The 138711-nt window shown below is 50.4% G+C and overlaps 8 protein-coding genes and 1 non-coding gene across 17 annotated transcripts; 7 read left to right on the top strand and 2 right to left on the bottom strand.

Moving 5' to 3' along the window:
- Positions 1-8009: 8009 nt before the first annotated feature.
- CLEC4O (C-type lectin domain family 4 member O) lies at positions 8010-13437 on the bottom strand. Its single transcript, XM_014568497.2, is given in 5 exon segments — positions 8010-8153; positions 9587-9746; positions 12866-12955; positions 13050-13103; positions 13434-13437. Coding segments are annotated over 5 exon segments (447 nt in total). The 3' UTR covers positions 8010-8014.
- Positions 13438-23301: 9864 nt separating this feature from the next.
- LOC102506848 (olfactory receptor 1361) lies at positions 23302-24440 on the top strand. Its single transcript, XM_006174816.2, has one exon. It carries the CDS (start codon positions 23493-23495, stop codon positions 24438-24440), a length of 948 nt encoding a protein of 315 aa, XP_006174878.1. The 5' UTR covers positions 23302-23492.
- Positions 24441-30898: 6458 nt separating this feature from the next.
- TPM4 (tropomyosin 4) lies at positions 30899-52546 on the top strand. Of its 4 annotated transcripts, none has more exons than XM_006174770.3 (9): positions 30899-31198; positions 36070-36195; positions 40578-40711; positions 43124-43241; positions 43807-43877; positions 44811-44886; positions 46868-46930; positions 47017-47086; positions 51116-52546. In XM_006174770.3, the coding sequence occupies exons 1-9, from the start codon at positions 31085-31087 to the stop codon at positions 51196-51198; spliced, it is 855 nt and encodes a 284-aa protein (XP_006174832.1). In that variant the 5' UTR covers positions 30899-31084; the 3' UTR covers positions 51199-52546. The 4 variants fall into 4 exon arrangements, with proteins under 4 accessions (XP_006174832.1, XP_006174833.1, XP_032321269.1 ...); XM_006174771.3 differs by lacking the exon at positions 51116-52546 and adding an exon at positions 48099-51027 and having other exon boundaries at positions 30968-31198; XM_032465378.1 differs by lacking the exons at positions 30899-31198; positions 36070-36195 and adding an exon at positions 36329-36754 and having other exon boundaries at positions 51116-51645.
- A 3185-nt stretch (positions 52547-55731) lies between these two features.
- On the top strand, positions 55732-74809 carry RAB8A (RAB8A, member RAS oncogene family). Its single transcript, XM_032465380.1, has 8 exons — positions 55732-55892; positions 60336-60396; positions 62239-62299; positions 65851-65928; positions 67512-67601; positions 68124-68189; positions 69639-69689; positions 73413-74809. Exons 1-8 carry the CDS (start codon positions 55769-55771, stop codon positions 73503-73505), a joined length of 624 nt encoding a protein of 207 aa, XP_032321271.1. The 5' UTR covers positions 55732-55768; the 3' UTR covers positions 73506-74809.
- A 2855-nt stretch (positions 74810-77664) lies between these two features.
- HSH2D (hematopoietic SH2 domain containing) lies at positions 77665-88564 on the top strand. Of its 6 annotated transcripts, none has more exons than XM_032465374.1 (7): positions 77665-78475; positions 79777-79877; positions 80258-80406; positions 81788-81877; positions 82888-83053; positions 83633-83764; positions 85945-88564. In XM_032465374.1, the coding sequence occupies exons 2-7, from the start codon at positions 79851-79853 to the stop codon at positions 86509-86511; spliced, it is 1131 nt and encodes a 376-aa protein (XP_032321265.1). In that variant the 5' UTR covers positions 77665-78475; positions 79777-79850; the 3' UTR covers positions 86512-88564. The 6 variants fall into 6 exon arrangements, with proteins under 6 accessions (XP_032321265.1, XP_032321264.1, XP_032321266.1 ...); XM_032465373.1 differs by having other exon boundaries at positions 83630-83764; XM_032465375.1 differs by lacking the exon at positions 79777-79877 and having other exon boundaries at positions 81788-81839; positions 83630-83764.
- On the bottom strand, positions 88155-94101 carry CIB3 (calcium and integrin binding family member 3). The gene is made up of 6 exons (XM_006174775.3): positions 94051-94101; positions 93792-93826; positions 92074-92185; positions 90941-91088; positions 89889-90084; positions 88155-88281 (listed from the first exon to the last, which is right to left on the bottom strand). Exons 1-6 carry the CDS (start codon positions 94099-94101, stop codon positions 88260-88262), a joined length of 564 nt encoding a protein of 187 aa, XP_006174837.1. The 3' UTR covers positions 88155-88259.
- A 3206-nt stretch (positions 94102-97307) lies between these two features.
- Positions 97308-97379, top strand: TRNAP-AGG. The gene has a single exon. It is a non-coding gene; the product is annotated as a tRNA-Pro (tRNA).
- A 2349-nt stretch (positions 97380-99728) lies between these two features.
- FAM32A (family with sequence similarity 32 member A) lies at positions 99729-105262 on the top strand. Its single transcript, XM_006174777.3, has 4 exons — positions 99729-99881; positions 100000-100141; positions 103767-103820; positions 104123-105262. Exons 1-4 carry the CDS (start codon positions 99808-99810, stop codon positions 104189-104191), a joined length of 339 nt encoding a protein of 112 aa, XP_006174839.1. The 5' UTR covers positions 99729-99807; the 3' UTR covers positions 104192-105262.
- Positions 105263-107465: 2203 nt separating this feature from the next.
- On the top strand, positions 107466-135253 carry AP1M1 (adaptor related protein complex 1 subunit mu 1). The gene is made up of 12 exons (XM_006174778.3): positions 107466-107632; positions 113151-113307; positions 115761-115828; positions 117458-117588; positions 118498-118645; positions 126068-126194; positions 127240-127382; positions 127769-127840; positions 128294-128452; positions 133505-133630; positions 134177-134252; positions 134412-135253. Exons 1-12 carry the CDS (start codon positions 107591-107593, stop codon positions 134432-134434), a joined length of 1272 nt encoding a protein of 423 aa, XP_006174840.1. The 5' UTR covers positions 107466-107590; the 3' UTR covers positions 134435-135253.
- The last annotated feature ends 3458 nt before the right edge of the window (positions 135254-138711 follow it).

Genomic DNA, 138711 nt, shown 5'->3' with positions numbered 1-138711 from the left:
AATATCCTTGAAGCTAATTTATTTTATATGTAGTAGTTTGTAACTCTTACTCTGCTACCCCTACCTTTCTTCTCCCTACTTCCCTGTCTATAAAAATACTGAATCACTATGTTGTACACCTGAAACTAATATAATATTATAAACCATCTATACATCAATAAAAAATTCATTTACTCAATTAAATTTTTCCTAATTTTGCTCAGTCCTGGTTATGCACAAAACTCTTTTCTCAGTGTTCCTTTTTCATAAACCTTTTATAGCTTCCTTTTTACCTTCAGATTTTGTCCTATGCTTTGCGTATTTCTCTCTCTCTCTCTTTTAAACTCTCCTTAGGACAAAATTACAAAAATTATTTTCCCTTAACAAAATGGATTTCCATTCCTTATACTTTCTTTTTTTTTCACACAAAGATTTTTATTAACTACGGTAGTTTTAATTATGTTAGAATTCTTAACCTTTAAAACCTAAAGTGAAAAATGAGAAGTAAGCTATTATGAACTTTTGCATTAGCATTCTGTAGATTAGCAAGCCTATAAATGCTATTTATAATATTTTTAAAACATGGGCTTTTTATAGAAAATTTCTCAGTGTGGAACCAAACATTAATAGCCATAAATATCTTTAGTTTCTCTTTAAAAGGAAGTCAATGTTCAGTAATTAATGTTTCAGTATCTTATTTTATTTGGGAATGATCTAGATATTCAATAAATTTCCATCATTTAACTTGTCAAATCTCTAGTTTCAAGTTACCAAAAATCTGTAGAAACTATTTTAAGTAGACATACTATTAAACATATTTATTCTTAAACAGTTCACCTAAAAGCTCTTACTCCATTTAGCCATAATTCACTGGCTCCCAACAATTATGTTTAAATTTCATGAGACATTAGACCAAGTCAGCCATTATTGCAAGCTTTTTTTTTTTTTTGCTGACAAATTTTGTAAGAGAGACAATATGATCTTGAGTTTTTGCAAACCTAGATAAATATAAGAATTACACTTGATGTCTCTAAAAGCATGACTGTCTCAGTTAAACCAACAAACTTAAAGTAACTTTAATGCAGAATATCAATTTAATATAAATATTTTCCAGAGCACATGAACCTGAAAGCTATTTGGGTTAGTTCCTATTATACTTCTGAGAATTTATATAACTGCTTAATTTCCTTTAAGCCAATTAAATAGAGCTCATTGACAAAATAATTTTGGCAATACCATCCTGAGGTAGAAATGTTATGGAAACGACAGGCCATCCAAGAAAAAAGCACCACTCGGAGGGTTGGAGTACTCAGATGTATCACGCCAGCGGGCCCAGAGGGGCTTCTGCTCCGAAGCTCTGAGCACCTCCAAGACGTGCGCGTGAGGTTTTACAGGGTTAATTACAAGCTTGGGGTATTCGGCCAATAGGCATGGAACAGCTTTAGCAGCATCATTATCACAAAAGTGGAGGCAGGGAGGCAGCAAACCAACATTCCAAAGCCAGATACAACTCTTTGAAAATCCAGCTGGCTAGCAAAAAACATGAACAGCAAACCAACCCTAATTAACTTAGATTTACGAGTTAGTCCAGCAGAACTCAGATCAGTATTCCGATACTTAGACTTGTGAGTTTTCTTGTTAGCCCAACCCGGCTTTTCCTTCACAATATATCTTATCTAGACATACATATATCCACATAGACACAGAGACCTCATAGTTTTCATTTTAAAACTTAGTCATGAATCAGGTATTACCAAAAAAAAAAATTTTTTTTTATAAATAACCGTTGGAATAAGTTAAGTTTACACACTTCAGTTTAAAAAGACCTCTTTTTCCTTTCTTCCCCTCTCCAGAATTGGAAATGGTCTAGAAAAGCATTTCCTGAGAGTCTTGGTAAGACATTTACATCACAAAGACACAGGGAGAGAAATGCTAGCTCCTTGTAGAAGGACATTTGTTGTTAGAGTCAAAATTATGGAAAGATGTTTTATCAAGCTGGTTGTCTTTAACTTCAAAAGCAAAAGCCCAATTTTGGAATGTTAAAAGAACCCCATGTTGGCCATTTCAGGATGAGATCTCTAGTCGTCTCTGAGTAAGCATAAGCCCCATCCCTGCCCAAGCCCAGCTGGGGAGTCGGTCGGAAGCTGGCTCTCTGATGCTCCTTCCTCTTCTGTTCAGGAGGCTTTACTGCCCATTTTAAAATTGGTTTGTAGAAATAAGATTACTATTGAAAACTCTGTGGTGGGCTGGTGTGCTATTCATGAGCTTAACTCCTCCAAGTGTCACCCTAGAGTGGTTTCAGCTCTTTTATGTGTCTCGGCTTCTACCTCAGCAGTCTAACACTATGAGGATCCTTGAAGCACTGGTTGGCCTACCCTTATCTGTCTTTACCTGGACAAGCAATATTTTAAATATGAGACCACTGCATGGAATGAGGCCTCACCTCCACCACGCCCGTAAATTTCTCAGTTGCTTGAGAAAGCTGAAACAAGCCGGGGGAGCTGTGTCCCTTACCTTCAGATCTGAAAGCTCTCATGTGGTATCTTCACTTTTATTCGGACAAACTGTTAAAGTAGCCAGTTGAAGGAAAGATGCCAGGTCAGACCCTTACCTCATCACTCAGTCCACCCAGTCCAAACCTTCTCAATGTCTTTCAACTGAGCAGCCTTCCCAGTGTCTTTCAACTGAGGAATCCAGATATCTCTTCTTGAATGTAAGTTCAAGGAAAACTATTCCTTGCAGGGAGGAGTTTACAACCACCAAATAAATCTCTGCATCATCAACCCAAACAGGAGATCCAAGACACCAAAGGGACCCACCAGTTGCCTGGACTCAACACAGAGGTGGACAGACACAAGGGGCCTCTGCTGGTATCAAGGCTCAGGCCAAGGAAAGAAGTCTCCTCTGGGTATCTTCACGGGCTCCAAAACCGTCGACTGAAAGAAAAACGCACAACATGAGAGCTGTGAGTTTAGATTCATTCAAGTTCTTACTGAACTCGAGCCCAGGAGATAGCCTTCCAGTAGCTCTGAGGCACTGCTCTGAAGATGCAGGGGGAGAAGCCAGTATATGTGTGAATCTGGCAGGGGAATATGCGCAGTCAGCCATACATCTTGGTAAAAGATTCCTGCTGGTCACAAGGAACAGAAATCTCAGTGAATGATTTTAGTGTTTTTTTTCTGTGTACGGGAAGATGCAAGAATCTGGATTCATTAAAATTCCTTTTAGAGTGTACTATCGGCAGTTGCAAGGGCTAAGGACTTAAACCTTGTAGAACCAGGTGGTGAGCGACATTCCTGGTGTTACAGCCTTTCCTACTGACCTAGCACCACTCTCTTAAATGGCCTCTGTGATTCTCTGACCTTATCGTGTAGTCCAGCACCTGAGTGCAGCTGACCTCAGAGAGCAGCAGAATTTATGTGAAAAACTCAACTATGACTTCTTTTCCTAGCTATGGTGGGTGACCCTGATACCCAGGTTATTCTTCTCACCAAGAACAGCTAAAAAGAATAGAAAAATACAAAAACCACATTCTTAGAAAAATTAGTGAGTTTGGAAGGAAGTGTTCTCCAGCTAGATTCCGGGTGGAGGAAGGATCCTAGAGAGATAAGCAGGGAACTGCCAACTGGCTTTTACCTACAGGGCATGTGCTGATGTAAATGAAACTAAGTTCTGGTTTCCAAGGTCTGTAGGGTACAGAGAACAGAAAACAAAACCAAACGTGGGTTTCCAGACTGAAACGAACACTTTCCTGGTAGTTGAAAAACCTTAAGCCAAGTATTTAGGTAATGCCAGACTCTGAGAGCCTGGCTGAAGGAAAAACAAACTCTTTCTGAAGAAACTCATTTTCAGATCAGATCTCAAAGAGGTTCTGTGAGTCAAATCTCAATCAGAATATGTAACTCAGAGAGAAAAAAAAGGCAAAGCACATAAGGAAATAAGGCACCATGATCAAGAATCGACAGAAAAACAGGCAGCAAAGCAGACTTCCGAGGACTTCAGGTCTTGGAATGCATTTCTTCCTTTAAGGAAATAGGTAGTTTAGTGATCGACCACAAGGACAAAGCCCCAGTAACAACGAGATGTCACTTTGAGCACATTCTTTATAGCATTGCTGGTCTCCTACACCACAGGAGGGATCTCCACGAAAATCCCCAAACAAATACACAAATGTGGCCTAGACTTGGGGTGCTTGGGGCTGGGTGGTGTATTTAGGCTGGGGTCCCCAGAACTGGGACCTTGGGTGAGGGGTCATGTGAGCAACTTATAGAATGAGCAAGGGACGATATTAAGCAAAGCCCCACAGAAGTTAACCTTGGCTTGAACCAGGGGTTTCTGGGGGCGCTATAGGTCACACTTGAGGGTTGTCTCAATCAGGGTCAAGAGAGCTAGAGTGTTTACACTCCTGAGGCCATTCATCTTTAGGTAAGGTCTGCTGCCAACGAAAATGCAAACTCCCAGGCACCCCTGTCCTTCTGAAGCCAAGCAAGGTGGGGGTCTATCAATTTCTGAGAGCCAGCAAAAGTTCACTAGACACCTCAGAATGAAATGTGCTTTCCTTTCTCTCCCAAATGAACCCATCCCAGGATGCCCTAAAGAAGTAAGCCCACCCCAGGATGCTCTGCCCTCCACAAACAAAGCAGGGGTCTCCCCAGCTCAGGGATGGGCAGTATAATCACACAGGTCATCTCCCTTCATTAGTCTCTTCACTCTCAATTCCTGGCTCTAAATCTCATGCCCTATGAGTTGGTTGAGGGCAAAGGAGCACTTCATCAGTATCTTTGGAAACAATTTTAACTGATCATGTTCAACTGCTGTTCAGATGGAACTTTTTATTACTTTGACCTTCAAAGTTGTTGGAGTGTTTCCTACTACCAGCAAGATCTGCCCCAGCCACAGCATGACAGCATTCAGGGCACACTGAGGACACTGTGCCTCCTTCATGGGTGCAGGCTGACCTCTCCCAAGGGTAGGCAAGCCTAGTGCCAAATACCTGAAACTGGCAAATACCCTTTAGCATCTATGGCAATAAAATTGTTGGGTTTCCTTTGGAGATCTTTTTATCTTGACTGGTTTCAGAGAAGAGAAAGAGGCTGTAACTGTCCCAGGAGTTTGTCGCATCTCCATTGCATTTATCTTGCAGTAGCTGAATGACTTATGCACTTACCAGTCTCACCACGTTGTCCAGGACCTCTTAGAAACAGAATGTGAGCCCCAGTAATCTTTCATCTCTAGCAAAAACTAACGATACCATAAATATTTATAGGGTAAAATTTCCATTAAGAATTGGACAGTTAAGTCAAGTTGAAGGGTTTGTCAAATCCTTGGTCAACGTTCTGCTCTCCTTTTTTCTGAGATAAGTAGCTGTCTGATGGTAAATAAAGACGTGAAAACTTATGCTGGATCTGGTCTCTGATAACTGGAAAATGTCCCAGCTGGCCACACTGGCTGGCTAGTTTGATAAGATGACCAGTCTTGGCACCTAAAGGCTGTGCATGAGACAATTCTTATCTCCAGCTCAGAGGAAGTCCAGCCCCAGCAACTATATGTTCAACAGATGTGTCTGGAACATCTGAGCCCATTGCTAAGCCCCTCGCTGGGACGATCACACTGACCCGGACATGCATACCTGCTCTCATGGACATTACAGTGGGAGGAGGGGAGAAGGCAGATGATGAATAACTGAATATAATTTGGGAGTGGGGGTAATTAGGTTTTACTTATTTGTTTTATTTTTTGAGATGAATAACTGAATTTAGACGAGAATGTGGTAAGTGTGAGGAAGGGAAGGCAAAGGGTTATTAAGGGCCCAACAGTCTAAGGCATAGAGAAGAGGGCAGACTGAGGGGACTTTTCAGCTGAGATGTTTGCTCCAGAGGTTGAGGGAGAGGAAAGGGTGCATCGGGCAGGGGATCAGCATGTGGAAAGGACCTGGGGTGGGAAGATGATTGCCCATTCAAGGAACAGAAGAAGACCAATATGACTGGGTACTTGGGCAGTGAGGAGTGAGAGAGTGATTCAAGGTGGCCTAAAATGACAGACAGAGGCCCAGTGACAAAGGACTTGGCTCCACATTCCCAACAGCCACAAGATGATATTCATCTACACCAGGGATATGATCCATAACACGACTTAGGGCGGGTGGGTTCCGGTGATGATCATCAAACCTGAAACGTGTATTTCAGATAAACTAGAGAATAGCCACTCACATTTCAGAAGGATTTAGCAGCTCACAGACTTCCCAGAGGATTATAATGAGAGACTCTTTTGTTTGTTTTCTCACCAGGTATTTATTGAGCACATATTAGGAGGTGCCAGGCTGTAGGAACACAATGGTGAGCAAGTCCAGAGTGGTCCTACCCTGCCAGGGCTGCCGGTCTAATGGGAGAGACGGGGAGGTGTTGGACAGTAATGTACGTAACACGGCACAGTGAGCATTACGACAGAAGTGGAAGCATCAGCCGCCCTTCAGTCTCTGGAGACCCTCACCTCTGTCTGTACCCGGCAGCCTGGAGCGCTCACAGCAGCCACATTTGGCACCAGCTGTTTTTCATGCTATGGCTCTGCTGTCCAGGGTGCCATGTTGCATGCTGTAGCATTTGGCTCTGGGAAGCTGGTGCATGGGCCAAGAAAAGGCCACCTATTTTTGCATGTGTGTGCTAATCAAACACCCAAGTTTGAGCCTGAGACTAAACAGGAAAGCTATCTGGGGACCATTTCTCCAGAGCCTGGTGAACCTGTGGCTCTGTCTCCACCTTAGCCCTGAGGTGTGCATCAGACCTCGTCTGCCTGAAGCTCTATGCCTGATCCTTAGGGATTCTTTAATTTGCACAAATGTCATGGAGGTGGGAATTGTGGGTCAACTTTTAATGAAACCCCAGTTGTCACTGAAAATTCTGTGGCTTGTTCAGCAATGAAACGTGGAATGTGCTTCCAAGGATTGTTCTGCCAACGGAGTCTGGCAGGTTGTACGAGGCATGTGTCCTACTGGGCTCTTTAATATCAGTAAAGAGTCTAAAAGACTGAAGAGCTTGCTATTTAGTTCTTTAAACAAAGAACCTAGCTACCAGTGTGAATTGTCCACTTCTTTTCAGGTTCTTAAACATAGATTAATAGGCAAGGGGAGACATGTAAATAACCTGGATGGCTTTGCGCGCTGGGGCACTGACATCAGACTTGGGTTTATATCCTGGCCCAGCGACTTCCTGGTTGTGTGACCTTGATGAAATGAGCTGATCTCCCTGAGTCTCTGAAAACAGGGAGGCTGATAGTAACAGCATCTGCCTAACACCAGTGTGTGTGAACTTACTGGCACTTAGTAAATGTTCAGTATATGCTAGATAGTGTTATTTTATCACTCAGTAGAGTTCTGTTGGAGTCTGGATACAGTTGACTGACTCAGCTCGCTTACCCCCACCCCTGCCCATGCCTTTAGAACTCATTCATTCATGAAACATTTATTGAACACTTTCGGGTCTCAAGCTGCAGTAACAAGTAGTGACCTCAAAATCTCGGAGGCTGACAGCCCCAAAGCTTCATCTCTTGGTCATGTCAATGTTCATCATGAATCAGCAGAAACTCTGCCCGAAAGGGTCTGCTTCATTGCAGGACCAAGACTGAAGGAGTGACCTCTCTCTAGGAAATGCTGGTCTTGGGGCAAGAGCAAAACAAAATTGGGAAAACCCCAAGAGACTATTTAAGATTCCCTCTTAGCAGTGGCACAAAGAAATTCCCATCACATTTCGATGGCCTGAGCAAGAGCATGGCCAAATCTGGCTTTATTAAGGGTCATAATTATAATTCTCCTACAGGGATAGGCCTGAGACCGCTCCTGGACCGTTTCTTCCACTCAGCGGAAATTGGGAATGGAGATAAAGGGTGAGCAAGCCTTGTACCAAGAAAAGGACCCTGAGCTTTGGCAAAACGTTCTTTATTGTTGCCTCTGGGAACCCAGAACCAGAGAAGGGCAGGAAAGGGGGACTGAGGACACATAGCAAGGGGTCTACATCAGTCCTGGGGAGTGTGGAGGCCTGGGTCAGCAGCTCTGCCACTTCTCACAGATGAAAACAGGGGACTCTGATTCACAAGAGAAGTCACTCCAGTGCCCGTGGTAGACCATCATCACACAGGCTGGGGCAGTGCCATTATCGTGCAGATCCTTGGAGTCCCAGTTGCTGTAAAGAGATGCCCACCGACCCCCTCTGCAGACAGGCCAGAGCCTGGAGGCCCCAGCCCTGTCCTCTGTGAGTGAGGGTCTGACCCTGAGGCTCTTGTAGCCCTTCAAGTAAAAGTCATTTATTGAGCCACCTTACAGTAGCCATCTGGTCAACCCCTTCCCTTTTTTTTTTTTTTTTTTTTTTTTTTTTTTTTTTTTCCCCCTTCAAGTGGAGAAACTAAGTTCAAATAGAAGTGGTAACAGACAATGGTCTTCAGAGAAGCTGAAGGTCTCCAAGCTTCTTGGCCACCGTCTCTAACTGTCCCATCCCACTAGCCTCACCCTTTTTCTGAGGTCCATTTACCCTGAAGCCAGATAGACTCTGTCCAAATTCCTGCTCTGCTACTTGCTATCTTTGTGACCAGGGCAACTGTCTTAATGTCTCTGAGCCTCAGTTTTCCTCTTTTGCAAAATGGGAGTATTTCTGAGGGTGTGATGACTGATGCATGTATAGTATACAGCAGGTATTCAGACAACAGATGAGTTTACCAAGGAGATGACTTCTGCTCTGGGCCTGGACTCATACAGAGCCATTTGCCAGACAAGAAAAGGTGAGACAGCAGAGGGAAACATCACAAACAAAGGCAAAGAATGTGAGGATGCAGGAAAATGCCAGGAAGGTAGAGTGGGCTCATTGTTGCCCCCAAGAAAGATATATGCCCACATCCTAACCCTTGGTACCTGTGAATGTGACCTCATTTGGGAAAAGGATCTTTGCAGTTGTAATTAAGTGAAGGACCTTGAGATCAGATCATTTTGGATTAACTGAGCCCTAAATCCAATCTCAAGTGCCATTGTAAGGACAGAAAGGAGACACAGACACACAAGGGAGAAAGCCATGTGAAGATGGAGGCAGAGATTGGAGTGATGTGACCACAAGCAAAGGACGCCTGGAGCCCCCAGAAGCTGGAAGAGGCAAGAAAGGATCCTCCCTAGAGTCTTTGGAGGGAATGTGGCCCTGATCTGGGGCTTCTGGCCACTAGAACTGTGAAAGAATATTTCTGTTGTTTTAAACCACCCAGTTTGTGGCCCTTTGTTGCAACGGTCACAGAAAGCATCTAGAGTTGGAAAGTGCTACGTTGTTATACTCCTAAAAAGGCCCAAGTTGCATGTGAGCATATTCAAGATTCTGAGAAGCCCAGCAACAAAGAAACCAGTTGGCATTTAACTCATTGTTTCTCAAGCATTTAAACTGGGAAAATTCTTCTAGGGTAACAGAATAACAATAGCTGGTATAATAGAAAGGAAGTCATGTGGTTTGGGAGCTGCTGTAAGTAAATAATTATGAATGAATGAAAGAGAACGTGTGTAGTGGTAAACTCACTCCTTGAATGCCCTACCAGTCTTAGGGGGAGATTGTTTTGGGTGGCAAGGAGCATCTGCATCCCAGACAGGGAGACTCATGTGTAGGTGGGGGCTGAGCCATCAGTCCACCTGTGGGCACCTCCTTGGCCCTCTTGGAAGAGGCCTATCCAGGATGTCACCTGCCCAGTTGATGTCAGGAAGTCCTGGATGAGATAAGGCACACTTGCAAAGTGGAATTCCATCAGAGCTGAAAGGATGAAGGTTCAAGGAGCTGGAGGAGGGCCAAGGTACAGAGGAACCCTCAGGTGGGCAGGCAGACAGATGCAGCCACACAGAGTGCTCAATTTATATCCTGACTATGAATTCCAGATCCACTGTGTGCATGTTGTATGGCCTCAGACAAGTCACCCACCCTTTGTTTTCCCCACCCATACAAAGGAAAGAATAGAGTCTCTGCCTCCCAGCATATTCCCAAGATCAAAAGAGTCAATTGCGCGAGGCGTGTGCACCTAGAAAGAAGCACTGGACAAATATTGCTTGAGAGTCCCCTTTAAGGATGTCAGTGTATGTCAGGGCAGGGGGTTTGATCAGTAGGCTACAGGAACATTTCTGGCTAAAAACCCAAATCAAAGGAGATTCCTGATGCCCTACTTTGGGCCATACCTTGTTCCTGGCCCAGGAGACCCATAGATTTAGATCCAGCCCCAGACTGATGGCCTGGCAACCACAATGCAGCCTGATGGGCTGTGTTGAATGCCATGAGAGGATATGGAGGAAGGGGTATTTGTACTGGGGTCTTAATAGGTGCCTAAGAGTTCCCCATAGAGACAGCAAAGGGAAGGGAACTCCAAGCAGAGGAATTCATGTGAATCAGAGCTTGGAGGCAAGACCACAGTACACAGAGTCCATTCCCTGCATGTCAGAGCAGTGAGGTTGGGTTGAGGCAGGTCTTAAAGACCACACTAGGAGTATTGTGCTGGATTCCAGAGGACATGGGTATGAACCCCAAAATTATTGTAGAATTCCTCTTCCACCCTGCTAAGGTCCTGCCTCTCTTTCCCACCTGTTCTGCTTGGCTGTTGATGATAACCAGGTGAGCTCGCTTCTGGGCACAGGAAGCATTAGCCTGGGTCCAGGTGAGGTTGCCCAAGGAGAAGTAGTGTGAAGGAAAAGCCCAGCTGGGCTAACAAGCTAAGTCACAAATCTAAGTGTAACAAGTGTCAGATTACTGATCTGAGTTCTGCTGGGCTAACTCGTCAATCTGAAGTTTAGTGTCAGTTTACTGGGCTAACAAGCTAACTCGTAAATCCAAGCTCAACAAGTGTCAGTAACGTGATCTGTTCCGAATTGATAAGCTCCAGTGTACTGATTCCTTGCTTTTTGTTGTTTGAACCTTATTGGCTAATAGCCCATACTTGTAATTAACCCTATAAAACCTTATGTGCACGTCTTGGAGGTGCTCAGAGCTTCGGAGCAGAAGCCCCTCTGAGCCCACCAGCGTAATAAATCTGAGTACTCCAACCCTCCGAGTGGTGCTTGTTTCTTGCTGGCCTGTCATTTCCGTAACAGTAGCAGGAGCCCTGAAAGGCCGTCCAGTCCAGGGCGCAGGAGTGGCAGGAGGACTCTGTGAGCAAAAATCATCAGCAAAGTCAGCATCCCCGGCTTTCCATCCAGTGAAGGGACATGTCACCCACCACCCCCAAGTCATATTCCTGATCGCCACCACTTGAATACACCCAACAACTGGAGACTCACTACCTAGTAAATTGGTGCTTCCCATTACTGGACCATATTAGAGAGGAAAGAGTAAAATGCTATTGACATGCTATTGCGGAGGGGGGCAAAGTGACTCAAAAAACAGTGTGAACAATATACACTAAATGTGAACACTTTATATATTTTATATTAAATAGAGAGACGTACACTTGATGTTCTCTACTTGTCGAGAGTAAGTGGGTCTCCACCAGGGACAATTGGCAGCATCTGGAGACATTTTTTGTTTGTCACAACTAGTGGAGGGTTGTCACAATGGGTGGGTCAAGGCCAAGGATGCTGCCAAGCACCCTACAAGGCGCAGGACAATCCCCCTACTACACAGAATGATCCAGTCTCAAATGTCAATAATACAGAGGCTGACAAACTCTCCCCTTAAATAACAACAAAAAATTACTAATTACAGTGGTTCTTGAGGGTTAGGTGGGAATTTGGCAATGAGGGCTCAGCAGAGGGAGGGAAAATTCTCACTAAATTCATCTATATCCATTTGGTGAATCCACACACACAGAGTTAATCCTCATTGTCTGCAGACTCCATATCTGTGAATTCACCTACTGGCTGAAATGTATTGGTAATCCCAAAATCAATTCTTGTGAAGTTTTCACAGTCATTTGAAGACATGTGTGGGATGGCAAAAAGTTTGAGTCTAAGATAAAATAAGGCAAAACTCTGCCTTCTTTTTCCTACTCTCATGTTGTAAACAAACGTGTTTTTCTCATTTTTCTGCTTTTTCTTGGTGACTTCGCTGCTTTAAAAGGCCCTCAGCACAGTGCTGAAGCTCTATCTAATGTTCCTAAGCACAAAAAGGGCTGCCATGTGCCTTGCTGAGAAAATGCACGTGTGTTCGCTAAGTTTCAATCAGTTATAGTGCTATTGGCCATGAGTTTAATGTTAATGAAATGATATACATTAAACATATTCAAACAGAAACACACAGAAACAAGGTTATGTATTGATCAGTTGACAAAGTGTTATGACCAAAGGCTCAAAGGAACCTAACCCTGGATTTCCCCCAGGAGCAGTGATTCAATATTCGCTAATTCAGTATTTGTGGCAACTTTGTAAAAGGTCGCTACAGTGAATAATGAGAATCAACTATATACGTAGTGCATCTCCTTCACTCATGCAAAAGTTCCGTTTTAAAAATATACAACACTAAGGGTATCCCCTCCAATAGAATCCAATAGAGTTATTTGGAACTCAAGAATCTGCATCTTAGCAAACTCTCCAGGTACTTCAAAATGCAGATAAAGACAAACATTTTGCAGCACACTGCTATGGTGATTGAAAGTGGAGGCTTTGGATCCCAACAGCCAGTCTGGAAGAAGATACTGTTAATTTCTTCCATTTTACAGTTGATTAAACTGAGGCTCAGAGAGGCTCACAAGGTTGCAGGTGACCATGAACCCAGACCTCATCTGGCTGTCTCAAAAGTCTTGCTTTTCTGGGAGCCCTCCACTACAGACATGTTCTAACCATGTCACTCCAACCTTCTAAAAAGATCTGAGAAACCTTTATCCCAGGGCGCCCCTTGAGACCCACTCCTGCACAGCCCCTCCCCCTCCCCACCACTCCTGCCCCACACTTTACCATTGCCAGCCAGCACAGCCTGCATTTGACGGAACATTTCGCCCTGAATGAAGTCCCGGTCATGTCTGGTGTCTGCCAGTCCCTGTATCACTGGGAGACCCAACGAGTAAGGGCTGTGAAGGTCTTGGCAGAGGGAGGGGATGTGGCTGGGGGGAGGGGGCCAACCCATATGACCTGTGCTCACCTTTTTCATTCAGTTGTGTGACTCCCTCCTGCAACTGCTGTGTCATCTTCACAACTGGGGAGAGGCGCAAGCAAGAGGCTGTGGACCCCCCAGAACCTCCCTGAGATTTCTCTCTGTTCTTCAGACCCAAGGGGCCAAGGTTTTCTCCCAGCCCTGGGGCAAGGCACTCCGGGGTTCTGAAATGCCCCCACCCATTTCTTCAGATGAGGAAAACCCTGGGCCCAGAAAGGTAAAGGCCCTTGTCTAAGGCAATCAGCTACTGAACAGTAAGGCGAGACTTGCAATTCATGTGTGTCTGACTGCAGAGTCAATTCTCTGTCCTGTTTCGCAGGGAACCTAGGGTTCTAGCCCCAGCTCAGAGACGAGCTTTGGGAAGACACTCACCCATGACTCAGACCAACTTGTGCTCCTCCTTTGGCCCATACAGATTCCCCAATGCCTCTGAGGCTGGTGGGGAGGTCAACTCCTTTCTGTCACTACTGTCGTCCCCCCAGGGACACAGAGCAGCCACTGCGGTGCCAGCTCTGCAGACCCACTTCTGCAGGTTGGAAGCTGTGTGTCTGCTTCCCAGTGGCCACCCAGTCCCCGCTGGCCCAGCTGCCTTGCCTTTGGGCAGAACCACACTGAGGATAATGACCATGAGAAGCAGGATCAGGGACACGACAAGGCAGAGATACTTCCAGGTCTTGTTCTGGGACTTCTGTCCCCATTGCCCTGGGGGAAAACCAGGTCAGCCTCCTTCTCCCCAGGGACATACACTCTCTTCTGCTCAGATGGCTAAGTGTGCTCTCAGACCAGCTGGGGGAACCTGCCATATCCCCCATGGTATTCCAGGTTCCCTACTGGAAACACCTGATGCTGAAGACTCAGAAAAGGCTGGAAAAAGAAGCCCATCCTTCAAGGATGAGGGGGTCACAAGGGTGAAGACTGAGGGGATGAAGTAGGGCCTCGAGTTCGAACCCTGAGCTTTCTCTTCCTCTGATCTTCGGTTAGGGTGTTGGCGCAACCCAGCACCCAGCCCTTGTTAGTAAGGAAAAGGGCCCCTGGTCCCAGCTCCTGACTCACCAGTGTCCCCTGGCTTCGGGGAAAGTTTGGCCCTCAGTGTTGTGCACCCCCTGGCTTTGTAGTCCCTGGCTTCAGCCATGGCCTCAGAGCACTCAGCTCCGTGATGGCACCCTGCAGAGTTACTCTAGGCGACTCCACCCAGCCCTTGGAAGGAAACAGCTCCCCCTGCTTCCTCCACCTTCTAACATTTCTCTTCCTTCCTGGAGCTCGTGTGGGGCCCCAGATCTCTAGATGATCGATTAATAAGTTGGGAGAAGGAACCTGGGCACAAAGACAGTGGATATCGAGCGTCCTCTGCAGACTTGGTTTTAGCCCAATGGGGTGAAAATCTGAAAAGACCCAGAAGCAATCCACTGGGAACTTTTCCGAGGTGATGGAAACGTTCTGTATCTTGATTGTGATGGAAGTTCCACGCCAAACTCATCAAAATATATAATTAAAATGAGGACCAATGTAGAGATTTGTCCTGTTTTAGCAATTTGGACTTTGGATGTTATCAGGAAATTTCTAATATTGTCTGCAATTTGCTTTAAAGTTATTAATTAATTAAGAGCATTTTATGTATATTATACACCAATAGAGTTTTTAACGGCAAAAATAAGCTACGTTGTTTACGGACGTATACAGGGTCAAAAACAGTAAAGAAAATCAGTGAATGATTATCAGAATTTGAAAGTAATAGATAACTCTGGAGAATTAACCCATGGGAGGAGAGAGGCGCATGTGGGACTTCTGGGTCTGACAAGCATGTTCTGCTGTGCCTGGGTTACAGATAAGTGAACGTTCATTATGTAACTATCCACTGAGTGTACGTATATATTAATCTGTTTTTATTTGCACTATATTTCACAATAAATTGTAAAATAATGTTGTGATAAGGGATACAAAAATACTTTGCAAAGTTAAACTGCTATATAATTGCTAAGCATCAGATAGATAGATAGACAGAGAGAGAGATAATAGATATACTTTGGTATATATACTAATAAGATAAGGGGCTCCTATAAACCTCTCTTGCTTTTTGTGGTCAAATTTTTTTAAATGTTGAATGATGAATTTTTCAATTTGGATGATCTGCTTAAGATTCATCCATCAAATGGCGTTTCCTGAGCACCTATTTTGAGGCCAGCATAATAATAATGTCACCTGTGTTTAACAACACAGTTGGCTTCTGTGTAACTACCAATTCGGAATCTTTTTCTGTCTGATGTTGTCTAAATAATTCCCATAAATCTTATTCCCATTTTCCTGATGAGAAATTATTCAAGGAAGGTGGAAGGTAAGGACACAGCCTCCATATAACCAGATTCACTGCCTGGCAGCTTGGAAGTCTTGGGGAAGCAAAAATCAAGATCCAAATTCATAAGTCACATATTATTCTTGCCAAGTTCTTTATTTTTGATATTCTAAGTTTCCTTAAAAATCATTTGTTTGTTTACTCATTTTCAAATTTGCTATTTTCTTTTCTCTGGGCTGGGGAAGCAGGTAATGATAACCGTCATAATAATGCTATTATTTACTGTGTTTTATGTGTGCTGTGCAGTGTTGGGGACTGTTACATCTTATCTCTAACTTCGGAGCTTTTATACAAATATATTTATTTTACAAACTTGGAGATTGAAGCTCCAGGAATATCAATAGATCGTTTAAGAGAACTATGATTGTTAGAATCATAATTAAAATAAGAATTGATGCCCTGAGGAAACTTGGGAATCCTAGCTGTAAAAATTTGCGTGATTTTCATTGCAAAGACCTTGCAGCATCTACCTCAACTACTTATGGCACTTTTATACTTTTTCACTCTTGTTGGGTGGGATTGGTACCCTTTGATGAGAGTACTCAGACGAGGTACTCTTTGTCTAGATTTATCTCTGTGAATACACGTGTGCAGCATGCACGTATATACAGCGTGCATTTTTCTTTGTGTTCAGAGAACTCCCTTTAGACATTCTTTTAGAATAGGGCGTGACTTTGGAAATTAAAACGAAAACAAAAACAAAAACAACCCTGGTATCAGAATCTATTGAGTCTCTGTGTCTTGGATAAGAAGAATAATGTCCCCCACCCAAGATGTCCACATTATAATCCCCAGAGCCTGTGAATATGTTAAGTTACATGACAAAGAGGAATTAAGGTTGCAGATGGAATTAAGTTTGATAACCAGCTGATGTTAAAATAAGGAAATTATCCTGAATTATCCAGATGGACCCAAGTGTAATCAAAATATTGAGATCTGTTGAATTTGGGTAATGATAGGCATATTAAGGCTCATTGTAAAACTCTCTTAATGTTTATATCCACTAGAAGGTTTTATAATAATAAATTAAACATATTTTTTAAATGTTCAATGTCATGAAAGACCAAGAAAAGCTGAGAAATTGGTTCAGATGAAAGGAGACAAAAGAAACATAACAACTCGATGCCCCTGGCCCTGGACTAGATCTTGGATCAGAGAAAAAAATATTGCTGTAAATTATAGACATTTAGGGGACAATGAGAGACATTGGAATCTGAATATCTATTAGACAATAAAATTGTGTCAGTGTTTAATTTTTTGGACTTGATCAATTTACCACTGTTTTAAAGAGAACCTTGTTCTTAGGAAATACACAGTAAAAGTAGGTAGGGGTGAAGGGGCATTGTGTCTGAAACTTACCCTCATGTGGTTCAGGGAGAAAAAAAAAAAAAATATATATATATATATATATATATAAACCTAAAAAGAGATGGAGCAATTTTAAAATGTGGGGGAAGAAAGGTTAACAATTGGTGAAACTGGGAAAAGGATGCAGAGGAGTTCTGTATAACATTCTTGCAACTCTTCTGTAAATTTGCAATTACTTTAATTTTATATTATTTATATTTTATATACTTCAAATTTTTCTTTTAAGTAATTATTATTTAAAAAGTGATCATTTCATGGATGTATATGTATGTCAAAACTTATCTCTAACTCCCAATTTATCCCTTCCCACCCCCTTCCCTTCCTGGTAATCGTAAATTTGTTTTCTATGTCTGAGAGTCTGTTTCTGTTTTGTAAATAAGTTCATTTGTTTTTGGTTTTGTTTCTTTAGATTACACATGTAAGTGATAACACGATATTTTTCTTTCTCTTTCTGGCTTACTTCACTTAGAATAACAAACTCAAATTGACACAGTATTGTAAACTGACTATAGTTCAATAAAAATATTTTTTAAAGTTATCTATCTGTAGATTCTAAATTTGTGTTGTGTATTGTATACTGATGATACTTCAAACTAATTTAGAAATAAAATTTTTAAATGAATAAAAGATTGGAAAGGGAACTTCAGGTGCAGGAGCAGAGGCGCATTAAAGGAATACTGTGTCAGAGGAGAAAGACACTTCCTCCCAGTTAAGAGTTTGGGTTTCGTGAAGATGGGACAACTCTGAGAGAAGAGTCAGGGGAGTTGGGCGGCTGTGGGTTAATTTTTCTGCATCCCCACGTAAGATGATCTGCACCCTCGCAGGGTGTGTTTCCCAGCCAGGTCACTGGGGGGCGCCAGTACATTGTCGCGCCTGTAGATTTTCCAGAAGTCTCGGAGAATGTTCCAAGGCCTGGAAGAAAAAATTTTAAACTGCACAGTTTGATGATTAAACTAACAGGATGTCAACTTCACTCATTGTTGTCTCTCACATTCCCGCAAAACGTCCTTACGTTGTAAAGTCATTTGTGCGTTAGGAGTTTGTTTGCAAGAATTCCTGAGGATGCAAGATACGTAAACGGTGCAGTAATTTTCATGGCACCTAAATAATTTCAAAAGCAAAAATGTAAGGATTCTTTCTACTTTTGTTTTTTTAGGAAGAAATACACTGAATGTGAGCGCCTTTGACTGTGTTTACTGTGAGGCAGGGTAGGACCCCCACCAAAAGTACAGTGCCCAGGGATGCTTTGCCCAGCCTCCTGCCTTCACATGTGCTGTTCCTTTGGCCTGAGTCACTATTCCTTCTTCACTTTGGCCAGCTCACCTCTCATTCATCCTTCATAGCTCAAGTCACTGTCACCCCCTTAGGGAAGCTTTCTTTGACCCCAAATCAGACACACATTATTGTCTCTCTTAGCATCAATTTCTTATTGCTCATGTCACAAATGATCATAAATTTATTATTTATGCAATTGTTGGATTTCTGTCTTCTCCGCTCAACTGTGAGCTGGAGCAGGGGCAAGATGCTGTCTTTCTTCAGCTGGTCCAGGGCCTGGCACATAGTAGGTGCTCAGTAACAAGGAAGACATAGAAAGTAAAACCTTGTGGTTACCGGGGTTGGGGTGTGGAGGGATAAATTGGGAGTTCCAGATTTGCAGATACAAACTACTATATATAAAATAGATAAACAACAGGGTACTGTATAGCACAGAGAACTATATTCAATACCTTGTAATAGCCTGTAATGGAAAAGAATATGAAAAGGAATATATATTTATGTATAACTGAATCACTATGCTGTACACCAGAAATTAACTCAACATTGTAAACTGACTATATTTCAATTTAAAAAAAGAGAAAATATTAAGAACATGAAAAGATGCTCATCCTGATTATTCATTAGGGAAATGCAAGTCAAAACCACAATGAGATAACACTTCACACCCATTAGGGTGGCTGTAATAAAAAAAAAGACAGACAACAAGCATTAGCGAGGATATGGAGAAATTAGAACCCTTGTGCACTGTCAGTGGGAATGGAAATTGGTACAACCACTGCGGAAAACTGAATTAAAAATAGAATTACCATACGACCCAGCAATTCCACTTCTGGGTATGCACCCAAAAGAAATGAAAGCAGTGTCTGAAAGAGATTTTTTATGCCCATGTTCATAGCAGCATTATTAACAATAGCTAAAATGTGGAGGCAACCCAAGAGCTTATGAATAGATAAGCAAAATGTGTTATATACATGCAATGGAGTATTATTCAGCCTTAAAAAGGGGGATAAATTCTGACCCGTACTACACGTGTATGAACCTTGAAGATATTCTACCAAGTGAAATAAGCCAGTCACAAAAAGACAAATAATGTGTATTTCCACGTGTACGAAGTACTTAGAGTTGTCAAAATTATAGAGACAGAAAGTAGAATGGTGAGTGTCAGGGACTAGGGGAGTGGGGACTCGGGAGTTGGTGTTTAAGAAGTGTACACTTTCACCACAACAATGTGCAAAACTCTTTCTGGTGGGGCAGAGCCAAGATGGCAGAATGGAGAGACTCACAGCTCACCTTCTCCCACAAACACACCAAGAATTACATCTACAAACCCATCGAATAGCACAGAACACCTACTGAAATCTGGCAGAGTGTCTCTCATTTCGAAATATAGGAGGATTCTCACAAAACCCAATAAACAACAAGTTTATATTGTATAACACAGGGAACCATATCCAATATCTTGTAGTAACCTATGGTGAAAAAGAATATGAGAACAAACTTATGTTCCCATGTGACTGAAGTACTGTGCTGCATACCAGAAATTGACACAACATTGTAAAGTGACTGTACTTCAATAAAAATATGTAAAAAACTCATTTTGGTAATAAAAAAATTGTTATTTCCCTCTACACAAAAATAAATGAGGTGTAGACTTTCTGTTTTACAAGATGAACTGAATTATGCGGATAGATGGTGTTGATGGCTGAACAGCAACGTGAATGTATTTAACTCCACTGATCTGTACACTTAGAAATGGTTTAGATGGTAAATTTTATGTATATTTATGTATATTTTATATATTTTTATGTATAAAATATTATGTATGTTTTAACAAAATAAAGATATTTTTAAAAACACAATGGGATACCACTTTACCCCCATTAAGGAGGCAATAATTTAAAAAAAGATAAACAGGTATCTGTGAGGGTGAGTAGAAATTGAAACACTTGTGCATTGCTAGTGGGAATGTGAAATGGTGCAGCCACTGTGGAAAACAGTTTGGCAGTTTCTCAAAAAGTTTAGCATAGAACTGCTACATGACCCAGCAATTCTGATCCTAGGGTTGTACCCAGAACAGAAAACAGGGACTCGAACAAATACCTGTAAGGCAATGTTCAGAGAAGCACAATTCATGGTAGCCCAAAGGTGGAAACAACCCAAATGTCCATCAATGGGTGAGAGGATAAGCAAAGCGCGGTCCTTTCATACAATGGAATGTTACTCGGCCATAAAAAGGTTTGGAGCATTGGCACGTGCTGCAAAACCTCAAAAGTACTACACTGAGTGAAAGAAGTCAGTCGTGAAAGGTCACACACTGTATGACTCCATTCACATGAAGTGTCCAGGATAGGTAGGTCCACAGAGAGGGATTAGAGGCTGGTGGAAAGGAAATGGGGAGTGACCCCTAAGGGCTAGGAAGTGTGCTTTCGGGAAGATGAAAATGTTTTGGAGCAAGAGAGAGGTGGGGGTTGCACACATTGCGAATGTGCTAAATGCCACTGAATTGCTCACTTTTAACTGGTTAATTTTGTGTCATGTGAATCTCACCTCAGTGAAGACGTTATGTTCACAGGCCATTGCTCCAGCAGTGGGGAGCCACAGACATGCCCCCTGTGGTCAGCCAGGTCCCCCAGAGCTGGGGGAATTCCACTGGGCTCAGGCCCCCAAGGAATTTCCCCCCAAAAGGCCCAGAGTCCCCAAGACCCCGAGCTCAGAAAAGCCCAGAACAAGCTGTGGTCACCTTCCTCCCCAAAGAGACAGGCCAGCAGGGGCGGAGTGTGGTGTGGACAATTAGCAGGTGCCCTAACAAGACACGAGGGACTGAGCCCAAGTTTTGAGGATGGAGGGGTAAATTGGGCTCTGCCGGGACCTCATGCTCCCTTCTGTGGGGCCAGTGACCTGCCTCCACATTGCATGCAGCCCAGGAATCTCTCCCAGCAAAAGCTGTCTCACCTCCTGCCAGACATCGCCAAAGACAGAGGGGACCCCTTCTATAGGTGAGTGGGGAGAGAGGGAAGCAGACAGGGAGAGAAAACAACAAGCAGGGCAGGGCAGGGGCAGTGGTCTGAGATTCACCAGCCAGGCCTGCTGTGTGACCTTGGGGAAGTGCCTTTGTTTCTCTGAGCCTCAGTTCATTAGTCTGTATACTGAGTACAACTAAAATGGGCAGCGTCCTGCGTGTGTAAACCCTGCTAAGAGGTTCCAGCTTATGGGTCCTGCATCGCAGAGTTCTAAGAGCTTTGGAACAAGAAAGACTGTGAGATACAGGGGAGTGTTTCTCTCCAATCTCCCTCATCCTACAAATGGAGGTAAGAGTGCCTGTCTTAGGGGACTGAGTAGGAGGAAGCCTGTATAACTCCTCATCATGGTGTCACAGGAAGCATTAAGAAATGTTGGCTATTAGTAGCAGGGCAATAAGGAGCTATTGCAGGATTTTAAGCAAGGGAAAGGTAGGTCATTTCACCGTGGTGGTGGCCATTGTGGAGACTGGACCAAAAGAGTAAGACTGGAGCCAAAAAGACCAGAGAAGGGACAGGTTTGAAATCTAAGAGACAAGATAAGATCTGGTAGGGTGCTGGGAAGGAGAGGAGGGGTTAAGAAGAAGTGAAGGGGTCAGGTAAAAACTGTCAGGATGCAGTGAGCGAGGCTGAAGGAGACCCCATTGCTGCCCAGATCTCTGGCCAGAGTGACCGGGCAATCATCAGGGTCCCTGCTAAGCTCAGGTACCGAGGAAGAACAAGACTGAGGGTAGATGATTCTCTTTCCAAACCTCCTTGAATGAGCCTCATAGGGCACCTTCAAGGTAATTCCCCTGTGGTGAAATGACTGGGGACCCTGTCTTTGTTATCATCTCAGAATTTCTGTCCACACCTTGAGGGATGCCTCGGTGAAGATGTTCAAGAAGTGGTCAACGAATCAACAAGGAAATGAAACAGGGTGGGTGGACTTCCTGGGCAGGGGTAGGAGAGAAACAGAGCACCAGGCAGAGGGATCTGGGGAGAAGGTTCCTCTCCAGGTCCAGAGAACACAAGTCATTAGAGAACAGAGGACTGAGTCGCCACTAGGAGCTGAGCTATAGGAGAGGGTAGGATTTGAGATGGGTCTTGACAGCTGGAGCAAAGTCCTGAGGAAGAGCATTTGAGGCAACAAAAACAGCAAGTCCAAAGGCCCTGAGGTAGAACCAATCTTGGGCTAAGATACCTGGACGGCTGGGGGACAGTCACATGGGTGGAGATGGAGGAGTTCAACAGAAGCTAGACTTTGGAGAATTTGGAATTTTTTTTACTTTTTTTTTTTAAGATTCCACATATAAGTGATATCATGCAGTATTTTCATTTTGCTGTCTGGCTTATTTCACTTACCAATAACACCCTCAAGATCTATCTATTCATGTTGTTGCAAATGGCAGGATTTCCTTCTTTCCCGTGGTTGAATAATATTCCCATTATATGTGTGTGTGTATATATATATAATGTATCAAAGCTCACTGCAACATTCAACAACAATTAACTTGAAATTTGTATTGTTAATTAATTTTACTATTCTTTGGAAGTTCTATAAGGGTATTGTCTGGCTCCTGCCAAATCTTTCTAGATTTTAGCAATGAGACATGTGTACTGCTGCATACTGACTATACCCTAGCCTTGAATTAGCAATAGGAGGTCGTGGTACTCTTGACATGCAAGGACAGGAAATGTTTTTGAGGACTACTGAGATCTAATGGAGCAGAGAAAGGGGCAGAGTGAGAGGGGTATTTGGGACACAGAAGGGATTCTTTCAGAGATGGAATAACTTTTGGAATCCTTGCATCTTAGTTTGGATTCTCCCCAGAGCAGGTTCTGAGTCAAGGATCCGAGTACAAATAGTTTATTTGGGAAATAATTCCAGGAGACCCAATGAGTGTTTGGGGAAAGAAGGTGTGGACGAGTAGCTTCCCACTCTCGGCTACTTAGGGGTCATCCTTCTAGGGGTCCTTGAGAGAACACACCCCAGAACTGCATTACTCAAGAGTGATGAAGCCAGGGGATTCACCCAACAAGCCCCGTCCCTCGCTGGTCAAAGATCACCCCGAGGTGTCAGTCAGCAGCGCTTCCACATTACTCTGTGTGCAGACTGAGCCTGCTCCTATGACCAGATGAAGCCCTGGGGCATAGAGGTGGAGGTGGTGGAGGTGACAAATGATCAGTGTGCTTGGGAGCTGTCCACCAAGCTGCAGGTGACATCCTACAAGTGGACTATGGGGAATGAGTGGTGTGTTCACTGATGGAAATGATGTAACAAATGGGTCGGGGAGGGTATCCTGTTGCAGGAGGGAGTGGGAAGAATTGGCGAATGGCTGAACTAATGAGACGGGATGGGAGCCAGCGTGCAATGGAGGGGCCGGTGTTGGCCAGGACCCTGGACAGCTCCCCCATTCCCTTTCTGATTGATTCAGGATGGCCCGGGAAGGGGCAAATCTCACCCTGGTCTCAGAGTTCCTGCTCCTGGGCATCTCGGAGGACCCCAAGCAACAGCAGCTCCTGTTCATACTCTTCCTGAGCACGTACCTGGTCACAGGACTGGGGAACCTGCTCATTACACTGGCCATTGCCACCGACGTCCGTCTCCACACACCCATGTACTTCTTCCTGGCCAACCTGGCCTTTGTGGACATTTGCTTCACTTCCACCACCATCCCCAAAATGCTGGCTAACCACATGGCAGGACATAAAGGGATTCCTTATGCCAGCTGCCTGACCCAGATGTTCTTCTTCATCTGGTTCGCCGGCATCGACAGCTTCCTGCTGACTGCTATGGCCTACGACCGCTATGTGGCAATCTGTCACCCTCTGCACTATACCACGTCTGTGACACCACAGCTCTGTGGCCTCCTGGTGGTGACATCCTGGACTGCAGGCTTCGGGAATGCCCTGACCCACACGGTATTACTAACCCGCCTCTCATTCTGCACCCACAACCGGGTCCCCCATTTCTTCTGTGACCTCAGCCCTCTGCTGAAGCTGGCTTGTTCTGACACCTTTCTCAACAATGCAATGGTGTACACTGTGGGTGCCCTGACCATCATCACTCCCTTTGTGGGCATCCTGGCCTCCTACACGCGCATCTTTGCCGCTGTGTTGAGGATCCCGTCCATGAGAGGCAAGCGGAAGGCTTTCTCCACCTGCGGTTCTCATCTCTCTGTGGTGTCCCTGTTCTATGGCACACTCATCGGGGTTTATTTCAGCCCCATGTCCTCCCATACAGCCCAGAAGGACACAGCTGCTGCAGTGATGTACACGGTGGTCACTCCCATGCTGAACCCCTTCATCTACAGTCTGAGGAACAGAGACATGAAGGGCGCCTTGGGGGCCCTCGTCAGCAGAAGGCCAGCTTTTATTCGGTGACCACAGCATTGGAACACCCAAGGGTCCGAATACAGTGCCCACCTGTCCTGGACTTCCCTGGCCAGTCCCCATCTTAGATATTTCCTCCCTATCACTCTTGGTTCATTTGTTTATTACTTCATCCTTCCAACAGATAATTATTGAATATCTAATACAATTCACCCTATACTGTTTGCTATTTACTATTTAAACCCTTTTAAGGGTCGGCAGGGAACAGGCAAAATCCCTGACCCTATGGTGTTTATACTACAGCCTGAAGAACACATCGTGGGTAAAGGAAGTGCTCTGGAAGCCAGAGAGGCCAGGATTTAAGCCGCACTTTGGGTTAAGGGTCAAGTTAAGCTGCTATAACAAAGAAACCCGAACACAAAAGCTCAAAGGTCATAAGATTTTGCAGACTGAACTCTTGGTTTTTTTCAGTAACATAGTTCCTTCAAAAAACTTAGCAGACATCTGGTCTAGTTGCTTCTAGTTTGATCCATTGTTAGGAACCACATTCTGTGTTCTTCTCTAGCCAGAGTTTCTGTGTCTATTTATTTGCAGTATTTGCTGCCTTGAACTACCTACATCTTTGTCATTTCCCATTAATGGTCATTTGAAGCAACAGCCTTGGGCAGGAGGCAAGATCCCTATTTATACTGTTTGGGGGGACAGGAAGCTGTTGGCTCTTCCAATCTTCTGATGTGCATGTCTCTGAAAAGTGATCAGTTCTTATGTAAGAGCATCACTTTCTGCAAGGAGCAGCCAACTCACAACGACATCCTAACGCTTTCCAATCACTTCTAGGAACGCAGGCTCAGGAGACAATATGGTCTACCTTCCAGGTTATCACACGTGGTGATATTGCCTACTGCTGTTCTTTGGCACAACAAGGGTCACCAGCTTTCCAGTCTGCAATATTTGTGTCCTTGCCATCAGGTCCCTAAGTTAAGGCAACTAATTTTTCATTTAAAAAAATAATTGAGGGGGGAAGGCAATTAGGTTTATTTTTATTTATTTATTTAATGGAGGTACTGGGGATCGAACCCAGGACCTCATGCATGCTGAGCATGCACTCTACCACTGAGTTATAGCCCCCCCCGAATTTTTCATTTTTCTGATGGCAACACCCCACTTCTGACACCAATTTTTGTGTCAGTCAGGATGAATATCATGCTTGCTGTATCAGTTTCCTAGGGCTTCTGTAACAAAATACCACAAGCCCCATTCTGCACCAGGTCAGAAAGGCAGCAGCAGAGGTGGGACCTAAACAGACTAAATCCAGGGTCCCTGATGAGACATCTTGGTGACAGGTGGCATCACAGAAAGAGCAAATAGGTACCTAGAACTGCGAAGAGTCTGGGACTTTAACTGCAAGCTGACAAGTTAACCTGCCAGTTTCGTGGATGCTGGCAGGAGACGCCAGACTCTAGGGTCAGAGACAAAGGACTTTATTACACGGCAGGCAGCATGACTTCCATGTGTTTGCTGGTTCCTCCCAAGTCCTACAGGGAAGACGCAGGCAAACCCAGACAGGCGCTGGGTGCACACTGGATTTGCACCATAGCCGAGTAACTCTGAGAACAAACCTGCTCTACCTTGGTCTCAGAGGGAAGCATTATCTTTACCATGTGGACAGCAAACAAACCTGCCCTCTGCTCCACAGCAAGAAATTCTATCTATCTTCCAAGGCTGTTTGCTATACAAACATCCTTGAAAAGATAGCCAGAATGAAAACTAGCCACATTCCTGCTTGTGGGTTGTACAGAAATACCTAGGACTCACCGAGAATCATCTCCCAGTAGTAGTAGCTCTCACACCGAATGGGCAATGGCTGCCAACTGGGAAGGTAATTTGGACCACAAGTCAAGCATATGACCCTGTTCAGAGTATCGTACGGCAGTTCAGTGTGTAAACTCTGGAGTCAGACAGCCTGGGTTCAAATCTTGGTTCTGCCATTTTCTGCTGTGTGGCCTTGAGCAAGTTTCTTGACCTCTCTGTGCTCCAGTTTCTCCTGCTGTAAAGTGGGAATAATCACAGCCTCTATCTCATTGGGCTATTGTGAAAATTAATATATGAGCTTAGACATGTGAGCCACTTAGAACAGCACAGGCAGATTGAGGGCCAGGTCAATGTTAATTATAATTATTATGAATTATTATGACAATGCCACAAAGCTTGTGGTCATGCCTGTTTTTCAGCATTTGTGGGAGAGCTCTGTAACCCACACAGTTCCCTTGGAGTCTGTCTCAGGGAATTTGGGGAGGACACAGAGCCCTTTGCTCCCTCCTCCTGACACTGATGACACTGATGACACTGACTTGCCCCTCCCCCAGTTTATTCTTAGGGCAGCAGGGCTGGAACGATGGTGATTTCAGGGTTCCAGGAAATCAGAGAGACTCCAGTTCAAATCCTGACTTTGGCACGTGTCAGCTGTGCAACCTTGCTGAGCAACTTCCCTGCTGGGGGGACCCCAAGTACACACCGCACAAGGTTCTCAGTAAAGGGTCAATGATTCCCCATCCCCGCTCACCCCTACCCCCAACATGCTGCACATAACCTGCCCAGCACATGCTCTGGGTCATCTTGAGCCAGTGTCATTTCGATTATCATTGTTCAATATTCGTTTTGATCATCATATTATGATTCAACGAGCAAGATTCCATAGATGCAAGCTGAAAACACCTTGGCTCTTTTCCTCCAGTACTCACTCTGGTCCCTCGGTCCCTCTGCATGCCTCAAACTCCAGGAAGGTGTTGGGGGGAGGGGCGCCCTCATACCCTCCTCAGTCCTCAGGTCTTTGCAGGCTCATCACCCACCGCACTCCCTCCTCCTGTCTCTCAGCACTCAAGCCACGCCCATCTCATCTCAGCCCCTCCCACCTGTGATTTTCGCATAAGCAACACCTGTTTCTACCACCCCCACCCGCCTTTCAGTTCTCTTTCGGACCTCACCTCGGCTGCCACCTCCTCAGGGAAGCCTTCACTGACTTCCACCCGAAACTAACCAGGTCCCCACACCAAAGGCTTCCTTCTTCCAGCAACTACGTGTGGCGGGGAGGAGGAGGAGGAGGGTCTTTGTCCGGCTGCTGAAGCCGGCAGTGGCCCAAGCAAAGCCGGGCCAAAAGTGCTGACATATCAAAACCCGCAGGAGCCGCCTTCAGCCGACGAGGATGGGGATTGGTGGATAAATATCCCAGCTCCTTCACCCTCGGGTCTTCAAACTCTGAAGGGCATGCTCTCTGCTGCCCCCTAGAGGTCCCCGGCGGGACTGTGCCCCAGCTGTCCCGAGTGGTAACTGGACATTACATGCAGGCTTTACTGGCTTCCTTCCCTGTCTCACTTCCCCGTCGCCTACCCGTGTTTCTTTGGATAACCTCCCAAAGAAATTATTTGCTCTCAGATTTTTGTCTTAGTGTCTGCTTCTGGGGGAGCCCAACCGAAGACCTATCCTAATAAATTCTGCAATTGTTTGCAGATACTGGTAGTCTCTCTCCACTGGGCTGTCATGTCCAGCACCGGGTCTCCAAAGCCTGCACAGTGCCTGGAATGTCATAGGTGCTCCTTAAGTGACCCTGAGCCTCAGGGCTGTGAAGTGGCCAGGTAGACTCTGCCCCCACCCCCATCCTCGGAAGCCCCCAGTTGGAGAATTACGTTGCAAGAGGGGAGCTCACTCCTTCTGAGCTACAAATGGCATCCTTCACCCAACTTACGCCCCAGGCCACACAGCCTGGACAGCTAGGTTAGGACCCCCAGGGGTCAGGAACCCCAGATGACCCTTCCAGCCCTGGCCGGGACTCCTGGGGTGTTCTTGGGGCAGATACACAGAGAGAACATAACTCCAGTCCTAAGGCTGCAAGGCAGGGGGTACAGCTGGGTTCTAACACCATTCCTAACCCTCTTCTCCCTTCTCTGGCAACAAATTCCACCTCTGGGAGCTCCTTGAGCAAGAGGCCATTCCAGGGACAAGCGTTTACCCTACAAGGCTATGGAGCAAACCAGCATCTCCTGGGGGAGGGGTCCCTTTCTGGAGCCAGTAGTGTCAGGCCCTGAATTAGCCACAACACCTGTGATGAGGCTGGTCCGAGGGTCTCCCAACAGGAAGTCATGGGTGGAGAGAGCTGACCTCTAATGACTCAGCCTAAGACAATCAGGGGATGGGAGCTGGGGGGCAGGAAGGCATGGTGAGGGTGGTCTTAGGACTTCTATCCAGATCTGTCCCAGAGTCAGCTGGGCCAGGTGCCAGCTCTACCACTCATAAGCTGGGTGACCCTGTGTGGGCCACTCTGGGCCTCAGCTTCCTCTTTGATAAAATGAGAATAGAAACATCCCCTACCTCTTAGGCTGCAAAGAGGCTTAAGTGAGATGCTGCAAGTCTGGGGCTCAGCACGGCTTCCCGGGTGTGGTGAGCGCTCAATGAACAGTATTCCATGCTTTCTCTAGTGCCCTGTAATCATCACTGACATCCTTGGCAATTACGACAGTCTGCTTTTATCATAAGAGGAAACAGTCTGCATAGCCAGGACATGGGATAGGTGTGAGATAAGGGAGGTGGATGGAGAATGGAGTTGTGGAGGGGTCTGGGATGGGCCCCCTTGGCTCCTGAACACAAGGAGAAACCAATGTCCTTGGAGCCTGAGAAAGTTTCCAGAATATTCTGTTTGCTACCATTTGGGGACCTCTTTGCCATGTGGTGGTGGGGGAGGGGGTTCTCACCATGATCCCACCGTGATCAAGAAAAGGAAGCTGGCTTAGGGGGCAGTGAAGGAATCAGGAGGTGGCAGAGAGGTGCTGGGAACTCTAGACCTTAGCCTGACTCCCCTACTCCTGCACTCCCCAGCGGCGCTGGCCACTCCCTCTGAGGCCTTGGGCAGGAAACACAGAAGACTCACTACCTCTTCTCCATCCCACATAGACGTCTTGATGCTGGGCTGGGAGTCCACAGCTCTATCTAGGAGTCCAGGAAGGCTTCCTGGAGGTGGAGTTGGCGGGGAGGGCATCTGATCTGGGCTTTGAAGAATGAATAGAAGTTTCCAAGTTAGAGATGTGTGTTTGTGTGTGAACATGTGTGAGAGAGTGTGCGAGTGTATAGATGGGAATTGTTCATTTTAATTAACAAGGACTTTCTGATCTTCTGGGGGCCACAAATGAGACTGAGGCACAGGCCTGCCCCAAAGCTGCTCACAGTCGAAAACAGATGATCAAACAATAACAATCGTAATAATGGCTCCACATTCTGAGCACGTGCAGCTGGGGCTCAGCAGGGGAAAGGCATTCTGTGTTCCTCAGGTGATGGAATGAGTGAATATCTCTTTCTGAAAGCAGCGAGTCCTGCTCCAGGTTGCTGGAGGGAAGGAGTAACCAGCAGAAGGGACGAAACAGGCAAAGGCCCAGAGGAGGGGAGATGGTGGCCCTGCCAGCGCAGCAGTGTTAGGAGCTCTGAGCTGAGTGTGGGGAGAACCTGGGGAGGGCGTGGGCAGGGGTCTTGAGTGAGAAGCTGAGTTGCCAAGCTGCCTCCTGTTTTTGTGGGTGCTGGGGAGCTGCAGCCAGAACCTGAGCAGAGCAGGGAGGGTGTGAGATCTAAAGAAGGTGGCCAGGGTCTGGTCTAGGCCTGCCTTGGCCTCCCGGAGTTTTCCCGGAGGAGTTTCCAAGAGAAAGAATGCCTGGGTCAACCCCGCCCTGGTGAGCCGGATCAACGGGGGCAGGTGAGATGATGGAGAAAGATAGAGACACAGAGGAGGAGGAGGAAACAGAGAGAGGGAAATGGAGAGAGACACAGAGACAGAGAGATGGAGAGACACAGACAAAAAAGCAAAGGAGAGAATAAAACATAAACAAGGACCTATTACATACCACAGGGAACTATACTTAAAATCTTGTAATAATCTGTAATGGAAAAGAATCTGAAAAAGAACATATATATCTGTGTAACTGAATCACTTTGCTGTACACCTGAAACATTATAAACCAACTACAGTTCAATAAAAAATTTTAAAATAAAATACAAAAACCTAAAAAAAGAGAGAGAAATGGAGAGAGACACAGAGACAGTTACCAAAAGAGAGACAGGGAGAAGGTGATGGGACAGAGACTCATCAGAAAAAGGTGGGCGTAATCCAGGGAGGCCCCCGGGGGTGGGAGCAGGAGACAGGATGGGGTCCTGACCTCCAAAACTTGGAGGGACCCAGAAGTGGGGAAGTGGGAGGACAGGAGCCCCCTCATCCCACCTCACCCCTACTTGGCACCCACCCACCAGCCCTCTTCAGCCCACTCCATGGATGGGGAAACAGACCAGCCAGCAGGCCACCGGCATCCTCCGGGGCCAGCAATGCGCCCACACGCCCACACGGGACCTGTGTCACCAGGTTAAAAATGGAACCGGGTCGGGCCTTTCTTTTTTCCCTTTGAGAAAAATCCTAGGCCCAAATAAGGCGACGGCTGCAGGGAGGTTGGTGAGCTGGCCAAGTCCTCCCAAGCAAGCAAGCGAGTGGTGGCTGGCCCGGCCGGCCTGGGCTTGGGCCTCCTCCAAGACTCGCCCGGCAGCAGGGCGGCGCACCCCAGGAGCCTATAAGGGCCTCTCCTCTGCCCTCCCGGCTCACTCGTCCCTGCAGCCCCTCCAGCCCCCACCACAGCCCGCTCTGCCCCTGCACCCACCACGGCCCAGCCATGGAGGCCATCAAGAAGAAGATGCAGATGCTGAAACTGGACAAGGAGAACGCCATTGACCGCGCCGAACAGGCAGAGTCAGATAAGAAAGCCGCTGAGGAGAGGTGCAAACAGGTGAGGAGCCTTCGCTGGGCTGCGTCGGGCTGCCCAGCACCCTCTCTGAGCTGGAGAGGGTGGGAGTCTCGGACACCTTGGTACTTGGAGGTTAGGGCAGAGACTGGGGGCGGCGGAGGGTGATGCGCTGGCTGAGAAGGAGGGAAGGGACCATTGTCTTCCCAGGAGGGGTCCCTGGGCTGTGAGAGATGGGGCCAGCTGGACCCACTCCCAGCAGGACCAGTGGGAGCAAAGTGACAGAGACAGTGGAAAGCAGGTGAGAAAGGGAGGGGCGATGTGTGGGCCACTTGTGTGCGCACAAATGTGAGAGTGTGTGGAGGTGCACTGGGGTGAGAGTAGCAGCATGGGGGGTGTCCTAGATGGGGTGGTTGAGGGATGCTGTGTTTGTGAAAGGCATTTGTGTGTGTTTGCCCATCTGTGCGTGCACACGTGTTGTGTGTCCATGTTTCAGCTGCTCAGAGGGCTGAAGGTGACAGTCTATGGAGAGGGGCATGAGCATGTGGTTGTTTGAAAGTGGGTGTGAGTGTGGTTGTGTTTGTGAGTTTGTGTGTATGTTGATGGTGGAATGAGCATGGGTTTGTGTGTACAGGGCAGAGGCTGGCTGTGCATGTGCTTGTGCAAAAGTTGACATGACATTCATGGAATGTACGTGTGTCAGGGTGAGTGTGTGTGTGTTGAGGTAACCGTGTGTGTATTTCAGGGTGTGTGTGTGCCTGTTGGGGTGACTGTTTCTGTTGGGGCCTGTGTCTGTGTATGTGGGTGACCCGGTGCCCATGTCAGGGCACACTCAGGTGTGACTGTGAGTGACTGCCCAGGGAGGGTGGCCGAGTGTGGATGTGGGGTAGGGCCCGCTGTGACCAGCTGTAGGGGCAGCTGGGTGAGAGTCTGGGGACCGGGTTGAGGGAGATTTGAGGGTGAACCTGAGAATCTCAGTGTGCCTCTGTGTATCTGGGGTGCCCCTACTGCCCCTGCTGTGAGACTGGCAGGGGAAGGCAGGGGGTGCTGGTGGCAGGCAGAGGCACTGGACCCAGAGCTTTGGGGACAAGATTCCCAGGAGGCCCCGGCAATAGGGACACATCAGGGAGCTAGTGGAGGGGCAGCAGGCAGAGGCCTGGGCTGGGCAGTCCCATGGCTGTGGCTTGGGGCAGAACAGAAGTCAGTTGTCTGGGTCTGGGTGGCCAGAGCAGCCAATGAGAGGAGGGAAGGGGGTCCTGCCCCCTCCCATAATGCCCACGAGCTCATCCACACCCCTGGGGTCAACCACCAAGCCCTCAGGAGCATCAAGGTCTCAGATAAGCCCCAGCAGACACCCTGGGCAGTGACACCAAGTGCCCAGCCCTGCCTGGCCCAGGCGCCAGGCCAGCTTGGCAGGTGAAAGTGCAGGCTCTGAGCTCAGACCGGCCCAGTCCATAGCTCAGTCACTGAGCACCCTGGAATGAACACCTTCACCTCTCTGTGACTCAGTGGCCACATGTGTGAAATGGGGAGGAGACAGTGGTGCCTCCCTCCCCATCACAGGAAGACTGGGGGTGACTGTGCAGGTGGAGCCCTTGGTCTGCTACCTGGCACAGAGTAAGCACTCAGTAAGCTAAGGATTCTTTCCTGCCCCGCCCTACTTCCTCTTTGGGCTTCCCCACCCCCCAGTGTCCCAGGGCTGCCTTAAGCGCCTGTGACACATCTGCACAGGACAGCCCCACCCCAGTGCTCCCTGCCACAAACCCTCCTCCTCCCTCCCTGGCAAACACAAACGCCCATCCTGTGCTGGCACTGAGCTGCCAGCTTCCACCGGTCCCTTCCAGCCCTTACCATAAGCATCTTAGCTAGGGATTCAGAGAAAAGCAACTTTCTGCCTCTAATTTTCACTAAGGTGTGAGTGACTGATACAGCATAACCTAAAAAGGCAGACACAAGTTCAAAAGGGAAGGCTCCTCAAAGCATCCAGCCAGCTGGGTGGCCAAGGCCAGGATGAGTTCTCTAGCCTCCAGCTGGATTTTCATTCTGGCTTTTTTTTTTTTTTGCCACAAAGCTGCCCACTGGGGTGGACTTGTACTAAAAGTCATACCAGATCATCTTATAGCTCTGTGACTCAGAGCACATTGCTGCCCCTCTCTGAGCCCTCAGTGTTCCCATCTGAGAAATGGGGGCAAACAATGCTTTCTTATGGTAGGGCACAGAAGCCAAAATTCCAGAGGCCCAAAGCAGAAGTCTGAGCTCTGTAGGGCAGATGGCCAGTTCTGCCTGGGAACAAAGGCAGGAGGCCATGAAAGACAACTAACCCAGAGTGCCTTATGCTTCAGGAGCCCAGAGAACATGGTTCTCGGGCCAGCCTGACCCTCATGGACCCTGCAGCAAAGTCTCGATTCCAAGCCCTCTCTGTCCAGAAGAAGACTAGGAACCCAAGCCTGCCTACTTCCTGCCCGCTCTCCTCCCAGGGCAGTGACATCCGCCACAAATGGCCTTTGACCCCACATCCTGCTTCAGCCCTGCCCAAAGGCCCTATTTGCAGGGATGCAATCCATGACCCTCCTGGCCATTTTACAAGCAGGGAAACTGAGGCCCCAAGAAGGAAATGACTTGAGGGAGACCTCGCAGAGCCAGGGCAAGGCTCAGCCCCCCAGCAAGGCCCCGTGCACCCATACACGCTTTGTGGGGGCGGAATTCAGACAGAGGGAAAGGAACCCAGTCTGTGTCCGTCTTACTTATTTCTCAGACTCGGCTCCAACCAGTGAAGGGTTTGGGATTGTGTCGTTGATTCATTCTGCAAACCTCCCCCCACCCCGGTTCTGTGGTGAACATCAGGCCCAGCTCCACGCTGGGTGATGCTGGAGCCTGTAGCAACCTCAGGCCCAGGCTGGGGGGGGTGGGGGGACAGAGCCACACACGGAGGGACAACCCTCCCTTAGGGGTCAGGGTTGGGCCAGAGGGTCGGATAGCAACTGGGAGGTCCCAAGGGGTTGGTGAGGGCTCTGCCTAGGGGAGGGGGCACTGGCGCTGGGTGTGGAGGGTCAGTGGGAGGAGGTGTGCTGGGCGGTGGGCATAGCTTACCCAGCGGTCGAGCAAACCAGCTGGGAGTCAGTCTGACAAGGGTTCAAATGAGCTCTGTGTGGCCTTGGGCCGGTCCTTTTCTTGTTTAGGGACTCAGTTTACTTTTCTGTGCCATAAGGCTCCAGTAAGACGGTGGCACATTCTAACTGATCTGTGGTCTCCTGCCCTGCTTATGACAGACTCATTCCTGGTTGTCCCAACACTGCAAGAAAAAGTCATCAGAAACTTCCTTTACACCCAAATGAACCCAATGCTGCAGAACTTGCTCTCATACTTTCATGTTATAAGAGCACTGTGCCCGGCACACAGCTGGCCCCTAGGGAATGCTGTCACCCAAAGGAAGTCAAATGGACGCTGGGTCAGGCTGACCTGTCTTTAAGGAAATTGGCTCATTTTCTCGGTCAAGGTGGAAGCTCAAAAGCAGCTGCCAGGACACTCAGAGACCACCAAGTCAAGGCTTCCATTCTGCAGATGAGGAGACTGAGGCCCAAAAAAGGGAACAGGGGTCATACAGCTGGGATTTGTAGTCAGGCTTCCAGCTCCTTACCTAGAGGTCAAGGTCAGAGCCTGTGGACCCTGACTTAGGCCCAAGTTGCTGCCACCCTCCTCCTTTGATCTTCCACCCGGCTTCCATTCCCCAGCTCAGCGAGCAGTAGGACACTCAGTAGCCCAGGAGATGGGAGGCTGGGATGGGACCCTTTGAAGAACGTGCACGCCCTCGTGTGTGCTCACACACATACATACACAGCACCTGATATTATGCATATTGTCTTAGGAGTGTACGTGTCACGGAGGGGTGCAGAAAAGCAGGTCTGGCATGAGGGCCTGTTCAGAAGTGGGTTCAAATCCTGTGTTGTGTGACCCTCAGAGAGTCACTCCCCTTCTCTGGGCTTCCTGTTGTGAGGAAGAAGCAGGAGGAGGATGCACGGCCCTTTGGGGCTGCCTGCCCACTCTGAAAGCATGGACAAAACCAGGGGTCAAACCACCTGAGACGTAATGAGATCAAAGCATGAGCTGGTCTGATCACCCCAGCCCAGAGTTAGAGGAAGGTGAGGGAGGTGAGAGAGGTGACTGGTGTGGTAGGGGGTGATGGAAACAGAGAGGTGAAGGGGTCTGTGGTTTGTATCCCATAGACCTGAGCTTCTTAAACTGGGGGTGCCAGGAGTGGGGCAAGACTCTCAGGATAAACAAAGAGGACTGAAAATTTGGGGAATGTAAGGAACATTTTTATTAAAACGAACACAAGCCAAATATGCAAGAATGTAAAAGATTTGACCTGAGCCTTCCAAGAAAATGATCTTTGAGTACCTATCTTTTAGCCTAAGCCCCCAAAGTCCAGGAGCTGGGGAGGCTGAGCACTTCAACTCTTCAGGGTATTTTGTGAGACGGTCTGAGAACCCCTCTCTTAAGCAATGGGGAGTTCTAGGCAGAAGGCCGGTAAACATATGTAGGAAGCTTCTCTGGCTGCCAGAGTTGGGGTGGCTGCGGGTAGGGGGATGGTCTAGGCCCAGAACATGAGACCCCTCAGAGGAGCCTGCAAAAACTGAACACGTGTTTCTAGGAAACGCGTCGGGGCTTGTTTCCCAATAGCTGTGATGGATTCCGCAAGAGGACAGAGGGGACCCCAAAAAAGATAAGCACAAGGAAAGGATGCTAAAGGTGTATTAACCCATTTACTGAGTGGTGCATAACACTGTTACCCCTGTTTTACAGATGAGGAAACTTGGGCCCAGAGACACAGGCAGAGGACTCTTGTGAATGTGGGGGCACACCCCTGCCCGCGGGGTCGTGGTCCCAGGCTGACGCGTCCCCCGATCTGTCCCCAGGTGGAGGAGGAGCTGACGCACCTCCAAAAGAAGCTGAAGGAGACGGAGGATGAACTGGACAAATATTCCGAGAGCCTAAAGGACGCGCATGAGAAGCTGGAGCTGACGGAGAAGAAAGCCTCCGACGTACGTGGCCAGTAATGGGGGCCCAAGGCAGAGCCAGGCAGGAGCCAGGCAGGAGCCCCGGGGCCGGGCGGGTGGGAAGCGCTAGAGGAAGAGGAGGAGGAGGAAGAGAAGGCGGTGCCTCCAGGCGCTTTCTCCAAATAAGTCCCGAAAAGGGGCACTTTCCAGCAGCTGCGGCCAGCGGTGCCGACGTCAGGCCCTCCCCCAGCGGTGCTGACGTCGGCCGCCGGGCCGGGTGACCTCATCGCCCCGACGGCGGCCGGGCCGGGGGCGGGGAGAGGCGGGGGCGGCCCCGACGCAGGCAAAGGCTCGGGGGCCGGGGCGCGGCTGCTGCAGCTCTTGCCGGAGCCGAGCCGAGCCGAGCTGAGCCGAGCGCCCGCCGCTGCCCGCACCCGCTGCGTGCGCCTCCGCGCCTCCGCGCCTCCGCGCCATGGCTGGCCTCAACTCCCTGGAGGCGGTGAAACGCAAGATCCAGGCCCTGCAGCAGCAGGCGGACGAGGCGGAGGACCGCGCGCAGGGCCTGCAGCGGGAGCTGGACGGCGAGCGCGAGCGGCGCGAGAAAGTGAGAGCCCGCACCCCGGCCCCGCGCGCTCGGGCTTCCGCACCCCCGGCCCGGGCGACCCCTCCTTTCTTCCCTTCTCCCGGCGCCGCCCGCTTCCCGCGCTCCCCGCCCGCCGCTGTCCCCCCCCCCCACTATCCCACCTTCGCACACTCGCGCCCCGGGGCTCCGAATCGCGGACCTGCACCCCGGGACCCGCTGCTGAAACCCCTTCCTTCACCGCCATCCTCCTTTCCTGGCCTGGGACGCGGGAGGGGGTGCCGCATCCGGGTCGGGCGGGGCCGGCCGAGCGAGAAATGGGGGGATGGGACGGAGGAGGGGGTGCGCGAACCTGGAATGGGGAGAGGGGGTCGGGGACACCCTGCTGCCTTCTGACTGGCGGCTGGCGCCGGGGTCCGGGCGCGGCGGGCGGGGCGGGCGGGGCGGGGGAGGGGGGCCTGCGACTCGACCTGGGAGCGGGAAGTGAGAGTGGAAACGTAGCGCTTCCATTGTCTGGGGTTGGACAGGCCGAGACCGGGAGTGGGGGTGGGGGCGTCGCACTTTCTCGCCTCTTCCGAGGCTTCCCGGTTCCTGCTGAACTTTCCCAGCTGTTCCCAGGGGCGCGGCGGCGACGTGTCTGCTCCAGGCGGGGGGCGGAAGTTCAGTCCCGAGCCGCCGGCCTTTCCCTCCCCAGCTGGTCCCGGCGGGAACAAGGGCCGCGGGACCCTGCCTTCCTTTTAAGGGACCCTTGGGACCTTAGCACGGGGCCCTTGGCCCACGATCATTTTGTGTGCCTCCGCTGCAAGTCGCAGGGCTTGAGGCAGATAATGGGGCTGAATGAGGAGGGGGCTTGACCTCTCTCTCTTCTCCGTCCCCTGACTGCCCCTTGGGACCAGACAGGTGGTGGCAACCCGTGGGGCCAGAGAGAGGTCTGTATTCCAATCCTATCTCATACCACTTCGTATTTCACTCCCAGGAACGTGTCTCCATCAGTAAAGTATGGGTGACAATAATGCTGACCCCAGGATAGCCGGGGACGTCTCAGGAATAAAACCTCTGCATGGCATCTGGCATATAGTAGAAAAAAGACTATTTCTGGTCTTTTTTCTCCCTTCTCTACCCCAGACGAGCTCACAGCCTAGTGTGTGCATGGGGGCGGGGGTGGGGGAGGGAGTTGGGGTTACAAATAAGACTGATTAGTGTTCCTGAGGGGTTCTGTATTCTGTTACGGGATCCTAACAAAAGCAGCCAGCCAGTAGGGTAGGTTCAAAATGGAGGTTGAACAGGGTCTTACAGAAGAACTAAGAGTTCGCTGGAACGAGAGATCATGTGCAAAGACGCAGAGGCAAGAAAGTTGGGGTAGAGGGTGGAAGCCCAGGACCCCTGAAAGCTGGAGCATTGAGACTCAGGGTGGGGACCCCCAGAAATGGAAAGGATGCCCGGGCGGGTGGAATTGCCATGTGTATTGACAGGTCTAGGGAAGAGCCCCAGGCTGCCTTGCGCCTGGCTGGAGTCAAAAGTGTTTAATCCTGTAAGGTCTGCTCTGGCGTGAAGAGGCCTCAGAAACCTGGTGTAAGCCTCCAACAGTAGCTGGTTTGGCCTCTTTCACACACGTAACCGGCCTAACCCTCCCTCTGATCTCATCCCAAGTCATCTCGCTGGAGGACAATTACTTCTGCTTAAAAATGGCCCTTAGCCACCAGCCAAGACTTAAGAGTGGGACTGTCCAGTTGGGAGGAAAGATGTTTTTGGAAAGTTGCAAACTTCTTTAAAAAGTTCACTTTTCAAAGCGTGCTTCTCTTGGTCAGGAAAGGGGAAAAGCCTTGAGAAGGTTTCCTGGGTAAAAGGAATTGAGCCCAGAGGAGGCGAAAAAGAAAACCCTTTTTCAGTCTCTGGTACAGAAAGCCAAGAGCCGGCGTGTGGCAGACTTCTGAGTCTGCCTCCCGACAGCTGGTTTCGTTTAGATTTTTGTGTGATTAACGGACATCTTCCTGTTCCTTTGCCACATGTATCTAGCAAGCCTCTTTTACCTTATAAGGGAAATCCTTTGTAGAGTGTAGAAGCTTTGATTGCAGGAAGGGGAGGAGCCCAAAATGACTAGCAGTGACTAGCAGTTTTTCAAAAAAATATACATATGTATATACATACATATATGAATGCATCTCAGAGCTCTTTTGATGCCAGATAATTGAAAACATGCCAAAAGCATGTTGTCAGGATTCAAAATCCCTCGCATAAGGAGTGCCTTTTTTTTTTAAGGCTACTCATGAATCAAGCACCTCTGCATGATCTAAAACATCAATTTCTTGACTGCTAATGAGTATGAGGTCTCTTTTAGGAGTGACAGAACTATTTTTTGGAATCAGTGGTGTGGGTTGCACAATTTTGTGAATGTACTAAAAACTATTGAGGGGAAAGAATTGATTCCTGCCCCCGTAGTGGAAAGAGCTAAGATTCATGTAATTGAAAGAGAATAAAAGGCACCTACTCACTGGAAGGTGTGGGTGACATTTCTGCAACTAGTTCATCGGTGGTTGAAATGGATTCTCCACATTGGTGTTTCAGAGGAAGTTGCGATCCGAAACACCTGTGCGTATTTCCTCTCCCTCTGCCACTCGGACTCTGGAGCTGTGAAAAGTTTCCTGACTCTGTGTTTCTCAGCAACTCTGGCCTCATTTTTTTTACTCTACTAATTTTTACATCCTCCTCCAATTTGGAGAGTCTTTATTTGTCTTGTCAGGAAGAAGCCAGGGTGGGTTTATACTTCACCCGTTGGTGGATCTCCATTTTACCAACTCTCCATATTCCTAAGTGGCCTCCAAGCCCCCGCAGGACCCAGAGTGCAGGTTCAGCAAGGCAGGAACCCTGGGTTGGGGCTCCAGAGGACATTCCCTCTGTGACACTGAACAAAACTGCATTGCCTTGCTGGGTCTCAGTTTCTCCAACTGTAAAATGGGTGAGATACTCGAGGATTAAAAGAGGTGAAGTCACAGCAGTAAGAGCTGTTCTTTGTGGGACATCCCACATGCCAGGTATAATGCCACACCCTTCCGTTGCTGTCCCTGCAGAGGTGTGAAGTAACCAGGTGCTGGGATAGGGAGGCTTAGAGCCAGCAGTGAAGCAACCCACCCAATGCCACATGGCTACAGCCCGGCAGAGCGGGGATTGTGACTCAGCACATTTTTGATCCTGGAGTTCCTGCTTTTATGCGCACCACTTGTAGGTAAAAACACCTTGAAAAGCCAGCAACACCATCCAGACATCTCTCCTTCATCAGCAACCAAGTTTTCTTTCCTTTCTGACACCTTTTTGTCCCAGCAACTCTCAGCCAGCCTTAGTTGAGGCTGGAGTTCTGACCAGGTGACCCCCGCCCCTCCTCCCAACTGGATGGCCCATGTGTCCCAAGGTGTCCGTATTCTTGTATTTATCTTGCCATTCAGGTGGCTGGGAGGAAGCAGACCTTATATGACAGGGTGAGCCAGGTCACTGGAGGCCTTGCTGCCTAGAAACCCCATGGAGGGACCAGCAAGTCTGAAGAGGCCAGCAGGTCCTCTTAGAACAGCGTACTTGTCTATTTCTCCTGGGTTGACTTGACCATCCATCGTGTTGTGGGACGCTTGCCTTTGTAGTTGAGCGGTGGATGCTCACTGACATTTGGGGGAAAGATTGTATGAAAAATTCACATTTTCCAGATGAGATAGAGCATGAAATCTACCGTCCGGATTCCTGGATGGGCTTTGATGGGGGAAGCGTGTTAGCTGGGGGAGAGGATACTGTGTGATGGAACAGCTTCCGCTGCTGGTTGGTCTGTTTCCCTTTTACCTGACCGCCCCTCTGACCTCCCCAGGCTGAAGGCGATGTGGCCGCTCTCAATCGACGCATCCAGCTCGTTGAGGAGGAGTTGGACAGGGCTCAGGAACGACTGGCTACTGCCCTGCAGAAGCTGGAGGAGGCAGAAAAGGCTGCAGATGAGAGTGAGAGGTAAGAACGCTGTGAACTGGGTGGCCTTGGCGTTCACTTATGGGAAATGGGGATCGTGCCCAGTAGCTGGCCTCCCAGAGCTGAAATAAGCATAAACGAGATCACAGACATGCACACATGCACCTACATTCAGTGCACGACCACGCCTTGGAAACCATCATGCTGTGTGTCGAGGTGTTGATGCTGTGGTGGTTACTAAGGAAAACTCCCAACGGGCAGAGAAAGGCAAAAAACGGGCAGAGGTAAGACTGCAGCTGTGACCGTCATTGGCGGTCAGTTTACAGGGCCCTGGTTCACATATTCTCTCTGAAAGCCACTGTGCGTCTTGTCAGTGTTCTCCAGAGCAATTTCCAGGGTGATATGATAAGGTGGGGGATGACATTTGGAATGGGCCAGCTGCATAGATGATTGTGAACAGTGCTCCAGGCAGGCTTTGGGCTACTGCACAGCCATATGGCTGGGACATGCGCAAACCAGTTCCATTAATGTACTTTTAACTGATAGTGCTGCTCACCTCCAGGGCATGCGTGCTGCCTCCGGCAGGGTCCTACAGTGTCCTCCTCCGGAGCGGGCCAGTTCTCTGGCACGCCTTGGCGCAGGCTCTGGAGGACTGAAGGCAGATTGTGTAATTCACAGAAGCAGCCGTCTCTGTGTGGTGGTCAATGGGTTCCTTGTGTGCGGTGATGGTGTGGGCTGGGCCGCTGATCATCGCGGGGCTGCCACACGATCGCACCAGAATTCTTCATTGACCTATCCACCATGGTTTCCTGGTAGAAGCTCCTCCCAAGGCTTCATTCCTGATTGTCCTATGGTGACCAGCCACTAGTGATGCCTAAACCCACTGGGGAATCTTGGCGATTGACTTTTTTTGAGTTGCCCAAGTGGGAAATGTCTTCCCGTGCAGTGAAATAGCTCCTACTGAGGGCACCGATCCCAGTGCAGGCTCTGTCTCAGCCACTGGAGAGAGGGAGAGGGTGGCAGCTCAGGGCACCACTGAGAAGTGTGAAGAATGCAGTCGCAGGTGCTCATGGCTGTGTCTAGGCCTGAGATGAGCTGCTAAGCTGGGTCACAGTCAGACCAGCCTGGCCAGATGTCTCACTTCTGGGACCTCCCCTAGGCAAATCAAGGGAGACTGGGAAGGCCCCTCACTGGTTGGTATTGATGCCACCCTTGTTAGAAACTGCTGTTTTGATAGAAAGAATTCTATACTGAGGAGCTGGTGGATCTCAATTCAAGTCTTTGCACTGTCACCTCCTATGTGGCCTTGGGCAAGTCATTGCGATCTGTTATTAAAGAGGAGTTTCCGAGCTGGCTGATCTGGAGGTACAGGTATGGAGAGTGTTTTGGTCGTCACCTGAAAATGGTAGTAGTGATGGTCCGAATGGAGGTATTGATAAGACAGCAGGAAGAAGGTGATCCCCTGCTGTGGGCAGGCACGGCACATGACGATACGTTAGCCTGGGTTGGTCTCTTTGGAGATGTCTGATGCCTCGTCCACTCCAAGCAGGGTGGGCCAGAGTCAGTTCATTTCATGGTCAGAAGTTGTAGGTACCCTCATCTGTCACCTTGTGGAGGTGCCTGCCTCTTCCCTGGTCTTCTCACTCCATCCATCATTCTGGTTTCCACTCACTTGTATTTTTGAAACCCCTCTGTGTTTCCCTGTCACCTGGGCATAAAATCCTTAGCATGTCATTCAAGTGTGCAGCCTGGGATCCAGCCACCCTGACCTCCCTGCCATATTCTTTCATTTTTCTGGAGCTTTTTTGTACAGCTCTGACTCACTGAAGAATAACTTTCCTCTCGTTGTTCACTTGTGGACTCTTCTGGAAGGCCTCTCATGAAACACATACACATATACACACATCCTCCCTCACTGCAGCGGAATTCTTCACTCCCACAGCCAAGCTGGCCCAGACCTCTGATCTCTTGGTGCTAACTGTTGGTGTACAAGTCCACCTGGTTATTGGTTAGTGAGACTCTAGGATGGGAGCATGGATTCTGGAGCAAGTCACTTAGCCTCCCTATGCCTCAGTTTCTTCCTCTGTGAAATGGGAATAAGGTGTCTATTTCTGTGGGGGGTGAGTTGTGAATTTTAAGGCTCTTAGAATAGTGCCTGGTGCTCACTAAAAATGAAGTGAGTAAAAACTGCTGTAGTTTCTTGGAATATGGTTCTTTTGGGGGGGTAATTAGATTTATTTATTTCTTTTCTCTTTTTTTTTAAATGGAGGTACTGGGGATTGAACCCAGGACCTTGCGCACACTAAGCACACACTCTACAGCTGAGCTACACCCTCCCCCCTGGAGTATGGTTCTTAGTGGCTGTCAGAGAAGCGTTGAGATGCGCAGGTGCGGGGAAGTGTGTGATGAGGCTGTGATGCATGTGGAGGGGATGACGAGGTTTGCTCCTTGCAGAGGAATGAAGGTGATAGAAAATCGGGCCATGAAAGATGAGGAGAAGATGGAGATTCAGGAGATGCAGCTCAAAGAGGCCAAGCACATTGCTGAGGAGGCTGACCGCAAATACGAGGAGGTGAGTGGGGAAGGGAGCGGGGCTGGCCGAGGGCAGCGGCAGGAAGCAGGGAGGAAATGGATCTGTGATAGGGAGAAGCCTGGCGCCGCCTCAAGGAAGCCCTTGGTTAGCTCAGCTGTCCTCCTGTGTCCACATCTGCTTTTCCTGAGACAGCCACTCAGGCTGGGAAACTCTATCTTCCACGATACCACAAGCCCAGGGAAATTCTGTGACACTTGTCTAACTTAGTGGGGAAACCAAGTGATCAGATCCCTTTTGGCCCTGCTGCTGGGCTCTGATGGGGACTTGTGGTCCCCAGTGCTGGGTCTTTAGACCACAAAAGTGCATAGTTGCTCTTCTGTCTGCCCCCGTGGTCTCATCTCTTCCTTCCCTTCCTGTCTGCCTCACTCCTGGGGCCTGAGGGAGAGACTTTGGATTTTCTCCAGGATGGTCAGAGTCGAAGCAGCAGCAGAGAGCCCTCGGTTGCAGATGGTCTAGGTGCAGCCTGGCTGTCTGCGGGGGCAGGGCATCCTACTAGATGGGGCAATGGAGGGTCAGTCTGGGTTGATCCTTTCTGTCTCTGCAGGTAGCTCGTAAGTTGGTCATCCTGGAGGGCGAGCTGGAGAGGGCAGAGGAGCGTGCCGAGGTGTCTGAACTGTGAGTGACTGCTGGACTGAGTGGCACCCAGCTCCACTCCGGGGGGCAGAGCCGGTGGGGAGGTGGTTGTGTGGGGATTGGACACCGACCAGGGCCTCTGGTCAAGTGGACGGGCATCTGTGACTCATTGCTCTGTCCCTCCTCTTGGCCTCCATGGCAGACAAAGAGTGATGGCCACTGTTTGTTCTTCCTGCCCGGGGAAGTGCTGCCCACGTGATGACTCTTCCCACAAGGTATTGAGAAATGTGAGTGAGCCAGGCAGTGGCAGAGAATCCCAGAAGTCCCATTTTCCTAGAAGACATCTCAGGAGCCTGTGCCTTTTTATGAGAACACGGACCTACGGAAGGCAGCATTTAAATTCCTTGTGCTTTGATGTCACTGTTTAGCTGCGACACATTCCTGGGGGGTAAAGTGAGAAGCTTGACCACCAGAATCCCCACAAGCCCCAGCAAAGAAACAAAAAGCCTCTCCCCTCGGACTTGGGTGAGGAATCCAGCCCCCTGGAGCATCCCACAGCGCTGAGAAAGATCTGGTTTCGAAAATCAATTCCAAGCTTACTTCCTGGAGTATCCGGTGTAAACTCCAATTGCTGTCTGCCAGCCTCCGGCACTCCATCTCACACTGAAACAGCCTTCCTAGTCAGCCTCATCAATCAGAGATTTCACAAGTCCCTGTTGCCTCAGACTTGGCAGGAGCCCAGGAGAGCTTTACAAACCTTCCAAATACTCCTTGGCCGGCCGCGCCTTTGCCCGGCACGATGGGGTTTTGATAAGTACGCAGCACCATGTCTCAGAGAAAGCCATTAACATTTTTTCCCCACATTCCTTCTGGGGGCCCCTGGCAGCGTGGATTCCTCCTTTTGAAAACTTCTTTTAGGGGAATTCCCTGCCGCCAGGGAAGATAAGACCCAAAAATCCTTTTGTCTTTGTGCAGAAAATGTGGGGACCTGGAAGAAGAACTCAAGAATGTCACTAACAACCTGAAGTCACTAGAGGCTGCTTCTGAAAAGGTTGGTGGTTGGCTTGAGCTGGAGGGTGATTTGCTGGACTTTTTTCTTTTCTTCCCCACAGGGACACACAGGAGCATGCCGGGGTCTCAGGGGTCTGACGTGTATTTGCTAATGGTAGCTTTGGTGCCCAGTAGCTAGGTTTTTTTCCCTCCAGAAAGAGGTATCCGGAGGCTGGATTTCCCTCTTTCATGGGGTCTTCGCACCATCTTTTCTCTCCACCTCCTATGAAGGTGAGATGGAAAATGAGATTGGTACCAAGTCAGACTCCTCTTAAGGAAATCTGAGCATAATCGTGTAACTACAGAGCCTCACGCTCAATTGAATCCCCGATTCCTCCAGAAATACTTTCTAGAAAGTCGGGCAGCAATCAGAGGTGCAATTGAGCTTTTTGGGTTGAAACAGTCATTCCCAAACCCAAAGCAGTCATTCCATGGACTGACACCCCCCACTGCTGCTGAGTTTCCATCCTCACGCTTCTTCCTGCTCCCTTCCAGTTGCATTGAACTTCCACGCGCAGAAACATTCCGTGTTCTCTCGTCGCCTCTGGTGCTTTGAACCTGCCGTCCACTCCACCTGGGGTGGCCCTCCCTTTGCTTGGTAACCCCCATCCATTCTTTAGGTCTCCGTGTAGGAGGCCCTCCCCGGTGGCTCATCTAGGTTAGGTGTTTCTCAGCTGCATACCCCCAGCTACATCTTTTCTTAACATGCTGGTTGATCACATGTATCCTAATGAGTTGCATGATTGGAAGTTTTAAGAACAGAAACTGTATCTGTCTTGTTTAGAGCTGGGTCATTAGTACCAGTCTGGTGCTGGCATATATTTCATGGTGGGAGAGTTGAATAAATGCAGTCCACGTGTCCACGTGTGTATGCCATAGATGCTGCCCTGGTCCTGAGGTTAGATGCTACGGTCATGGCTTCTGCTCTGAAGAGCTCACAGTCTGATTGAGCAGAGGGATTGACAGAGTAACCATAGGCTCTGGGACTTCAATAGGGACTTTGGGAAGTTAGGAAAGGTGTCACAAGGAGGTGATGTTGAAAAGGACTAGAGAGAGTGATGCTGCCCAGAGCTCAAGTTCCAGAGTCTGGTTCCAGTCCTGGCTTAGTCATTTCATAGCCTTGTGACCTTAGACAAATCACATAACCTCTCTGTGACGCTTTACTTATCTGTAAGATGGGACTGATGATTATAGCAGCATAGCAAGCAGTTACTGAAGGTTAGCCAAGGCTCACGGGAATTGAGCCTTGAAAGACAAATAGAATTTGTGACAAGTAGTAAGGGGGAATGGAAGATGGGGGCGGGCCGGGGGAGCAGTCATAGTCAAAGGCTGGGAGACTGGAGAGTACACAGAATGGGTTCAGGAAGCAAGTGGCAGCTTGGAGAAGCTGGTGGGAAGTGGGATTGGAAACACAGGTTAGGCCAGCCACTGCAGGGGGCTGTAGTAGCATGTTTCCATTCAGTCACCTGCTCCATCTTCATCACACTTGTATCTCCGATTATCAGCTCAGGCCTTGAGATCTCAGTACCGTCTCAGGGAACTCACCCCCAGAGTCTCTGAGTTTCCCACACATTTCTTCTGCATGGAAAGGTGTCCATCTCTACTTTGCTTCTAAGGAGTGTTCACAGCTTTGGGCACACCCTTTTCTCCAAGGAACAGGGAAGATGCATTCTTTTATGCTTTGCCCAACCCTCCCTCCTTTTTATTTAATTTTTTTAACGGAGATACCAGGAATTGAACTCAGGACCTCATGCATGCTAAGTATGTGCTCTACTGCTGAACTGTACCCATCCCCATTGTTTGTTTGGGTGGTTTTTCTGTTGGTTTGTTTGGGGGGGGGATAATTAGGTTTATTTATTTTGATGGCAGTCCTAGGGATTGAGCCCAGGACATTGTGCATGCTAAGCATACACTCTACCACTGAGCTATACCCTGCCCCCACCCCTCCTTTTTTAAAAGCAATGTTTTGGTTTCTCCCACAGTATTCTGAAAAGGAGGATAAATATGAAGAAGAAATTAAACTTCTGTCTGACAAACTGAAAGAGGTGAGTGTGGTCACACCCAGCCAGTTGAGGTTTCTCCTGGGGGCTGGTCTGGAAGCAGTCACAGTGACTCCTTGCCTCTGCCCTAGGCTGAGACCCGTGCGGAATTTGCAGAGAGAACAGTTGCAAAACTGGAAAAGACAATTGATGACCTGGAAGGTAGGAAATGGCCTTCTAATAATGTTTGCTCTGCCTCCCCCTACGTGACACATACACAGAGAGCTGGGGCAGTCTGCGGAAGGGCTGAGCTGGGCTTCGTTCGCCTTAGGATAATAAACGTGCAGAGTGATGTCACATCTGGAAGTCTGGAGCCCTGAATGGGACAGTGCAAAACAAATTCAGACTAAGGTTGCCATACTTCAGGAACCAAAGTATTTCTGTGTAATTAGCTCCACGTGTGAGCGCACAGACCCCAAAATAGGGCTGCTTTTTTCCTTTTTTTGAGTCTTTAGAATTTCCTTCAATTTGCTCATTTCTAAGATGCCTTGCATTTTTTTAATGCCTTGCATTTTTTACAGCTCTCTCCCAGAGAGTGCAAAGCTTATCACAGTATGAGAAAATGGAAATAGAGACACCGATGAGACCTGAACAAGGACTCTGGTCTGAGAGTCTGGGGCCTACGTAGCCCAGAACTCCTTGAAGAGTTCCGTCTTTCAAAAAAATTCTATCCCGTGTTCTTCCTGAAATAACTCAGAAATTCCAGAATCTTGGGATTCAAAGGAAATCTCCCATACTGCCTGTCCCACCCAGAAAGGGTACAAAACTCAGTCCTCAAACCATGTGTCCCAGTGTTTGGTTTGGGAAGTGAGGTTTCCATATAAGGGAAAATGCCACATTCCAAAGCGTAACCTTTGGACTGGATGACATCACTGAAAGTCAGAAATAACCTGGGGCAGGAGGTTGGTATAGGGAGAAGCTCTGTCCATTTCTAGTCACCACTTTCTTAGAGGTTCATTGTGGCTAATTCCCCACAGAACTTCACGCCACTTAGAAATCACTCCATAGGTCTTTGGTTTTCTCATTTGTTTTCCATAGGACACAGCTTTCTCCTAGTTCATGCTTTGCTCACTTTTCTTTTTCTTCCTCTCATTGCTCATGTGTGGTCGCTCCATTTGTGTTCTGTCCCCTATACCTGTTCCGAACTGTCTCCCTGGGGACCTCCACCCTCTAGACGAGCTATATGCTCAGAAGCTCAAGTGCAAAGCCATCAGCGAGGAGCTGGACCATGCGCTCAACGACATGACCTCTCTCTAAGAGGCGGCTGGGGTGCCACCGCTCTGTCCTAGCAATACTGGGGGTCCGCCTTCTCACTGTGGTACTAGCATTCTCTTGGGCTTCTAGAAGCTCCAGTTTCCTGCCTCCTAATTGGATCTTTCAAGCCTTCTCCTGCTGTGTCTGTGACGGGGTGACCGAAATAAAGACAGGCGGTCCTCTTCACGCCCTCTCATTTTCATTTTCACCATTTGCTGCTTTTGAGTCGTCGCTGTGATGCCCTTGACCGTGGCTGCAACCGAGAGTGAGTGGTTTCAATGAAGAGCTCATTTCAAAACAGAAAAATTTTGCCCACAGGATTCTTTTCTGACAATGTGAAAACAAAAGCCAGTTTGGCATGAGCTCTCGAATGTATTCCCGAACTGTATCTGCATGCTAATAGCAGTTTTTCCTTAAATAGAAATTGTTTTGAATGGCAACTCATCCAACCTCTTAAAGCAGCTTAATAGAGTCAGCATAACTTGTAAAAACTAGCAGGCTTCTCTAAAACGATGCTACACTTAAGTGGGGCTTGATCTCCAGACTCAAACAGCGGCAGTGGTGTTTCGGTCTCCTTAGCCATCCTCTTCTTGTTTCTCTGTGTTACGCTCGGAATGGTGCCTGGGGTTCCCTATGTCTTCACTGTGGAGCATCTCTCCAGTTCCCAGTCCTGGGAGGAAGTTCACCATTGAAGTCCACCTCTATACCCTGCCCTTCGACAGCAACTATGCAAGGAATCAAAGGGCATCCCCATTAGCAGGGAGAGGGAATGGAAGCTGCCGGAAAGCCAAAGGAAGGGAGGTGAATTTTTTTCAAGTTCGAGACTGAGCTGCCTGAGATGCTAACATCTGTCTCCCCTCATACTTGAGTTAACCAGAACCAGAAACTCTGGTTTAATAAGAGCTCATAAAGTTCACGTGTGGGTGTTAAAAGTTCACACCTGTAGTGACCGAACGTTCATCTGTTTTCCCAAGAGAATCCAAATTTCAAACAGTCTATCTGGATCTCCCCTGCACCCCACCTCCACCACCTCAGACTGTCCCAGTAACACATTTTAAGTCCAAGCCGTCTTCCAGACCGCCCCTTGAACCTGAAAATGGCATGAAAACCTCCACTTAGATCATTAATTGTTGGTCACTACAGCTTGGTATTCCTCATCGGGTAATTTTTTATTCAGGTGGGGGACCTGTGTCACAGTTCTTTATAGTCATTCCTCCAAAATACGTCTTCCCTAAATTAGCCACGCCCTTCCACCCCCAACCTTTCTCTCTTCCTGCCATGCACCCTGAACTCTGCATAAACCCCTCCCCTCCCATACTGCCATACATATGCCCCTGGAAAGATTACACTGTGTAGGGGTGGGTGGTTTTTGTTTGCTCTCTCTGCGTATTTGTTTCTGGGGTTTTTCCAGACATTGGCAGCCTCCACCCTTTGAAACATCTGCAGCCCTGCCTATCCAGTCATTCTGTCTAACTAAGCACCGAAGTGGGACTCCCTATTGACAGTGTGTGGGCCTATCACACTTCTCAAGGGCAATTAACACTTCAGGGGAAATTTATTTTATCTCAGACCTAATAACAAAGTAGATGCCCGGGAACCCAAGTGGCAAGGTGAAGTGAGGTCAGGATGTGTAGTTGGGAGACCTGGGTTTGAATCCCAGCTCTACCATTTCGGCTGTGCCGCCTTGAACAAGTTGCTTAGCTTTTTTGCAAAATGAAAGTGGTAGTTCAGTTGTAGAGGAAGAAATGAGATCACAGAGAAACTGGTTTGCATGTAGTAGGCTCTCAGTTACTCTGTTAATCCAGACTGGACAGGCCCGTGTCACTGTTCCCTGACGGAATCCTCCCAGACTGTAGTTGCTAGATTTTTTTTTAAGTGCCACATCAAATGAAAGTTTCAGTAGTTGTGGTTGAAAGGCTGCCATCTTTTGCAGTTTTTTTTTCTTGCTGAAAATTTCCAAGCTGATCGTATCACATTTTATGAGGCATTTTGCTTTTCCTCCGGTATTTTAATGAGTCTTGGCCTAGTCCCCTATCAGTCATCACTCGTTGCAAACCAGTTCTCCCTCGTGCTCTGTCATGCATAGATCTAAATGACATCTCGGTTTTTCGTGGTTTTTTTTTTTTTTTCCCATTTGTTTCATCAGTTTAGTCACTTAAGAACATATCTGTAATCTAGCTTAAATTTCAATCACATTGCGTTTACCTCGTGTTTTACTACCTTCCTGTGGACACACAGACACAATAACACAATTCTGCCTGAAATTAAACAGCTGTTCCCAGAAGCTCCAAAGGAAAGATGGGTTATGGGATGGTATTTTCCTACTATAAGCTCAATGACTAATTAGCCGGCCCTGTGGAGAAAATGTATTAGGTATCCATGTCTCAGACTAAAATCTTATGTCTTTGTAGCATTTCATAGGTTCTGAACCATTTCTCATTGGTTGGTTCTTCATCATGACCCCTATACCACATATTGGTATTATCCCCATTTGGCAGACAGGGAAACTGAGACCTAGCAAGGTTAAATGGCTTACTTCACTGACACAACTGGGGCTTCAATCCAGGTGTTCTAACTCAAGGATTGCCAGATTCAGCATATTAAAATACAGGACACCCAGCTACATTGGATTTCCAGATGGGCAAGGAATAAATTTTTTATATATCTTAGCAACATTTGGGATACACTTATGCTAAAAAAAAAAAAAGTATTTGTTGTTTATTGGCAATTTGATATGGCTGTATTTTATTTTGCAATCCTGACTCCCATGTTTGGTACTTGGTCTATGTTAGTCCATGGTGTTCTGCTATAATTAAAATGCAGAGTATTTTCTCTGCTCTTTCACTGTGGCAGTGTGGATTTTAGAAACCTTTTTTTTTTCTCCTTTAACAAAGATGCTTATTAACTAACTTTTCCCCCGTTCTTAACTCTTACCAGAAAAACTTGCCCAGGCCAAAGAAGAGAACGTGGGCTTACATCAGACACTGGATCAGACACTAAACGAACTAAACTGTATATAACCAAAACAGAAGAGTCTCGTTCCAACAGAAACTCCAGAGCTCTGTGTCTTTCTCTTCTCTTGTAGAAGTTTCTTTTGTTATTGCCTCTTCGCTTTGCTGGAAATGAATACGTTGACCAAATATTTTGTATCAGAGACGCTTTGTGCACCAGTTAAATCTATCCCTTCCCTTCCCCCCCCCCCAAAGGGCACCAGCTTTTTCAGCTCTATTTTTATCCTTAAACTGCATTTATTCCTAAGGTAGGCAGGGTATTTCATATTGAGCATACTCTCTTAAGACTGCGGGCATTCGATTCCCAGGAGAATAGATAACCCCATGCTTTCAAAACACAGATTCCAATGTCTAGTCTTGGGTCAATTTGAAAAATTGAAGAATATCCACTGTTGGTCACACTACAGGAGGCCAGAGACCATCACATTGAAATGGGTGGGGATTTTCCATGCAAAGCAAAAAAAGTCGGGGGCTGGGGTATACTGTGGGAAGTCATAAACCACACAGATTCACCGAGTCGTCCCAGCTCTTTCCACACTCCATCGTGCAGAACAAACGTCCTCTGAGCAGTTGGCATGAGAATGCTTGGAAAAGAGTTGTAATGATTACCCAGCTATTTTCTGGGTGGATCCTTGATACTACGCTCTCCTGTGTGTTTCTTTTGTTCTAAAGTTGTTCTCTGAGGAGCTAATGTCCTGCTCCAGTAACGACCCATGTTTGTCTGCTCTGATATGAGACCATCCACTCAGCAGGAATGCATATTGTAGAATTTAGTCCTATTCCGAGAAGCCATATCAAAAAGACTGCTAGCCGTCAATAATTGAGCAAGGCTGTTTTCTATAAACAAAAACTGGGTGGAGTGGGCCTCTCTCACAGCAAAGTAGAGATTGAAAAGTAATTGGCCTAATTTCATCTCCTCTATACTCCAGGGAATGGCAAATTGGAAATTACTTATCTAGAATTTTAACACCTTCTTCAGGACCAAGTTAATAAAAGACCAAGAAACTCCTGATTAAACTGGATATGGAGTATGTTGTGGTCAAGGCTGCACATTTTGGCTTTGTTATATTTCTGCTTTCTCAGTTAACATCTCAGAGCTGAAACATTCCACATTCCCCAGCAGTGTTGGGGCCAACTCAAGTTTACAATTCTGACTAAAAATCACCCTGCTTCCAGCTTATCCAAATCCTCTGCCCCTCACTCCTATTTATTAAGCATCACACTACCCAGGAGATACACTAGCAAATTGTGCAATTGAATAAAACCCACACTTTTCATTTAAATTCTTGCAACTGTATCATATGTAATAGTATCACTTTTTCTACATTTTGGTCAAATAAATTTTTACAGAAACTATGATCGGTGTGAATTTCAGAATGTGTGGGGACACAGACAGCAGTTTGGTTCAACAAATGTGAACGGGATAGAAAGGAGAGAGAACTGTGCCAAGAACTTAGCACGTTTACGTATTTGCTGTATCCTGTGACTCATGGTATAAGGATTGTGATCTCTGTGTTACAGGTGAGAGCTATTTCCCTTGGTTACTCAAACCTCCTGTCCTTTGTTATCCCCAGTCTTGCCTGAGCCAGATTGTGAAAGAATGAGTAAGATTTTAATAGAGAAGGTAGCAGGGAAGATGGTCCCTGTTGCTTGAGTCAGGGAAGCACAAGGCCTGCCTGGGTAAGGTTTTCTCTGTGTTGCGTTTATAAAGGAAAGAAGTAGGAAAGCTGGAAGGTCGGCTGGGTTCACACTGATTAGAACCTGAACTTGATTTGGTCAGGGGTGGAGAGCCATTGGTCAACAAATAGAAGAAATAAATTAGGAAAATCCACTTGGCATTCATTTTTAGGAAGGACTAGAGTGGAGGTAGACCAGAGGCAGGCAGCTCAGCCAGGAAGATACGTCAGTTAACCCAGGATAGTGCCCTAGCATACTGGAATGAGAAGGAAGAAGTGAACTGAAGGAAGTAATCCCAAGACTTAGCTTATTGGATGGAAGGAATTTAAAGAAATGGTCAAAGATGACTGCAGTTTCATTACCCGAATTGCTTTGATATTTGCCTTAAGATCTGCTCTTGGGGAAGGAGGTTAGGGAATCAAAGAGAAATGAAAACCTGTAAAACATGAACGTAATAGGCAATAATTTTGTTACCAAGTATAATTTAAAACATTTCTTTCATTTTAATTCAACATTTAGCTGACACAGCTTGTTTATATGATAGATGCAGGGGATGTCAATGGATAAAGTCTATCCCCTCCTCTTAAGGGCCCTACCACTGCTAGATTGAAATTCCTCCCGTCCCTCCTTCCCACCTCCTTCGGCTGTAATCTAAGCTCAGTATACTGTTTTAGGCATCCTTGTGCCTCAGCACTTAAGTATTTAATGTTTGTTAGACTGACCTGTCTCAGCTCTTGGGGAGTTCCCAATCCCATGAAGTGTGGGTAGGACATGGGATGAGGACTTTATCCTGCCAATAGACCATGGGTGGATACTGGATAAGTATTTTAGACTGAGCACACTGCAGGGTGGAATCCGGATCAGAGAATGATCAGGGAGACCAGTGGGGAGATGTGATGCTCTAACATGCAACAGAAACAGAACGGCAAGATTCAAGAGCTATTTAGAACCTACTTAAATACCAGGATGCGAAGGATGAAAGGAAAGTGTCAAAGATGACTTAGGTTTCACCCAGAAGGTGGTTCAAGACAAGCTAGTGCAAGTGGAAGATGACGAGTTCAGTTGTGAACATAGTGAAGCGTCTGACAGATCCAAAGGCAGATGCCCGGAAAGCAGTTGGGGCGTGGAGTGGTTGGTGGGCAATGGGGTCTCTTGAGAATTGAGAATCACCAACATGGAGATAGTAGAAGCCATGGGAGTGAATATAATCACCCCAAAAGAAAGAACAAAGAGAGAAAGATCCATAAGGAACACCAATATGTAAGGGACAACCCCCCACCCCCACCCACCCAATGCAGTGGAATCTGAGCAGTGCCCAGAGAAGGGAAGGCATAGGTAATATAACAGGCAAATAAGATGGGAAGAGTACCAAGAAAGAATTGACAGAGAAGGTGGTCAATAGTATCAAATCCCACAGAGGATGAGGCCAACCAAGTGGTCAGTGGCTCTGGGTGGAGCTTTTCCTAACCAGAGCCAGATGAGCAGAAGAATGTGCATCAGTGTTGTTTTGTTTTTTCAAACCGTATCATTTCATTGTGTGGGTTCCTTCTACCAGAAAATCTACTAAAAAATATAAAATCTCTAATAAATTTCTACTCAGAATCACTCTGTAATAGTCTCCTTCCCCCAAACTGGGGCCTGTTCATCCACATTTGTGAACACAAATGTGGAGAGATAGGAGCCATCTTTTCTAAGATCTTTGGGCTAAGCCTGGAGGCCTGATACCCCAGAGTGATATATAGCGATGAAGCCACACGGTAGGGCTCATAACTGCGATGCAGGAAACCATAGTGGTCAAGACCTTAGCCTCTGAAGCTGGTCGCTTTGAGTTCGAAAACCAAATTACCTGGTTAAGAGCCTAGGAAAGTCGCTTAACCTCTCTGGCCTCGCTTTTCTCACCATAAAACGGCGGGGCGGGTGGAACACAGTAATACCTACCTCTGTGGGTTGGGGTAGGGGTAATGTATTTTATATACTTTTTGTAAGTGCTGGCAACACTGGCAGGCACAGAACCAACACTCATAACTATTCCCTGTAATTCTTACTACCCTAACTCCCTCGGCGGGTTCCGAGGTCCCCCGAGAGCGCCTTAATGGAGCGAGGCTCTAGAGGAAAAGATCTGGACAACTTCTAAGTAGGGTCCAAGGGCGCGTCCTGACAAGTCCTGCGGGCCTCAGGGCATAAACTGGTGGCAGAGGCCTGGGTTTCTCTAGGTAGGTCCCCTGGCCAGCGCTGAGGTTCCGGAATACGTCTCGAGGGGTCCTCGCTTGGACTATGACGCCGTCCCTACTCGTTTTCTCTTGGGTTCCCCCTGGCCTGACGGAAAGGCGTCCAAACCACGCCACCACGGCCACACAGCCTTCCCGCGCTAGTCTCAGGGTCAACTGAGGCTGCGCGGACCTTGGAAGGCGGGAGCCTGAGACCCCACGCGCGTGCGCCCTCTGCTAGTGCCAACGGTCTTCCTGGCGCGCCTGCGCGTGGTTCCCAGACCCCGCCCCCAAGTTGAGGGCTCGCGGAGCCGTTGGCCAAGTTCCTCGCCCTCCTCCTCCCGTCGGGGGCGGGGCCACCCCAGAGTCGGGGGGGAGAAGGCGGGGACAAGGGATGCCACGCCCCCGCTCTATCCCCTCTTGAAGTCCCTCGATTCCTCCCGGATGGCCAATGGCAGTCCGCCCTATCCTAAGCGCTGGCCAATGAGCGACGCGCTCGGGCCTCTTCCGGCTCCGTGCCCAGCTCACCTCTTCCCCACGTCTCCCCGAGGCGGGCGGGGCGCAGGGGCGGGCGTCGGCCGCGGTGACGCGCGTTGGGCCGGGAGCCAATGGGGGGCGGGATCGGCGCTGATGGACGTGGCCAGCGGCCAGTGGCGAGGCGCTGGGCGCACTTCCCGTCGGGGAGAGAGTGTAATATGGCGAAGACCTACGATTACCTGTTCAAGCTGCTGCTGATCGGGGACTCGGGGGTGGGGAAGACCTGTGTCCTGTTCCGCTTCTCCGAGGACGCCTTCAACTCCACTTTCATCTCCACCATAGGTACTGGGGCCGGGGAACGGCCCGGGGCGCGGGAGGCCCGGGCCGGGCGCGCCCCTGAGGGGCTGGGGCTGAGGGAGCGGCCGGGCCGTATGGACTAGGGATCTGAGAGGGTCAAGGGGCCCAGAAGGAAAAAGAGAAGTCGCCTCTACCGCCGTTCGGGGGTTCCTGGGCCATGGGGGCGAGACCAGGCGCCCATTTTGCAGATGGGGAGAGTGAGGCCCCAACCCTTAGCCTGCTCGTTAGAGTATATGTCCTGTATAGGGTCTTGGCACCCATCATCTAGCTCTGTCCTCGCAGCAGCTCTCCAAGCAATTGCTTGGCGTCCTTGTCTCACAGAAGTGGAAACTGAGGCTTGAGGAGTTGGCCATGGGGAAAGGACAGTGACAAGTGACATCTGACGTTATTGAGCATTTACTGTGTGCCAGGCGCCTTATGTGGTTTATCACACTTGCCAGTTCTCTGTGTTAGGTGCTGTTACAAGTTCATGCCACAGATGAGGAAATTGAGGCTCAGGGAGGACACTGAATTTGCCCAAGGTCACCCAGTCTACAGGTGGCAAGGATGCCATTTGTACCTGGGTGTGTCTGAACCTAGAACTCAAGGTTCAACCATCTCAGAGAGATGTGCGCACTCACCCCCAGGACAAGCATAGCTGATCCACCTCAGAGCTAGGAATCCAACCCAGACCTCTCCTGCTCTTTCCTCTAGAATATTCAGGGGTTGCACCCCTCTCTCTGACCCTTTATCCCCCATGGAGGAATTTCTGCTAGAAGGAATGGTGAGAGGGAGTCTAAAGACTTTCTCTGTCCGGCCTTCCATCCCAACCCAAGGGTGACAGCAATGACGAGTGACAGCTGCCTGCCCTGGGACCTGTCATCCTGAGGAGATGTCAGATAAAAGCTTCAGTGAGAAACCAAAATCAGCCACTGCCACAGACAGCCCTGACTTCCCTATCGCTAGGCCCAGGACACCAGCTGTCACTTTGCAGCACAGCCTTTTCTGCAGGGCCAGCCCACATTGTGGTTGAGCAGAATTGACCTGTTGCTTCTCAGTTCTGCCATCCACAAAAGTGGGGCTGACTTCTCCCCCAGCACCACCACTACAAAAACAGCCATTGGCCACATGAAAAGGCTTGACCTGGAAGGAACATCCGTCAAATGGAGTAGCCTGTGGGCTGTGCAGCCTTGCTCTGGAGTGGGGAAGCAAGAGAATGGTCACCAAGCCCAGGAGTTGGAAAAGACCAAGGGCCTGGGCTTTGCTTTACCGCTGTGTACCTTGGCTCCCTGAACCCCACAATGAGCTGCTGAGTCCATCCTTGCCTCCTCCAGGAGCTGCACTTTGCAAAACACTTCAGTGCCAGATGTAAAGTAAAGAGAATTGCACTGGAAGTCATCATGCCTGGTTTCCTGCTCTCTGTGCCATTGAACGAGTACTTCACCTCTCTGAGCCCTGTTTCTTCAGTTGAGGAGTGGTTCTCTCTTCCTTGGCCAGTGCCCTGGATGGTGGAGGATCGGAACTGTACAATGAACAGGGGGTTGTCACCACAACCAGAGGCTGTCTAGAGGAAGCAGAATGTCCCCTGGAGTGACAGCAGCCATCCCCTGGGCCCAGGTGTTTCTGAGTCCTTCCTTCCCCTCGCTCCAGGGTCAAACTTCGGGATAACCCTTGCGTCCCCACCAATCAGGAAGAGATGTTAACTCCTCATAGACTGTGGCTCGCTCTCAACCCAGACCTCAGTTTTCCAGGGTCAGAAACTTCCCAGTGAGATCAATTGGGACATTGAGTCTTGTTTGGTTTTTAATTCTTGACCAGAAAACCCAGTCCAGCCCTTGAGGGCTCTGAGGTGGCCAACCTCCACTTGCAGATGAGGATGCGACTTGGGCAGGGTCACCTAAGGAGGTGGACGTGGCATTTGAACCCAGGATTCCTCCCTCCCCACCCCCTCCGGTATTCTCATTACATTTGTAGTCTTCCTGCAGACCTCTGTCTTCTAGGAAAGTTTAGTTCCCTGTGACCTTGAAGTTATGGCCTCGTTAACTCTTAGGCCTCATAAAGTTTGCACTTCTAATTAAACTTGGTGTGTTAATAAAACCCAGGAGGAGGATAGGACACCATGATGCTGTGGGCTCTGTCGACTGAACAATGCCTTTTGAATCCATAAGTCCCTATGCATCCGTGACAAGAGTGGGGGGCTGTTTTAGGAAGAGATGACACTGCGAGGCTTAGTGCTGAAATGCAACCGAATGCATAAAGGCAGTTCTATATTGGCACGGCTGGTATCTCTGCATTTTCTTTATAGATAAGGGATTAAGTGGCTGTTGATTTTCTGCCCAGGTTACGTTTTGCCAAAGCCTGTTCTCTTAAGCTCCATCGATCATTTGTGGTGTAAATTTGGCCCTATGGCTCGTGGAGTTGGCTCTCCCCAGCCAGGCTCAGCCCCCATCTCCTCAGGGCCTTATTCATTCATTCCTGCAGGGAGATGGCTGACACACGAAAGTGCTTGGTAAACTGTGGGGCACCACATAGATCTCGTTGCTCTTGACTCTTTGGTTCATCCATCTTTCTCTAGTGCCTGCTGCGTGCCAGGCATCTGCCTCAGTGCAGGGGCTGCAGAGATGAATTGGATGAATCAGAGGGACCAGGACTGTCCCAGGGCCTGTAGTCAGGGTGTGTGTGCAGGACTGGGTGATGGGCTTCTGGCAGATATAAGCAGCCCCTGCCATGCTTTGTCACTGGAGATGCAGCTGTGAGGAAGGCATATGAGCCCCTGACCTCCTGGAGCTTATGCCCTAGGGGACAAAATAAGCTCCAGGAGGCAAAATTCAAGTGCAGGCTTTTACTCCCCATGGTCCCTAGGACAGCTGAGGTGGGCAAGGATGGAGTTAGCATCCCCATCCCAGATTCTGAGGGGTCAGGCCAGGCCTCAGTCTCCAGGCTTCAGAGGCAGAGATGTAGAACGAACACCTTGAGGCGAAGGCTGGGCTTGGCCACTCCCCCTCCACGCAGGCCATTCTAGTTAGCAAGTTTGGTTCCTTGGTTCACAGGGCAAATCAACACGTATCCAGTGTCAGGGATCGTTCATGAAGAAGAAGGGGAGAGAGGAGGCTTAGGAAGACTCCCTCAAGGAGGTGACCTGAGCAGAGACCTGAGTGAAGGGAAGGGGGGCCAGGTGGCTGTGGAATGAAGGAACATTCCAGGGGAGGACAGAAAAAGCCCCAAGGCCAGGACAAGCTTGGGCAGTGTGGCCAGAGAGGAGGGCAGGAGGCATGGGTGCTGAGAGGTGACCAGGTAAGGCAGAGCCTTGGAGCACGCTGGCCACTGTTTGCACTTAATTCTTGGGCCGGGGAAGCAGTGGGAAGCCACTGGAAGGTGTTTTGGGTTTTGGGTTTGTTTGTCTTTTTTTTACGAGTTTTGTTGAGTTATAATTCAGCTCATCCATTTAAAGTGTGCAAGTCAGTGGCCTCAAGTATATTCACAGAGCTCTGTGACCATCACCAACATCAATTCCAGAACATTTTAATTGTGACAAAAAGACCCCAGAGTCCCCTGAGTCAGTCCCACCAATCTCCTCGTTCCCCCACACCCTCTGGCAACCACTGGTCTCCTTTCTGTCTCTCCTGATTTGCCTAATCTGGAAGTTTCATATGAATAGAATTATATACGGTGTGACCTTCCATGTCTGGCTTCTCTCACTCAGTGTTATATTTTCAAGGTTCATCCACGTTGTAGTGTGTGTCGGAGCTTCCTCCTTCTTTATGACTGGGTAGTATTCCATTGTAGGGGTGGACCACATTTTGTTTATCAATTCATCCATTGGTGGACACACCAGGTCTGGAGCAGAGGTTAGCTTGGTGACATGGTTAAGGTTGCATTTTGGAAGCTGGAAAGGAGATTGAGGGGACAACAGTGGGAGCCTGGAGAACAGGCAAGGAGGCTGAGAGGTCGCCCTGGTCCTGGGGAGAGGGGACTAAAGCAAGAGGGTGGAGCGGAGGAGGGCAGGGTCCAGATGGCTTTTTGGGAGGTGACCTTCTGGCAGGTCTCAAAGGAGGAGAAGTTCTCCAGGCCGACAGGCAGGGAGGGTAGGGACCACCTCCAGAGAGAGAACAACACGTGCAGATGCTAGAGGCCTGCCTGCATCAGGTGCCTCTCCGGGCCCCGTGCCCAGTGTGCTTGGAGGGTCAGGTGTGGCTTGTGGGGCAAGAACAAGGTTTTGGCGTCTGCACTCCCTGGGTTTGCCCAGCCTCCCCTGCAGTGAGAGGAGAAAGTTCTCAGGTGCCTCCAGACCTGTGTGAGGGATTCAGAGATCCCAGCCCAGCACCCCGCAGGTACTCTGTAAACCGTGGCAGCTGTCACCCGCCCGGGTTCGCAGCACCAGCCAAGACACAGCTTGAGAAGTGGGCTGACCGTGATGCCCCTTTTTTCCTTTTATTCCTTGTCTTTCAGGAATTGACTTTAAAATTCGGACCATAGAGCTCGATGGCAAGAGAATTAAACTACAGATATGGTAAGAGCTGTTGCCTTTGGCTGCCCCTCCCCCAGCAGGTACTTTGAGCCTGAAGCCCCTAGTGACCCCTCCCCTCTCCCTGTGACCACAGCCTCCATCCCTTGGTGGCCAGCCCAGACGCATCAGGTTTTCTTCAGAAGCCCCAGGAACTGTGCCCTGCTGGCTGCTGGGGATGAGAGTCTGTCAGGCCCTTCAGGGACAGGGCTCCCGGTCCCAGTTAACTCAGCATGCAGGCTTCAGAGCGGCCTGCTCCCACTGATCGTGGAGCGAGCCCTCTCCCTGGCCGCGGTGAGGGCTGCCAAGGTAGCAAGGTGCCCCAGCCCGAGGTAGCAAGGCTCAGTTCCCCCTGAGCCCCCCTGAGCCTATCAGCTCGCCGAAGGCCTGACATCACTTCCTCTTTTCTCCCCTGGGGCAGCCCAGGCCTCACTTCCTAATACACAGACCTGAAACCCCAGAACTGAAAATAAGCCAAGGCTAGGCCCAACGGCAAGACCCGTTTCCATTCCACTCACCTAGGGCTGACTTCTCACGCCACATAAAATTAGAGTTTGTGAGTCCCCGTCCTGAACATAGGCTCTGGTCTGCAGCCCACTGTGCTCAGATGTGGGAGGGTCCTGCCCTGCAGCCACGTCACCTGCAGGGACTCACAAGCCCCGAGCAGAAGTAAGAGAAGTCATATTTGGAAGGGTAGCCAGTCCCTCTGGTCCAGGGGAGCACCCACGAGTGGGAGGGGAGGCCTCCCTCCCTGCAGCTCACCTCTCCAACTCAAGCCTCAAAGCGTGCGCCTTGGCCCGCCTGCCTGGGTTGGGGGGGTCCCCTCAACTTCAGTGGTATCCACCTCTGAACCTGACTTCAAATCAAAATCTGGGTGTGGCCAACAGATCCTACCGAGCTCAGGAGGCAGCCAGTCTCTGGCCACCTTGTAAGTTCCAAGCCATAGCGGTTCCTCTCTTTCCAACACGTTGGCTCCCCAGTAGCCTCGGTGCCCAAGTCCAAAGTGACACTGTACCAGCAGGCAGAAGTTTTGCTTTCCTATCCTCCTGTCTCCCTGCTTCTGCTCTTAGCACTCGCAGTGGGGTCAATGACTCTCTTAAAACTCTTCTAAAACAGCCGTAAAATAACTTCATAACCACTGACTTCACCTGCTCTTGGCGGCAGAAAGTCAACTGAGCCCCAAACGAGGGGCTTCTGTATAGTCCAGATATGCAGAGCCCAGCACAGAGGGTGATGCAGGGTCACAGGAGGAACCTTGGGCCCAGAGACAAAAGACATGGTCTTACCCTGGCTCCACCATCAATCAGTTAAGTCGCCTTTAAACCAAACTGAACACACTCCCTTCCAAGAGCTGGGCATGTCTTACCAGGTGTCGCCTCCTTACTGAGGTAGAAGGACTCTCCCCTTGGCCCCCACCGAGATAGCGAGTGTGGAAGTGCTTCCCAAGCCCCACTGATCTCACCCGGCTCAGCCCACCGGTGAGGGCTGTGTTTCCATGTCACTTAACCAGCCCCTTCCACACCGGAGGACCCAGATTTTCACAAATAATAACATCCACCCTTGGCTCTTACGGGGCCCAGAGACTCCGGGGAGATTCCCAGGGAGCCAAGGTGTGAAAGAGACCTCGTGGTTCTGCCGCATCCCCAGCCAGGAGACATCAGACACACGCCCAAGCCTCAGTTTCCGTCTCTGTAATAATGCAAGGATTGGGGTGCCCCACAGTAGGACAGTGAATCAGGAGGTGACCCATGAGAAAGCTGGGCGTCCATCCTGGGTAAAGGCCCCTCGTTCTCACTGTGACGACTGTTCTCATTCTGTGTCACTAATACCCCTTCTTGTCATCTTTAGGGACACAGCTGGTCAGGAACGGTTTCGGACGATCACAACGGCTTACTACAGGGGCGCGATGGTACGGATTGGCTTTGGGGGGGTGGTTGTCTTTTTTTTTTTTTTAAGTCAAAATGAACATCACTGACTTGGATACCAAAATCTGGGTGTTTCTAGGGAGCCCGTGCTCTGGCTCTTCAGGGGTCCTTGGTTCTGAGTTAGTTTTGGGAAAAGGCTGTGTGCCCCACCTCCACCTCTTCGTCCATACATCCCCTTCTGGCTCCAAGGACAATGCAGGGTTTAAGGAAACCTAATTCTCTAGGAATGAAGGAAGACACAGGAAGCCGGTTCTTCTGGGTGAGGTCAGTGAAATCGGAGCCGACATGCCCCGACACTTAAGAGCACTCAGGTGGCCCCCGTCGGTCTCTGGAATTTGCTACCGAAAACTTGGAAGATCGTCCAGGAGCTGACTTGCTCTGGGCTGGTTGGCCATTAACATTTGTTGCCTGGGCCTGAGGCGGGTGATGTGATAGGAAGACTCGTCTGTCATCTCTCAGACATTTTTACTGAGCCCCTTCTCCAGGCCAGGCCTGAATAATACACACAGGGCCCCCAGAATGGGCCAGGGCCCTGCCCCCAAGGTCCCCGAGCAGGTCATGCACCTGTGAGGTGTGAATGGAGTAGGGTGCCCAGGGACTGCCAAGAATGGGAGGTAGGTTCCCAGGACCTGGCTCAGCCCCTGGGTCACCCTGTGAAAGTGGAACAGAGAACAGGAGTACATCCAGGCAGCTAGGAGGGTGGATGGCCGTCTCCCCAATTTCAGCTCCCAGCATGCCCCATCCCTTACATGCCACGCCCCCTCGATCAACTGCATAGACACGTGTTTCCTCCACTAGGCATAAGCTCCAGGAGGGCTGTGTCCCTGCCACACACCCGATGCCTGGGACCACGCTGTGTATGCAGTAGGAACTGCTGGTGAACGGCAGAAATGAATAGAGGCATTAAGTATTTACAGTATCCCACACGGTGTCTGAACATAATAGAAACTCAATCTTGTGGGTTGCAACCTTAGTTCTCATTAAAATTAATTTACTAATTTTTCCCTCACCTTGCTGTGCTCTGGAGGGGCGGGGGCTCTGGGGTCCTGGGGGAGCTTCTGCTGTGTGGCTTCAGGTAGATCCCATCCCTCTCTGGGCTGAAAAATCACCCCCGACCCCCTTCACCCAGCCCTTCCCTGCAGCAGTCACTGGGCCCAGGTCTTGGCCATAAACTCCTGAGAGTGGGTTCCATGGTTATCCCCATTTTACAGATGAGGAAACTGAGGGTCAGTGCCATTCCAGCCCCTGCTTCAGTTCACACAGAGGGTCGATGTCTCGGCCAGTAGTGGCTGTTTCTCTCTAGTGCCCACATCCTCAGCCAGCCCCAACAAGTCTGGACTGAGCCATACGTAAGACCCTATCCAGCCCCAAGATGATTGCATCCTCCTAGACCTGGCCTAATGCATAAGGAAGCCGCTAGCCATGTATGGTTGTTGGACTTTAAATCAGTTAAGGTAGGAACCCCAGCCCCGAGGTCACATCCCCTCACAGCCTTGTGTGGGTGGTGGCAACTGTGCAGAACAGTGCAAAGATTGCCATTAGTTCAGCCCTGTCATCATCTTTGTCCTTGTGGTACTAGACCCTTGGGTCCCAAATTTGGGGAACATCAAATGTCCAGGGTCCTGTTTTGAGTTTGCAGGTAGATATGGGGAGCTGTGCCCAGACGGGTAAGAAAATGGTCACTCGGAGCCCAGGGGGAGCTTCAGGGAGGGCCTAGAATGGAGTGACACTATGTTTTCCAGGGACTTCTGCTCTTTCCTGATAGCTCTACCCACTGCCCCCAGCCCCCCATAGGTAATAATCCAGGACCTTGGAATCTTGCATATGTGGTGTCAACCTGGTGGTGGTGGCGGCGGAATCCTGGGCCATCAGAGGAGCCAGTCCCTGGATAAAGGGGCAGAAAAGCCTAACAGCCCTGTGGCCTTTCTTGCCCCTGACAGGAGGGCAGCTTGCTAGGCAGAGGCCCCAGTGATGCTCAACTCAGAGTCTGCCCGCCAGCATCTGTACCTCGGCTGGCCTTGGCTGGGCGTGGCAGACATCACAGCCAGTGAAAACTCTTCCGAGTTCTCTCGTCAGCTATCTCTATTCAGTCTCCCTAGGAGAACACTGAATGAGGGATCCCAGGTGGCGTTTGTGACAGGCTGTAAGGCCACCATGTATATCCTCAAGGGCACAGTGTGGGTTTGGAATTGCAGTGGCCCGCTTGCCCTGCCTGTGGTTTGGTCACACCCCTGCCCTGGTGGTTATCTCCCATCACACACAGCCTAAGCTCTTACTCTGCGAATTCAGGCGGCCTCGGAGACGCCTTGGCTATCACTAGAGCTTGTGGATGGAGGGCTTGGCCCTGGGAGCAGGTAGAGGGAGGGAAGGGAGTAAGCTGGGCCCCGGGCCAGACAGCTGGGACCACGTGCCTTGGAGCCCAGGGGCTGAGCTGCATGGGGACCTGTGAGAATGCTGCAGGCTGGCTTGCCATGGGGATGTCCGGGGACCACTGAAGGGTGGCCCTGAGCATTGCTTGATCCTGAGGAGGACCCAGGAAGATTCCTAACGGGAACCGGTGTCATCAGTTCCTTCAGAGCTGGGCTTAAATCTTAAAGGTCACTTCTCTGCATCTCGGTTTCCCCTTGAATCAAACGGGGATATTTGCCCTTCTCTTGGGTGTTGGCAAGATCGTGGGCTCATGCAGAGGCGGGTTTACTCTGCAGTTATTTCAGGACCCGTGGACCGTCTCCCAGGTGCTCACACGTGGGATATGGAACCCCGGAAGCCTCAGCATTGCCTGCCCTGGTGTTTGAAGCCAGCCCCCACTCTGATGGGGTCTCTGGAAGGCATGTGGGTCTTCCCTCATGGGATCTGTCCCCCTGGCCTCAGACCCAGTTGTGTCCTTTACTGTCTCGGGTGACTGGACACAGGGACCTAGCCCCCGACCCCCCAGCCTCAGGTTCCCCATTCTCACATTGGGACCACCCGACCCAGCCTGTGAGGCTTCAGGGAGAAGCACATGGGAGGCACCAGACGAGGGGTGACAGTGGGGCTACCAGAGAAGGTGGCGCTGGCCAAGCCTATGAGGCAACTCAGGCCAGGGGCCGGGGGTGGGTGGTGAGTGAGGGTGTGGAAGAGGCCGAGCCCAGGAAAGAGTTGGTGCGAGGGGGAGTGCGGTGGGTGTCAGAGCCGTGGAACGCCGCCTGTGGAACAGGGAGCTGCAGGATGTGAGGCTGGGAGGTCGGCTGCTGGGGCCTCGCTGGCTGCGGGTGCGTGGGCCGCGCTCTTCCTGCCGGCAGCAGGGAGCCAGCAAGCCTCTGTAAGCGCCGGTGGGGTGGGGTCTGTTCACCAGGGAGAAGGGTCGCATCGGTGGCCAAGGAGCAGGACTAGAGCCTGGGACCCAAGGGAGAGGCAAGCGCTGGAGCCCAGCAGGAGGAAGGGCCCGGGGGAGGGGTGTCCTGTCGGGGTCCCTGCCACCCCACCTTGCTGGGGCCTCCCTGCCAGAGAGCTGGCAGCTCGTCCAGAGTGCACGTCTCTGTCTCCCCCTGCTCAGGGCATCATGCTGGTCTACGACATCACCAACGAGAAGTCCTTCGACAACATCCGGAACTGGATTCGGAACATTGAGGAGGTAAGACTTGCAGGCCCCTCCCACCTGCAGGAACGCCCCACTCATCCTCTCCCCAGTCCTCACCCCGGAGCCCGCTGGTTTACATGTGAGATCACTGAGCACAGAGACACCTATGGGTAACTCGCCAAGAGCCCTGTAGCCGGGAGCACTATCAGAGGGGGCCGGGAACCCTCACTGCCTGCCAAGGCAGGTGGCCATACTTAGCCTACTGGCAGCGGGGAGCCAGCGAGGCTCCTCTGTGAGCACGGGTGTGGTGGGGTCTGGCCTGCGGGTGAAAGGTCACATCGGTGACCTGGCCTTGTCACAGAGAAGCCCCGAGAGCCCATTTCCCCAGCTGGGTTGTTGGGTTTGGGTGACATTGAGGTCACGAATGGAGGATATCTATCTAGGCTCTTCGTCACTGTGAGCATTTGGTGCTTTCTAGAGAAGGAAGGTTCTAGAATTGGTGTTGACCTTTGTATTTGCTGGGTGTGGTGAGAGGTGTCAGTTGTACTTTGAGCTACAGGAGAGCAGGGTGTGAGGTGGAGTGAGCTCCCCGTGCTCAAACTGCAGTTGCCTGTGAAAGGAGACCTTGAACCAGGAGGGAAGAGAAGGCAGCCAGCCTGGCCTCCCCATCCAAGGGCCAGTGTCATCCCCTTCCCACTCTCCAGAGAGCTTCCCCTTGCCCCTAGGGCCTCCCTGGACGATGCACCTGTGGCTTTGGATGACTCACGAGGTGGGGCTTCGGGTCTGAGAACTTCACCCACCTGTGAAGCCAGGGCCAAAGGTCACGTCGCAGCCAGCGTCTGTGAGCAGCTGCACTGGGCCGCCTCCCGGTGACCCCGCATTTGCTAACAGGAGGCTGAGGAGGGGAGCTGCTCACCTCACGCTAGGCTCTGTGGAAGCTCTGTTCTGGCCAGTAGGCAAGAGGGCCTGCTGGTCAGTAGGAAATTAGGGAGGAGCGGGACATGTTTCCCAGAGAGCAGATATGAGCTGCAGTGAGAAGGGCCTGTCCGATGACCCAGTCCTTCGGGAAGTGAGGCCCACTGTGGTGGAGTGCAGGGGAGGTTTGGAGGAGGGAGCCATTTTCAGGCAGAGGGCAGATTTCAGGGAACGCCAGGGGATGGCAAAGCACCCAAGGCTGGTGGTGACCAGTGACCAAAGGCTGTGACTACCCCAGGCACAGCCTGTTTCCAGAGCCCAGAGAGAGTGAGATAGAGCAGGATGGAAGGTCCTGGGACCGCAGCTGGGGCCTCCAGCAGAGGAGCCCGGGAGGACGGGAGGTGAGCAGAGACGGGAATCCCAGCCTCGCTTGCCTCCCATAAGCCAGACCCCGCCAGGAGCCCAAGGACAGGCACGGGAGGCCGTCCTTGGCAGTCAGAGAGCATGCACTTGGTCAGAGTAGCAGCCAGAACCCTGAACTCTGCCCTGACATTGGTTGTGTGACATAGGACGGGCCACTCAGCCTCTCTGAACTTCAGCTTGTCACCTGTAAGGGCGTGCCTAGCAGCCCTGACCCACCGTTCTGATCTTGGGGGATGGTCTACAAGTTGTCCGGTTCTGACCTCACCTCTCACCTGCCCCGTCTGCCCCTCTCCTTGCAGCACGCCTCTGCAGATGTCGAAAAGATGATACTCGGGAACAAGTGCGACGTGAACGACAAGAGACAAGTTTCCAGGGAACGGGGAGAGAAGGTGGGCATGGTGGCCGCTGGGTGCCACGGGGTGGGTCAGCCCTGCCCTGCCCCAGAGGGCCCCCAGATTGCTCGCAGATGGAGAGGCTGGGCTTTAGGGAGACTCCCTCATAATCTTTATGAGCATAAGGAGACCTGCCATCCTGTCTTGTCCAAGTCTGAGGGAGTCCCGGGACGCAGGACTTTGCTGGGCAAATTGGTTGCCCCAGTGGGGCGTGTGCCATGAGAAGAGAAGGTGGAAAGCCCTCGCCCAGCCAGGCTTCAGGCTAAAGACTGAAAGCAGTGAAGGCTCCTCGGGTGTGCTCTGCTCCCACTCAGTGTTTCGTGGGACCTGTTGAGGCCACAGAGGGCAGAGAACAGAGCCTGGCCCCCTCCACCCTCCTGCCAGGGACACTCACCACCTGCTCTCCACTGGTGGCTAGAGGGTGCAGGCCCCACCCCTCATTGTTCCCAACTCCGGGTGCTGCATAGGAGTCAGGGACACCTGGTGGCTGATGTTCATGTGTGTCTCCCTCCCTCGCAGCTGGCCCTGGACTATGGAATCAAGTTCATGGAGACCAGCGCAAAGGCCAACATCAACGTGGAGAACGTGAGTCCCAAGCCCACGGTTCGGGGCCAGGGGGTTCAGAGACGCTCCGCCTCAGGGACTGGTGCAGGCTCCAGCTGCCCTCCTGGACGGCCCGCCGAGAGGCACTTCCTGGGCAGTGCCACGCGCCAGGCCCAGGCAGCTCGGGAGCGTCGCCCCCATGTTCTGACCTAGGACTTCATCTTGCTGGCTCTCGAGCAGCCCTGGGAGCAGGCACAGTTTTGCAGGCGGGGAAACCGAGGCTCAGAGAGTCCCAGCTGGCTAGTGCCCAGGCCTGGCTCCAGGTTGGTGTTTTCATTCTCACCATGCACACAGACAGGCCCCAGTCACAGCCCAGGCAGAGTAGGGGGCCCTGACTGAGCCTCGGCCCAGGCTTCCTCTCCTCTCTAGCCACACCAGCCCGGCAGCTGACCTGCCTTCTCCTCCATTCCTCCCACCTCCCGCCCAGCAATCTTTCCAAAACAGATCTTGCACACCACTCCCGACCTCAGACCCCTACACATGGCACAGAGGGCCCTCCCCAGCTGGCCCCAAGCAGCGTGTGCCTCAGGCCTCACCCACCGCTCGCCATCCCTGGCCACCTTTGCCACCCTCCTCTAAGCCTTTTCCACTGTCCTGTTCCCTCCCACACACACACTCCTTTCCCATCAGGGCCCAGCCTGTGTCGCCCCTCCCCCCAAAAGCCCCTGCCATCCCCCAGACCCTTAGGCCCACCACTTTGGGCATCCCCAGCATCCTGAGCCACCCCCCATGGCCAGACTTTCCACATCACAGGGCTGTTTGCTAAGACTGCCTCTCACCAGACCAGGAAGAAATGCTGAGGACGATTCATCTCTCTGAGGCCCAGGGCAGGGTTGTGTCAGAGTCGGGTTTCTAAGTACTGTCCAGTTGAGGGAAGGGAGGAAATGGCCAGGAGATTGGGACAGAGGCAACAGCCCAGGGTCAGGCCCGCTTGATCCTTTGCCGACCTGGGGAAGATGAACCTTCCACCTCACCTGCCAGGCCTTTGAGGCCTTCCTACTGGACAAGGACCCAAAATGAAGCTTGCTTGGCCAAAGAGCCGCTTATCTTTCTGCCCTGCCCCTGACTCTCAGAAGAGGGGCAAAGCGGGCCGGCAGAGCACAGGGGTCAGGGACAGAGATAGCCACTGGGTGCCTTGGAACAAGTCAGTTGGCCCCTCCAAGCCTCAGTTTCCTCTCTGACCAGTTGAGGGTGATCCCACCTCCCAGTGTCATTGGCTCAGGGGAAGTGGTGGTCTGGGTGGATGAGGGTACCCCAGTAGGGGCGGGAGATGGGGCTGGACAGGTGAGACCTGTGCCGGGTCTCTGTCCTAAAACTTTCCCCAACTGGCCCTGCTCTTGAGCCATGCCCACTGCACAGCGGGGAACAGGAACCAGCAGGCCCCCATCTGCTTCCCACTCCAGGGATACTGACTGTGTGCTTATTCTGCAGGCATTTTTCACTCTCGCCAGAGACATCAAAGCAAAAATGGATAAAAAATTGGTGAGTGTGTGTCCTTCCCAGATCCCTGCGTGCACCCCTGTTGGACCCGGCCGGCATCACCCTCAGTGATGTAATGCATCCCTGGGCAAGTACTGCTTCTCAGGGCCTGGCTGGGAAGGGGGCCAAGATTCCATGCTCTGAGATCCCCCAGCAAGGCCTCTGACAACCGCTGGCTTCCTGTCCTGACGAATCTGGCAGGTTGATCGCCTTTTTTATCCTTCCAGCCCCAAATTCTGCAGGTTGTGACAAGCTTTGGTGGGTCCTGGGGCTCTGAGGCCTGAATCCCTTCCCACCCGCCCTGTCATTCATTTCCGGCTGTTTTGTTTACCATGTGAGCAGGTTCACAGTCCCCAGCATGCAGCGGGGCTAGTGCTTTCTTGGTGGAGTCTGAATGCTTGGCTATATTTTGGGCGTGTTTAGCACCTAAATGTTGGTGTGAGTCTTGCTCCAGAGCCTCTGTTCCATCGACCACTCTTTCCCACCCAGCAATGCTCCCTGTTTTCCGATGTGAGAGCGTGAAGCACTCCATTTGTGACTTGTTCTGCATCTGGTCATACAAGGCTGCGCAATACAAAACGCCATTCAAGTAGTTGACATCTGATTTAAAACGAGCATTATTTTCATAGTTCTAAGATGCTGTGAATTGAATTGCAAGGCATGTGATCAACTGATTAAATAGCAGTTCTTTAGCCAAAATGGAAAATAGCCCACATAAGCTGACATTTTACAAAACTTTTTCTTAAAATTGTAGTTTTCTTAGAATTCTTTCCTCTTCAATATAATAGTAGAATTTTAATTCTTAGCAATCCTCCTGACTCAGTTTCACCCACTGGGAGTTACCCTGAGCATCACGGCAACACTGTGCCTGGGCTTTTGATGGAGGCCTGTTGGTCACCTCCAGAATGCGCTGTATCCTTCCCAGGCTTGGATGGTGAAGTGCTGGCTCAGCCATAATCCTCGCAGTTTCTCTTTCTCTGTTGCCTCAGTGGCAAATCACCAACAGTTAAATTCCATCCATTTCCTCCCACCTTTGTTTATGTTCAGAGTTTCAGCCCCATACCATTTTATATGGGTCTTCTTTTTTCTTAATATAGTCGACATGCAGTATTGTGGAAGTTTGAGGCATACAGCATGTTGGTTTGGTATTTGTGTGTTGCAGTGCGATTACCGCCATAGCGTCAGCTAAGACCTCTGTCACGTCCCATAAACATCACTTTCGTCTTCGTGTTGAGAACAATTAAGGTCTAGTGTCTCAGCAGCTTTGACGTTTATACAAGCCTACCTCGGAGATACTGTGGGTTTGGTTCCAGACCACCACAATAAAGTGAATATCACAGTAAGGCAAGTCACACGCATTTTCTGGTTTCCCAGTGCCTGGCCTATAAAAGTTGTCTACACTGTACTGTGGTCTATTAAACACACAACAGCATTATATCTAAAAAAAAAAAAAGAAAAAGTGCATACCTTAATTATAAGATACTCTATTGTCCCCCCAAAAATGCTAACCATCATCTGAGCAAGTCATAATCTCTTTGCAACGGTAACACCAAAGATCACTGATCACAGATTACCATAACACATACAATGGAAAAGTTTGAAATAGTGTGCGAATTATCAAAATGTGACACAGAGACACGAAGTAAGCAGATGCGGTTGGAAAAATGGCACCAATAGATAGATTTGCTCAACACGGGGCTGCCACACACATTCAGTTTGTGGAAGACACAGTACCTGTGAAGCGCAGTAAATGGAGGTATGGCCACAGTCCAGTGTCACCGACTAGAATCACCACACAGTGCATTAGCTCTCCAGAACTTTCGTTTCTGCTAGCTGCGAGTTTGTATCCATCCTACATCACTGATGTGCCTGGCTCTGCCTTCCCCACCTCCCTCTGTTCTGTCTCCTCTCTTAAGAGCCTCATAGAAAGCCAGGCTCCCCCAGGGCCCACCCCACTTGTGCTCTGGCTGCTGCCGCTTGCTCCATCTTGCCACCTGCTGCTTCCCTGTCCTCCCCTTGGCCCCGCCATGCTGGCCTTTGCTTGTTCCCTGAGCACCCCAGGCGCGTCTGGATCTTTCTTTCCCCTCTACCTGGGCTGCTCCCCACTTGCATTTGTTTCCTCTGGCCACCATAACAAACTCCCAGAACACACTTAGCCATTTAAACAATACACATTTCTTATCTTAATGTGGAGGTCAGAAGTCGGAAGTGGGTCTCACCAGGCCAAGAGCAGGGTGTCAGCAGAGCTGCCATCCTTGCTGGAGGTTCCAGGGCAGGACCGTTTCCTTGCCTGGTCAAGCTTCTAGAGGCCACAGCATTCCCTGCCTCATGACCCCTTCCTGCGTCTTCCCAGCCAGCCTCTCAGCATCTCTCTGAGCCTGCTTCCATCCTCCCTGCTCCTTCCTGACCCACCTGAATGATCCAGGACACTCTCCCCCCTCACCTTGATCACATCTGCACAGTCCCTCCTGCCGTGTCAGAGACTCAATTCACAGGTGCCAGGGATGAAGGCATGGACATCCTTGGGGGCAGTTACTCTGCTGACCACAGCCCCTGGACCGTCCCCGGCCTCACTCCCTCACTCCACGAGGCCTCTGCTCAGATATCACCATCAGAACACCCCTCCACCACTCGCCCCACCTCTTCCCTCTCATTACGCACCACTACAGGGACTCATGCTGATCTGTGTCCCTGTGTGATTTCCATTCTCCCACATACCATGTGAGCTCCCTAAGGCAGGGGAGCTGGTCTTGTCCGCCACTGCATACGCAGTGCCCATGGCAGCGCCCAACAGTCGACAGTTGCTGTTGAATAAAGTTAAGTCTGACCTGAGAGCTAGAAGATGAAAAGGAATTAGTCCAAGAAACAGGGCCGAGCCTTTCCAAGCATGGTGCCGTGGGCGAAGATAGGATCTCAGTTCCCAGGGTCAGCGGGGGCCAGATCAGAGACTTCAAATGCTGGGCAGCAGCAGTGATGGGTTTTCAACAGATCTTGAGTTTAGGGCTTACGTCACCTGCAGCAGGGTGGAAGGCAGACTGTGGGGAGAGATGGTGAGCAGAGCCTTGGCACAGGGGCATGGAGACCAGCTAGGTGTGGGTGGCACTGGGATCTTTCAACCCAGCCCCTCCAATCCCGAGAGAGCCTTTCTGCTGCCCCTCAGCTGCCTCACTGATAACATGCTCAACATAGATGGGTAGGTAGATGGATGGAAAGGAGAAAGGGTGGCTCAATACAGAGAAGGAAGTAGGGAAAGAGGAGAGTGAGATAGGTGAATCTGTGGTTGCAAAGATGCTGAGAAGATGCATGGACAGGGGGTGGATGGGTAGGTGAATAAGTGATTAAGAGAATGGATGGTTAGAAGGAGTGGTGGGTGCGGTAGCAGATGAAAAAACAGATCTCTGGGTTTGTGAAAGATGAGTTGTCTGTTGGAGGGGACAGTTGGATAGATGGATGGATGAAGGAAGCGGGTGGTTAGATGGAAGGGAATAGACAGGTGGATTGTTGGTTGGAAGGGCAGGGATGGATGGATGGGAGGGGGTGGATGGGCAGTTGGTTGGGACGGAATGGATAGGTGGTTGGCTGGTTGGAAGGAAGGGAGCAAGGGAGGTGGATGGATGGATGACGGATGGTTGGTTGGTTGGTTCATTAGTTGGCTGGCTGGTTGGTTAAGAGACTTGGTACTCATGATGCTCAGCCGTAATCTCGGAAAACCTCTTGCAATTTCAGGAAGGCAACAGCCCCCAGGGGAGCAACCAGGGAGTCAAAATCACACCAGACCAGCAGAAGAGGAGCAGCTTTTTCCGATGTGTTCTTCTGTGAGGAAGGCCGCCTTACTCTGAGCCTCGCTCAGCCGAGCTGACTGTGCCTGTCCTGAGTGAGCCCCTCACTCAGCCAGGGCCATCCCCCACAACACCCCCCGCCGCGCCTCGGCTCCCGGGCCCATGGCCACCAGAACACAATCGAGAAATTGTTTATTTTAGTAACTGATCTTTTTCAACTGTGGAGATGGAATGAGTTCAGAATCTGCTATTTTTTCTGCGACATCCGTCAAATGGGTCCACGCCTCGAATAACTTGACAGAGAGAGGGAGTGGAGGCGCGGCCGTCAGTAGCAGCCAGCAATGGCAGGCCTCCATCTCTGGGCCTTGACACAGCTAAAGCCCCGCTGGAAAACCCGTCCACGCCCCCTGCGGCAGGAGGGAGGCTCCCAAAGGCCACTGACGGCTCAGGAGTGCCGGCTCCGCTTCCTGGGAGAGGTGACTCACAGCAGGCCCGGGAGGCGCCTGCCCAGCGCCTCCAACACCCGCTTTCACCTCTTCTCTTGAGTTTTTGGACAAGTGACAGAAACCGTTATCCCCCCCCCCCGCCTGTCATTTTAACAGTCAAACCAAAGGGAAGCACAAATTAAGGAAATCCTGAGGAAAGAAGCATGGAGTGGCCTTTCCTGTTTACAGCCAGGTTTTGGTCCCATGGTCCAGCTGGGCCTCGGACATGGCCAGCAGGTTGCTCTGCGCTCCACCTGAGCACCGAGGGGTCACCGTACATGTCATGTGGGTGACCCCAAAACGCAGTCAACACGCGGCCCGCCTGCAGTCGGGGAGCCTCCTCCTCTTCGCCATCCCACCATCTCCAAATCAGATGTTTTTTCTAGCAGAGATTTTTACTTCACCAGGTCGTCATGCCAGCAGGCGATTCCGTCTTTGATTCCCCACAGCCAATCTGGGTGATCAGGAACATACCCCCGGCTGGATGTGGCAGAGAGCGCAGGGTGGCCCACAGGGACTGACTGCAGGAGCAGTCCAGGTGGGTTTCTAACTGCAGCCGCCCAGTTCTGTTTTGACAGCTCCGCCTTCCCGTGGAGACTGCAGTCGGAACCCAGGTAACCAGGGCAGAGGGGTGTCACCAGGGAACCTTTCTTTTTCTTTTTTTCTCCCGCCACCCCACGAGCTGCTGTCCATCCAAGCTGTTGGCACGATAGTTTTTTTTTTTCTTTCTTTTTTTCTTTTTTGAATTAAAACCAACATACCAGCAATAGTCTGCTCTCCCCTGGAATCTCTTAACATGCTCTGTTTACATCGATAAATGCACTTAAGGAAAACAAATTAAAGCTCATTTTAAAGTTAACGGATGTTTATGTCCACATTTTCCATGTAGGTACACGGAGATGGCCAGATGTTGGGCGGTGGGGTCACAGGATGCCCACTATTTAAAACACAGCCCAGGCCAACAGGGGCCTCAAGTCTGGGCAAGATCAAAGTAGAGGCAGTGGGTTACCCCAGGCTAGAGGAGAAGGTCCCCCCGAGCTCTGAGAAGATGCCACCATTATCAAAAGACTGACTTGGGAAAATAAGCTTCTCAGCTCCCCTCCTCCCCGTCCCCCGCCAAACACTCACTGCGCCGCCCACACCCCCTGCGTAAGTCACTCAGTCAACACCAGTTCCCATAATGCCACCAAGAGTCTCTGGTCTTCATCCCCCTGGCACTCATTTTGCCAAGTTGAGTGCTCCGTTCTGAGCCCCCTTCCTCACCTCTCAGGAGCACCTGACCTCTCAGGAGCACCCCTCCTCCCCGAGATCCTGCTTCAGACCCACAGCACAACCATGGGCTGAACCTCAGTTCCCTCATCTGTAGAATGGGTGTGATCCCAGTTCCCACCTCACAGGATGGCTGTGCAGAGCTGGTGAGATGGTGTGTCCCAGACCAGCTGCTGTCACGTTGTCAGCAGCATCATCGTCATGTTCATTATCATTTGCATCATTATTCATCTTTTGCCCCAAGAGAAAAACTCACCTCTCTTTTTACTTCTTGTCTCTAACGGGGAACAAGTCATCCAAATAACTGACAAATTCAAACTCTAAGTGTTTGCCCCATAACACCCCAAATTTCCACAGCGCCCCCCCCCCCCCAGCCAGGTCAGGTGGAGTCCTGGAACTCCTTAGGCCCACCTCATACCCAGCCTCTTGCTCAGAGTCACTACTTTTCCTTGTTTCTAAGGACTTCGATGGGGTGGCTCCTTCACTACCATGCCCTTGTACAGGGACAGATGACACCTTGGCTTTTTTTTTTTTTTAATAGCTTTATTGAGCTGCAGTTCACACACCATACAATTCACCCACCAGGGTGTGCAATTCAGTAACTTCTAGGATATTCACAGCCTCGTGCCACCCTCACTGCAGTCAATTTTTGAACATTTTTATCACCCAGTATCCAATGAGCAGTCACTCCCCATTCCCCCCACCCCCAGCCCCCAGCAGCCACTAGTCTACTCTGTCTCTATGGATTTGCCTGTTCTAAACATTTCATGTAAATAGAATCACACACAACATGGCCTTTTTCATCGGGCTTCTTTCACTTACCGTAAGGTTTTCGACATCCATCGTGTCGTAGTGTATCGGAGCCCCATCCCTTTTTATAGCCGAGGACTATCCCATTGTGTGGATGGACCACAACTTTTACGAGATCACCCACTGATGGACATTTGGGTTGTCTCCACCTCTGGGACACCTTGCCTGTTTGCTTCTCAAGCGTGCCAAGTTTGTTCCTATCCCAGGGCCTCTGCCCTTGCTGTTTCCTCTTCCGCCAGGCTCTCCTGCGTGTGGACTTGTGCGGCATCTCTCCCCAGGGACCATGAGCAGGACCAGCAGGGCAGGGACCATGCCTGTTGGGTTTTTTTTGTTGTTGTTTTCTGCTTCATACCCAGAATCGAGCATGGTGCCTGCAGTTGGGACTCAGCCAGTGTTTGTGGAATCAGTGGATGAATGAATTAACAGAATGGAGGCATTGGACGACAAGAGAACCATGAAATTGCATAAAGCCCAGAGTTGACAGAGCCTCAGGACTTCCCCACCCCTGACATCCACAGCCTTAGTGTATCCCAGGGCTTAGACACCATTGTGGCCTCCTATCCCGAGGGCCACCCCACATGGGGCCAGTGACTGTCCCACTCAGAGGAGCCCAGACCTGACTTTGGAAGGGGAAGGGCCTAACTTTGGAGGAGCAGAGCCTTGAGTACCAGCCCCACTCTCTCCCTGCTGGTCCCCTTCTGGAAAGTTCCTCTGAGGGCCACATGTCTGTTCGCAGTTTCAAAGATTCTGGTCTCCGAGAGGTGGGGGATGATTCTGTTGTGACAGTCTCAAGGGAGGGCATTCGTCTGTGAAAGACCACATCCTCCAAACAGGTCAGGGTAATCAGGGCGGCCCCCTCAGTGGTGGGGCCTCAGGGGGGCGGGCCAGAAGTGGACTGAAATGTGCCATGTTTCTGTGGACTGAACTCTGTGTGAATGAGATCCCCAGTGGCCAGGCTTTCGAAGTGAAAACGGTCTCTGATCCCCTCCCTAACGGCATTGCTCCTCTCATGGAGGCTGGATCCATTGGGCCGTGAAAGGCATGGAGGATCAGAGAGGTGAAGTGAGTTGCCAAGGTGGCCCAACTCATGAGACCTGGCGCCCAAGCTTGCGTCTCCCCCCACGCCAGGCACAAAGCCATCAGCTTAAGTCACAGTGAAGAGTCCTAACATTATCGCTCTTAGCTGAGCGCCATGCTGCACACTTGAAGGTTGTCTCTCCTGATCATCATCACGTCTCACGCTCACTTCACAGAGGAGGGAACTGAGGCCTGGAGAATTTTAAAAATTTTTTGGCTTTTTTTTTTTTTTTTTAAGGCCTAGAGGGTTTGAGTGACTCACCCAAGGCCACGTAGAGGGTGAGTGAGAAGCACAGGTTCCATGTTTCCTGCTTGAGCCTAGTTGACCTGCAGACTCCAGACCAAGTCCACCCCCCAAGCCCCCAAAACCACTGGAGCAGGGGGCAGTGGGGACATACAGCTTGAGCCTGCAGTGGGGGCTAACTAGACCAGCTGGGCCAGGGCGATAGGCCTGCGGGGAGGCCTTCAGCTCAGCCACAAGGATCTGGGCCGTTTCTGCCCATAAAGGGAGGAGGAAGTGGTTTTGCCTGGGTGCTGGGAGGGGTGAGGCAGCCAGCACACATCTGAGGCTAGCTGATCTGTTAGGCAGGGGTTCCCACATTCAGGGTCCACAGCTCGTGTGTTGGGGCCTGCAAAATGCTTTAGTTTTTTTTTTTTTTAATTAGAAGGAAAAAACGAATTACAATAATGTTAAATATATGAAATGAATTCAGCCTGGGCTACATGGGTCTTGATGTCAATGCGGTCATAAAATGTAATTTTTTTTTCAACAGAGGAAGTCATACTGCAGCCCTTTGCACACAGTGAGGCCTTGGGGCTTTTGCTCATGCTGTTCCCTCCCCCAGAGCACATTTTCTGCAAAACTCCCTTCCCCTAATCAAGTTGACTCCAACCTGTCCCCTGGCGCCCCTTCCTCCTGATCAGCTGGGCCCCCTCTGGGGGTTCTTGCACCTCCAGCCCCCCCGCCCAGCAGGCTGTCCACTTCGACACAGCAACATCGCACCCCCTTCACGTCTCACTCGGTTATAGGTGCTGGGAGGGCAGGGCCTATGCCTGGCTTTCAGGTCAACCTCTCTGTCCCCTGAGGCTCTGACATACTATAGGTGCTCAATTAAGGCTTGTCACGGTCTGAGTGGAGCAAGGATGTCCCCCTACCTGCATGCAGCTCAGTGGCTTGATTGGACTACAGATGGGGGCAGAAGGGGGTTGTCCCAGTCCCCGCCCAGGGCTCACCTGCTTAAGGAAACAGGAACCATCTGGGGCAGCGGCCCCGCCCCGCTGACGTGCAGACCCTGAACCGAAACCCAGGCTCCTGCAGACGCCGGGCACAGCCAGCATAAGGGCCTCAGGCCCCCCAGAAGTCTCCCAGGTACGTGCCAAAGCAGGGGTCCCCCTCAGTCAGCTTCGTGCCTACTTATGTGCCCACCCCCATGCTGGGTGAGGCGGGGGCCCCAAGAGCCTCAGCCTCCTCTCAGGCCTTGAGAAGACAGAATGTGGGGACCGGGCTGGGCCAGAAGGAGGGATGGGGCTGGCGGGGTCCAGAGAGGCATGAGGGATTTTCTGGGGGTACTGGCAGGTGACCATAGAAAACAGAGCTGGAATTAGGGAAAGAGCGTTCCTGGCAGGGGCACAGCATGGACGAAGGCATGGAGCAGAGAGAGAGCTTGATCTGTTTGGGGCAGAGCAAGGATGTGCTTAGGGCTGATGTGGAGGGGGCCAGAGAGGGGTGCCACGGCTTTGTCTTGGAGAAGAGGCACAAAAGTTGCCTGGAGGAGGGATATGTTTGCTGAGTCTTGAAGGATTATATAGGAGTTCTCCCAGGTAGTAAAAAGAACAACCCAGTAAACATTACCTCACGCTAGGTCACTACTGGATTCATGAATATTTATTATATACGTACAGTGCTTAGCTCTGTGCCAACTATACCTTCTCAGGTAATTGCCATCATGATCCCCAAATTGCAGATGAAAACTACTGGCCCAGAGAGGTTAAGTGACTTGCCCAAGATCACACAGAAGCTAAGTGGAAGAGCTGGGGTTTGACCGCAGGCTGTCTGGCTCTGATTGGGTTCTTAACTGCTTTGTCACTCTGCTTTATTAAACATTTCTCTCTTTTTTTGGTGGGGGGAGGAGTTAACTAGATTTGTTTGCTTGTTTGTTTGTTTTTAATGGAAGTACTGGGAATTGAACCCAGGACCTCATGCATACCACTGAGCTATACCTTCCCCCCTTAAACATTTCTTAATAGATCTATTTAATTTCACTTTTCACAGAATTCCTTTGGGTCCTTCCCCAGAGGGCATGTGTGTTGGGTGTGTCCTCTGTTAAGAGACAGTCAATATTGACTGTTTTGGTCAGCATGCCCCTCTCTGTGGAAACAGCTTGATAACAAAGACCTTCTGAGATACTGAAAAATTAGACCAGTGAGGGGACGGACCCAAGCTCCAGTTTGGGGATGGAATTAAGAGCGAGAATAAGGGATCCTGTGTGGACAACTCCAGCAGGGCACAACCCTTTTGCTGGAGTTTCATTGCCTTAATACTGTTTTGCAAATTGGTGCTATTTTCTTTGTTTTCCAGCTCTGTGTCATTGGCTCATAAAGTCCAGTGGTACCTGAGCTTAAAACTGTTGAGAATGAGTGTGTATTAACCATGCACCTGGTACATTATAGATGTGCCACTCGTGGTGACACTGGTGGCAGAAGCAACTGTTTGGGGCCACGTCTCTGTAGTGCTTAATGAAACCATGGCAACCCTTTATGGCACCCACAAGGTATCTGCTATTTCATTCACTCACTTATCATTTTGCCATCTCTACATCCCTCCAAGAACAATGCTATTTACTTAATATTTAAATAAACTCAGTTTTTAAACTTAAATACAGATATTTCTAAAAAGGAACATTCTGACTTGTAATGGCATAAAAAGAATAAAAGGAAAAGGGAAAACCCTTGGGGGATTTAGGGGAGGAGTCGATGAATGACCATGCACTAAGTGCCAGCACATAGTAGGTGCTCAAGAAGCCTATTTCAATCCCATTGTTCTGCGCCACCTGGAGGACTTCTCAAAGGAGGTGGCACCATGAGCTTCAAGAAAAGAGCAAAGGTGGGAGGTGGACCAGGCTTGACTCTCTTTCCTCCCTCCCACCCCCAGGTCACTGCCTGTCCCCTGGAAGCCATGACAGAGGCCAGACAGCTGCCCCCACCACTGCCTCCACGACTGGCCTGGTTTGTGCAGACGCAGATGGGCCAACTGGCCCATGGAGGGGTCCCTGAGTGGTTCCATGGGGCTATCTCGAGAGAGTAAGGATGCACCCACACCTTCTACCCTGCCCTTCACCCTCTTTCCTTGTCTGCCCCCACCCTGGGCATGTTCACACTGCAGAATTCTGGACTTAGCTCAGCTAAGTTTGTTAACAGTGTAGGTGAAAAGACTCTGGAATCCCAGGCTTGAATCCTTGCCCCCTCTAGGGACTCACTTTGTGACCTCGGGCAAGTTACTGGACCTGACAGCTCCACCCCGCCCCCGCCCCACAACCTTACCCAGGTGGGGATGCAGCTTCACCAATCTATGATGGTGGGATGCAGCCTCAGAATCCTTCTTAACACAGTGCCCCAAACAGCTGCTCTCAATCCATCAGAGCTGTAACATGCGCACTTGCTATGTCAGACTGAGCTCTGAGGACATGAACAAATCCACCTAATCACCCACCCCCAGGGACTGGCTCTAAATAAATGGCAAAAAGAACAGTTATTGCCACATTCTTCCAACAGGAAATTGAGAAAACATTGTGAAAGCCACAGAGAGGAGGAATTGGGCATGGTTTCTGCGTTCTGGAGTATGTCAATAGAAATATAATGTGAGCTGCTCGTTGCAATTTTAAATTTGTTTAGTAGCTATATTAAAAGACATTTAAAAAACAGGTGGAATTAATTTTAATCATATCTTCTATTTAACCCAGGATATCCAAGATATTCTCATTTTGACAAGTAGCGAGCACTAAGCCCTCAAAATCGGGCACATATTGATTGCTAAAAGCACATCTCAGTCCCTACAGCCCCATTTCAAGTGCACAGCACCACACATGGCCAGTGGGCTCTGTACTGGAGGGTCCAAAGTCCCCATCTTGTCCCAGAGAAGGCTGCCTCACTCCGTGTGATCCCGGGATAATAGTAATCATAACAGTAAGCATCTTGTGAGTTCTTACCAGATGGCGGTTCCCACCCTCACACTGCATGCGTTTCATCTGTCCTCACGTGGGCCCCGAGAATAAAGGTTTACTTTTCCCATAAGGAAGCTGGAGGTCAGAAAGGGACTGACCCTTGCCAGGGGTCACAGAGCTAATGAGCAGCAGAGCTGGGTCTTGAAATCAAACGTACCTGAGAACAGCTCCTGCTTTATTACCTGTGACACCTTGAGCGAACCAAAGGTGCCTTAATGGGGACCTTCCAGGCATTGGGAAGGAGAGCAGGGGTTGTGGAAGATGGTCAAGGTCATCAGAGGCCTCCTGCCACCTCTGGGGAACATCCCTGTCCCTGATTATCCAAAGGTCTGAAACAATCAGGAGAGGAAAAAAAAGAAGTTTTAGGTTGTTTGTTCACGGGGGCACCAGCACTGGGATGACTGACCAGTATGCTGGGCACCTGGACCTTAGCCATCTCTCTCCTGTGTGTGCCCTTCCAGAGATGCCGAGAACTTGCTGGAATCACAGCCACTGGGATCCTTCCTCATCAGGGTCAGTCACAGCCACGTGGGCTACACACTCTCTTACAAGTAAGGCCTGGGCTAGGGGCCAGGGCAGGGGCAGGAGGGCTCCAGGGCTTCCTTGAGTTGGGGCAAAGGGTGCTTCATACCACAGTTTCTCAGTGAGTAACCAGTGTGAAGCTCTGACCAGATCTCACTAAAGAGTGAGTGGCTGTAGGTCTGGCTGTAACCAGCAGACCTGGGCCTGGTGATAACTGAGACAGTGTGTCTGAGAACAGGGGCTGCTGGGAGCCACCTTTCCCCGCAACTACCCCTCTCCCCCACCATCTAAATAGCAACTATCTCATGTTAGGGAAACCAGAGCAGCCCGGCTCCTTGAAATCTCAATGCCTGAATCGGCATCTCAGAGGATTCAGCAGCACAAACTACTTTTCAAAAGGATTCCAGGCCAAAGGAATTTTTTAAATGGCCCGATTACAGAGCTACCCATAGAGGAGAAAAGCTTAGGCCCTGAGTCACACAGTCCAAGGCTCGGCTCTGCCACTTACACACTGTGTGATCTTGGACAAGTTGCTCAGCCTTTCTGTGCCTCCCCTAAAGTCCTCACCTCTAACAGCGGAATGCTAAAATTAAAAGTCTTGATGTAAGGATTAAATGAGATTTAGGAAGCATATCATGGGCCATTCATAAATGCATCCACTCATTAATAATGGAGCATTTATTGAGTATCTGCTGTGTGCCAGGCACACAGTCTTAGGCTGGGACCTGACTCCAATTTTCACTGTTATCATTTCTATCAATCATTTACCCCTTGCCAGGCACCTCTTGCCAGCTTTTTCCTGCAGTAGCTGGTTCCATCTTCACAAGAACTCCTGAGATCAGCCTGAGTAGCCTTATGTTATAAAGAGGGAAACTAAGGCACAGTGCAGTCACCTGCCAAGCATCACATGGCTAATGAGTGGAGGAGCTTACAAGGGAGCTTGGGCAGCTGGACTGCAGCCCTGATGAGCTCAAGGGCTTGGGGGTGGGGATGGAATGAGACAGAACGGGATGTCTGAGCCCCAGCAGTGTCTCCGCAGAGCCGAAAACTGCTGCCACCACTTCATGGTGAAACTTTTGGACGATGGGAGCTTCATGATCCCTGGGGAGGCGAGAGCCCACGCCTCTCTAGACGCTTTGGTCACCTTCTACCAGCAGCGGCCGATGCAGCCGCACGGGGATCTGCTGACGCAGCCTTGCGGGCAGGTGAGGGTTGGGACCCACAAGGGCCACAGCTGTCCTCCCAAGGTCCAAGTGCCCTAGACTCTTCTGCTCCCACATGCCCCCCTCAGCCTCTTGTGATTCTGTCACTCTTGTTGTCCCCTTCCCCTGTGGCCCGGCCCTCCTGGTCTTTGGTCCCCGCCTGATTTTTTTTCATATGTGCCAGTCTAACCTTGGCTGACCTATGGGAATTGTACATTTCCGTAAAGGCCCACAGAGCAGGGCCTTGCCCTCAGCAGCTGCCGTGGGAAGGGCATATCTCCTTAAGGATTGGTGGGCGTGGCCTAGCCCCCAGAGAAGCCAAGCGGCTGGGAGTGCAGCATATTTCCTAATTAGGCCCAGTGGGCGGGGTCTAGCCCCCAAAAGCTGCTATGGGAGGGGCATATTTCCATAAGGCCCAGTGGCGGGGCCCAGCTCTCCGTAGCTGCTGTGGGAGGGCATGCCTCTTTACAAGGTGTGTAGGTGGAGCACCTCTGAGCCCCGACTTATGGGAGCTGGAACCCTAGACCCAATCCCTCCCCCTCCTTGGGACTGAGCTGCAGGTTCCCCCTCTGCCCGCAGAAGGATCCTGCATACGTAGATTATGAGGAACTCTTCCTTTACTCCATTGCATTGGCTGAGGAAGCCGGCAGCTCCACCCACAGCCCCAGCAAACATCTGAATTCCTCCTCCCATCCAGTGGCCGCACCTGAAGAGGTATGTGACAGAAAGCTGGCACCTCCAATCTGGAAGGGGGTGGGGGGAGGGAGGCGATGCAGGAGCAGAGATGGCCAACAGCTGCCAGAAGAGACTTTCTAGAATCAGGATTAGATTCTGTAGCTCCAAGCTGAAAACCTTCCAGTGATTTCCTGAGGCACTGTGATTGAAATCCCAGCTCCAACCTCAGCTCCTCCTACCCACCGCCAGCCGAGTCCAGCCCCTTTGCCAACCCTTCTGTCGTTCAGACATGCTGAGCCAGCCTCAAGGCTTGTGCATGTGCTGTGTGCTCTGCCCCCAGATTTCCCATGCCTGTCTTCTTCCGTCAGTTCTTCAGCTGTCTCCCTCCCCAGTCTCCAGACTCAGTTGCCCCCTGCCTTCTCTCTCACATCATCCTGTTTATTTGCAGCAGAGAATTCCTCAAAATGTGAAATGTCTTGTTTACTTATGGGTTTTCATGTTTCCTACCTGCCTCCCCCATCAGACTGGGAGCCCTGGGAGGCCTGGGAATCTGTCTAGCTGGTTCACCTCTGCTCTTCCCATACCTCAGAGAGGACCTGGCACATCAAAGGTGTTCAACTAATGAATCTGTGGAGTAGATGAATGAATAAATGAACAAACCCCAGCTTTTCAGGGAATGATTGGACCTCCAGATGCCCTGAGGTCGAGGCCTGTGTGCCCTTCAGGCCCCCTGCATGGCAGAGAAGTTTTGACAGTAGTGGAAATGAAACAGGGGCTGGTCTGATGGACATCAGTGAGTTTGCTGGTAGGGGAGTGAGAGGAACAGTCAGGGAAGACCTCCTGAAGTAGGTGGCATAGAGCTGGGACAGGCGGGATGAGGAGGAGCCAGCCACACAGAGATGCAGAGAGAGCATCCCAGACAGCGGGCAGAGCACATGCAAAGGCCCTGAGATTCAGTGTGAAAAACAGAACAGCAAAAGCCAATGTGTGGATGGAGTGGCATGAGCAAAAGGGCCATCCAGGGTTAGCAGGGGCCAATCATGCAGGGTCTCGGGGCCAGGGGGAAGAGCTGGGATCTGTTCCAGGTGTGCTGTGAGAGAGCTTGAGCTTAACTGGATTGATGGTGTTAAATGTTCCGTGTGGCTGCCAGCTGCAGAAGGGGCTGTCGGGGGGGCAGGAAGGAGGCAGGGACAGGTGGGAGAGACTGGAAAGGAAGCCCTGAGGGTGGAGCTTGCTGATGCCTTGAAAATGGAGAGTGAGGGGAAGAGGGTCATTGTCATGGCTTGAGTGCCCCATCCTCCATTATTTGGAAAGCAATCCCAGGAGGGGCTGCTTTGGGGAGGGAAAGTGGATTAGGAGAGAGGGCAGCCAAGGGAGGGTGTGTTAGTGAGCAGATTATGCCTGTGGACTCTGCGTGGAACCTGCACTTCAGTTATCCCACTTGAGGGGCACAAGGCTGGGGTACTGATCCTCCACCTTCCATCAGTCATTGGTCAAGCACTGCCCCTGGGAGATTTTCATTCTCTGGTACCTCAGATCTGCCACGTGGCCAGAGAAGTCCCCCAGACAGAGTCCCTGCTGCTGGCGTTTGGGAGTGGAGCTGGGAGCACTGAAATGCTCAGGGCAAAGGGGTATGGCTGGGGCATTGACAGCATCTGCCACAAATGACACCTAAGTCTTTGGCCTGAAAAACCGGGTAGATATGGGGCTGGCAAACTATCACCCAAGGGGCCACATCGGCCTGTTGCCTATTTCCATATGGGCTGCCAGCTAAGCATGGCTTTTATGTTTTGGAATGGTTGAAAAAAAAAATCAAAAGAAAAACAGTGTTTCATGACCCATGAAAATCAGATGAAATTCACATTTCGTGTCCATAAAGTTTTCTTGGGACACAGGCACACTGGCTCGTTAACATATAATCTCTGGCTGCTTCTGCTCCCACAACCACAGAGCTGAGTAATGAGACAGAAACTGTATGACCTGCAAAGCTGAAAACATTTGCTCTCTGAACCTTTATGGGAAAAGTTAGGTGACCACTGGGGCAGACACTGGAGCCATTTATTGAAGGGGGAGGATGGCGTGTGAGATCAGGTTTGGGGTTTCATGGGGACTTTCTTGGCCCCAGGGTGTCTAGGTGGGACCCAAGTCCCAATTTGGGGGGCAGATTCAGAGCTTTGGCAGGCAGGGTGGCCACAGGTCTCACCTGCTCTTGGTTTCAGGCCTCTGCAAAGCCAGTCCTGCTTCATCAGCCAAAGGAAAGGAAGCCGACGGCAGAGCTGGATGGGGCATCCATGGAGGAAGCTGCTTCCTCCTGCCCCCAAAAATCCCCTCTTGAGGAGACCTGCCAGAAACTCTGGAAGAACCTCAAGATGCTCCCCCAGACAGGCAAGAAGGTCCAGCAGCAGCTGAAATCCCACCTGGTGGCTGTGCGCTCCTCATCACTCCAGGACACCAGGCCAGCGGGGGTGACCCACGGCTCAGGAGCTGGGGCAGGTGACTCAGCCTGGAAAGATAACTTCTACATGGACCCCTTTGTGGCCACATCCTTCCAAAGCCCCTCACAGCCCCAGGCTTCAAGAAACAAAGATGACCCCTCAAGGAAGGCCTTGAGGTCGGCCAGCTGGAACGAGGTGACCCCAAGGGTCAGGGGTTGGCGCCGGGCAATAGTGAGAGCCCTGTCCTCACAGGCGTCCAAACCAGAGCCAAGAGACTTGAAAGAACCACGGGATGACTGGCTCCCCGAGGAGTACCACACACCACCACCCTTCGCCCCTGGTTACTGCTAGGGGAGAGATTCACCCTGGTTCTGGGACCCTCGCTGCGGGGGGCTGCTGACGCCCGACCTCTTGCTCTCGGCCACTACCCACTAGCCATCAGGATCCTGAGAACTATAATAAAGACATTGCCTGGGTCTGGTCCTGCAGTTGCCAGTGGGGTGACCTGGTCATTTAAGGAATAATAATAATGTTACAGCAGTGGAATCTGGGACACCTGTTGTGTGCCAGGCCCCCACACCAGTCTCTCCACATTCATTATTTTACACCCCTGAGCAGGTCCATAAGGTAGGCTCATTCTGCACATTTTAAAGAAGAGACCGAGGTTCTGAGAGGAGGAGAGGCATGGCCAAGGTCACATGGCTGGTGTGTCAGCACCAGGATTTGAAGCCCGGTCACTTTGAGCCCTTTCCCCACACCCCCTGCACCAGGACTCAACTCTTGAGTGTGTCCTTGTCTGTAAACAGGGCTGTTCATGCCTTCTTCCTGGGGTTCTTGTGCAAATGAAGGAGCTGAGGCTTGCAGAGGACTTGGCACACAGTAAGCACTCCTGACATCAACGGCAGCTTTAGAAGAAGCGTATGAGGCCCTTTCCTTTAGAAAGGGAGAAGCCATCTATGGCCATACCATCCTGAACACACCGGATCTCTTCTAAAAAGGAAGAGGCAGTGCAGGACTGTGGTTGGGGGTGGCCTCTGGACGGAATCTTGAATTGTGGGGCTGTGTGACCATTGGCAAGTCACTAAACCTCTCTAGGCTTGTTTCCTCATCTGGAAAATGAGGAGAAGGGCAGTTCCTCTTTCTCAGGATGAACCAGCAGAATGTGTATAAAACCTCGGCCCTTGGCGTACAATAGGTGCTTAGTAAATGGGGGTCAGGATTGGAGTGGGCACCCTTGAAATGACATACAGTAGAGGTATCTGGAATGATCCTTGGGGGCTGATCTTGGTGGCAGGAATGACCACTCCTTGGATGGATTGGGGCTCTAGTCTGGGCCCCAAGGATGAATGAAGTGAGTATGGGGCTTCCCAAACCTGCAAAGTGTAGAGGTCTGGGATCTGAAGTGTGGTGGGCCTGGGTTCAAGTCTGCCTCTGCAGATGACTTCGCAAGTGTGACCTTGGGCAAGTCACTCTGTTGCCTCTGAATGAAGTGTGAGTGCTCCTCAGCCAACCCTACTGGAATGTTACAGGAGCCAATGTGATGGCTGACCAGCAGGTGCTTCATAAACTGTAAAGTGTGGTGCCAGCCTCGGTGAATGACATGCCCATCACACACATCGCTCAGAGGCCTCCTCTGGCAGTTCTACTGAATCAACGAGGAGATGAAGCTTTAGTCCCCTCGAGGGATTCAGGGATTGAGGGGAAAAAAGGAGACTTGAGCCACCGGGGATAGGGAAGGCCTGGGGTGGGACAGCATGGCTTGATCTCCACACCTCATCTCTGCCCACCAAGACCCACAGTGAGGCACTTCCAGCCCCCAGAGTGGAGAGCCATCTAGAATTCAGCCCTTTCCCAGAACAAATGGGGAGTTCATGTCCCAGAGAGGGTGCAGCCACACCAAGATCACCCAGTGACAGAGGAAGGAGAGATCCTAGGCCGCCTCCCTCTCATTTGCCAGGTTTAAGGTGACAAACCTGTTTTCTGAGCAGCTGTGACTCAGTGATGTGTGTTTATTCCCAAAGCCCAGGGAGATCAGATTCCACAGGGGGATGAGGGATCACCCCACCTTCCTCCGGCCCGGCTCCTCCTCCGCGGTACCCTCAGATGCGGATGTGGAATGTGCTGTGTGCAAAGAGGAGAGGAGTCTGTCATCGGGCAGTGGGTAACCTTCCCTCTTCCTCCTCCCCAACACTCCCACCACCTCCCGAGGCCGGCAGGGAGCCACGGGAGCGGGAGATGGACCCCCTCAAAAAACCCTAGGTCGTGGCCCTCCTGACCCCCACGGGGGTTGAGATGACATCAATTTTTTTCTTTTTTTGCTTTTTTTTTCCAATTGAAGTCTAGGCAGTTTACAATGTGTCAATTTCTGCTGTACAGCATCATGTTTCAGTCATACATATACATAAATTCCTTTTTATATTCTTTTTCATCATGTATTACTACAGGATATTGAGTATAGTTCCCTGTGCTGTACAGTGGAAACTTGTTGTGTATCTATGTTATATACAGTAGTTAGTATCTGCACATTTCAAACTCCCAATCTACCCCTTCCCACCCCCTTGCCCCAGGTAACCATGTTTCTTATCTATGTCTGTGAGTCTGTTTCTGTTTTGTAAATAAGTTCATTTGTGCCCTTTTTTTTAGATTCCACACATAAGTGATATTGTATGAAATGTCTTTCTGTTTTGGAGAGCATATTACTTTGGACTGGAGTTTGCATCCTGGCTCTGTCTTAGACGCTGACTGGCTCCCTGTCTCTGGGCCTCAGTTACTCCTCTGTAAAATGGGGATAATAGCTGTCTCTCCTTCAAAGGGCGGTAATGTGAGGGCTAAGGGGACAAATGTGCAGGGCAGGACACACAGAGGATGCTCAGTTAGTGGCAAGAGATTTGTCCTGATGTCATTATTCGTGTCTCTATGTCAAGAGACCAGCCTTACTTATCCCAGGTTAGAGGAAGGAGGCCCTTTGCAGGCAAGGACACCACCAATGGTAATAACTACAACAGCTATGGTTATTACACACACAGTTATTGAGCACCTACTGTGTGCCAGGCACTGCTCTAAATTCTTCCCATGTACTAACTCAGAGGTCAGTGAATTTTTTTCTGTAAAGGGCCATATAGTTGATATTTCCAACTTTGCCCAATGACTCAACTCTGCCTCAAAGCTCAAAAGCAGCCGTAGACAATATGTACACAAATGGGCGTGGCTGTATGCCAATAAAACTATTGATGGACATGGAAACTGAATTTCATATCACTTTCGTGTGTTGTGGAGTATGATTTTTACTTGATTTTCCCCCCAACCAATTAAAAATGTAAAAGCCATTCTTAGCTCATGGGAGGTACAAAAGCAGGTAGCAAGGCGCCCCCTGTATCAACTCATTGAACCCTTGCTATCTGCCTTACAGCATGGGCTCTGATTCTCCCCAGGGCTGCCAAGTACAGTTGTACGGTCTGTTCACCGCAAAATGTTCAAGCAAGACAAGGCTGAAGTCCAACCATGTTCCGCTCACCCAAAGAGCTGTGTCCACCCACAGGAGGTGTCCACAAGGTCTCTATCCCCATTTTAAAGATGCAGGGACTGAGACCAGGGAGGGCAGGAGAGTTCCCCAAGGTCACAAATGAATGAACAGAGGAAATTTCCCAAACGGAGTCTGTGAACCTGTTCCATAAGAGCCCCTCTCATACACGTGGAAAAGGATTGTGTAGGGTGGCAAGGAGTGTCACCTGAGGAAGTCTGGTGCCCGAAGGATCATGTTCTGGAAGTCTTCCAGGGACAGCCGCCCGTCGTGGTCCCCATCGGCCTCATCCAGCACCTTCTCACACACCAGGCTGACCTCCTCAGCATTCAGCTCCCCCCGCGTCAGCTTGGTCACCGTCTGCTCCAGGTCCCAAGCGCAGATGTAGTCATCATTGTTAAAGTCTGTGGCATGGAATGGATGGGGACATAGGGGAAGGGGACAGCAGGTGGCAGGCAGGCTGGGCCAGTCGTGGGCGCATCTTGTCCCCATGAGGGACAAGGGCCCAGAGGGAACCCAAGACCCTGGGTAAAAGCTGGATCTTGCTTTGGAATTGGGCAGGGACCTGCTGGGAAATCATTCACTCAACAAGCATTTGTTGAGCACCTACTATGTGCCAGGCGTGTACTAATTGTTTTTCATTCATTCCCTCTTTCATTCATTTCCACAGTGCTGACTGTGTGCCAGCCACTGTGATAAATTTTCATGCACTCATTCATTCATTTGACAAGTATTCATTGAATACCTACTGTGTGCCAGGAACTAAGACAGTAGTGACCAAAACAGACGATGTCATTGCCCTTGGGTCTCCTCAGAGAGAAAATTGGTAAGAAGTGAGCAGATCTGGGCGGGAGGGTATAGCTCAGTGGTAGAGTACCTGCTTAGCATGCAGGAGGTCCTGGGTTCAATTCCCCAGGACCTCCATGCTAGGATGTGGCAGGGAGAGTGAATCGGGGGGAAAGGGAAAGGGCTAGTTTTGACCTAAATTTCAAGGTGAGAAGGATCCAGGGGAAAGATATCCTAGACAAAGGGCACAGCAGAGGCAAAGGCCCGGAGGCAGAAAGAGTTTGACGTGTTGGGTAAACAGCCAGGCCAGTGTGGCTGGAATGGGATGAGGAGGGGAGGTACCAGCGTGGGGTGAAGGGCAGGGCCACGCAGGGCCTCTGAGCCCTTGGAGAGACATTTGTGATGGCAGAGCAGCCCCTGGCCCAAGACCTGGTCTTATTCCCACTTCCCCCACCTCCGGGGCCCTACACGCACCATAAATTTTAAAAGCGTAGTAGGCTTTGAGGTCGCGGGGAGCCATTTCGCTCATCACAGAAAACATGTCCAGGAAGTTGTCCAAGGTCATGTGACCATCCCCGTCCTCCGAGAAGACCTGGGCAATCCTCTGACGGAAGGGATTGTCCTAGAGACAGGAAGCAGGGAGGCCAGCCCCAACTAGGGTCTGGGGCAGGAGAAGGGCTCCACATGGTCTCACTGTCAGCACCCACATTCCTAGGAACCTCCAAATACCCCCCACCAAGACTCCCTCTCTCTCAAGGTCCCTGGAGAGGACTTTAGGCAACTTTACTCCCCTCTCCTGTGATCTGGGTGGTGTTGATCCCACTTTCAGCTCGAGAGGCAGTCCCATGACCCAGGTGAGGCCAATCAGAGATTTCCATTCACCTAGCAACCGTGAGTGCCTCCAGGATGGGCATGTAACTCAAACTGGCCAATCAGAGGCTGCCCTGAGACAGTTTCTGAAAAGCTGGGGTGGAGAGACCTATTTTTGCTTGCTGCAGAGCTGATGGGAGGAAATCTGGGGCAGTTGGGGGTTTCCCTTCACCACCGCAAGAGGACAGGCTGCCTCTTCCCTGGAGAAGCTGAAAGATGGAGGAAGATTCCCACACACATCCTCAGAGACCCTGGTTCCAGTTGTACCTGATGCTGGCCCAATCCTTGCATTTTGTTGTTCACGTTGATCCAACCCATTCTGTCTCTCTTGAATGAGGTTTCTGTCCCTTGTAATAAAATAATCTCTACTCACAGTCACTCACCCCACAAGTCCTCTCCAGAGTCACAAACTATGTGTCAAGCATCCAGTTGAGAAGAACCTGCATTTAATAGCTACTATTATGTAAAGAACTAATGTTCCATGAGGACTTGCCATGCCACAGACCCTGTACTGAGCCCTTTACCTGCATTGTCCTGTCTCATCTTCCCAACAAACCAGGGTTTGAATCCTGTCTCTGTCATGTCCTAACTGTGCCTATGAATAAGCAGTTTAACCTCTCTGGACCTCAGTTTCTTCATCTGTAAAATGAGACTAATTGCAGCACCCACCTCACAGGAATGCAACAAGGGCTATCTCTACTGTTTTTTTCCCTCCCTGCCCCACAGTCTGGGCATACCTTCAGCTCAGGCATGGTGCCAATGAGCTCGTAGGGCACCTTCACATCAGGGCAGCTGGTATAGTCGAGAGGGACAAGCTGGGGGGCCAGGTCCTGATAGCGATAGTAGAGCCTGGTGTGGGAGGGAAACAATGAGAAAGACTGGGAGACGGGGGGTGGGCTTGCCTCCTCTCTCACTCTCACACCTGCTCACTCTACTCTGAAGGATGCTGGGTCCCCAAGAGCCATCGGCTCTGGGCCCAACCCTCATGCACACAGAGCCAGACCCAGGCACATTTATCCCCCTGGAGACAGGACCAAGGTAGACAGCCTCAGAGAAAGGAGGAATTAGACTGGGGGAAGCAAGCCAGGGAGAAAGAAGGATTTCCTGGAGGAGGGGGCATTGGTGCCCGGCTTTGAAACATGAGTCGAATCTTACCAGGCAGATAGGGTTGGCAGAAAAGAGAATGCTTAAGGTAAGGTCATTCAACATGAGAATTCAGAGAATCTGAGCCAATCTATGAATCTCTGGCTATCATCAGGCTGTTGTCAAGACCCTGCCTCTAAAGACCCTCATCTCTCCCTCTATCATGTGGGACAGGGTCCCCTCAAGGGTCCCCGGAGCAAAGACAAAAGGCTAATATTTGAAAGGGTTAATGAAAGGCATTTTGCAAAACACCAAAGGCCATATCCAATACCTAGATTGCGAGGCCAGCTCTCCACTCCAGTGCCCTCACCTGGTGATGCCATACTGTCCTTGGGGCCTGCTGAGCAGCAGCCTTATGGAGCCCATCCTTGATGGGTCAGAGGTCCCCAAGTTGCCAGGGACTGTCTCTGAGGGAGACAGGAGCCCCTGGATCACATGATGGCTAGGAACTTGAGGAGGGGGTATCTGGAACTTCAGTCCTGGGTCCCCTCGGAGAATAGCCTGGGTTTGGGTTTGGGTTTCTGTATGACCTTGAGCAAGTCCCCCTTCTCTTCCCCTTGGTAGGTCTGTCTAACAAGAAGCTTGAGACAGGCAGAATGTTAGCCCTCAAACTCCTTGGGGCTCTGCCCATCTACCCAGGGGCCTGGGGTCACCATCCCCTGTCCGAGCCTCAAGTTTCCCCATCAGTAATCCAATTATGATGGCCAAGGTGACCCTGCAAGCTGTCCTCACTCCGACAATGGGGCTCACTGGTGAAAGGTGTGCCCATCAATAATGGATGTCCCGTGCCCACACAACTGGGGCCTTGGCCTCGATTACTCTGAAGCCAAACCCCAGCCAGCTTGGGTTTCACAGCTCCAAGTTCATGGGTCAAGGCCTCTGGACAATCACTCCATGGGCCGAGTGATGAGGTGGAATAGCCACCCATGCCCATCTGGCTCACACCAGGGACATGCAGCCGCCTCAGGCCTTCTCCCCAGATCCAGCCTTAATGCCGACCCCACAGCCCAGGGCTGCCCCTGGTTCCCAGCCTCTTCAAGGCTCGCCTCAGGAGGATCTGCCTCTCCCCAGCTCACACACTCTCTACGGCTCCCTGCCGCCCTTGGGAGAAAGCCCAAGCTCGTCAGCCTCAAGGCAGGACAATGTGGCCAGATGCGAGTTCCCAGTCTTCCCCCTCGGCGTCCATCCACTGACCATGCATGCGATCTCATTATCACTCAAACCCCTGTGAAGCATTGAGTGCCGTCAAATTGCAAATCCAGCAACATACAGACAGTTTCCAGGTCTTCCCTTGCTTCCTCCCCAGACTGACCTCATGATTTCCTTCCTCGTGAAGAAGGTGCAGTCCTGCCGAGAGAGATTTTGGCTTGGTCCAGACCCTGCCTGGTTGGGAAGGGGGGACCTCCTTCCTCTCCCACAACCCCAAGCCCATTGCTGCCTGCTGCCACACACAGAGTGGCGCCAGGATCGCTGGCTGACTGCACACCAGGGACAAAGGGATGCCGTCTGCATTTCTCAGGCCAGGAAACCAAGGCTGCCAAACCCACTGGGGTCCAGCCCATCACCCCTACCTGATACGCTTCCAGCTGCTCATGAGTGAACACGGTATGCTTGTTGCCCATGGTGAAGACCACTGCCTCCTGGAATACTCTGGAACACGCTGCCTAAGCCCCCAATCTCCTCAGGGCCACACAGGTTGCCAGGCTGCCACGCACCAGTGTCTGGGCAAATGTCCCTGCCCTGGCTGTCACCTGCCCACCCGCCCCATCACCCCCAGGCTGGGTGAGACTCAAGTTACAGCTGAGCTCTCTGGGCAACAGCCTGGGTGTGCCTACAGCCACCAGGGCAAGAAGGGTTGTGGGAGGTCACAGGGCAGACCTCAGTGGGGAGACCACACCTACCACCACCAGGTGAGACTGGGGTTATGGGGCACCTTTGAGAGATGGGCAGGGTGGTGGAGAGGCTGTGAGCGCACCCTAGGTCAAATTCTAGCTCTCTACCCACTAGTGGTGTGGTCTTAGACAAGTCATCTGGTTTCTCTGAGCCTTGTTTGTAAGTTGGAAATTATATTAGTACCTACCTAGTAGAGTTGTTCTGAAGAGGTAATGAGATAATTAACGTAACCAAAAAAAAAAAAAGTTGAGCATTGGATATAAGCCAGTTCTAGGCACATAATGGTGAATAAGCTAGATGAGGTGTGCACTGGAGATGAGGGGGAACAGGAGGATGAAGATGCTGCTATTGCTTGAGAAAAGCAATTCAGTGTCTAAATTTGGGTTATATAACACAGTTGTTCTTTATTGCAGGACTTGTCAGAGCTTTTAATATGCTAATATGCACCATGCATCCTTCAAGGTGGATACAATGTAGTGGCTGCCCATCTTGAGGGTGATGGAACTGTTCTCCATCTTGATTGTAGTGTTGATGACATGGCTTCATTCCTTTGTCAAAGTTCATAGTACTGTAAACTGAAAAGGGTGCATTTTATGGATTGTAAATACATTTTTAAATGGTAACAATAATAAAAATAGTTTAGGGGGGGTTGAGGAGGGTAGTAATTATGTTTTATCCAGTCATAACAAGGAACGATGCACTGATTCCTGCTACAACGTGGATGAACCTCAAAACCATGACACTGAGTGAAAGAAACCAGGCACAAAAGGCCACATGCTGTATGATTCCATTTATATGAAATGTCCAGAATAGGCAAATCCACAGGCTAGAAAATAGATTTGTGGTTGCCAGGGGCTGAGGGAGGGGGATGGGAGCGACTGCTCATGGGTATGTAGGGTTTCTTTTTGAGGTGATGGAAATATTCTGGAATCAGATAATGGTGAAATTGCATAACACTGTGAATGTACTAAATGCCTCTGAATTGTGAACCTTAAAGGGTGACTTTGATGATATGTGAATGGTATTTCGGCTTTAAAAAAATTGTACATACGTTTTTACAGCAGCCTTATTCATAATCTTCAAAAACTGGAAACAACACAGACGTCCTTCACCTGGGGCATGAGTAAACAACCTGTGGCTTGTCCACACAATAGACTACCCCTCTGCCATAAAAAAGAATGGGCTCTTGATACACATAACGTGAATGAATCTCAAATCCATTATGCGAAGTGAAAGAAGACTCATTTCTTTCAAAGGACTCAAGAGGCTACCTGATAGATGATTCCATTTACAGGACATTCTCAAAAAGACAATATAGGAACAGAAAACAGATTAATGGCTGCCAGGAGCTGGCAGATGGGGGGTTGGGGGGAGCAAGGGAATTCTGAGGGTGATGGAATTCTTCTCTATCTTGATTGTAGTGTTGGTGACACTACTGTATTCCTTTGTCAAATCTCATAGTACTGTACACCAAAAAGGGTGCATTTTATGGCTTGTAAATACCTTTTTTGATATATTTTTATTGATATACAAATAAAAGTCAGTTTACAATGTGTCAGTTTCTGGGGTACAGCACAATACTTCAGTCATATAGCAACATACATATATTCATTTTCATATTCTTTTTAACCATGTTACTACAAGATATTGAATACAGTTCCCTGTGCCATACAGTATAAACTTGTTGTTTATCTATTTTATATATAGTAGTTAGTATCTGCAAATGTCAAACTCCCAATTTATCTCTTCCCAACTCCTTCCCCACCTGGTAACAATAAGTTTGATTTTTATGTCTGTGAGTCTGTTTCTGTTTTGTAAATACGTTTATTTGTCTTTTTTTTTTTTTTAGATTCCACATGTAAGTGATATCATATGGTATTTTTCTTTCTCTTTCTGGCTTACTTCGCTTAGAATGACATTCTCCAGGTCCATCCATGTTGCTGCAAATGGCATTATTTTATTATTTTTTATGGCTGAGTAGTATTCCATTATGTAAATATACCACAACTTCTTTATCCAGTCATCTATTGATGGACATTTAGGTTGTTTCCATGTCTTGGCTATTGTAAATAGTGCTGCTTTGAACATTAGGGTGCATGTATCTTTTTGAATTAAGGTTCCCTCTGGATATATACCCAGGGATTGCTGGCTCATAATACATTTTTTTTAATTATGACAATAACAAAACTAGTTTTTTGTTTTTTGGGGGAGTAGTAGTTAGGTTTTTTTTTTTAATGGAGGCACTGGGGATTGAACCCTGGACCTCATGCATGCTAGGCATGCACTCTACCACTGAGCTATGCCCTCCTCCCCCTTTTTTTATTTTGCTGTAACCATCCCCTCCTTTAAAAAAAAAATTGCTATACCCTCCCCTTTCTTTTTTAGTTTAATTAATTAATTTATTTTAAACTTTTTAAAAATGGAGGTACTGGGGATCAAATCCAGGACCCCACGTATACTAGGCGTGCACTCTACCATTGAGCTATAACCTCCCCATATATAACGTTCTTAAAATGACAAAATTATAGAAATGGAGAACAGATTGCTGGTTGCCCAAGTGCAGAGATAGGGGCTAGGTGGGTACGGCTATAAGAATGCAACCAGAAGGATCTTTGTGATGCTGAACTGTTCTGTATCCTGCCGGTAGTGATGTCAATCTCCTGGTTGTGATATTGTATTATAGTGTTGCAAGATATGATCATCGGGGGAGACTTAGTAAAGAATAGGCAGAATATCTCTGTACTATCTCTTTGTTTTTAAAATATTTTTATTGTGATAAAATACAACAGTTACCATCTTAACCATTTATAAGTGGACAGTTCAGTGGTATCCAATTCATTCACTTATTATGCAACCATCACCACCACCCACACCTATAGCTCTTTAATCTTGTAGATCTGAAACTCTGGCCCCACTAAACACTAACTCCTGTGGGGAGAGTATAGCTCAGTGGTAGAGTGCCTGCTTAGGATGCATCAGGTCCTGGGTTCAATCCCCAGTACTCCTGTTAAAAATGAATAAGCCTAATTATCTGCCCCCAGGGGAAAAAAAAATCCCACTAACTCCTCGTTCTCCCCTCCTTCAGCCCCTGGCACTTAACAATCCTACTTTCCATTTCTATTCATTTTCCTATTCCAAGAGCCTCACATAAGTGGAATCACACAGGATTTGTCCTTTTGTGACTGGCATCTCTCACTTAGATATAATGTCTTCAAGGGCAGCCACGTTGTAGCCTGTGTCAGAATTTCCTTCCTTTTTAAGGAATCTTACAGTGGATGGCCTCATAGTGGGAAACAGTATAGGCTGAAATACAGTTTGTGACTCAGTTTCCCTGCCTATAAAATCAGGGTGGTGTACGTAACAGGGTGGCTGTGAGAGTTAATGAGATGATCCATTTGCATCCATGTAAAGTATTAGCTGTTATCATCATCCTCCTCCTCCCCATTTTATAGAAGAGGAAAGAGAAGCTCAGGGAGGTCAGGCCACTTGCTCCAGGGCACACAGCCTTCAAAGTGCCAAAAAAAAGGAGCTCCAAAACCACTGGTTTGACTGAGGGAGAACAGAATTCCCTCACCTGAGTCTGTCCTGTCCCTCCCTGAAGACTTGACTCTGCCATGGACGGCCGCATGAGTAAGCCGGCGCCATCTGGTCGCCCCCATCCGCTGGCACGGGAAAGCCCGAGCTCACTTGGCAATCTCATCAATTCCTGAATGCCAAAGGGTGAGCCTCTGACTGGAGAATTGGGCAGTCGTTTGCTGCCCCCTGCAGATAGAAAGGGGGAAATGCAGGCACCGTGCCCCTCTTTGTCAGGCCTCCTCCAGATTTGGGGGACGCTCCCTTCTTCTCCCTCTTCCACCCGCTAATCCCCTCCCCCACCCCCGTCACCAAAAAAGGTCCCTGGCACAATGTGGGCAACAGCAGGCCAAAGTTAAATGCACAAGTGCACATAATTTTGGACTCAGCAATTCCACTGCTAGAGATTCAGGCCACTTGCAAAACTCAGGTAAGATTTGTGGGAGGTAGATGGTCATTGGTAGGGAGGACTTCTCTCAGCCATCCATACTTTGAGGAAGGTGTGATGGAGGTATACGTGCTGTCTTGGAAAGAGTTTCAAAACATTTTGGTAAATGTAAAGCACAGAGGAAGATGAGTCACACTACAAAATATAAAGTTTAAAAGGATAGAAAGAAACAAAAAGAGAACTATGTTTGATTATGACAATAGGTCTGCTTATTCAACAAATTACTTGTGATCTCAGGGAATTTAAAAAAAAAACAAAAAACCAACTCATTGGAGTCCCAAGTGTTACGACACTGATAGCTCAGGGGTTTGGGTATACCTTATGCAACTATTTTCTCTTATTGCAGCCTCAAAGCCAAAGTGACTAGAGAATCAACATTTTTATTCTCAGGGAAACCAAACCTTGCTGCAACTCTACCCAAGGAATGAAGGCATCTGGAGTGAGCCCAAGAGAAACAAGATCTATGTCCATACAGAGACCTACACTGATGTTCACAGCAGCTCTGTTCATTATAGCCACAAACTGGAAACAACTCGGGTATCTATCCACAGGTGAGTGGATAAACAAACTGAATACATTTATGTACAATGGAATAACGCTAATCAGTAAACATGAAGTACTGTTATACCAAACAACAGGAAGAATCTCAAACACGTTATGTCTAGTGAAAGAATTCTAACTAGAGAGAACACGTTATGATTACCCGTATATTGAACTTTAAAAAAAAGACAATTATATTCTACAGTGACAGAAAACATATTTGGAGTTGCCTGGGGAGAGGGATGGGGGAATTAGCTGGAAAAGAGAACAAAGGAACCTTGGGGTGATGGAATGTTCTTTATCTTGGTTGTGGAAGCGATTACATAGGTGTACAAATGTGACAATACTTATGAAAGGGTACAGTTTAAATGGGTGCGTCTTACTGTTTATAAATTGTACGTCAACAGAATCGATTTTTAAAACTATTTTAAATACCACCAACATATATTTCACATAATACCGTCATTTACCGAAAGCTGAAAAAATAACTAGTACTTAAGTTTTCAAAATTAGGTTACCTATTGAACCCTTAAAATATGTCAGAAAAAGATAACAGAACATCCACATAAGCGCAAAACACTCAAGAAAACATTGCGTTTTAGCAAACAGGGTCTTTGTCACATCGGCTTCCCAGGTCTAGGCGCCCAATGCGGGGGAAATCTGAAGTGGGCACCAAAACCGGAAGTGTGGCACGAGAAGGTGACTCTCCAAGCCCGCCCCGGAACCCGAAAGTGTGGCCCGAGTCTGGAGATTAAGGGCTCACGCTCACCGCCTACCTCGACCAATCAAAATGAATGGAGGCGGGCCTTCGGGTGGAAATAGTGTTATCAAACAGGAAGTGTGGCATTTACCTCCCGAACTTGAGACGGGCGCCATGGAGGCCTACGAGCAGGTCCAAAAGGGGCCCCTGAAGCTGAAAGGCGTCGCAGAGCTCGGCGTGACCAAGCGGTAAGCCTTGAGAGCCCGTGGGACGCCGAATTCTGCCCCTTTAAGCCTCTTTCTGAGACCCCGGGGTGCTGCCCTCTGACCCGCCACTGCTGCTTCTTATCCCCGTCTCCCTTCCCAGGAAGAAGAAAAAGAAGGACAAAGACAAGGCGAAACTTCTGGAAGCGATGGGAACGAGCAAAAAGAACGAGGAGGAGAAGCGGCGCGGTCTGGACAAGCGGACCCCGGCCCAGGCGGCCTTCGAAAAGATGCAGGAGAAGCGGGTAAGGCGGGTGGAGAGCCTAGGGATGCTCCGTGTCGCGGGCCCGGGTCTCCCAGCGTGGATGCTGAGACAGGGCCCGGAAACTCGTAACCGGGGCCTGCCCCCGGACACTCGGGTGATGGGGAGCGGTCAGAGAGGACCTAATTCTGGGGAGAAGATGCTGCGTGAGTAAGAGAGGAGGAGTCCACGGCGGGGAAGCTCCGAGGACAGGAAGCTCCTCTGGCTGGAGTGGACCGCAGAGCGGAGCGGCAGAGACGCCGTTTGGATTCGAGCGCTGTCGCTCATTTGCCCAGTGATACTGGGTCCGTGACTCATCTGTCCGTGCCTCAGTTTCCTCATATGTAGGGGTCAGGATAATGTTTTCACCTAAGAGGGATAAGAACTTCGGATGAAGTCATGCCGGTAAACGGCACTCAGTCTAACATAAAATCAATGCTCAGTTAATGTTAGCTGTTGATATTAAATGGGCATGCTCGCTGCTGTAAGTCACCAGGAAGTGTTTCCATGACGACTTCAGCAGGTTCAAGTATATTGTATTTAAAAGCCACTGATAAATAACTTCTCTTGATATTAAACACTTAATAAATTTGGGTGGTGAGGGATAGGAGAGGTCAGTGTAGGATAGATAAGTTCTGCCCATTATGCTTGGGAGAGGGAATAATCAGTTTGGGTCAGTGGTTCTCACTTGGGACTGTTTTTTGCCCCATCTCCAACCCCAAGAAGACATTTGACAATGTTTGCAGACGTTTTTGTTTATTACAGTTTGGGCGTCAGGGGTAGGGCGGTGCTACTAGCTTCTAGTGGGTAAAGGCCAGGGATGCTGTTCAACGTCTGACAGTGCCCCCCACAGCAAAGAATGGTCTGGCCTAAAATGTCGGTAGTGCCGAGGCTGACACCCCCCAACCCTGACCTGGGTGATTGATCCACTGGTATCGGTGAAAGTTAACTCACTACTCCCAGGCCTAATTGAGTCGTACGAGGGGCAAAAAGAGAGAGAGACCCACCCGCTTTGACAGAACTGACCTGTGTCCCATTCTGTGTCTGCTGCTGTGGTGGTGTAACTCTGGCTAAGTTGGCTAACTTTCTACACCTCAATTTCCTCATCTGTAAAGTGGGACTCAAGTCCCTACCTCATAGGTTTAGAGAATTTAACAAGTAAATGCACTTAAGTCCCTTCCTTAAAGTTATAGTCAGAGGCAGAGCTGGGATTTTACTGCTGCACTCAGGGTGGAGTGGGGGAGAGGCTCATGCAACTGTCAAGGTGACTAATAATGGCCGCTCAGAGTTGGGCAGTAGTAGTAGAAGTGATGGAAGGTGTCAAGTTTGGGATAGGTTTTGAAGGAAGAACGGCCAGATTAGCTGATGGATTGGTTGTGGACTGAGAAAGAGGAATCAAGGAAGACCAAGATGGGAGAATTTGGTGGGAGAAGCTGGATGAATGAAGGTGCTGTTCACTGAGATAGGAAGGACTTCACATAAAACAGGTTTCTAAAGCAGGGGATCAAGGTCTTGGTTTTAGAGAGAAGTTAAATTTGAGGTATCCGTTAGAAATCCAAGTGGAGAATTCTCGTGAATGGTTCGTTATCTGAATCTGCAGTTTGGAGGAAAAGTCTGCGCCCAGACAAACATTTGAGAATTGCTCTGGGACCAGATGAGATCCTTGAGGAGGGGTAGTGACAGAAAAAGTGTAGCATCTGGCCTCTGGTAATTATAGGGTAGCAGAAAGGAAACTTCAAAGGAGCACGGGAAGGGATGGATGCCAGGAGGGAGCGTGTCCTTAGGACCCGAGTGGAGAAAGTTCTTCAAGAAGGAAGACGTGATCAACTGTTATAATCTGGCAAGAGGTCTAGTGGGCTGAGCACTCGGAGCCCTCAGTTGGAATGAGGAGGAAGAAAGGTTGATTAGAGTGCTTCTAAGTGGGGGTGGGGCAAGGCAGACATGGAGACAAGGATTAGAAATAAGTCTTGGGAGATATGCTGTCAAAGGGGACGGAGAAACGGGCCTGTAGCTAGAGGGTGCAAAGGTCCAGGTGAAACTTTTGTTGTTGGCATTGAAGACCAGAAGTATTGCTGTGGGTTTTGTTTGACCCAGAAGACAGAAAGAGATGAGATGGGTGAGAGAGAGAAGGGAGCAGGTGTGGGCAAAGCGAGGTACAGCTGGAAATCCAGATGCCCACGTGGAAGTGTTAGATTGAGCACAGTGAGCTTTATGGGCTGGATGGCTCCTGGAAGGAAGGCCCCAGCCTGGTGGAAGGGACAGGGCTTGGTATCTCCAGCCCCCTCTTCCTCTGTGCATTCTGGTCCTCATTTTTCTCTCGTCTGTGAAATGGGGTTGGCAACAGCACCCGAGGCACCTGTGAACTCGGTGCATGGAATGGGAAGAGGGAGGGCAGAGGCCCGCCAAATGCCTGGCAGTGGTGACAGCTGGTCAAGTCAGTGTGGCCTCTTGTGAGGAGACGCAGGCCTCACGTGGGCTCACGGCAGCCGGAAGAGGCAAAGATGGACAAGGCAGGTACTCCAGAGGGAGTGTCAGCCTGGCGAAGGCTGCCTGGATGCAGCGAGGATGAGAAGGCAGCGTAGGAGAAGAGGAGGGACAGGGGGAGCAGCCAGGTCCAGTCACCAGTACCTTTTGTGGGTCTGACTGGGCTTAGCTGGGTGGTTCTTCTGCTGGCCTACCTTGGAATCCAGTGCAGTCAGTGACAGCTGGGGCTGGAACATCCGAGATGGCTTCACCATCACATGTCTCGTGCCTCAGTGCTCCTTCTGTGGCCTCTCTCCCCATGTGTCACCTCATTCTCCAGGTCCTTGCTTTCCAGCAAGATCAGCAGACTTTCTGCATGGTGGTTGCCTTCCAAGAACACAAAGGAAAGGCTGCTGGGTCTTACGGCTTCAGCCCAGCACTGGCACTGCATTCTGTTAAGTAAACTGAGCCCAGAGTCAGTGTGGCAGAGGACTGCACCAGGGCACCAGTGCCAGGCAGCTCAGTCTGTGGGGTGGGGATGTACCAACGAGAGAGTCGGCCACAATCATCCACGAGTAAGTGGAGAGCTAGGTGCATCCCCATGTCTGGCTGTCTCTGCATTGTGTGCTTTTAACTCACCAGGTACCGCTGGTGTTGGACACGTGGTGGGGCAGGTTGCGGTGGGACAGGATGCATATTCCAGAACCGTGCTTCTCAAGGTGATCTGGACCTTGTTGCGCTCTTGGCGCTGCGGACTGTCACTGGAGCACCTGCTATGTGTCAAGCCTCTTACTTTCCTCATTTCTCTTCTTTTCTCGAACCCCATCTGAGTCTTTGTTTTTCAACCCACTGAGAATGCAGTCAGTTGCCTGAGGATGCAGGAAGCACATGTGCAGCTCCCAGCAGAGGCTCCTTAAGTCAGTGCTAGTGCCTTTCCTGCCGCTCAGACCAAAAGGCAGCTGACGTGGGTTCCCAGTGGGATGTGTTAGGGGCATCCCTCTTGGATGAGCCCGCGTGGAGGTGAGGGAGGTGCAAGGTGTACACCCCGAGACCGCCAGCCATTCTGAGTGTGAAGGCCAGACTGGCCAGGGCTCCCAGCTTCCCTCTTTTGCTGACCTGGGCTGCATCAGGCACATGACTCACCTCCATTTCTCTCCTCTCTTCAGCAAATGGAAAGGATCTTGAAGAAAGCATCCAAAACCCACAAGCAGAGAGTCGAGGTAAGTCATGTGCTGATGGGGGAGACTGAGCCATGTGGGGACCAGGCTTGGCCCAGAGGTGAGGAGCCGGGCAGAGAAGCCATTGGAGTGTTGGTGGAGAGGGGGTTCACCCACCTTTCCCGGAGTCATTTAAGGGCAAGACCAGGGTCCTGGCATCTCTTAAGGCCTGGTTGGGTGGCTTTGAGAGTAGGGGTTCATTGAGGAGAGACAGGGTGTGGAGAAGTGGGAGTGGGCAGCGCCACATATGCCCAGTGCCCTGCTTGGGTCTGTGCTGATGCGGGCTTTCTCCTCGGCTTTCCCAGGATTTCAACAGACACCTGGACACACTCACAGAGCACTATGACATCCCCAAAGTCAGCTGGACGAAGTAGCCTCCCTGCCCAGGACAAGGAGTGGCGTCGGGGGAAGCAGAAGGCGAAGTTGGGGTTATGTTTGGTGTCTTTGGTTTTTTCCAGAAACATTCTTTTACACACACCCTGGCATCTTCTGCCGAGCGGTGCTTTTCAGAGAAGTTTGCCCTCATTCTGGAACTTGATTAAAGTAAGACTGTCCTTTAACTCTCTTTTGATTTCTTGGTAGCACATAGAAGATAAACCTCTTTAGTTTGGACTGGAAATTTTTGAAAGTTTATCCAGAGATTAAGACTATTTCTGTGTACCTGCTATGGAAAAGTGTTTTACTCCTGAGTCGTGTCTAATTCTTGTGACAGCCAGCCAGCTAGCTTTGCCTGAATGAACCTGACTCCAGAGGACAAGGAGCTGATGCCAACATGGACTGCAGCATGTAGACCCCTGTAGGGCCCTGCAGGGGCTGCCCTTCCAAGCTCCCTCTAGCTTGGGGCTTTTGCACTTCCATCCAGGGCCTGGGGAAGGCCCTTTCAGTTTCGTGGCTTTCAGACTGCCTCCTCAGCCACCGGGCCAGTGAGACAGTGCAGCTGGAGAAGCAGAACCACCCAAGGCAAGGATGGAATGTATGCCTGTGGCCAGCATGTGACCTCTTCTCCCAGGATCCCCATTCCAGACATGTCTAGCAGGTGTTGCCTTGGCAGACATTGCCAGTCAAGCACAGCATTCTTTGCAGTGGAACCCAGACTCAGCCTGCCTTCTCACCCTCAACCCTAGGCTCTGAAGAGCCCCACATATTTATTGATTGTTGGCACATCACATGTTTGGTGTTGCTGACCTAAAGACACCCCTCAGGTGAGAAGACCAAGGCAGAGCCCCAGCACAGACATGGGGGCAGTCAAAGGGAGGACCCAGGGTCCTGTGCTGGAGAGCCAGGATCTTTGAGGGCCTACCTGGACCCGCCAGGTGAGGATCAAATTGCATATTGCTGTTGGGAGAAAGGGTGTTGACAGATGCTGAAAGAAAACAAAGAAAAGAAAAACCAAGTGTTTGGGACTGTCATGTGAAAGCAGAATAAAACAAAAAACAGTTATTAAATATAAGTCTGAGTGTCTTAATTATAGGCTGTTTGATTACCACAAGAAATGCTGCCTTTTGGATTATCACACACGAATGTACATACTGCAAAACCACTGTTCACCCTCAATTTGGAGGAAATTAGATGATGTGTGTTTCCATCTGTGGTTTGCAACCCACCCAAAAGAGGTGATACACCTCTCATTAGCAGTGGCTTCTTTGGGTGGATTCCCGCATCGACTGGTAGAAAGGCACTTTAGGCCTTGTCCATCTGTGAGCTGGTTGTTGGGGTCTGTGAGCATGATCTTCTGGTGCTATGAAAAGCCTGCAGCCAGTACCAGGAAAGATAGATTCCAATTCTTTCTAACAAGCCGCTTCAAAATTGAGTGACTTAAAGCAACAGTATTTTTTTTTCAAGATTCTTTGGGTTTACTGCTCAGCTGGAGACTTCTGCTCCATGTAGTGTAGTTTAGTTCACTGTGAGCTGTGTTGACTTGCCAGGAGCCAGGAGGTCCTCTAGGACCTGTCTTCCCATAACCTGTTCCGTTGGCCAACACAAGTCATTGCCAAACTCACTCTGGGAAGAACTACACAAGGGCAGAAACACCAGGAGATGCGGTTTATTGGGGGCCATCACTGCTATAGTGTACCACAATAGTTCTCCAAATCTGTTGGACTCCTGGCGAGCAGTAAGCACCACTGATGCTGCCTGGAGTCAGGTTTGTCATTGAGATTTTTCAGAGCTCCCCTGGTGACCCCAGTGTGTAACGAAGCTTGAGAAACACTGGTCTACCACAATAAGTCTGGTCTGAGATGTTGTAGAGGTCAGATCTGGCTTATACATTAACTGCCAAGGATGAAATTCACGTATGATTCAAATTCCCCCACAAATGGAGAAAAGGAGGTTACAAGTAGTTGATGTGTACTTACTGTGAAAGTATTCTTGGCCTTTGTTTCCTCAAAAGACTTTGGTCTTCCCAGCCCCCTTGATACTATATTAAACATCTAAAATGCCCAGAGCAAGCCTGAAAGGAAATGTTCCGGAACAAGAGGGGTTACCTCTCCGTGGTAGCTTTCTTTATGCTTTAAACTCTTTGGCATTTTTCTCAGTAAGATATAGTTTTGTAATTTTTTAAAAAGGGCATGTTTTTATATAACATTGCAATGAATTGGGCATATTATGAGACTAGGTGTGATAGGATTTCTTTAGAGACAATTGGTGTCAAAAAGCCTCTCACTTGGATTCATTTGATAATCTTTAGAGATTCCAGTTTTCTTTGGATTTTCTTGCACTTAACATCTCTACCCTAAGTAGAGAATATATAACCACAGACTGCAAAAACTATCTTTCAACACCTCAGATGGAGACAGTAGGGAAGATAAAAGTGAGAGGCTGGCAGCCTGGGTAAATGGTTCTGATAACTGCAGAGTTGGGCTCAGGGCGCTGTGATGGTTCATTGGGATATAATGCAGGCATTTCTCAAAAGCTCGATTTCATAAAAGCAAACAAGATATAATTCAATTAATCAGGGGTCACAATATGCAATACCCACAGTGGCCACTAATTATAGAAAGAAAACACGTGCTTTTTGCCTAGGTTCAGTGGGGCATGGTTTTCAGGAGATTATTTCAGTCAATAAACTGGCACGCATGTTCACTGACAAATGTTGACACTGACGGGTGACAGGAAGTGATTTGATAAGGCTTGATTGCCATTCAGAGAGTTTGGCCTCTTTCCAAGTAACCACTACCTTACCTTCCATATAAAGGGTGTCACAATTAGTAATTGCATATTTGTCTCCTAGATTTCCTGACCAGACTGAGTTCCATAGGGCTGGGAGCTAGGTGGGTTCCACCACCGGATCTCTCACCTAATTTGGCCCACAAAGTGGGGTTTTCCAGCTGTTACGGCCTCAGTGGCCCAGCCAGGCAGCTAGAGAGCTCCCTGCTTCAGTCGGCCCCGCCCGGCCCCGCCCGGCCCCGCCCGGCCCCGCCCGGCCCCGCCCGGCCCCGCCCGGCCCCGCCCGGCCCCGCCCGGCCCCGCCCGGCCCCGCCCGGCCCATATTAGCCCCGCCCATATTAGCCCCGCCCCTCTGGGCTTACTTCCGGGATGCTTGAGGAAGGACCAGGAAACAAGGGTCATCGGGCTTATTACGCCTGCGCAAACTGCGCCGTGCGCCTGCGCATTCTTGCCAGCTCCTCCCCCGCCGGACATAACGGTCCGCGCGCGGCTCCCCGGACCGGAAGTGGAGGCGAACTGTCGCGGGGCGCGCCCGGCCTCGCTCAACGCCTGGCAGTTCCCGCTGTCGCCGCCGCTCTCGGCCACTGCGGAGGCTTTCCGCAGCCGCCATGTCCGCCAGTGCCGTCTACGTACTGGACCTGAAGGGCAAGGTACCAAGGGCTCTCCACCTTCCGCGTTGCTAGGCAACCGGCGGGGGCCTCGCCCCGTGGGGACCCACCCTGTTGCTAGGTAACCTGCCAAGGGGAGCCACCCTGGTCTTAGGCAAGGAAGCCGTTTGGTCTCACACCTGAGGGCTCCACCCTGTTGCTAGGGGTCTTCCGTCCTCGAGCCCTGCCTTGTTGCTAGGTAACGCGGTGGGCTGCCGCTATTGTCAGGTAACCGGCTGCACGACCCCCATCCTCACCTGTCTGGGCCCGAGGCTCAAACTTCCGCCGGGACCCCGGGGAACGCGAGACCGCGGGGAGCGCGGGCCACAGCTGGCTTGGAAGCCAGGCCTGGCGCCAAGGTGCTGCGCGACCTTTGACTGGATGTGGTGAGGCATGGCGAGGACAGCGTGCCCTCGGGCCAGTCCCGCCCTCTGGGAGCGCAGCAGCTTGTTTATTCAGCGATTATTCTGTGCCAGTTCCTGTAGGAATTTCTTAACGTTCACTGTGACATTGAGTTACAAGGGTTAAGGGAGGTGGGTGGTGGGAATGCCATTTTACTGAGAGAACTGAGGCACAGGGAGGTGATGTAGCCTGCCCAAGGTCTTAGCAGTCACAGAGAAGTGGCAGGTGTAAGTCGAACCCAGAATCCTTTGTTCATTCTGCTGATATTTGAGGAGCACCTACTGACAGGCAGGGTACTAAGCCTTGGGTGAACAAAATCAGAATCAGACCTGTCTTTCTGGACCCTGTCGTCTGGTGGGTTAGAGGAGTACTTATCTCAAAAAGCACAAATAAATGTAAATTGCAGTAGTGAAGCAATGAGGATATAATGGGGAGAGTCAGCCTCTACTGGGGGTCAGGGAGGACTTCCCAGGGGAGTGACAAATGTGGCTCATATAAAGGAGGTGTGGACATAACTAGGACCAAGGTGCTTTTTCCAGAGGTATCTGGGAAAGCTTCTCAAAGGAGGGATCTCAAAACCTTTCAGAAGTGGGCTGCTGCCTTCTCCCAAGTTTGTCTAGGGTAAAAGGCTTGTGAGTATCTGACATTTTGCATTGCGGAGTAACAAGAATAGGACAGGACCAACAATGTTAAATAAGCCCCACATGGATCAGTGAGAAAAAAACATGGGTGTCAGGCCCAAGTGGAGTGGGCAGGAGTTAGCTCAGAGGCAGTAGGGAGTGCAGAGGTGAAGTGACTGTCCCTTGTTGCCCCACCTCTAGCACTTTGCTAGAGTCCCTTGAGTGGGTTGCCTGCCTTGGATGCCACCCAAAGTCAACAGCTAGTGAGGCCCAGTGCTGAGCTCCCTTCCCCAACCTCCTTAGAGGCAAGGAAAGACACAGGGTACACCAGGGTCTGGGAGGGTGCATTGTTTCCACCCCGGCCACTGTGATCCCACAGGCTGCCTATTCAGATCACTCATTTCTTCAGCAACATTTTGGGAGCAGCTAGCTTGCACCAAGTCCAGTGCTGACCATTGCACTGTGACTAAGGAGTTAGGGCTGAGTTCAGAACCTCTCTGCTGCTCCCCTGCATGACCTCAGGCAAATGTGTGAACTCGCTGAGCAGACGCATGAGACAGGCCGCCCATGGTCCACAGTCCATGTTAGTCCCCAAGGTCCTGGAGCATTGGCAAGGGAGGTGCATGGAAGCTGACAGATCCAAGCAGATGCTCCCATGTAGTTCGCCACAAGGCCCCAGGTAGTGCAGTTGCTCAACATGAGTTTGGGCTGGCAGAAGGAGAAGTGGTTACAAAAGGCTTCCTGGAGGAGGGTGATGCCAGAGCTGGGAAGGTGACCAGGTGGCAATCAGATGGACAAGGAAGTGTCACAGTAGGCCCAAGGGGTGAGGGGCAGCCCATTGAGGCTGGCAGGCCGGAAGTCCTGGGTAATGCTGGAGCCTGGAGGGTGGCCTCAGGAAGGCCATGAGCGTTGAGGACAGGAGAGCAGAACCAGGGGGACAACTTTGCAACTTTGGTCCCAAGAAGGTACAGCCACCACGAGGAGATGATAGCCTGGGAGGGGCATGATCAGACCTGCCTTTTGGGAAGCTCCCGAGGCAGCCGGGGGGTTGCCTCCCATCCTTAGTAACCCTCATGCCATTTATCATTCCACTCCCCATGCAAGTCATGTTTTGAAAGTATGCCTTCTGCGCAGACTGCATTTAATCAAAAATAAGGTAATGGCACTTGAAGAAATTCATGATCACATGCCTGTCTGCCAGCCAGAGCCTCCCATCACCAAGGAAACCAGCTTGGCCACATTCAGCTGATAGAAAACCCTCCATGGATGTTTCTCTGCCCTTATCTCTCTTGCTTCTCTGCAGCTTCTGACACCATGACCACGTTCCTCCTCGCCAGCCTTCCCTTGGCCTCAAGGTTGCTGCCCTTTTGATTCTGCCCCCACCCTGTTTCTCTCACTCACTGACTGCCACACCTCCTCTTTTGCCTTCCCCTTGGATGTTGGCTCCTCGTGCTCGGGCCTGGCCCACCTTCCATACCGTCACTCTCCTCAGGGCAGGCTTTGATGTAGGTTACTGTGCCAATGACTTTCAAATTTGTCCAGAGCAAAAAAAAGTGCTCCAAGTTCAGAGCACTTACCTAGATGTCCGCTAGCCTCCCTGGAGGTCTCACAGCCACTGCAGACTCAGCATATCCACAGATGTGCTTCTGCCACCCCTCAGCCCTGCTCTCTTTCTCCGTCTCAGTGAGTGACACCACCATGCATGCAGCTGTCTGTGTTGGAGACCTGGGCATTATTCTGGCCGCCTTTCTCTCACCGGCATGTTCACTGCACAGACATTTACCCAGCAGTTCCTACAGACCAGGCTCCATTGTGGGTGCTGGGACATAGCCATAAAAGAGATGGAAGAGGTCACTGTTCTCAGGGAGTATTAGACTGGTCGAAGCAGCAGATGGTAAATGAGGTTACCAATGTAGAATGCACTAGTGGTGTGGGCAGTGAGGGTGAGGTGGGGTTGGGAGTAGAAAGGGACAGGATGTGATCTCTCAGCCAAGGCTGAGCAGGGAAGACTTCTTGGAGGAAGTGCCGTCTGAGCTGAGGCTTGAGAACCGAGAAGATCTAGGCCAGGGCATTCTGGGCAGAGGGAACTGCAGGTGCCAAGGCCCTGAGGCAGGAGCAGATGTTAATCTCTCAGAGCGAGGGTGCTGGCCAGGATGCCTGGAATGGCGTGAGTCCAGAGAGCAGAGCTGGAGAGGCACTGGGGGGACTTTGAAGAGCCAGACGGCCATGGGGACAGACGTGCAGTTTGTTCTGTGCAAGGGGAGTCTGGAGTAGACAGTGGCTTCAGCAGGGGAGAGACCTGATCTGACTTCTGGTTAAGAAGGCCCCTCTCACTTGTGGTGAGGAAGAAGTTGTGGGGTTAAGGTCAACAGCAGGGGTGGGGGATTGTCACATCAGTGTTGCCTGCCTCTCTCCAGTCTGTCCAGCCTGCAGCCCCAGCTCTGAGGCTGCCCTCGGTCTACCTAACCAATTCTCCCAGGTCTCCCTATGGCCTGCACCCCCTACCCCATGGCTTCAGCCACACTAGTCCCTTTGTCTCTGTCCCACCTGTCCCCTCAGGCCTCAGTTTGAAATTTACACCCTTGCAGGGTCTCTCATTTCCCCCCAAGCAAGCATCTCAGTACAGGGACCCTGTCTTGGACACTGCTATATCCCCAGGCCCAGCATGGTGTACGGTAGAGGGGCACACAGTGTGTGCTTGTTGAATGAGCGGGCGGGCTTCTGTGCAGCCCTGGTGATGAAGGTGAGTGAAACAAATTGCTCCCTGCTCTTTCTGAACACGCTGGGGGATTGGGGGCTCCATGCCAGCAGCAGCCCCCCAAATTGGATACCTGAGGTAGAAGGTGGGCTTGGGAAGCCCAGGAAAGCAAAGCAATGTTTATCGAGCAGAAGTGGCCCTCCAGGGAGTGACAAGTAGGGTTAGAATCCTGGCTCCCCTTTGTTCGCTGTGTGACCTCAGGCAGGTGGCACCACCTCTCTGGACATTACTGTCCACCTCTTTAAAAATATCAGCCCATGGTGAGGGCAGTGTATGAGGCAGTATATACTCCTGGCAAAGAATATATGAGAGTGTATGTGGGAGTCCCTGGGCCAGGGCCTGGTCCAGTTACCCACAAGCTCACCCATTGGGTGCTGGGTCTCTAAGAGGCCTTCTGAACAGCAACAAGGGTGCAGGGTTCCTTGCTTGTAGGCCACAAACAAGAAACTAGGAAAGGAGGGCTCTCTCTTGCTTGTTCGATCGCTTTCTCTCTCTGGCTTGAAACAATAAGATAGTGTACTTTATGATCCTACAGGTTCTGAGGCAGGCGGTTCCCAGGCTGTTCAGCTCAGTGGTGTCATTCTTAGCACGTCACTGAGTCCTGCAGCCTCACGGACACAGAAGAGCAGCAGCAGCTGTAGGCAGCATCTCTAAACTGAGCCTGACTCAGAACAGCCAAGCTTCACACCTCCCTTTGTATTCCTTCCGGAAGGCATAACTTACGTGTAACAGACTTGTGCTCATTTAAAGCATTTAGTTTGATGAGTTCAGTCATTGTGGATCCCCAGGAAAGGGGAAGCACACATTCTGTCACCCCCTGTAGCTTCCTCACACCCATCTGTGTCCAGCCCATCCCCAGGCAGGCACTGGTGTGTTTTCCGTTACCATTTCCCAGGATGTTATTTAAGTGGAATCATGCAGATTGTGTCTGGTTTCTTTCACTCGGCTCAGTAATCCCAAGATTCCACGTGCTGTCGCCAGTGTCAGGGGTTGTTCCTTCTCATAGCCGAGGTGTGTTCCACAGTGTGGATGGAGACATCTCCATCTACCTGTTGAAGGACACTGGCATTCTCACCAGCCCGAGTCTATTTAAAATAAAGCTGCTGTGAACATCTGGGTACAAGTCTTCATGTGGGTATACGGTTTTCCTTCTCTCGGGTAAATAATACCTGAGAGAGGACTGGCTGGGTCATAATCTGGGTGTCACTGTCTGAGGCCTTGCCAGACTTTACCAAAGTGGTTGTCCCTTTTGACGTTTCCATTGGCAGTGGTGCCGCTCCTCCAGCGCCACAGGCCATGATAGAGAGGAGGAGGACGGTTTCTCTCCAGGCCACAGGCGGATTCTCGTAGATGTGAACACTCAGCAGTGTCCCTCTCTTGACCCAGACAGAACAGGGGGCCTTAGCACAGGAAAGGCTCCGAGAAGGTCTGCAGTGAGAGCCTGTGGGATGCTGTTTAATCTGTCATCTCCTGAGTGATTCAGTCCTAGACTCTTGCTTCATAGTCCCGCCCCCCCCCCCACTCCCCCTTCAGAGTCCTGCTGGCCCCTGTGGAAGTTCGCTTTGGGAAATGCTTTCCTGGAGGGATTCCCTGAGGGTAGACATCAGATGGTCCTTTGATGGACAAGTGTGATTGGGGTCCCCAGAGGAAAGGAGGCTGGTGCGTCTCACCCCCACCCCCAGGCACCCAGCTTGTGGAACTCAAGATCAAAGGGTCTTCCCTCTCTTCCGCATCCACCCAGGTGCTCATCTGCCGGAATTACCGCGGCGATGTGGACATGTCGGAGGTGGAGCACTTCATGCCCATTCTGATGGAGAAGGAGGAGGAGGGGATGCTGTCGCCCATCCTGGCCCACGGGGGCGTCCGCTTCATGTGGATCAAGCACAACAACCTGTATCGTATCCCTTTGTGGGGGCACTCCTGGGGAGCCATGTATGTGTGCGTGCGTGCACACACACACGTGCAACTGAGCTGCTAGCCCCTGCCCTGGCCTGGCCCAGCAGGGGCCATCAGGCACAGTCCTGTTTTCCTGGCCCTGCTGCCTGAGGATGACAAGTGTGACAGGGGTCTTTATCTGGTCCAGCAAGCCAGGGAGGCTTCCTTGAGGAGGTGACATCTGGAGGAGACCTGCAGGAAGGCCAGGTGTCCACTAGGCACAAGAGTGGACTGGCATGAGGAAGGCTAGGCCCAGGCAAAGTCTCATCCTGAAGCTGCGGCAGGGGTGGCTGGAGCCCTGGAGAGGGGCGCCTGGTGGGAGCAAGGCCCAGATGGCCAGCAGGGTGTATACTGTGGGGCCTCATAGGACATCACCTTAAATGGGACAGGAAGCCTTTGGAGGATTTCAGGGAGAGGAATGACACATTCAGATTTGCATTCTCTAAAGGTCACCAGCTGAGTGGAGGCCAGACTTCAGGGAACAGGAGTGGACCTGCGGAGGGGCGAGGAGGCTGGGGTCAGCATCCAGGTTGCGGGGGTGGGGGGGTGGCCTGGACCATGATGGGTGGTGGGATAGAGAGAACCCTATCCAGATCACAGGGCCCCCTCCACTCAGGCCCATGTGGAGATCTGGCTGGGCCAGTTTCCATTGGTGAGGTCTGACAGGCCACCCTCTGCCTTTGGTCAGCCCTCTAGGCACATTCTGGCATCTGCACTGCTGCAGGAAGGGCCCGGCTTTGCAGCACACAGCCCTGTTCAGACTCAAGCTCCCACTACTGTGTGACTGGAGGCAGGTCCTCACCTTCCCGGGGTCCATGAGAGCAGTGACCCCTCCCTGCAGGACTGTTGGGGTCAGTTGAACTGCACTGCACCCAGTAGACATGGGTTCTGTCCCCTTTCCCATGTTTGTGGAGACACACAAGACTTTGCTAGGGCAGGTATGGTCCACAGGCCAGAGCATCCCAGATAGCCTTTTGGAAATGCAGAACCCCAGGCTCCACACAGCCCTACCAGGTCAGAATCTACATTTCAGCGAGGCCTTCTCTAGTGATTTGTGTGTGTGTTACAGCCAGGGAGGTGTTGGCCTGGGACCCCCATCCAGCGCCTTGAGGCCTGGCTCCCTGCAGCACGCCTCTGTTTATTCACCTCTGTCTGGAATACCTCAGGGGCACCCGCAGAGGATCTCGGGCGGCCTGTCTCCCAGGAGTTGAGTGTCTTGGAAGCTGCCCTGGGTCTGGGCAGTGGTTGTCCAGGAGTGGAAAGGAGGGAGGGGCGGCTGAGTGAGATCAGCAGGAGCCGTCAGACCAGTTTCCAGTTGGGCCCCAGTGTTTCTCTCTGGGGCAGCCAGGGAGGAGACAGCGAGGGCTCGCCCCTCTGGGTGCCACTGCCCAGCACACCCTGCCTGGGTGGACATCCTCTCACCTCCGGCCTTAGTTCATCGTTGGGTAGCAGTTTCCAGCAAGACCTAGCCATGAGGGTCAGAGGTGCCTGCTCCCCCTCTTTAGAAAGCAGCTGAAGGGCACGTTGCCCAGACTGCAAGTGAGAAGCCAGCACTCCTTCCTGGGTCCTGCACGGGACCGGGATGAGGCAGGAAGTGAGGTAGAGGCGGCCCCCTTCTCCCTCCTGGAGCTCCTCATCTGGCCCTGCGGTGGCGCAGGCTTGCTGTGAACAGGGCCGTCCAGGGCGCGGTGCACGGGCCTGCGGTGGAGGAGCTGGCATCCCCAGGGGGCCTGAGGCCCCTTAGGGGAGGAGGAACAGGAGGTGCCCGGTACACAGTGACCCTGGGAGGTAGGGGCACGCCCCCATCAGAAGAAGAATTTGTGCCGGTGCTTTACGTGTGTCACCTCGGTGAATCCACTCTCAGGCCCCGTCAAACAGATGAGAAAATAGAGTCTTTGTTAAAAAGGGCTGCCTCAGAGGTGAAGGCTAGAGCCAGAACTGGCCCTAACTGCTTCCCTTGGAGCCCGGCTGGGGCGCCCTGGACCTCAGGAGGGTCATGGAAGCAGCGGGCTCTGGAGAGGGGCCGACTGAGCTCCTGTTTTCCATTCCCGGGATAAGCCCCGCTACCGCCTCCCGCCTCGGGCCGTTCACCCCACCTGCAGTGCCCTCCACCACACCCCGGGCTTCAGCCCTCAGCTCAGCCATTGCCTCCTCAGGGCAGCCCCCCTTCCCAGCAGCCAGGGTGGGCTCCCTGTGCCCCCTGCTGCCCCTCTGTCAGCTGAGCCACCCTGGGGGCCCAGACCTCATCTGGCTGTAACTGCTGTTTCCCAGGCAGGCTCAGACCAAGAGCTCAGACCCCACTGAGGGCCAAGTCAATGACTAGGGGTGGCTCCGAGCCCAGGGTGGGGGCAGGGGTCTCTCTAAAACATGTGGTCGACAAGCCTCTGAATCCTCCTTAACCGTGGCCACCGTGCAGTGGTCGCCACCTCCAAGAAGAACGCGTGCGTGTCGCTGGTCTTCTCCTTCCTCTACAAGGTGGTGCAGGTGAGTTGAGCCACAGGGGTCACATGGGTATCAGTCACCCTGGCTCTGCCACGTGCCTCCCTGTACTGGCCACCTAAGGGCTGCAGCATCCTTTGGGAGCTCTGGACCTAGAACTGCAGGATGTGGGGCAGGGGAGCTCCACCTGCTCCATGAGGTGCCCTTAGTTGCCCCTCTGCCTGGTGAGGAAGGTGAACAGGAGGTGGGGCTCAGGCCAGGGGTGTTCCCGATTCCAGGAGGGACAGGTATGCCCCCCCAGCTGGCTGTGGAAGGGTGGAGGGTGACCTGCTGAGTCAGGGATTAGGGAGGTGGGATAACCAGGAGGAGGGCGGAGCCAAGTTCTGCTTAGGATCTCCCCTGGAGCCCTAATGGCACAGGCCCAGGCTGACAGTGAGATGGGGAGGCAGAGAGTGGCACATGCAAAGGCCCTGGGGTGGGAGGGCATGTGGTGCCCAGTGTTCCCAGGACAGAGTGTGGGGCTGAGGTCACCAAAGTGGCAGGGCTGGACCGCGGCATGGGGAGTGCACAGGGCCTAGTGAGGAGTTGATGTCGTTACAAGTCTGATGTGAGATGGTGGAGAAGCAGGAGACTGACAAGACCTGATTTGAGTTAAGATCATCTCCAGCTGCTGAGGAGAGAAAGAACTTGAAAGCAGCTGAGAGGCAGTGAGGAGGTTGCTGCGGGCTTCTGGGAGAGACACGGAGGGGCTTGGCGGAAGTAGGGGCCGGAGTCAAAGAAAGCAGATGGTCAGACCCAGGAGGCCTGGGGTGGGCCCAGGAAAGCTTTCATCCTTCACACAGTGCCCTTTGCAGCTAGCTTAGGAGCCACCTATGCCAAACGCTGGGGAACTGGCTGGTGTGAGCTGTGAGGACGAGGGGGCGGGGGAGCAGCGCATCCCCTTGGGAGGCCCAGCTGCAGGCTGGGGAGCAGCCTTCATTCCCGAGGTGGAGGCAGGGCTGCGCTGCCTGGGATCTCAGGGGAGCAGCCCAGCGCTCGCAGTCCTGGAGCGTGGGGACGGGAGGTGGGAGGGAGGAAGGTTCTCCCTGGTAGTTTGCCATTTGCTTTCCACCTTGGTGTCTGGGCTAATGAGAGCTCTTCCCAAGCCCCCTTCTCCTTGTCCCCTTGGGTGTCCCTGCTTTGGTCCTCTTAATTTTCTGTTGAAATGGGGAAGATTTGTCTGCAAGCACAACTGTACAGACTGGAGTTCAGGGAGGCCGTAAGAGCCACTTGTCCTGTCCCCAGTGGCTCTTGTCCCTCACCCGAGTCACTCCCAACTCAGAGGCCAAGGGTGATAGTGACAGGATTAAGGAGAAGCTCGGAAGGGGGTCCAGGCCTGGGGGTGTGTGTCAGGGAGGGGAGGAGGGTGGGCCCGCAAGAGTGGGAACTCGGGGCTTCTGACCAGGCCTCAGAGGAGGCCTGCGCCACCCCGGCCGGGTTCCCGCCTCACAGGCAGCCACTGCTGTCCTCCTGCCCTCGTCCCCTTAGCACTTCTGGAAAACGGACAGATGCAGCTTGTGGACAAAGGGGCTGTTGGCAAAGGCCTCGGGTCATGAAGGGCAAATGCACTGGGGCGAGCGGTCCTCCCTCCCTCATCCTCCTCTCAACCACCTGCCTCCCACGCCAACGCTGCAGGTGTTTTCAGAGTACTTCAAGGAGCTGGAGGAGGAGAGCATCCGAGACAACTTCGTCATCATCTACGAGCTGCTGGATGAGCTCATGGACTTCGGCTACCCCCAGACCACCGACAGCAAGATCCTGCAGGAGTGAGTGGGGCGCGGGGCCAGGCCTGGGTGACGTCACAGCGTGATGTCGGTGGCCTTGGAGGCGGAGGAAGCAAATGTATATTCACGTTGTTGGCCACCCCCTCCCGCCCTCTCTGCAGCCGCACCAGGAGTTTACTAAGTCATTCGGGCACTTGCAGGTTCTTTTTCCATTCAGCATCCTTGCATAGCAGGAGTGTTTTTCCTGTTGCAAAGTCATTCTCCATCCACAGAGGTGCACCAGGTGCCTTGTTGTTAGGGAGTCACCTGCCTTTGTTTTTACCACCACAAATGAGGCTGTGGTGGACAATCTCCCTTCAGTGGGGTCCTGTCCTTAAAATCACGGCCACTGTGGATTAAGCGTTTCCTGTGAGCCAGGCCCTGGGCGAGCACCCTTTTTTTCACTCCATTCACCATCAGAGGTGCTGTTTCCCCATTTGACAGGGAAGCAAAGGGACACTCAGAGAAGCCACGTGACTTGCCCACATCTCACACTTGTTCCCCAAGTGGGACCGGGTCACTAGGTTGCTCTCGCAGGCGGTCCGTGCCCTCTGCACACCCGGCAGGGGAGTGGTTTGTTCCCACTTCTTGTTCACACCTGTCTCCTTGGCCCCCTAAAAGTGAACCCTGCACTCATCGTAACTGAAGAGTTTATTGGGGTTTTTGGAAATCTTAAGATATTCTCATGTTAAATTTACAGCCCCAGCTGAAACCAGACCCTCTTTCTGGACCCTGCTTACAGGGAGGGGCTGTTTTCAACAATGTCAGTGCCTGAACTTTTTTTTTTTTTTTTTAAACACAGGTCCTGGGGATTGAACCCGGGACTTCATGCACACTAAGCATGCACTCTGCCACTGAGCTATACCCACCCAAAACCCTCTGAGCTTCTTAACTCTGAGCCTGTGCCCACAGGTACATCACTCAGGAAGGCCACAAGCTGGAGACAGGGGCCCCCCGGCCCCCAGCCACCGTCACCAACGCAGTGTCCTGGCGCTCCGAGGGCATCAAGTACCGGAAGAACGAGGTGTTCTTGGATGTCATCGAGTCCGTCAACCTCCTGGTAGGCTTCCTTTTCTTACTTTCCCTTTTTTTGAAAAATGTTGTCTTTCCCATGATTGGAAATAAAAGCAGCTTGACTTTACAACTAGCAAATCCCTGAGAAAGTCACTTTCTGTGTGATCGCAGGCAGATCAGCGGGGTTTAGTCAGGGTCGCTCCCTGCAACTCGAGCTTGTTTTATCTTCATTAGTTTTTGTTCTTATTTAGAATTAATACATGCATATTGTTTAAAAAAAAAAACAGTGTGTAAAGTTAGAAAGTGAAGGGCTCTGTAATCAGAAACCTTGTCATCCTTGGACCTCATGCTAAATACACAAACATACGTTGTTTTTCTGTAAAACTGAGAGCATAAGATGTTCTCCTGCAACTTGTTTTTTTGGGCTTGAGGGTTTTGATATTTACTGTTTTTGTATGTTTGTGGGGGTTTTTTGTTGTTGTTGTTGTTACTATGAGGGAAAATTGACCATATTTTCCATGAGTTTTATTTAGCATATGCACAGATTTGTGTAGCCGTTATCATAACCAAGACACACAACATCTCCATTACCTCAAAAACCTCCCACCAGCTGCCCCTTTGTAGTCACACCCTGCTGCCTGTTCCCAGCCGCTGGCCACTGCTGATCTGGTCTCCATCACTATGGTCTTGTCTTTCTGAGACTGTCGTATGAATGGAATCATACAGTGTGTGATGGTGTGAGTCTGGCTTCTTTCATTCAGTGTAATAGTGCCTTTGGGATTCATCTAAGTTGCTCTGTTTATCAAAAGTTTATTTCTTCCTATATTTGTTTATTTTATCTTCCAAACCACAGTTTGTTTATCCATTCACCCATCAGAGGACATTTGGGTTGTTTCCAGTGTCTGGCTGTTGTGAACAGAGCTACTGTAAACATTTTGTGTGTAGGTTTGTGTGTGGACAGAAGTTTTCATTTCTCTAGGGCAGATACCCAGTGGGGTTGCTGGTCAGGTAAGTGTATGTTTCACTTTACAAGAAACTGCCAAACTCTTCTCTAGGGTGGCTGTAACATTTTTGCATTTTCTCCAGCAGTGGGTGAGAGTTCTGGTTGCTCCACATCATTGATCAACATTTGTATTTTTGCCATCCTAATAGGTATCTTATTATGGCTTTAATTTGCACTTCCCTAATGATTAATGATGTTGAGCATCTTTTTATGTGCTTCTTTGTTATCCACATACCCTCTTTGGAGAAGTGTCTTTTCACGTCTTTTGATCATTTTTAAGTTGAGTTTGTTTTCTGATTGTTGAATTTTGGAAGTTCTTTATATATTCTGGATAAAGGCTTTTGTCAGATATGTGATTGGCAAATATTTTTTCCTAGTTTGTCACTTGTCTTTTCAGTCTCTTTACATTGTCTTTCACAGAGCAAAAGTTTTTAATTTTCAGAAGGTCCAAATAGCAATTTTTAAAGTTGATTATGCTTTTGGTGCCATGTCTGAGAACTCCCTGCCAAACCTAAGATCACATAGATTTTCTCCTAAATTTTCTTCTGACAGTTTTGTGGTTTTACATTTAGATCTATGATTAATTTTGAGTTTAAATTTTCTTTTATTTTAATGGAAGTACTGGGGATTGAACCCAGGACCTTGTGCAAGTTAAGCATGCACTCTACCACTGAGCTGTACCTCACCCCCCGAGTTTAAATTTTATGTGAGCTATGAGGCTTATATCAGATTTTTGCACATCAAACAATTTTTTTCATTTGTTCTAACATCATTTTTGAGAAGATTATCCTTTCTCCATTGAATTGCTTTTGCATTTTTGTCAAAAGTCAATTGGCCATATTGTGCAAATCTATTTCTGGACTCTCTTCTTTTCCATTGATCTGTATATCTGTTCCTTCACCAATATCACAGTGTCTTGATAACTGTAACTTTACAGTTAAGTCTGAAAATCAGACAGTGTGATTCCCCCAACATTCTTTGTTTTCAAAATTGTTTTGGCTATTTAGTTCCTTTATACAGAATTTTAGAATCAGCTGTGTGGGATTTTGATTGATTTTGTGTTAAATCACTCTGTTAATCAGTTTAGGGGATTCTGTGTCTTTGGTCTGTTAAGTCTCACAATCCGTGAGTGCCGTATGCTCGCTGTATATTTAGGTCACCTTTGATTCTTTCATCAGCATTTTATAGTTTTTACCTTGTACATTTTTGTTAGATTTGTACCTCAGTATTTCATTTTTTTAAGCTATTGTAAATTGTTTAGTTTGTATTTTATTTGGTAGAATTCACATTTGAGCCTAGAGATTTCTTTTTCAGAACATTTTTCACTACAGATTTCAATCCTTTAATGGTTATAGGGTTATTTGGGTTTTCTGTTTCATCTCGAGTGAGTTTTGGTCGTTTACTGTTTTTAAGAAATTGGTCTATTTCGTCCGAGTCACTGAGTTTATGTGCATAGTACTGTTTATAGTATTCCCTTGCTATCTTTTTAATATGCGCAAGGTCCGCACTGATAACCCCTCTTTCATTTCTGATTTTGGTAATTGACGTTGTCTTTCTTGTCTCTGTTAGTCTTGTGAGAGGTTGATCTGTTTTATCGATCTTCACAAAGAATCAGCTTTTGACTTCATTGATTTTTTTTCTGTCGTTTCTCTTTCTTCAGTTTCACTGATTCCTGCTCTCATCTCGAGTATTTTCTTCCTTGTGGTTTCAGTTTATGTGGCTCTTCTTTTTCTAATTTCTTAAAGTGGAAACTGCAGATACTAATTTGAAACCTTTCTTGTCTTCTAATATAAACATTTAATGCTATGAATTTCTCTCTATGCACTGCTTTAGCTGTATCCTACACTGACTTGTTGGATTTTCTTTTTTTTTTCCAAAATATCTTCAAATTTCCCTTGAGTCTTCCTTTTTGACCCATGGATTATTTAATAAAAGTGTGTTGTTTAATTTCTAAATGTTTGCAGATTTTTCTGTTATTTTATTGTCATTGATTTTTAGCTTAATTCTACTACTGTGTGAGAATACAGGTTGTATAGTCAGTTCTTTAAGGTTTATTAAGGTTTGTTTTAATGATCCAGAATATGATGTATCATGGTGAATGTTCCATGTGCACTTGCAAAAAGTGTATATTCTGCTCTTGTTGGACAGTGTTCTATAAATACCAATTAAATTCAGTTGGTTAATGGCATTGTTCAGTTCTTCTAACAATTCTTGCTAATTTTCTGTCTACTGGTTCTACCTGTTACTGACAAAGGAGCATTAAAATCTCCAGCTGTAACTGAATTTGTCTACGTCTTGGCTTCATGCACTTTAAAGTTCTGCTGTTATGTGCAAGTGGATTTAGGATTCTTCTGTTTTGTTGGTGAACTGACCCTTTTCTCATTATATTCTTCTTTTTTAAAAAAATCCTTTTACTTTTAACTTTCCCATGTCATATAGTAGAAAACATATAATTGGGTCATTTTTAAAATCCATTCTGATTGTCACTGTCTTTTAATTGATGTTTAGAGCATTTATATTGTAGTTAAGTTGCTTGGATTAAAGTTTACCATTTTATTATTTGTTTCCTGTTTGTTCCCTCTGTTTTTCATTCCTTTCCTTTTCCTATGTTTCTGTGATCTAGTTGAACATTTTCAGTGTCCCATTTTGTTTCTTCATGGTATAGTTTTTTTCCTTTGTATAGTTTTTCTAGTGATTGCTATAAAATACATACTTACCTTTTCATTATTACTTAGAGTCAATATTTTACAACTTTAATTGGAATTTAGAAACTTTATTACTGCTTTATAGAGTTGTCCTATATATTCATCTACATAAATTGAAAACCCTATCAGTGTTAAAATTTTTGCTTTCAATTGTCAAACATACTTTAAAGAACTCGAAAGGAGAAGAAGAAGCCTCTCCACCACATTTACCCAGATATTTACCACCTCTGTTGCTCTCCCTTCATTCCCAGTTTTCCAGGTTTCCTTCTGGTGCTATTTTGCTTCCATCTGAAAAACTTCTTTTAGCAATTCTTTCAGAACAGGCTTACTGGCTACAAATTTGCTTGGTTTTCCTTCATCTGAGAATGTCTCTTTTTCACCTTCATTCCTACATGATATTGTCACTGGATGTCAAGTTATGGGTTGACAGTTCTCTGTTGGCACCTTACAAATGCTGTGCCGCTTCCTTCCGGGCGCTATGGTTTCTGATGAGAAATCCAAGGTCACTCGAATCCGTATTTCCTTGTGGGTAACGTGGTGTTTTTCTCTGGCTACTTCCCAGATTTCACCCTTGTTTTCAGTCCTCAGCAGATAGCTATGATGTGCCTAGGCATGGATGTGTTGGGTTACTACTGTATGGGGTTTGTTCACTTCTTGGATCTGTAGGCTTAAATATTTTACCAAACTTGGGTTGTTTTCATTCCATGATTTCTTCAAATATGTTTTCACCATCTCACTTTTTCTCTCTTCTTTCTGGACTCCAGTGGCATGAATGTTAGACCTTTTGTTATTGTCCCAAGGGTCCCTGAGGCTCTCTTCACTCTATTCCGTCTTTTTTTTATCTCTGTTGTTTAGATTAGATAATTCCTATTGATCTGCTTTCAAGTTCACAGACCCTTTTCTGTATTATCTCCATTCTGCTATTGAGCCCATCCAGCGAGGTTTTTGTTACTTCTTTTTTTTTAGGTCTAAAATTTCCATTTGCTGCGTCTCTCTGTAGTCTGTATCTTTATGGGGACTTTCTAGTTTAACATTTGTTGCAAGAGTGTTTGCAGGTCTTACCATAGCTGTGTGAAGTCTTTGCCAGATAATCCCAACATCCATGTCAGCGTCGATGTCTGTTGATTGTATCTTCCACGTGAGCTGAAACTTTCATGGCTCTTTGTATGCTGAGCAATTGTAGATTATATCCTGGGGGTTTTGAATATTATAAGATTCTAGGTCTTATTTAAATTACTATATAGAAAATGCTGATTTGTTTTGTTTTGTTTTGTTTTGTTTTGTTTTGTTTTGTTTTAGCTGACAGTTGACCTGGTGAGGTTCAGGCCACAAGTTCCAACCCCAAGTCCGTGGGCCATGAGTATCAGTTCAGTTTTCGGAGCCTTTGGTGCCTTTTGCTATTTGAGTCTTCCCCAAATATGCAGTGCCCAGAAATCTGGCTGGGACTGGATGCTTTGGTTCTCAGAGTCTTGGGCATGCTAGTTAGGCTCATGTCCTTGCATGCCTGGTTCTAGAGAGATCTGGAGACGTAAACAGCTTCACAGGGTTGCTTTCCTGAACTCCTCACTCTGTTTCCTTTGGGGCTTTCAGGCTGCCTGGGTCTAGATCCCCGCTCGTGCTTGTCTGCACTTGGGCTGAATCCTCGATCTGCCCCACCTGCCAGGAATAGCAGCTGAATTGCCAGGGGCCCTGGACGTGAGAAAAGAGGGGAAATGGGGGATTTCCAGACTCCTCTGAGCGGCAGGAGTTCCCCTTCTGGCCCTGGAGCCGGGGCTCGAGGCTTCTGCAAACCCTGTCTACACCCCACTGCTCACTTGCACTTCCAGGTTCTTCTGCTGCACTTTCACGTGGGGTGGCAGGCGGGGGCGGTGGGGGATGCCTCAGTCCCGCCGGCTCTTCCAGGATCCTCCTTTTCAGTTTTCCAGTGGCTGCCCACACATCCTGCCCAGGTACAGCTGTAGTCGGTGGCAGGGAAAGGGTGGTGGGCGCCGGTTCCATCTCCCCTGCAGCCCGCCTGTCTCTGCCTGGGAGAGTGCCTCACCTCCATTGCTCGGGCAGACCGGGGTGCCTGGGCCAGTCCTGTCATGTGGGCCCCTCGGGCATGCCCGTTTCTGACTGTTCTAGCCAGCGCAGAAATGGGCGTGACGGCTCCTCCTCAGACGTGTGTTTGGGCGTCTGCCTTGCCTGGGTGGGATTTCTGAAGGGCTGGGTTCCCAGACAGGCAGTTGCTGGATGACAGCGCTTTCCCAAAAGTCTCCCCATGGACTGAATGTAAATGTATTTGGTGTTTTACTTTCTAAGCCATGAGGCAAGACCATGGCCTCACTCACTGCTCCCCTCCTGCCTAAAGACTTTCTTCTGTTTACTGAGCCCAGAACTTGGACCATATAGGGTGTCCGGGGTGGAGAAGCAAATCCCGTGGTGCAGCTTGTAAACAGCTGCACGGAGCAGGGCAGGTGTAGCTCAGTGGTAGGTGCACACCTAGCACGCGTGAGGTCCTGGGTGCAATCCCCAGTGCCTCCATTAAATAAATAATAGTAATAATAAAATAAATAAAACTAATTAACTCCGCCCCCCAAAAGAAGACTATAAATAAATAAATAAACAAACAGCTGCACAGGAAAGCAGTGGAGTTCAGGGGCATCGCAGCCACACTGTGTCCCTGGACGTGGCTCTGCCCAAGGAGCCTTGGTCTTCCATACAGAGGGCACCACGAGGCAGGTGTGGCCGTCCCAGGCGTGTTAGAACACCACCTTCCTCAGTCTGATTGCAGAGCTGGTGATCTCCAGAGTCAACATTGGCCTCCAGATTCCGGAAATCTGGCTGGAGTGGTGTACTTAGGCAGCCAGTCCCCCGGCAAACATCTCTTCCACACCCGCCCTGGGGAGGGCAACAGCTCTGGGCCACCAGTCATGCCTCAGCTAGGGCCAGCCCCATCCTGGTTGCTGCCCACAGGGCCAAGAGTAGCCTCTGGGCTGCGTGACTTTTGTGTCCACTTCCTGAGCCATCTTTCCCATCATTCAGCTAGAGAGGGCTGTGCAGTCCCAAGGCCCCAAGGGGAGACAGCCCCCCAGAGAAGAGGATCTAAGAGCAGTTAGGGGGAGCACAGAGGACCCGTGAGTTGCACACGAGTTACAAGGTCGCCCAAATGGCAGCCCCGCCCCACTGAGGAGTGTGGAAGGCAGCCCCTGGCACAGAGGAGCTGCTCAGTGCCTGTGGGAGCTGTGACTGTTTGCTCAAGTGTACTGTTACTTTGGATCCATGGTTGTCAGACTTCAGGGCAGTCCTGGGAGCAGGGAGGGAGCAGCGCCCAGGAAGCTCCATCTGCAACAAGCCCTAGGGAAACGAGGGCCCAGTGACCCCACAGGAAGAAACAGATTTCCAGGAAAGTGAGTCTGGCCTGTTCCCAGAGAGCCCCAGGGGGCCCCGCGGATGGGCAGACACTGGTGGAGTCACCCAGGCCATTAGCACACCGCCTGGAGCCGTCAGGTCTGCCTGGGCATTCTGGGAACTCCTAAGAGGGAGTAAGTGTATGAAAGAGCCTTCAGACAGGTTTCCAGGTACCACATCCCAGGCCCATCCACGGGGGAGGAGCCCAGTATGGCCTGAGGCCTAGAGGGCGGGGCCTGGCACAGCACCCCCAGCTCAGGGAACACTGAGAAGGGCTTCAAGAATAGAGGCGGCATGAAGGCCATGCAGCATGGTAGGGGACAGCAGCCATGTGTGGGGCTTCCCCTCACTCCTGTCCCGCCACGCCTAGGTCAGTGCCAACGGGAATGTCCTGCGCAGCGAGATCGTGGGCTCCATCAAGATGCGGGTCTTCCTGTCGGGCATGCCCGAGCTGCGCCTGGGCCTCAACGACAAGGTCCTCTTCGACAACACAGGCCGTGAGTACCCCCCATCCTCACCCCAGGCAGAGGGCACCCAAGGACAGAGTGGCCCCTGGGGCAGTGGAGGAAGTGTCCACCTGCACAGTGGACAAGCCCATCTCAAGCGCCGGGTTTAGAACCATTTTCCCGTTGTTTACAAGACAGCTGTGAAAACTAATAAATTAACACCTGGGATCTAGAAGACACAGGAGAGTGGAAACCCTCTAGTCAAGTCCCCTCACCACCCCTCGGGCCAGAGGGTCCGGGTGAGCACCTTAGGTGCCAGGCGCGTGGAGGGTCACGCAGCAGGTCCTGAGCCCTGCCCTACGGGAAGGGACTCCAGGACCCAGTTTCTGCTCTCACCTCTGGCGCTGGGTCTGGGCTGTTTGAAAGCCATACATAGTAGTTCAAGCTCGCACTGCCTGGCCTGGATGTAGCCCTTCCCAGGTGGGGCAGGGCCAGAGCGGCCTCAGGAGCCCAGGGTTGCTGGGGCTTCGTGTTTGCAAACTGGACCACCAGCCTCCCTGCCAACCACAGGCCCATCAGCAGCTGGAGTGGCGGCCACGTTGTCATGGTTAGGTCTGCAGCAGCAGTATGAGGGCCTCTCAGACGTTAGCCCAACAGGGCAGCTCCCCTCCTAGCTGGGTCCGCTCCGCACCGCCTCTCTGGGCTGGGAAACCAAGACAGGACCCCAGGATCCAAGGAGTGACAGGCCAGGGCCCTCGGGGAGCCCTGAGTCATCACTGTGCACCCCTAGTAGGGTCTGTTAGTCATTCGGCAAACGTGTTCCAGGCAGCAACCCCGGCAGTTGGCAGGAATCAGTCCTACCAGCCCTGCCCTCAGCCCAGTGTTGGGACATGGTGGGGCCTCCGGGGGCTGAGGAGAGGTGGGGTGGGGGTTGTCTCAGAAGCCGGCCCCCTTGGTGTTCACGGCCCAAGATGCTCTCACAGATTTGGGGAACAGCTCTGCTCTGTCAGGGGCGGGCCCCAGGCAGTGGGAGCATTGCTGAGAGTGGCCTGGAGAGCCTAGGGTCTGGCCCGCCCTCACCCCCATCTCCCCTCAGGTGGCAAAAGCAAGTCCGTGGAGCTGGAGGACGTGAAGTTCCACCAGTGTGTGCGGCTCTCGCGCTTTGAGAATGACCGCACCATCTCCTTCATCCCGCCCGACGGCGAGTTCGAGCTCATGTCCTACCGCCTCAACACCCACGTGAGTGCGCCGTCCCTGCTCCTCCCTGGGGCGGCCGTCCCCTGCCCTGGTGGGTCTCACGTCTGCCGGGCGATGGGTGCAGCTCCCCAGGGAGACAGTGCCAGGCCCTGAACTTGCTGAGGGGCAGACCCCCTTGGCACCACTGCCCCCTTGCCAGGCAGTGCCCCCAGAACGACCTCGGTGATGGTTGCTTCCTTTTCTCTGTGCTCTGACCCATCCCTGCACTGGCTGCACTGGCTGCGGGCTCCTCCAAGAGCACCGGGCCGTACTGGGCTGGGCTCATGCCTGGCCAAGTGGCCCCTTGCCCTAGGCCTCTGGTTCCCCTCTGTGAAGTGGGGCTTTGCAAAGCGACTGTGTGTGAGCGCCTTCTTCACTCTCCCTGGCAGGTCAAGCCCTTGATCTGGATCGAGTCCGTGATTGAAAAGCATTCCCACAGCCGCATCGAGTACATGATCAAGGTGCGTGTGCGTCCTGCCGGCAGCATGGCCGCCGCGGGGCAGTAAGAGGGGCATGTGGGTGGCCCTGCCTTGTGAGGGCCCTCCGGGGCCCCTGGCCTGTCCAGGGTCCTAACCTGGGGGTGAAGCCTGTGGCTGTCATCTGTGCTGCCTCACGATGAGCAGCGGGCCAGTCTTGGTAACACCGACATTGTCCCAGGAGGTCAGGGCCGGGCTAGAGGCAGGGATGGGGAGTCCCAAAGGCTGAGGAGTCAGGAGAGTGGAGACTGAACTTCCAGTTGGGCATCAGGAAAGTCTCAAGAGGTGGGAGAGGACGTGGGGGACACCTCAGTGAGGATCGAGGGGGTCCCACAGGCTTGGCAAGCAGCGTGCAGCCCTTGTGGGAGCAGGCTAGTGGGAGTTGGGCTGTCTCACCTTCGCCCTCCACAACCTTGGCCACGTTGGCCTCGTCTCCAGGCCAAGAGTCAGTTCAAACGGCGGTCGACGGCCAACAATGTGGAGATCCACATCCCCGTGCCCAACGACGCCGACTCGCCCAAGTTCAAGACGACAGTGGGGAGCGTCAAGTGGGTCCCTGAGAACAGTGAGATCGTGTGGTCCATCAAGTCCTTCCCGGTGAGCACGCTTCTGGGGGATGGGGCACCCCTTCTGGACTTCCACCCACACTCACCTGCTCCCTGTGCCTGTCACCGTGGGGCAGCCTGACTGCAGCAGGACCCCCTCACCAAGCTCTGAACAGGGCACAGGGCGGGGATCCCCCCGCCTGGGGCTTGGGGAGGTTCAGAAGGGGGGGCTGAGGGGCTGCCCAGGCCTGGGGGAGTTAGGCAGAGGTCGGCTCAGGGACCCGCTGCTCCTTCCTCTTGTTCAGAACTCCACATCCCGCGAGGGAACTGACTGTCGTGGGGCCAGAGCAGCCCGGGTTTCGGGAATCCAGCACCTGCCCCAGGAACCCAGAACACTTCCTGCCCCGAGCCAGCTCCACAGGCTGGCAGGGCCCCTGGATTTTGAGCTGGAGTGTGGGTTTGTGGGAGGGGCGCCCGGAGCCTGGGAGGCAGGTGTGAGCATCGCCGTGTTCTCATCATAAACGAGATGGAGCGCTTTTTTATGTCTGAGAGGGCTGTTTGCATTTCTTTTTCGGGAAACTGGAGTCAGTCTCTTGCTCACTTTTCCATCAGGTTTAGTTTTCTTCTTAGTTTCCAAGTGCTCTTTATGCGCGGGCAAGACTAAAGATTAATGCGTTTTCTTTGATACCATAGCAAATAGTTTTCCTCAGTTTGGTGTTTATCTTTTGACTTTGCTTCTGATGTTTTTTGCTGTGCACCCATTTCTGATTGTTTCTTCATGTTATCGTTGTTCAACGTGGTCACACTTCTCAAACTTTTCCTTTTATTATGTCCAGATTTTAAGTCATGCTTTGGAAGGCTTCCCCATTCCGGTTATAAAGCAATTCACCCGAGTTTGCTTCTAGAACACGTATGTGGTGCTTTTCACCTTAGATCTTAGGTCCTTTTGGAGCACAGTCTGGTAAACGGGTGATGTACAGATCCAATTTTATCTTTTTCCAAATGGGTATCCATTTTCCTAACACCATTTACTAAAAAGTCCTACCTTTTCCCCAGTGGTTTGAAATGCCATGTTTTTCAGAGATCACATTTTCGTGAGTCATTAGGTCTCTTTTTAAAAGTCCTCTTGGCCGCCTCTCCATACAGCAAGGCCATCTCTTAACGCGGGGCTTTATTCTATGTTTTAACATCTGGTGGGGCCGACCCTACCCCACCCTAACTCTCCACACCCCCCTTGCTTGTCTGTTTCATGGTAACTCTAGCTTGTTACCTTTTCCTTATGAATTTTAGAATCAGTTTGTTTGTACTAAATTTGTAAGTTAATTGGGAAGAAAAAACACCTTTATGCGGCCGAGTTGTCCCATCCAGTAGCCTTGTCCCACTCCCACCTTTGTGCCTTTTGGAAATGTTGTGATGTTTACCTGATACACCTCACTGGGCTTTCCCATAGTTTTAAGAAGGGCTTTTATTGAAGTGTAACCTGCAGAAAAATACACAAATGATATGGCAACAACTCTATGAGTTTCCTCAGGGGCCACATCTGTGTGTGTGGAGCCAGATAAAAGCCACAGAACACTCCTTGTCCCCAGGACACCCTGGGGATCTCTGCTGGTTTTGTGCATTTCTCATTTAGGTGATTTTTAAGTCGATGTTTTGGTAAATGGGGTCTTCTGTATCTTCCAGCAAGTTCCTAACATTCACGTGGTAAGTTTACATATCCTGGTCCCTTACTGTATTTTTTTGTTCGAGGTAGTTTTTCTTTTGAATCTTACGGGCTTTAGATATTGTTTCGTATCATTTGCAGTCAGGTGCAGTTTCCCCATTCCCTCTCCTGCTCTTGGGCATCTGGTGGCTTCTGGCATCCCACTGCGCCGCGTGCCGCCTCCAGGGCTGTCAGTGGCGGTGGAGGGCGCAGCCTCCTGGCTTTGCCTCCTACTGGAGCTGCCAGTGTTTCCCCTCTGAGTGTTGCTGCTTCAGGCTGCGACTCGACCCAGGGCTGCTTAACTTTGCTTTTAGCACAGATGGGCAGCGAGTTTAGCCAAGCACCTTTTCAGTGTCTTTGTCCGTTCGTATATATTAACAGGATGGATCCTGAACCACCCATGCATTCCGGTACGCGCCACATGACCGTGGTAGTTTGTTTTTAATGTGCCGCTGATCCTGCTGGTTAACGCTGCACGTAGGAGTTTTATACTGACAGTCATGACTGAGTTCGGTGCGGGTTCTTGGTGTGTCCTCTACTGGGTATCAGTGTTGCGCCAATTTTTTTTTGGTTTACTATTTTTTATTAACATTTATTTTTTTAATTTGTGGTGTTTTTTAATTTTGGGGGAGGGAGGTAATTAGATTTTTTTTTAATTGAAGTACAGTCAGTTACAATGTGTTAGTTTCTGGTGCACAGCATACTGTCCCCTTCAGGCATATACAAACATGTATTCATTTTCATGCTCCTTTTCATTAAAGGTTATTACAAGATACTGAATATAGTTCCCTGTGCTACACAGAAGAAATGTGTTTTTTCTGGTTTATTTGTTTAATGTTGTACCATGTCATAATTTGTCTCCCTTTTCCATTCTGCAGAGCGTTCAGATAGCCTTGAGACGGTCTAGTCTTGAGAGGATTGATGGAACTCGGCTGTGTGACTCTCTGGACCTCCGTGCTTTCTCTCTCTCTTCTATGAAAATTAGGCTGTTTAGAGTATCTGCTTCAGTTCAAGTCAGTTTGGGTGAATTGTATTTTCCTCCAAATTATCCATTCTAACCAGGTTTTCAAATTTATCTACACATAGTTATAAACCCCTTCTCTTATGAAAGTTACTTCTCCCTTGTTTTGTTTTGTTTTTTTTTTTATTTTATTTTTAAAAATTTCTTGTAGGGAGAGGTAATTAGGTTTACTTATTTACTTTTAGAGGAGGCACTGGGGATTGAACCCAGAACCCTGTGGATGGTAAGCAAGCACTTCACCACTTGAGGTACACCCACCCTGCTACCCCTATGCCTTATTTTTTGTATTTGTGCCTTTTTTTTCCCTTGATGAGTTTACCTAGTGGTTTGTCTTTTTTTCCCCCAGATTCACTTTCAAGTTTATTTGTTGCAATAGTTTTCAGTTTTGTAAGTTTTCAATTTTAATTTCTTGATCCTTTCTTTGTTCTAATTTTCAAGTTCTTTTAATTTATTGTGTATTTTAAATTCGCATCACTATGTTTAAGCCACAAATGTTCCTCTGAACCCTGCCTAAGCTGAATAACCCGTGCATCTGGCAGGGAATATTTGATACCATCTAGAAGTTCTGTAATCGAATGGGAGTATTTTTTTGTTTTGTTTTGTTTTGAATTTCCTGGTCTAAGGGCCTTTTGTTTTCCGTTTTCTCTTCACTATAGGTTTGGTGCATTGAGGCCGGAGAGTGTTACTCATGCTGTTTCTACTTTTAGACTCTATTGACATGTTCATTGTGTGCTAACATAAGGTCAAAGTTTGCGAGTGTCCCGTATGCACTTGAGAAGACAATAAGGCCTCTGTTATCGGGGTAGGGACCTCGACACGTGCGCACTTGACGTCCGGCAGACGGAGCGCTGGGGCAGCTCTGCCTTCCCCTGGTTCCTGTTGCATCTCTTGTAGCATCTGCTTAACACAAGTTGCTGCCGTGTTATTCGGTGTATAGATACTCGTAACTATTGTATCTTCACTGGGGATCATAGGACTGTGGCCTGTCATCCTTTGCGCCTATAATTCTTTGCCCTGAATTCTCTCCTGTGGCAGCAGCCCTACCCTGTTTTGTTTGACTTCGCCCGGCACGCCTTCGCCCATTCTTCCTGCTGGTTTGACCTTTCTCACTCTGCTTTCACAGCGTCGAGTTGGGTTTTGGTCTGTGGGCCAACCTGTAAGTCTTCTTCATTAACAGGAGGAGTAAACCCCCTTACTCGGACATGACTGACGCAAGGGGGCTTGCAGGCTCCCCCCACCTGGGGAGGCTGCCTCTCTGCGTGTTCTTTTGGTCTTATTTTCCGCTTGGTTTTTATAAAGCTCAGGTTTCTGGTCTGGTGTTTGTTTTCCCACACAGGCTGATGGAGCTGCTTTTATTCTTTGGCTGCCTGCTTTGTGTGTTGCTGACACCACATTATTCCCCCTTCGCTGTCCCAGAACCTTCACTGAGCGCCAGGGTCCAGAGTCCGGCAGAGTCCACACTCCTGCACTGATGAGCAGAGACTGACCAGGCCTCCATGGTGGGGGGGGGCCGAGGCGCTGCCCCAGGGAGCCGCCCAGGGGCCAAGGCATGCAGGGATGGCCCCTGCTCTGGGGCGGGAGCAGCCCTGGTTGGCAGCCACTCTTGTAAGCAGAGGCCTGGGGATCAGAAAACCTCGTTGTCCCAGATGTGATGAGAGCCCTGCTCCCCACTGCTCTCTGCAGTTCTGGGCGAGGCTCACCGGGCACTTGGACGACCAGGCCCAGACTCCTGACTCCTCATGGCCAAGTTGAGGACCCGCGCGTTCCTGGCCCTGCTCTGAGCCCCATCTCTGGAATCATTGCTCAGCTTCCAGGGCCAGGGCCAGGGCCACCCTCTTTGGGAGCAAGACCTCGGGGCCATCTCATCAGTTGGTCTCTTTGTCACCTCTCCCTGTTGCCGTCTTCATTTTGACGTTTCCCTTTTGCTTTCACATGCGCTCCTGACACAGGGCGTGGGGGTGCTCACTTGGACTCCGGCTGGGGCAGGCGGGGCCCTGTCCCCCGTCGGCCGCACCTGCTCTGTCCATGCTCGCTCTCCCTCCCTCTTCCTCCTGCCCAAGGCCCATTGGTCTTATTTTCCTTGAAGCAACTAGTCTTCTGTCCCTGGGAACTCATGAAACTTTCTCTTCATCCTTCCAATTCAACAATTTTCCCAGGCACGGCCTGCGATCTGCCCGGCGGGGCTGTTGGGGGCTGACTGTGAGGCCTGGAGGACAAGTGTGAATGTGTTGGAGGAACCGAGGTGCTGGGTGACCGCAGGCCACTGCAGGAATGGGCTCGGCGGCCGAGCGAGCAGCCTGGCCTTCTCCAGGGGTAGCTGTGGGCCAAGCTGGGCCGGGGCCTCGGCCTGACTGTCTCCACCCTCATCTGCCCCACCGCAGGGCGGCAAAGAGTACCTGATGCGGGCCCACTTCGGCCTGCCCAGCGTGGAGGCGGAGGACAAGGAGGGCAAGCCCCCCATCAGCGTCAAGTTCGAGATCCCCTACTTCACTACCTCTGGCATCCAGGTGCGTGCGGCCAGGGCAGCTGGGGTCCCACGGTAGACGTGACAGGCCCAGAGGGTTGCAGGTGACAGACATCAGTGCACCCAGCTAAGAAAATGGTGCTGTTGGCTTGTCCCAGGGTGCCGCGGTGGACGCCCAGCCCTGATGGAGACAGGCCCACGGCCGTCTCCTCAGACCTCACCTGTGCTTCAGCTCCAAGTCCAGAGATGCACTGAGCCTCCAGTGTCCACACACTTGCCACCACGGGGCCCATTCTCCTGGGCACCTCAGTGGAAAACCTGTGTGGGGAAGAGAACCCTAGACTGGCGCCTTCTCCAGGAACCTGCTGGAGGGCTGTGCTTGCGAGCACACATCTGGCTCTTCCCCCCTCTTCTAGAAGCACCTCTGCCCTCTTTCGGCCTCAGTGTGGTGCAGACAGATCAAGGCCTTTCGTCCCCTCCCTCACCCTCCTGGTCACAGCCTGGTCCTGGGAGGAGTGACTAAGGGTTCAGGAGGTGGGGAGGGGAATGGGGCGTGTGTGCGCTCAGGGCCCTGATACCTGTGCCCCAGGTGCGCTACCTGAAGATCATTGAGAAGAGCGGCTACCAGGCCCTGCCGTGGGTCCGCTACATCACTCAGAACGGAGGTGTGTGCGGCCCCCCTGGGGGCGGGTGGGGGGCAGATGGAGCTGAAAAGGCCCCTGGTGGTGGTGCTGTTGCCCCAGGGTCGGGGTGGGGGCAGGTGTGCGGCCCCCCTCTGGGGTGCAGAGCAGACATTGGACGCCTCCCTCCCTCTCTCCTCCTAGATTACCAGCTCCGGACCCAGTGAGGGGCCGCAGTGGCTGACGCTCCTGGCCCTGGGGCTCCTGGCAGAAGCACCAGGAGGAAGCGCCTGCCAAGCCTGCCGGAAGGAGGGGCTCCCCTGGACACCAGCCATGCTCCCGGTCCGCCCGGGGCCCCTCCTCCTCCTCCAGGTGCACCTGCTCCGCTGTCGCCACTCTCATCTCCCACGTCCCCTTTCCCAGAAGAGGCTCATCTTTGAGAAGCCTCGTCTCTCTGCCCCCGCAGTTTGGGGGGAAGGGAATGCCATCTTTCTCTCCAGAGGTCAAATACAGCCTTCTGTGCTGTTTCGCTCCCAGTCACAAAAAGACTGGGACACGCTCGGCCTCTGGCCGGGCTAGCAGGGCCGCCGTTCTGTTGAACGTTGTGGGTTTCCGAGTGTTCTGGACTTTGTCTCGGTCCCTCGCCGTTTACGTGACCCTCACTTTCCAAGCCTCCCGCCCCTCACCCTGAAGCGCTCAGGCAGCACTTAGCGAGGACCAGACGTCCCCTTCCTCGCCCTCCTCCCCGGCGAGCCTGATGCGGGGTCGCCCTCCACGTCTGGCCGGAACCCCGCACTTTCATTGGAGGCTGCAGCTTCTGGCTGCTCCTTGGCAGCTCCTGGCCTGGACCCACAGGCTCCAACAGCGGCACCTCGCCAGGGCCAGCCCGTGCCACATGATGCTGTCACTTGGCCACATCAGTGTTCGTCCCATCAGGGGAGATGGGGTCCAGCAAAGGTCACCCACATCCATGCTTGGATGCCACTCTTCTCAACCCTGTCTGTGTTTGTGTCACAACTACATTAAATTCCATCAGTTAAACCTGCTGCCTGCCTTCTGTCAGATGCGGCGTGATGCCGACTCCTGCTGGGTGACCGGGGGAGGTGCAGGCTCATACCACCTGCGTGTGGCCCCGTGTGGTGGCACCAGCTCCCCACGGGAAGACGGGAGCAAGCAGTGGGACGGCAGAGCCACTGCACTGGACACCAGGGCTGGCCCTCCTCGGGGCAGCACACGAAATTCATCCCTCTTAGCTGAGGTGACTGTTGTGACCCCCAACCCTGCTGCTCACCAACTGCGTGTCCCCATCCGCCCCCCACCCAGTGGGCCTCCTCGTGTGGTCCTCATACCAGCAACATCAACATCCCCTCGAATTCACAGGCCCCCACCAGCCTGCCAAGCAGAGTCGGGGGATGGGGCCCAGGATACCAGCTAACAGATTCTGTGCGTGATTCCCGTGCACCCTGGAGTTCGAGGAACGCTGCCTGAACCAGAGAGCGCATCCTATTAGGCACGAGGGGAGAGGCAGCTTGTCTTCCCGCAGCAGACACCGCACCCCCTCCTCCTGCACTCTAAGCACGCGCTCTACCGCTGAGCTGTGCCCTCCCCGCCCCGCTGTAAACTTGTTCTCGTAATAGGGTGGAACCAAATCCAGTCCTGCACCAGCCTATTTTTAATAACAAAATTCATTTACCTAATTAAGTTCAACTTAATCTCAGCCTGATCATGCACAGAACTACCTGGGGGGGTAATTTTTTTTTTTTTAATTTTTAATGGACGCACTGGGGGATTGAACCCAGGACCTCACGCCTGCTAAGCACATGCTCTACCACTGAGCTATATCCTCTCCCACCCAGAACTCCTTTTTCAGGGCTCCCTTTCTACAAACTTCCCACAACTGTCTTCATCTGTATTAGTTTGTCCCTTATTTTCCCATCTGGAAAACCAGCTCTAGGACCAAATCACTTTTCCCTTAACAAAATGCAGTTCCATTCCTCATATCTTTCTCTCCTCAAGACATATATCCTGCTTTCCTACTGTCATGTTTCTCCTATTATTTTTAGTAGCTTCAATTACATAGTTAAAATAGAATCCTCAATTCTTAGCAATCTTTATTTCTAGTGAATGTTTCAGTATCTTACTTTGTTCGGAAATGGCCTAGCTATTTTATTCAATAAACTTCCATCATTTAACCCAATCCAGCACAACTCTAAAATTTCAAATTACCAAATCTCTGGAGAGAGCATCTTTAAGTAGACATTCCTAAAACACAACTATTTCTAGAGTTCCCCCAAAAGCTCTTACCTCGTTTACATTTAATTCACTTATAAGAATTTCATCAGACCGAGTAATTTTTTTCTTTCTGCTGACAAACTCATGAACTCATTAACCTTCAGTAAACACAGGTATAATAAGAGGTATGTCTATGTTGATTATACCAGCAAGCTTAAGCTAGCTTTGATACCAGTTCAGTACTGAACGTTTACTTCCCAGATGGCGTGACCCCGAGATCTGTTCTGCCTAGCTGCTTTTATACTCATGAGTGCTTAATTTGTAAGCACTTAAACTTACATCAATTAAACAGAGCTCACTTACAAGTTTTTTTTTAAACATAAAGACAGAACCAGAGGTCTCACAGTTTTTCCACTCGAGTCTAAAAACTTTTTTTCCCTCTTGAGAGCCCAGGTAGATCCTGTTCATCTCAAAGGCACAGGAATAGAAATGCAGATTCCTTCACTCCAACCGCTTTTACAAAATCCATCCAACTTGGCAATTTTCGGGGATTATTTTTAACGGTTCCCAAATAGCCACTTCGGTTTAAAGAAATAACAGTTTTATATACATATATATGAAATCCACTCACATTCATATGCCTCACTTTCAGCACAATCAGCAAGACAGAGAGAACAGGATTTGGACTCAGGTACCCAGAGACACATTGTGCCCCTCCTCACCCCCCATACACCCCCCCCACCCGCTTCCAAGGTAAAAGCCCCACTTTGATAAAACAGCAGAGCCATTAGGGGCCATTGTTCTCCAGATCTCAGGGAGCACTGAGCCCACACAGTACTACAATAAAAAATCAATTTTGGGGGGAGGGTGTGGCTCAGTGGTAGAGCTCATTCTTAACATGCTTGAGGTCCTGGTTTCAATCCCCAGTACCTCCTCTAAGAATAAATAAGTACCTAATTACCTTCCCCCACCAAAATAATAAAAATCATTTTCTTTCATTTATGGGAGCATAGCTGAAGATCTCCCAGTTTTGCAAAATATACCCTAGGGGGGCTATAAGATAGAAACGGGGGAGGGTATAGCTCAGTGGTAGAGTGTGTGCTTAGCATGAACAAGGTCCTGGGTTTGATCCCCAGTACCTCCATTAAAAAAATAAGAAATCTAATTACCTCCCCAACCGAAAAAAAAGAAAAAAAAACCCAAACCCCAAAACAACAACAAAAAAGATGGAACAGAGCTTTTAATTACTCACAGCTGATGTTATCAAATATTAAGCAAACAGCAATCCAAAATGGTCTGTCAGGGTCACAGTTCCCAAAAGGAGGATTCCCAACCAGTGCCCCATCACTCCAAGCGGGGAGAACCCCAGGCCCTTCCCCAGAGATGAAGCTGAATAAAAGACTAGCGCTGGAAAGGGGAAATCCCGACCAGTGCTCCGCCCCAGGCAGGGCCAACGCAGGAGGGAAGGACACCCTGGGGTCATTGCATGCGAGCCCCTTACTCACCAAAGGCGTCTCATCCGGCCAGTGCAAGTACTGATACACACACACACACCAAACATAGCCCCACAAAGTGTAGCCCAAAAAATTCCACTTCAACCCCCAGATGGAGGCTTCCAGAACAGCCTGGCTCCCAGTGAGCGCAGAATGGCTCACATCCCAGAAGGGAACGAGCCCAGGTGGAGCGGGTAGAACTTCCCCACAGCACACAAGCTGGAGTGGCTCACCCTGAAACGATACGCACAGAAACACAGACAATAAACAAACTACGGTCACACAGACGGAAAGTCAGAGGAGCTGTTGTCTGAAAATTCCACATCCACTCCCAGACAGAGGCCTCCGAACAGACGGGCCCAGCTCTTGAAAGAGAACAGGTCCGGAGGGGCTCGCCATGAGCACAGAGCAGCTCACTTCCCAGTGGGAATGAGCCCAGATGGATTGCGGAGAATTCCCAGCCTGCAGGGGCTGGGGTGACTCACCCTCCAATCGATACCAAGTGTGGACGCAGCTCCGGTGATGTTTCTTGGCCCCAAACAGGCTTGTGCCCTGGGGCGGCCAATGCCTGTCAGGGGGAGTTCTCCCTGGTTCCCCAGAGCAAAGTGAGCTCGGCAGCTGCAGGGGACCCAGGGAAGGGGCTGCCCTCGGGCAGGGTCGACCTGCCCCTGACACAGACTCTGGGACTGGCTTCGCCAAAATTGTTACCAAAGGCAAGTTCATGTGCCTGATGCACAGTGAGGCCGAACAATACCAAAACATTGGAGTTTGGAGCAGAG

This window comes from Camelus ferus, chromosome 22 (genome assembly GCF_009834535.1).
Source record: "Camelus ferus isolate YT-003-E chromosome 22, BCGSAC_Cfer_1.0, whole genome shotgun sequence".
In the NCBI taxonomy this organism is placed as follows: domain Eukaryota; kingdom Metazoa; phylum Chordata; class Mammalia; order Artiodactyla; family Camelidae; genus Camelus; species Camelus ferus.
Note: the sequence above shows the minus strand (reverse complement) of the source record. Positions and strands in the feature narration are given on the sequence as shown.

Coding starts and splice junctions, on each gene's coding strand:
- AP1M1 (XM_006174778.3), top strand. CDS start 107,591: ATGTCCGCCAGTGCCGTCTACGTACTGGACCTGAAGGGCAAG. Junction 107,633..113,150: donor TACTGGACCTGAAGGGCAAG/GTACCAAGGGCT, acceptor GCATCCACCCAG/GTGCTCATCTGCCGGAATTA. Junction 128,453..133,504: donor GGTCCATCAAGTCCTTCCCG/GTGAGCACGCTT, acceptor GCCCCACCGCAG/GGCGGCAAAGAGTACCTGAT.
- RAB8A (XM_032465380.1), top strand. CDS start 55,769: ATGGCGAAGACCTACGATTACCTGTTCAAGCTGCTGCTGATCGGGGAC. Junction 60,397..62,238: donor AGAATTAAACTACAGATATG/GTAAGAGCTGTT, acceptor TGTCATCTTTAG/GGACACAGCTGGTCAGGAAC. Junction 69,690..73,412: donor CAAAAATGGATAAAAAATTG/GTGAGTGTGTGT, acceptor TTGCAATTTCAG/GAAGGCAACAGCCCCCAGGG.
- TPM4 (XM_006174770.3), top strand. CDS start 31,085: ATGGAGGCCATCAAGAAGAAGATGCAGATGCTGAAACTGGACAAGGAG. Junction 40,712..43,123: donor GCTGCAGATGAGAGTGAGAG/GTAAGAACGCTG, acceptor TGCTCCTTGCAG/AGGAATGAAGGTGATAGAAA. Junction 44,887..46,867: donor TAGAGGCTGCTTCTGAAAAG/GTTGGTGGTTGG, acceptor TTTCTCCCACAG/TATTCTGAAAAGGAGGATAA.
- FAM32A (XM_006174777.3), top strand. CDS start 99,808: ATGGAGGCCTACGAGCAGGTCCAAAAGGGGCCCCTGAAGCTGAAAGGC. Junction 100,142..103,766: donor AAAAGATGCAGGAGAAGCGG/GTAAGGCGGGTG, acceptor TCCTCTCTTCAG/CAAATGGAAAGGATCTTGAA. Junction 103,821..104,122: donor CCCACAAGCAGAGAGTCGAG/GTAAGTCATGTG, acceptor CGGCTTTCCCAG/GATTTCAACAGACACCTGGA.
- LOC102506848 (XM_006174816.2), top strand. CDS start 23,493: ATGGCCCGGGAAGGGGCAAATCTCACCCTGGTCTCAGAGTTCCTGCTC.
- HSH2D (XM_032465373.1), top strand. CDS start 79,851: ATGGCAACCCTTTATGGCACCCACAAG. Junction 83,054..83,629: donor TGACGCAGCCTTGCGGGCAG/GTGAGGGTTGGG, acceptor CTCTGCCCGCAG/AAGGATCCTGCATACGTAGA. Junction 83,765..85,944: donor CAGTGGCCGCACCTGAAGAG/GTATGTGACAGA, acceptor TCTTGGTTTCAG/GCCTCTGCAAAGCCAGTCCT.
- CIB3 (XM_006174775.3), bottom strand. CDS start 94,101: ATGGGCAACAAGCATACCGTGTTCACTCATGAGCAGCTGGAAGCGTAT. Junction 90,085..90,940: donor CTACGCTTTTAAAATTTATG/GTGCGTGTAGGG, acceptor TCCATGCCACAG/ACTTTAACAATGATGACTAC. Junction 88,282..89,888: donor CGGGCACCAGACTTCCTCAG/GTGACACTCCTT, acceptor CTTTGCACACAG/CACATTCCACATCCGCATCT.